At 39.5% G+C, this 144,179-nt stretch overlaps 4 protein-coding genes and 2 long non-coding RNA genes across 9 annotated transcripts in view; 4 read left to right on the top strand and 2 right to left on the bottom strand.

Moving 5' to 3' along the window:
• Positions 1-6,880: 6,880 nt before the first annotated feature.
• On the top strand, positions 6,881-18,027 carry sgo2 (shugoshin 2). The gene is made up of 9 exons (XM_042336549.1): positions 6,881-6,937; positions 8,856-9,029; positions 9,560-9,735; positions 9,921-10,025; positions 10,348-10,409; positions 11,339-11,577; positions 12,556-15,120; positions 16,056-16,218; positions 17,661-18,027. The coding sequence occupies exons 2-9, from the start codon at positions 8,897-8,899 to the stop codon at positions 17,770-17,772; spliced, it is 3,555 nt and encodes a 1,184-aa protein (XP_042192483.1). The 5' UTR covers positions 6,881-6,937; positions 8,856-8,896; the 3' UTR covers positions 17,773-18,027.
• Positions 18,028-19,920: 1,893 nt separating this feature from the next.
• idh1 (isocitrate dehydrogenase (NADP(+)) 1) lies at positions 19,921-33,989 on the bottom strand. 3 transcript variants are annotated; one of them, XM_007900123.2, is made up of 9 exons: positions 33,055-33,989; positions 30,998-31,146; positions 27,713-28,004; positions 24,293-24,398; positions 23,275-23,452; positions 22,796-22,947; positions 22,255-22,395; positions 21,846-22,008; positions 19,921-20,639 (listed from the first exon to the last, which is right to left on the bottom strand). In XM_007900123.2, the coding sequence occupies exons 2-9, from the start codon at positions 31,120-31,122 to the stop codon at positions 20,546-20,548; spliced, it is 1,251 nt and encodes a 416-aa protein (XP_007898314.1). In that variant the 5' UTR covers positions 31,123-31,146; positions 33,055-33,989; the 3' UTR covers positions 19,921-20,545. The 3 variants fall into 3 exon arrangements, with proteins under 3 accessions (XP_007898314.1, XP_007898315.1, XP_042192353.1); XM_007900124.2 differs by lacking the exon at positions 33,055-33,989 and adding an exon at positions 32,273-32,420; XM_042336419.1 differs by lacking the exon at positions 33,055-33,989 and adding an exon at positions 31,349-31,444.
• LOC103182929 lies at positions 31,656-34,987 on the top strand. The gene is made up of 3 exons (XR_488364.2): positions 31,656-31,875; positions 32,627-33,005; positions 34,364-34,987. It is a non-coding gene; the product is annotated as an uncharacterized LOC103182929 (long non-coding RNA).
• A 1,924-nt stretch (positions 34,988-36,911) lies between these two features.
• pikfyve (phosphoinositide kinase, FYVE finger containing) lies at positions 36,912-82,623 on the top strand. Of its 2 annotated transcripts, XM_042336417.1 has the most exons (42): positions 36,912-37,094; positions 41,707-41,887; positions 42,455-42,643; positions 43,163-43,281; positions 44,109-44,280; positions 45,112-45,319; positions 47,313-47,402; positions 48,636-48,774; positions 49,533-49,690; positions 50,765-50,876; positions 52,305-52,452; positions 55,329-55,496; positions 56,521-56,583; positions 57,079-57,208; positions 58,568-58,748; positions 59,029-59,103; positions 59,241-59,348; positions 59,866-60,006; positions 60,571-60,697; positions 61,606-62,825; positions 63,076-63,176; positions 64,747-64,818; positions 65,008-65,179; positions 65,355-65,533; positions 66,051-66,164; positions 66,252-66,360; positions 66,489-66,643; positions 67,292-67,382; positions 67,815-67,875; positions 69,055-69,225; positions 69,827-69,947; positions 70,903-70,998; positions 71,097-71,180; positions 71,577-71,665; positions 71,864-72,028; positions 75,261-75,320; positions 76,845-77,021; positions 77,238-77,341; positions 78,370-78,498; positions 78,927-79,188; positions 79,622-79,695; positions 80,788-82,623. In XM_042336417.1, the coding sequence occupies exons 2-42, from the start codon at positions 41,716-41,718 to the stop codon at positions 80,902-80,904; spliced, it is 6,423 nt and encodes a 2,140-aa protein (XP_042192351.1). In that variant the 5' UTR covers positions 36,912-37,094; positions 41,707-41,715; the 3' UTR covers positions 80,905-82,623. The 2 variants fall into 2 exon arrangements, with proteins under 2 accessions (XP_042192351.1, XP_042192352.1); XM_042336418.1 differs by lacking the exon at positions 55,329-55,496 and having other exon boundaries at positions 79,622-79,694; positions 80,787-82,623.
• Positions 82,624-85,189: 2,566 nt separating this feature from the next.
• Positions 85,190-88,910, top strand: LOC103182932. The gene is made up of 4 exons (XR_006085207.1): positions 85,190-85,238; positions 85,367-85,392; positions 87,698-87,720; positions 88,658-88,910. It is a non-coding gene; the product is annotated as an uncharacterized LOC103182932 (long non-coding RNA).
• Positions 88,911-125,202: 36,292 nt separating this feature from the next.
• Positions 125,203-144,179, bottom strand: part of LOC103182962 (parathyroid hormone 2 receptor) — a 50,066-nt gene continuing 31,089 nt past the window's right edge. The window contains exons 3-14 of the mRNA XM_042336236.1: positions 138,095-138,194; positions 137,134-137,244; positions 136,905-137,023; positions 136,505-136,599; positions 135,423-135,609; positions 132,698-132,851; positions 131,800-131,860; positions 128,527-128,593; positions 128,276-128,370; positions 127,666-127,804; positions 126,930-126,971; positions 125,203-125,574 (exon numbers count right to left, since the gene is read on the bottom strand). Of these exons, the coding sequence (XP_042192170.1) occupies positions 125,203-125,574; positions 126,930-126,971; positions 127,666-127,804; positions 128,276-128,370; positions 128,527-128,593; positions 131,800-131,860; positions 132,698-132,851; positions 135,423-135,609; positions 136,505-136,599; positions 136,905-137,023; positions 137,134-137,244; positions 138,095-138,194 (1,542 nt within the window). The remainder of the gene's footprint in view (positions 125,575-126,929; positions 126,972-127,665; positions 127,805-128,275; positions 128,371-128,526; positions 128,594-131,799; positions 131,861-132,697; positions 132,852-135,422; positions 135,610-136,504; positions 136,600-136,904; positions 137,024-137,133; positions 137,245-138,094; positions 138,195-144,179) is intronic.

The following is a 144,179-nucleotide window of genomic DNA, read 5'->3' on the forward strand; positions in this document are numbered from 1 at the left end:
AAAGAGGAATTCAAAATTGACAGTGGGTAAAAAGTGGGATTAATTGTGTCTGGTCTGAGTGAAAGTTCCAAACTACATCAGAGCACACAATAAAACCATGAATTTGTTGTAAAGGGCAACTGTGGACATGTAAAAACGTTTGTCAAAACTTGCAGCCAAGTACGGGATACCATCATATATATTGTATTGCTTACCAATATATTTGTCAGCTTGGCTCGATTAATAGTATTCTCACCTCTGAGTCAGAAGGTTGTGGGTTCAAGCCCAAAGTTGGGAGTTTGACTCATATAACTTAGGCTGACACTCTAATGCAGTGCTGGGATGGTGTTACATTGTTGGAGGTGCCGTCCTTCCAATGAGACATTAAGCTGAGGTCCTGTCTGCCTATTCAGGAGGATACTAAAGATCCCACAGCATTATTTGAAAAGAGAAGTGAGTTTCTCCCGGTGTCCTAACCACCAATCTGCGAAATCAAATTGGTCATTCACTTCATGGCTATTTGTGGGACATTGATGTGCATAAATTGGCTGCCGTGTTTAATTACAAAATGCACAGTCACTTCACTTTCTTGTGAAGCACTTTGAGACATCTTCCTGACGTGATGTGAATAACAGGATTAGTACAAGGAATATATTATTATATGACATCCGTGACATGTCATCAAGATGACTATGAGGCATGTCTCTCTTGCTGTTATCCTTCCCCTTAAGGTGAGACATCCCATGTAATTGGTGAAAGAACTATTATTGTTTTTATTCTGACACTCTCCTTCGGGATGGTGGAAGCAGAAAATGTTGATTAAATCAAATGCAAATTAAATAGATTTCTTTTAAAAAATAGTATTTTGGGATACAAGATATGAGTAATTTGAGACATGACATATAGTAAGTATGGCTTGGAAGACTAAATCTGAGGTTCCCAAAGTTTTCCACTCTGTGGTAGACCAATCCATACAGAATTAATTGCTATCAAAATCTCCATTATTGTAGCATGCGACTATCAGGATGGTAGAAGGCGAATTATATAGATGGATCTTGGTCTTTTTATGTCTAGCAATTCTAAGGTTCCTATAATTGTCTGAGTATGCAATCTAGTGTTCTGTTTTCCTTTATTTTGGTCGGCCGAGTGTATCTCACACATGCGCAAAACCGTCTACATGCTTAACAGTATTGATTCTGTTTGTTTGGAATGGATTGGGCACACTCTCATGGACACACCTCGCTCACTTCATCCCGTAGAGCTGAGTTGTAGGTTGAAAAGCTTTGTGGAGCTGATTAGCAAAAGCGAAGGCTTGATGACCCTAGAGTGTGGTATGAGGGTACTGCTGCAGTTTAACCATTGAAAATCACACATTTTGCCATTGAAAATACTGTCTTGCAAGTTTCCTAATGTTTGTCCAGTTAGAACTAACTCTACCCACTTTGTGCCACTATCGGTGCCCGAACCTTCAGTTCTTACACCCCTAAACTTTCTCTAATCATCCATCTCACGCCCCCTTGTTCTGTCTTTAAGTCCCACCTCAAATCCTATCTCTTTAAACATGTCCAAGGCAACCTCTCTCTCTCCCCCCACTCTTGCTTATGGTCCAACCCTGTACCTGTGTAACGCTCAGACATTATCCTGCATGAAGGGTGCTACATTAATAGATGAGGATGAGGGCAAAGAGGATGAGTCCTGGATGAGGGCAACTTTCCTACAGTTGAATGTGAACAAGACTGAGGCCCTCCTAATTGGCTCACACCAGTGCCTCTGCACCTCAGGATCTGGCAGCATCAACCTCCATGGCTGCACACTTCAACTCACCAGCCAGTCAGGAACCTAAGTGTCTTGTTCAACACTCAACTGTCTTTTCTTCCCCACATCCCAGCCATGTCCCGCTCTGCCCTCCCTCACCTCCATAACATCGCCCGACTCCGTCATTACCTCACCCCTCAGGCCGCTGAAACTCTTGTTCATGTCTTCATCACATCCAGGCTCGACTACGCAAATGCCCTGCTTGTCGGCCTTCCCGACTCCTTATTATTATTGTTATTATTGATTATTGTTATCCTTGGAATGTGAAAGGCGCTTTATAAATGTGAATTATATCCATATTGTTTAATACCCTTTCTTTTCAAATACAGTACAGTATCTATCTATCTTTCTTCTAAATAATTTTCCATCTATGGTTGCCTGGGACAATATATTCTTACAAATATTCAAGGATGAAGAATTGTATTCTGGATTCACTTGTAACAAGATTAATTTAAATGCTAATCTAATCATAATTCTTGCTTTTGGTATAGCACCTTGTTACGCAGTTGAAATGTCTCAAAGTGCTTTCCTAAAAAATATTGTGCCTACGTATTTGCAGGTGAACATGGCAGCCAATTACAACAACAAGTTGGATTTATATAGTGCCCTCCACGCTGGACGGCGTCTCAGAGTGCTTCAATTAACGCACAGCAATGTCCCAGGAACAATCAAGAAGTGAATTTTATCTGAGGGATTATTGCCCAGGATACCAGGAGAAACTCCCATCTCATTTCAAATAGTACCAAAGGATCTTTCACTTCCTCCTGATCAAGTAACTAGAACCTCACTTAAACATTTCATCTGAAGGATGGTTTCCTAATCCGATATAATTATTACTAAATTATAATAATAATTTCTTGCTCTGGATTCACCTCCTGAAGTAATTCCTTGTCAATGCCCTGTATTATTTTAAAGACCTCAATCAGTTCGCCTCTTGAGTGATAACATTAACAGCCTGGCTATTTATAAGTAACCAAAGAATGAAAAGACAAAGCAGAGAGTTCAAAGGGCACAAAATGTCCTGACCGTTTGTTGGTCCAAACAACATGTTACTACTTCTAACCATCGTGCCAATATAGCTTCCATTTTTTTACACTCAGCTACAGATTACTATGCAAGTTGTATATTCGTGCTGTGAATATGGTTTGGCTTTATGATGGAAACAGCTTCAGCCATCCCAGACTTGCTGGGATTGACACAAAACACTAGTCTTCTGACAAATACTCGTTCATTCCAAAGCTACCTGGCAATCTGTAAAAGATTACACTTCCAGATAAAGAGCAGATGCTGCAAGTGTAAAAGGAGCGGTGACCACACTTTAATCGTTACAGTTTGGACTGCCCTGCCTGTTTGGGAACAATTTTTGGACAGAATTCTTCCTATTGCGCCTCCTTTTTCTCTGCACCTGCTCCGCCCCCCCACCCCAGCACAAAACTATTGATGGGAGATACAGTCACTCACTCTATATTAAGCACTTTGGGATGTCCTCCCGACGTGAAAAGCGCTATATCAAATGCAAGGATTATTATTATTATTATTCTAGCATGTTCAACGGCTCATGCTGCCGTCAGCATTTGCCAAGGGATGTGAGGGCAGAATGAATAGCTGAACATGCCCCAGTAGAACAAAAAAAAAGCACACACAATAGGTCGCACAGCAATCTGACATTCCATTCCTTTTGGCTCACCACTTTGCACGCCGCACAATAAAAAATAGTGAACTCTGCCTTCTGGTAGAAGAGACCAGTTAACATTGGGCATTTAAGCAAAATATTCACTAAAACATCCATGAATTCTGTAAATTTGTAGAACTCTAGATGCTTTCTACATCAATCTCAACCCGGGTGGCAAATTCTACTCTCACGTGTGCACATTTTAGCCCATTGCAAAGCATGGCAATTAGTGTTATAATTTTAATATTATTGAAGAGCCAGAGGTAAGATTGTCACTTTAAGAACATTAAAGGAAGTTCACGTCTGATCCCTTAATAATAATCCTTGTATTTAGTATAGCGCCTTATCACATCTTCGAGACGTCTCAAATTTCTTCTCAGAATATATTGTAAACTCAAAGGCTTCGATGGGGCTGTTTATGAATTGAGGCTAAATTACTGGTGACATTGGGGGGTGGTGTTAACAGCCAGGCTGCACCGTGAAATCATTTCACAATTGTACTTGTCAACCTGGGTCTTTCGTGGGGATCTGGCGTAATTTGTACAGATTGCACAGTCCAGGCAATAGAAAACTGTTAATGTTGCCAGAGTTTTGATTTGAAAACACTGTTTATTCAGCTGTTGAATAAGCGAGTTTAACCAGGAAATTCACACAGCGTGTGTGCCTCACTGCATGCACCAAGCTGGCTGCTGGAATGGGAAGGTGGACTGTGTGGTCAAAGGCTAATGTTTCTTAGTTAAACCATTGGATGCCACTCTTTGACCACACAATCCTCCTTCAACATTCCTAAAATGGATTGGGTGGTCCAAGAGTGATACCCAGTGGTTGAACTGAACAATAGCAGGTAGTCTCAAAGTCTGTCTGCCATTTTTAGTTACACCACTGGGAGGCACTCTTTGACCACACAAACCACCTTCCCATTCCTGCATCCAGACATCTGACGAGATCACAAGATCGGTCTGGGTAAAAATAAGAAGAAGAATCCTTGTCTTTGATGTAGCGCCTTATTGCGTCTTTGAGACGTCTCATAGAATATACCGTAAAGTGAATTGACTGTATATTTTGCGTACGAATAGAGGCCCTTTGGACCGTCAGATATCTGTCATCCCTCCAGAATGGTGTTTTTACATGCACTTTTACATTTTGACACATGTATTTATATGTAAATAGTTCAGCAGAGAATGATGTTTTTTTAAAAAAGAATTCTCCCGGCAGATCTCTTTTGAGATCCTAATCTTTAAAATGTCTACAAGCTTGTTCACCTCCCTCCCACCCACACAAACACACACCTTTGTGATCTTGTGCAGTCCCAATACCCACCCACCGCCTTTGCTCCACCAACCCTGGCTTACTTTATGTATCCATCGGTGGGCAAACCTTTGCCCCCGTTCTTTGAAACACTTCCCAAATACCCCACCCATCCCTTTCTGCTTTTCAGTGCCCTGGGATGTTCTCCTGACCTGAAAGGGGCTATACAAATGTAATTTGTTGTTGTTGTTAAAACCCATCTTAAAACAATCTGTTCAACTGGGGTTTGGCCATCTCCCACTACCTCTTCCCCCATTAGTCTCCCACTATATCATTGTAAAAAGCTTTGAGCCATTCTCCTATGTGACAGATCCTATATAAGTGCAAATTGTTTACTTTTTATTATAATAATCATTTAATATAGTACCTTATCACATCATCGAGATGTCTCAAAGCAATTCACAGGATTTTACTATGTATGCAGTTGTGTATTTACTGTGTAGGCAAATGTGGCAGCCAATTTGTGCATAGCAATGTTTCACAAACTGCCATGAAGTGAATGACCAATTTTAGTTGGGGGATGGTTGGCCAAGACACTGGGAGAAACCACCAGTCGATCCACTTTACAGTATATCCTGTGAAGCTCTTTGAATTGCTTCAATGACGTCTTTTCTCCCCTACATTCAAGCCATGACCCGCTCTGCCTTCCCTCACCTCCATAACATCGACCGACTCCGCCACTACCTCACCCCCTCAGGCCCCTGAAACTCTTGTTCATGCCTTCATCACCTCCAGGCTCAACTATGCAAATGCCCTGCTTGTCGGCCTTCCCAACTCCTCCCTCCACAGGCTGCAGATAATCCAGGACTCGCAGTCCGTGTCCTCTCCCGCACCAAACTCCGTGACCCCATCTCCCCCACTCTCGCTCGACTCCATTGACTCCCTATCCTTCAGAGGATTCAGTTCACGATCCTGGTCCTCACATACAAAGCCCTCCACGGCTTCGCCCCACCTTACCTCTGCGACCTCCTAACCCCCTATCAACCCGCCCGTTCCTTCCGCTCAGCCGCTCTGGCTACTCCACGTCCCCCGACCCACCCGCCCCACCATTGGTGGGAGAGCCTTCAGCCACTCTGCCCCAACCTCTGGAACTCCATCCCCCAATCACTCCACCTCACCCCCTCCTTAGCCTCCTTCAAGTCCTGCCTCAAAACCCTCCTCTTCGACAATGCCATTGGTCACCCCCCTTCCCCTCCCCTCCCTTCCCCACCCCCCCCCCCCGGGTCTGAAATGCTGTACGCTGTCCAGCTCCTTGGGACATCCTCCCGACACGAAAGGCGCTATACAAATGTAATCTTGTTGTTGTTGGTGGTGGTGTTGTTGTTGATAAGGCACTATATCAAATGCAAGGATTATTATTACTACAGGTTATTATAAGTAGGTGCATGCTTTCATATAACCTGCACGTTTCACATCTATCTATATATTACAACTCTAAGAAATCTGTTACAGTTAAAATAGTAATAATAATTTGGTCACTCAATACCACGGCTGTTTGTGGGGCACTGCCGAGCGTCACCCACAAAATATACAGCCAATTCATTTTACCGTATATTCCCTGGAGCGCTTTGAGACGTCCCGAAGACGCGATAAGGCGCTGTGTCAAATGCAAAGGATTATTATTATCACTGATAAGTTTATTCGTTGCATTTTCTAATAATAATCCCTCCAAAAAAAAACAATAATAAATTGGTCATTTTCAATCTACGACTGTTTGTGGGACATTGCTGTGCGCAATTGGCTGCCGCGTTCGCCCACAAATATACAGTCAATTCACTTTACAGTGTCTTCTGTGAAGCGCTTTGGGACGTCCTCCCGACGTGAAAAGCGCTATATCAAATGCGAGGATTATTATTATTATTATTATTTCTCAGAGACACAGTATCGCAGCAGCAAAAACGATGGAAGAGAAACCACGCCCAGCGCAGGATCGCCCCGCCCCCTCCCTGCCCGGCCCCGCCCACCCCGCTGTCACTCCCAACTGCGCGGGGCCCAGGGCATCAGGCACCGCTCCCCCATCACGTGGGAGGGGGGGGTCTCGCGGCCAATGGGAGACGGCCGCTGAGCTTCCGCCGGAAGCGCGACATTCAAATTTGTTCTGGGTTCCGAAGCGCGAGCGGCGCGAGCCGTCCAACTGCCGCCACCGGAGCCTCCAGAGCAACGGTAACCGACCGACCTCCCTCCCTCCCTCCCTCCCCGACAGCCTGATACAGGCCCGGGCCACCGGTAGGGAAGCCTTCAGCCCGCCCCGATATCCCCGGAGCTGACCCGACGTGAAGACCCAGCTCTGCCTGTGCTCTCCCCTCCCCCCCCCACACACGCAGCCCCCACCACACACACACACAGCCCCCCCCCCACACACACACACACACACAGCCCCCCCCCCCACACACACACACACCCCCCCACACACACACACACAGCCCCCACACACACACACACACAGCCCCCCCCACACACACACACAGCCCCCCCACACACACAGCCCCCCCCACACACACAGCCCCCCCACTCACACACACAGCCCCCCCACTCACACGCACAGCCCCCCCCACACGCACAGCCCCCACCACTCACACACACAGCCCCCACCACACACACACAGTCCCCCCCACACACACACACAGCCCCCACCACACACACACACAGCCCCCCCCACACACAGCCCCCCCCATTACACATACACACACACAGCTCTCCCCCACAGACAGTCCCCCCACCACACACACACAGCCCCCACACACACAGCCCCCACACACACACACACACACACACAGCCCCCACCACACACACACACAGCCCCCACCACACACATCCCCCACACACACACAGCCCCCACCACACACACACACAGCCCCCCCACACACAGCCCCCCCCATTACACATACACACACACAGCTCCCCCCACAGACAGTCCCCCCACCACACACACACAGCCCCCCTCCACACACACACACACGCCCCCCCCCCCCACATACACACAGCCCCCCCCATTACACATACACACACACAGCCCCCCCCACACACACACAGCCCCCCCATTACACATACACACACACAGCCCCGCCCCACACACACACAGCCCCCCCTCCACACACACACACACACACAGCCCCGCCACACACACACAGCCCCCCCCCCATTACACATACACACACACAGCCCCGCCACACACACACACACAGCCCCCCCCACATTCACACACACACACAGCCCCCCACATACACACATTCAAACAGCCCCCACCCCCCCCCCCCACACACACATACACAGTGTAACTTGTTATCGTTATTATTCTGTGAGGCGCTTTGAGACGTCTCAACGACGTGATGAGACGCTGTGTCAAATGCAAGGTTATTATTGTTGTTACTGACGTGAGCTTTCACTTCCGACAATAATAATAATCCTCATATTTGATTATTAGCACTTTATCACTTCTTCGAGACTTCTCAAAGCGCTTCACAGAATATATTGTTAAGTGGTAGTGACTGTATGTTTTGCGGGTGAAACGCGGCAGTCAGTTGCTCAGAGCAGTGTCCCACAAACAGCCGTGGGTTGAGAAATCATGTTTTTTTTTCTTTCTGGATGGATCGTTACCCCCGGAAAAGCAATCCGCCAATCGATTAAGAACCGGATTCATACTTGGTGTTAGATAAACAAGCGTGCAGAGTAAGGAAACTTGCCCAACGGTTCGCCGCACCCGGGAATCGAACCCAGGTTCTCTCACTTGCGGGGCGAGTGCTCTAACTGAGCTACAGGACTCCGCTGATGGACCCAACAACAAAAAAATTGCATTTAGGGGCGCCTTCCACTTTGGGAGGACGTACAAATGTTTTTCAAATGCTGAATCCAGCACAACGCAGGCAGCTCTGCGAGCTTACACTGAAGCTGGAGGAGGTTTCTTTTTTGAAATATAAATCTTAAATAAGATTAACATTGCATTTTCCAATGTATTTTTTGGTGTGAGCAAAAGGTTTGGGATAATTGAAAGAGGCTTGGTAAAACCTTTGATTCTGCTTTTTTTTTGTAGGACAGAAGTATTCACTGTAGAATTTCCAGCTATTAAAATCTTTATTTTAAGGTGGTGTGCAAAGTGACAACGCTCAAAGTGCGAAAAGAACAATGATGCCTACAACTACATCTGGCACCAACTTGGATGAGGTCTCTGTAAAGATGAAGGAAAGAAAGAATGGCATTTTAAAAAAGACAAAATACAATGCTTCCCTGGTATCCAAGATTAAAACCAAGATCCTAAGTAAGTGTGTTTCTATCCCTGCTGAGCTTTTGTTAATATTAGGCTTTACTTCTAGTATATTATGATCTGATTGTCACTCAGTCTTTTCTTTGCAAATGACAACAATAACAACAAAATTACATTTGTGTAGTGCCTTTCATGTTGGGAGGATATCCCAAGGCGCTGGACAGACAGAGTTACGGACCCAACCTGAGGGTTGGGGCGGGTGGGGGGAAGCATGGAGATCAAAAGCACGGTCGAAGAGGAGGGTCTTGAAGGTGGCGAGGGAGGATATTATATATATATATATATGATATATATATATATATAATCATGGACCCCCCCCATGATTCAAATCTGGAATTGCTGAGGGGGCAAATTCCGATGACTGCTCACAGTACTCTACAGTTGCGTTCTTAGCTATTGACTTCTTAGAATAGTAATCATTTTTTTCTGAATCTTGATTCTTGATAATCTTTTGTAGATGCTTCAAGGTTTAAATGTGATCTTTTCATTCCTGTAACTCAAATTCTGAATTATTTTCCTTACAGACAATTCCTCTATAATGAAGGTTTCGTTGAAAAATAATAACAAAGATTTGGCTTTGGCCCTTGCTGAAGAGAAGACAAAATATAGAAAAGCTGAACAAGATAAAATGAATCTTCAAAAAGAAATTAATGTTCAAAATTATGACATATCTATCCTCCGTCAAAAACTCAGCTCTCAGGTAATTGCTATAAATTTCAACTGGCTATTCACGTTTATTCAGATTCAGAAAATAAATTGTAGTTTACTAAATTAGACTAGATTTTTAGCAGCAGTGACTTTATATTTAATGTGTGGTTAAATGCTGTCAGTATAATATCTTTCATAAATTAACTGTTCTTCTTATTTTTGTTGTCTGAGAAATAGAATGCTAAAATTTGTGCTCTGAAAGAAATCTTGATGAAAACAAATAGCCTTTTTACGGATGCTGCTAGCCACCTGACAACTGCTATCAATTCCTGCGTGGAGGACGTAAGGAACTTTCTTCACTTTATCTTTTTGAGATATTTAGCATTAACTGGAATTATGCAGGTTTCTAACTACAGTAGTGCTATGTAATAGAGTGTTAGTTGAAGTCTATAAAATTCCATTCTGTTTTGAAATGCGTTAATGTAATGCACCAAAGACTAAATGGCCTGTGTGAGCATCACAATCTTGTCCTTGTGTAATGTCAAGCACTCCTGTTATTTGGCTTCCAATCTCTACCGTAGTACAATCTACGAGTAAGTGATCTTAACTGGAGAATTTGACGTTTAATCGGTTTGTGTCTCTTCTTTGCATGTACTTTGTGCAGCTTGAAGAACGTTGCTGTTCAACGACATCATCCCAACGAATTAGCTACGACTTGGAAGTAATGTAAGATTAATGCTTTTATTTAATGTCTGATTTGAATCAAGTTGATATATTTATGCAAGATTTAAGAATAAAAATAAAAAATTCACATTTCTTCTTTAATTCATAAGTATTTAAACTTCATGCTGTTCCTTATCAGATTATGAGTTTATTTAAATTATACTATAGATGTGTTATACAGTGATCTGAAAAACTACAACATGAAAATAAATGTCAAATAGCTTTCCTTTTATCTAGAAATTCTGAAAATTATTAGGAGCTAGTTTTTTTAAGATCTACATCAATGATTTCTGTAAATGAATAGAATGTGATTTTTTTTTCAGGTCCACTCACTGCTGGAGAAGTTTTTTTTATTCTTTATTTCAAACATTGCCTGAGGCAAAAATGAAGTGGGTAGTTTGATACTTGAATGGAATTAAATCCAGCTGCAATATGTTTTATGTAACTTGCCGACCTTGAATAATAAGCAAATAGTTTCAAGCACAATATTGGAATTTCCACTCTTGCCAGCTGGCGTGTAGGCAATCTTCCAGAATTGTGAACTTGACCCAAGCATCTTTTCAGAGCAACATTTTGGCCTTTATTTGTAGGATATAGGAAGAGGATAGTCATACTACGAGCAGGATGACATTTTCTACATTAAAAACTTCTCAAATTAACTTCTTCTCAAATGCCCCTGTGTATGTGAGCAGATGGATTACTTTTTGTTTATTTTTCTTTTCCCTTCCTCCTTATTTATCCCGGTGGTGAATGACTTCTTCAAACATTTGAATTAGGTAATGTTCCCGTTAACACTGAAGAAAAGTGCTGAGAAAATTAAAAATAACTTTCTGCATGTAGAATAACACATAAAAGTCTTTAAGGACAAGTATGGAGCTTCACAATATCTATGATGAAAGAGATTAATCTGACGGTAACTGTTTTGATTACAGAGACGATGATATGCCACTTAGAGTTCCACTAAAGCTCACTAATAAAGAAAGAATTTGGGCCACTGGGACTGAATCGTCGAAAAGAGTCGTAGAAATTCCAGGAGAGAGTACTGTATCTTCATCTGAAATATGGAAACGTCAATCCAGCCAATCTGATGTCCATTATCATGAACGTGTTTCTTTAAGTGACTTAAATTTCATGGAGATAGAGCAAACTGAGCTTGGACAAACTGTTGGAGGTAAGTGCAGCTAAGAGAAAACAATTTTTCTTGGGTCTGATGTTGGCATTACTTCATTTTTGCTAATCATTATTTATATGATCATAATCGTTGCATTGATATAACCCCTTTCATGTTGGGAGACTGTCTCAAATGGCTTTACAGAATTTACTGTGAAGTGTAACAACAGTTCACTCTAATGACAATATTTGATATGCAAATATAAAATGTAAGTAACTATTGATGGCAAGTTTGAATTTGACAGTTTGTTAAGTAATCAGAATGTTATGGAATGTTATTTTTGTTAAAGCACTCCTTTTGTTTGATCAAAAAGTGGTGAAAATTCCACATTTCTCACATATCTACAAATTCTGTAAATTCTATCTGAGGATTTCTAGGTAAAGGAGAAATTCATTATTTTATTTGCTCTTTTCTAAAAAATACATTTTCCTTTGTGCTGATCAGGGCCAATTAATCTTATGGATGCAATAGCTTTCCACTTATCACATTGTTGACTGCACCAAATATGTCCAAATGTCTCGTTATTTAACAGCAAAGTAAAGCAGCACCTGACACGTTTTAATGTCTGGTCTCAGTCGTCTGCCGCCCAAGATGTTACACTTATGCACACTTATGCCAAAGATCATTTTAGTGCAGTCCCTTTGAGTTTCTTTCAGTGTTACTCAACCCTGGTGTAGAACACTCATGCATCCAATGCTAACGTGGTTGCATATACATGAATTATACTCTTTGTGGCATTTATTTCCAATATAAAGCATGATTGGAGCAAAACAAATTGAAACTGTAACTTAGATAATAAGAAATAAATAGAAATTGCCTGAATTGAAGCCTGGAAGTCAACTCTTCAATTTTGAAGCTTCACTGTACCCATGTTTTAAAGTTTGTATTTTAACATCTCAATGTGCAACTAGATGGCAATGGAATTATTTTCTCCCTTACATAGAATTAATTTATACATGTTTTCTATGTGTATTTCAGAGACCATTTCAAATCCTCCAAGACTTGCTCAAGAGGCTAGAACATCTACGAGAAGCAGTTTGCATATAGCATCAGCATCAATGGCTGAGCAAGTGGAAGAGGCACAAGTAATTGGAGCCGTGCTTTCAAGTGACAATGTTACCTTAAGAAAAACATCTTCATTCTCCCGGATGGAAGCATCTAAAAACTCTATTGAAATAATTAATAAAAGCATATCCCAGACAAGAGCATCTTTTTCACATTGTTCTGTGACCAAGGAGGTTTGTGATCAGTTTAGTAGAACCCAATTGGCTGAGGCACAAGCTGAGATACCTCCAATGCATTATTCCAATCAGCTTTCTGATCTGAAATCAGAACAGAAACGTGGTGCGCAAATGCTGACTGAGAAATTACAACCAAATAAGTATGAAGAAACTGTCTTTGATGCAGACATGGATCTAACTGCTAATGAAGTGGTAGATATTGTCGTCGTCGCAACTAAATCTACAAAAAGGAAAACTGAGGGAGTTGATGTGGAAATGACAGAAACATGCTCAGAGACTGCGGATGCACTGAGAAAAGTAAAATGTAAGAAGGCTAAGAAAAAGAATTGTGATAGTGCTAAGACGAAATTCCATACTGAATCTCGGCGGAATAAAGGGAGAATAAGTTCCCAAACTAATTGTCCAGTGTTTGACAATGGATTTCTGGATGATTGTGAACAGATCCCTTTTGGTATTCAAAAGGATGACCTGCTGGATTGGAGGTTGCATGAAAATGAGTACAGTCATAAACAAAGTCAGATTTCAAATCCTTCAGAAAAAGACGTTTGTGATATGAAAAAAGTTGAGCAAACAACAGTTGTGCAGAATCCAATTGCACAGAAAGAAGTTGAAATGCAGTGTGAAATGGAAATAATTGATCATCTAGATGGTGTTTCCAATAATTCAAAAGATAATCTGAAGAAAAGGGTTGATCGAAGGACATTTGTGGTGCTGAATGGAGATGATGTTACAGGAAGTTCATCTTGTGGAGAACAGTGTGACATGGCAATGGATGAACATAAAGATGGTTTAGAAAAACACCATAGAACTGTAAGTGCTTCACAAGATAATAGCAATACAAAGAAAAAGGATGGTATTGTGTCTAAAGGACACAAAAGGATTAAAAATAGTTCATGTATTCCAATTTTAACAAAGAAAACTGAAAAGCAGTATGAAATGGAGGTAGCTCATCTAGTTAGTCTAGGAGAGAGCAATATTTTAGTTGATTCACACAATAATCTGAAGCAAACAGATAGCCGAAGGACTTTTGTGGTGCATGATGGACATATTGGTGTTGCCGGAATTTCATCCAGTGAAGAACTGCATAACGTGGCAGTGAATGAACATGTAGGAAGCCTAGAAGAGAACAATGCTTCACAACATAACATAAACTCGAAGAAAAAAGATGACCGGACAGTTACAGTGCCTAGAAGGTATAAGAATATTAAGAGTTTGTGTATTCCAATTTTGAAGCAGAAAGATGAATTGCATCATCATCTAGATAGTCCAGAAGAGGGCAATGGTATTTCAAATGCTTGTCAACATATTCTGATAAGCAATGTTGCCCAAAGTTCTTCAGTCGATGAAGAACAACATGTCACGCAGATCGCTGAAATGAGCAATAGGAATTCAAATGTTTCACAAGGTACTGCTAACGTGAGGGAGAGGTTTAGCCGAAGAACACATATAGTTCCTATAAACAAAACCGATGATGGTATTGAGGGAAGCGTTGGCCGGAGAACATTTGTGGTAAACAAGAATACTATAGAAATTTCATCCAAATCAACTAACCAGGAGAAAGGTTGGGATCAGTGTGACATGGTAACAGCTCAACATCTAGATTGTCCACAAGAAGATAGTGGACCTACAAATGCACCCCAAGAAGACATTAATCGTAGTAAGAAAAGAACTGGCCAGAAAACAAATGTGATCCCTAATGTCTGTGTGAATATTAAAGAAGGTTCATCTAACCCAACTGCACATGTGAAAAGTACAGAACAACATGAAACGGTAAACACTGAACACCTAGAAGATAATCGTGTGACTTCAAAAACTTCACAAGAAACGGCTGTTGGTATCAAAGAAAATGGCCACAGAATATTTGTGACACACATAGTAAACAAGAATACTGAAGAAATATTACTTAAACGATTTAAACAGGAAAAAGATCAAGAGCAGTGTGAATTTGTGATAGCTGAACATTTCAATAGTCCAAAAGCATTTAATAAAACTTTTAATGTTCCATGTGAAAACAGTAACCATACAAACGAAAAAACTGACCAAAGGATAATGGCATTCTGTGAGTCTACTGCACAAGGTTCTGTACGCTCAGTTAAATCACAGAAAAAATCAGCGCGCAATAAAGTGGTAAAGAATAAACCAGCTTTGTCTGAACAGAACAGACCTATAGAAAAAACCTGTATGAGAAACACTTTCACTGAATCAGTCATAAAGACAGAAATTCCTACTCCAGATTTCCCAATGAGACAGTGTCCAAGGATTCCTGAGAGAAGCCTCCAGAGTCCAACTACCTCTGATGCAAGTAAGTGTTGTATATTTGCATACCATAATAATAACTTGAGTATATTTAATACTTCCCATGAACAATAAATGGCTTTGAAGTGCCTGCACTAGCAGTATCCTATGGAGTAGCTTATTTGTTTGAATTTAGGGATATATTTGGATGGGGAGAGGAATACAGTATGACCAAAGAACTACATATTTTTGCACGTATATTTAACTTAGTATTTATTAAATATATTAAATATATTTAATAAATAAATAATTTAATAATAAATAACAATAATGGCAATCCTTGCATTGGTAATGTGCCTTTCACGTCAGGAGGACATCTCAAAGCGCTTCACAGGATTTACTGTTTTGTGGGTGAAGATGGCAGCCAGTTTGTGCACAGCAATGTTTCACAAACAGCCGTGAGATGAATGACCAATGTTATTTGGGAGATTTGTTGACTAGGATACTGGAAGAAACTCCCTTCTCTTTTCTAAGTGCCATGATATCTTTAACGCCCATCTGAAGAACCAGACTGAACCTTAGTTCAGAATATTGACTGAACCTCCAACAATACAACACACCCCCAGCACTGCATTGGAGTGTCAGCTTAGACTATGTGATTTGAAGCCCTGACATGCCGCTTGAACTTGAGGCTTCTAACTCAGAGGCAAGATTGTTACTCCTGAGCCAGACTGATGCACATTTATATTATAAGTAGATGTTATTAAGGGACAGTGAAGTTAAATACATCAAGAATATTGTGTTGCACAATCCTCCAGATTCTGCAAAATTAATCATAGACTTGAGAAAAAGTTGCAAAGGACATATTTCCTTTAAATCCAGTTTTCTATCTTTCCATCATCTGTATTATGTTGCAGTTAATCATAAATGCCACTACAGTTTTAAACTTGTTGCATTCATACCTACAGCTGTATGAAATCCTCACTTCTATTCCTTCTGCAGGCATCAAAAATAGTAAAGCCCTAACAGATGTGACCAATACAACTACTTGCAAACTCGATTGTCAGTTGAATCTTAATGACACAAAGCCAGCCCTCCTTACATGTTCACGGAGCAGACGTCAAGCTGCTTCTGTTGTCAGCTACAAAGAACCAAAACTCAACAAGTAAGTCGAGTTCTTGCAACTTCTCCTTTCCTCTCCAAAACTAAAATTTGGCCTGTGTGTTTAAAATTTGACTGACAACCAAATAATTCAGGTAAAAATTGTATTGGGAATTCAACTTTTTACCTGAATTAATTGGTCATCATTTCATTTCATCACATACAGATAACTTTAAAACCTTATGATGCACATACTTTTTTTTGACATTTCATCAGTTAATCCAAGAAGCGACTGGTACTGTGAATAAAACCTCTATTGGAATGATGATACACATTAGTTAAGATCTCTGCCTTTAGCTGATCCTAAGTGAATTATTAAGCCAGTTCAAATGGGTTCAACGAGAATAACATTTTACTTCACAATGGGGGAAGAGGATGCTGCATCTTTAGGTTTAAGTCAGGGTTACATTTCCCAGCTATTCCCTCCCCCACCCCCTGCCACACACACCCCAAATCTTTGAAATTAGTCACATTAGTTATGTAACCAACTTAAAAAGTGAAAATTAGCAATAGACAAGAATTATTAAGCTCTGTTAAAATTGAACATATCTCACTCATCTTCACAAGCTTCTCATAAAATGTGGAATGCTCTTCAATAGATGTGGTGTCAGATGATCTCCCTACTGCACTTTGCTCACAGCCTTGTTCTGAGGCAGGCTCACTCTTTTTTTTCACACTACCAAAGCAGGTGACTTCTTTTGTTGTTTCAGAATCTTGACCAGTATTAGTGTTTTCCCCAGCTTGTATTCATGCTGCACATTTGTTTCAGTCAGTACACAACAAGTCCTTACTGCATACCCACACCTATGGTCAAGCATGCTGATTGTCTTTTTGTTGTCCAGCAGATGGGGCAACTGTATCACATAGCAATACAAGCACCAGTTGATAATGTAGGTTTCTTTATATAGAAAAGTAATCTACAAGTGGTTAGGATACAGTTATAGACATCAGGTACATTATTGATGTTGGAATCTGGGCAATGTTGCAGTTACTTGTGTTTTAACAATTTAGAAGCAACGTCTAAACAAATTTAGCAAACTTCGAGGAACTACAGATCAGACATTAATTATTCTTGACTGGTCTTCAACCTCAGTTAGGGTTTTCGGCTGTTACCCACATTGGGCTCCTGAGAAAATTATTTGATATATCTAACTTCTTTCAACTTGTTTTCCTTAATATTAATCCCACTTGTGTGACCTTGTCTGATGCATTTCTGTCATGTTAGTTTCAGCTGATTGTATTTCTATGAATTGCATGATCCTTGTGTACATTTGATAATTATTTTGTTTAGAACAGAATTTTTTTATTTCCAAAAGGGAAAATTTAACTGAGCTCTAATTTAACAAAAAATGATCTTGAAAAGCATTATTTTAACTTGTAAAGTGTAAAAATATCTATAACAATGGCAATTTAATAATCTGCGATATTCAAATCTTTTTTTTGCAGTAAACTACGTCGAGGTGATCAGTTTACAGACTCAGACTTTCTGAGATCCCCTGTGTTTAAACGTGGAAGAAAGAAAAGTAAATGTTCTAGTGCACCAAAAGTACACGATTAATTGTTTGGGATAGACGAAGGATTTGATTTTTCTATTTGCGTTGACACTAATATTGTGTTTTTTTAGTTATCAATAGAATATATTTCAATCAGTTTGGTTATTAGGTTTGGCTTAAGTACTTTTAGGTACAATATTAATTTTCACAAGGTAGCCTGTAATATGTTCTGTTTCCAATGCAGCACCGATCACGTGTAGTTTTGGCACATGTGTTTTCAATTTCTCTGGATATTAAAGTTGGCGATGGCTAAAGCTGTATTTCTTACTGCTAAAGAGTAATTGTGTCCAAGATCAAACCTGATGCTTGATGTGAGTCATTCGCGTATACTGTGTAGAGCTAAGTGACACTGGTGTTGATTTTATATTTTGAACACAGGCTGACATATTTGTAGACAGATATTATTTTAAGTGTACTGCAAATGTCAATATCAAAAGTGACTTCATCTTTTCATTTAGTGGTTAGGAATTGTGGAAATGAAAAGGCAGATTTGTACAAGTCAGTAGACAATGCAGTTACACAAGAATACAGAACATCCTACAGGATACAAACAGAGCATTTCTTCCAAGTAGTTGTTTTCTTTCTTGCTTAAATATTATTGAACAAAGCAATTCATTTGTCATGTTTGGGTGAGAAATAGTGCTAAATGGCATGCCTAGATGTCTATTATAAATGTTTGCATTTAATTTGCATAAATGCCTATGTTGGATGGGTTTACGTTATTTTCAGGCCAATTGATTTGCTAACAATTTAATATTTACTCTACAACCATCTGAACCTTTCCATTTCCTCCTCTTTTCGCCCCACCCATGATCTTAAAACTATTTTAACATATTCTGTAACGGCTATTCATTTTGCAAAGTAATGTAGTATTTTTAAAACTATTAAAACTCGAAGTGAAGTACAAATGTGATGAAACTTTATAGATGAAAACTCACCAAAACAATGTTGTATTCACACAAATTTCATTTCACAAAGCCAGTGTGCAGAAAACTTAACTAACTATACCCAAAATGATCAAAAGATTTGAAAATTTTAAATATTTAGATACCTTTAAATATCATTAGTTAGAAAATTAGTTATTTCAAAATTAAGTACTTTGTTGTATGACACAGCGAACAGAATCAGAAGTTTCTCTGTTCGTATGCAGTACAAAAACCAAAGTTCAGTCAATAATTGCCTTGGAATCCACGCCTTCTTCAATTGTGTGCTTCGATTTGTCTTCAATATTGTTGGTGCATAACTTCATAATACAGTATCCCTTAAAGAATATTTTTGGAAGTAGCATTTTTTAGGATGACAGTGGAGCTATGTGATATGAGAAGTTGAGGCCCAAGTATTCCATATAGGTTTTGCTAGCTAAATGAAAGTGGTAAAGTTGAATGTTTTTGTGCATAGCATATTAGTACCAACTTAATGGGAGAAAAAATGATTTGTATTAATTCAGTGTATGAGACTAAGCAAGGAGAACTTGTGAATATAGTGGGCCATTTTGCTCTTCAGCCAACTATTATTTCTTTACTACCCTGCATCCCTTCTAAGTAAGACACTGAACAATATGGTGTAGATATAGGACTAAAAACTGCAAGTCCCAAAGTTGTGGGTTCTCTCATCCTATCCACTCCCATATCACTCTCAAAGAATCAATGACAAAAATTACATTTGGTTCATCCCATCAAATCCCACCTAGCAATATTAATTCTGAATGGTGGCTATAAAAACATTCATAATTCAACATCCTCGATGGACTGCACAAATATATCCAATTGACAACAAGCAAGATCATAGAAAGGAAAGAAGTTTACATTACTGCAATTTTGTTCAACAAGATTACATTTGTATAGCGCCTTAAAGTATTCAGAAGATGACAAAAAGGGTTCCATTCACCTCTCTTGAAGTCAAAACAATGCTTAATGCTTCCGCTCCTTAGAAATGCATTATTCAAATACATTGGACAAAAAAAATTACTAGTCATTCGATAGTGGACTAAACTGGTATTGGTGCTACAGTAAGGATGCACTTTAAATGGATTTATCATACATTTACTGTTTTGAAATGTAAACCTGTTGCTGCTGTACCCTATAAAACAACAGCAATCAGAAGTATTTTTGATCATTTAAGGACAACACACAAATTTGCTCCGGAAGAGCAGGGTCCTTCAATAATTTTATTTTCAAGTATTGAAAGACTCAGTTACATAGCAACATGACAACACAGTTTCAGATGTCAATATTAGTAGATTATCTTTCAGGGTTTTAACAGCAAAATTACATTTGGATAGTGCTGAAAGGTAATGTTCATCATTGTTTTACAAGTGCAAGAATTTATTTATTAAAAATATGCAGAGGTCTGCACAAGGCAAATAAAGATAATCCATTCATTAACAAGTAAAGAATGAAGATTTAATACAATTACTATTGTCTAACACAAGGTCTCAAAAGTAAAGAAACTTTACAATGTTAACAACCAATACTGGAATTAATCTCAGAAAATTTAATCTTTCAAAGTCGCCACATCTAAAACAAGCAGCAATTCTGTCAACTACCCAATGCAACAGATTTTTGAACAAAATAACAACTGCTACATATAGTGGACCTTCACTACAATAATAATAATCAGATTACAACTTTCACTGATTCAAAAACTAAATTAGACTCACTGTAGCATAGTTTGTAATACGGCTTGGAAAGGCAGTGTTAATCTTCTGTAGTACGGAATAAATTCTGTATATTGAGGAAAAACCCATTTTACTGATGTTGAAGACATTCTTTAATTTTTTTAAAGCTTATGAGGTGAAGCCAGCTTCTGTTTTAGAATTTCTGCCAGCTTGTCGATGAACTCGAAGGTATTCAAATAGTCAGAACGCTGCACACTGAGGATAGAAAACATTATTTGTGTGAATAATGAAGTAGAAACAAGCTACACTTAAAAACAAGACGGCGGGTGGGGGTCCCACTTAAGAAAATATTCAATGCTAATTTAGTACTCACATATTACTTGAAAATACATTTGAAACTTTTGAAGATTTTTTACATTGTACAGGAGATTGCATTAATTTACAGTGGATAAAGGAGGATACTTATAAAGGAATTAGATTTAAGGCGACTTATTGAAATATCTGAAGTGTTCCAATACTACTACAATGCCCATGATTCCTTACACTCCTTGAAGTCTTTATAAACCTCTCTAACTCTAGTATCGTGGGTGGGGACGAGACAAGTTACACAGGCAAAAAAATCAAAGAAGGCCGTAGTAAATACTGTTAATATTGGCTATCAACTCTCTAACCTTAGTGGACTGCCGGGCCCCAGTTTGAATAATAATAATAATAATCCTTGCATTTGATATAGCGCTTTTCACGTCGGGAGGACGTCCCAAAGCGCTTCACAGAACACACTGTAAAGTGAATTGACTGTATATTTGCGGGAGAACGCGGCAGCCAATTGCGCATAGCAATGTCCCACAAACAGTCGTAGATTGAAAATGACCAATTTATTATTGTTTTTGGTTTTGGAGGGATTATTATTAGGCGTGTGGAGTAAGGAAACTTGCCCAACGTTTCGCCCTGCCTGGAATGCATGTAGAAACTAAACTGGATAAGACTCAGACTCGGTGCAGTTTGGATCCCAGGCAAAATAATGGACAGACATAGTTTGAAAGAGATGCAGCATTGGACAAATTTCCACTAAATGTTATCTCCATGTCCAGGTCAACATAGAAATGAAACAATTAAAAGGTCAAGAAATGGGAGGAGGTTAGAGTGACCAAGAAGGCAGTAGTAGATAATGAAGTGAAGAGAAAAATAATGAATTATGCTATATAAGATGAGGAAATGGTTTCATTATTTCTATTTTCTAAATGTTAATAGGTTTTAAGAGGATAAATAGTGAAACATTTCTCCTGTTTGTTTGGTAAATTGATAATTTGGGGGGAATGATCGTGTGTGCATTCATGCATGATGTGTAGTCTGTGTCATCTTAAGTTTTTCAGTATTAAAACAGGTAAATATTTCACGGAACAAAATCTGTGATCCCTCAAATCAACTGTGAATTTACCATTATAAAGTAATTATACTTACTTTGGTAGCCCTTTGATACATGCAGCCAAGTCTTTAGTCATGAATCCAGACTCAATAGTTTGTAAACAGACTTCTTCCAACACAGTACAAAATGTCTGTAGTTCATTGTTCTTATCCAGTTTTGCTCTGTGTGCTAATCCTCGAGTCCATGCATAGATGGAGGCTTGAAAGGAAAAAANTATTTCCTGTTACAAACCATAATAAGCATCCTTGCATTTGATATAATGCCCTATCAAACCATTGAGCTGTCTCAAAGTGCATAATAGAATATGCATAATAATGTACGAATGAAACAATGCCTTCTGGCCAATACAGTTCCATTATAATTTTCTAGTCCAGAAACTACAAACAACAAGCAGACCATGTAAGTAATTACATTCTTGTACATCATTGAATGAGAGCATTTTACCAATTGGGTTGGTCGATGTTTCCTTGCCCTGCTGGTGCATTCGGTAATGACGTGTCACAGTGCCATGGGCAGCCTCTGCTTCCACTGTCTTACCGTCAGGACAAAGCAATACGCTTGTCATCAGTCCTAGTGACCCATATCCTGCACACAATTGGGAAAATATTAAATTAAAAAGCCACTTTTGTTACAGAAGTAGTTAGTGAAGACTGAACAAACAGTATTCCCCTCAAATCTCTTCACCTTTTTAGTTAGATATATAATACATTTATTTTGCAATCTGTATGATCTACTTCCAACATGTGCCTATGGACATCATTCCACTCTTCTTCCTATGAAACATACAGTTGAGGTAAAGCTTCTCAAATTAAAGAACAATGTAAAATTTAAATATATTATACTTTTAAAGACTTGAATTGTTTTGTTAATTTTATGATGATGAAGGAATGCCAAGTGAAAACAGTTCAGAAATCAATTTGTAGACCTAAATGCTTCAATGTAATGCATAATATACATAAACATAAAGTGGATGCTGATAAATTACCTTGAGCAATTGAGTCAGATTGCACATCACCGTCGTAGTTCTTACAGGCCCAAATAAAGCCTCCCTCAGATTTTAGTGCTTGAGCTACCATGTCGTCAATTAGCCTGTGTTCATACCAAATTCCTTTGGCTTCAAACTTTGCTTGGTATTCACTGTAAGAACAAAACTATTATTTAATTATTCAAACAGAGTGATAAGGGAAACAATGAAGCAGTATTAACTTTTGCTCCTTTCTTTACTAGCTTGAGGATAGGAAGTTTTGAAATGTTTTAATCTATATTGCTCTTCATTTAAAGGTCTTCTGACACTATGTTTGTGCTGACAAATCTATGCAAGCTTGGCTACATTTCTTTATGATTCAGTGATTGCAATTTTTGTTCATTGATTCCAAGGACAGCAGTGATTGTGCTCCTTGCCCAGAATGTCTATCCCCTTTCAGCTAAAGGAGAAATAGAATGTATAAAGTTAGTGTTAGTTACTTTTCATAGATTTCCTGGAATATGTCCTTGAATCGTCCATCATAGCTCTTCAGTATGGTATTCTTAGTGCTTAAGTATAATGGCAAACTTTTAACGAGAGCTTGTTGGAAGGAACTATGGGCAAAATTCTTGATTGAGCAGTCAGTGTTAAACATTCCTAAAGCAATTCCACCACCATCTGCAACAGAAAACAATTAAAGACATTTTAAACGACACATAAATGAATAGTTAGCATTTTCTGGTGGTCATTATACACACCCAGATGTTTTTAAACCACTATCAAAAATCTCCCATTATTACATCTTCCAACATTTGTATTACCTTTCTTCCTCCATTATGTGAGAATTAAAAATTAACCTAAATTATATTCATACACTAATTTTTTCTCCTCTTTAATAATAAATTTACATTCGGTTAGCACCTTTCATATCAATAGGGTGGATAACCGGACCTGTATGTGGTAGCCAAAGAAGGTGGGCAGGAGAAATTACAGTTTGTATTTATATAGTTCCTTTCAAACTGCTTTTCAAAATATAAACAAATGCAATAGAAAATCTGCGTCAACAATGTCCCATAAACCACACGATGAGTAGCCAATTGATTTGACTTTGAATATAAACCAAGAGATACACTCCATTACTTCATTGAAAATAACAACAGCAAGGTTATTCTGAATCAAACGCAGAGGGAACCTAAATGTATACCAGCAAGCAGAGTTGACTCATGCCAGTATACACAAGTACACAGTGAGGTTACAATGGCTGCATGCACTGAGAACTCTGGCTTGCTCTAATTCTTCAGATGAACTTTAGCACATATTTAATTCACAAGCTGTTCATTGCAAAATATATCAGTCTTATTGAATATACATTACTTGTCATAGAGTGGTAAAGAATGCAGCAGCAGATGCAAAGTTGGAGTTCTAACTTGGCCTAAACAGTTGAAGATATTGCTATTGCCCATTGTCCAATGCATAGATTTTTTTTCATAACGCATACATTATATTTAAAATCCTTACCTTCAAATTTATGAATAATATAGCTTCTAGGGTCACCACCATTTTTGGGTGTGTATTTGATTTCAACTAGACCAGGACCAGGCACAACAAAGTCTACAGCTCTGTACTGTGAACAAAAGTATGAATGTTACTAAATTACTTTTGGTCACCTGTATAACTATTTTCAGGACATTGTGAAAACGATATTATGTGAAAAAAGATTGTTCAAGACAGTAAATTCAAATGGTATTATGTTCACTATAAAGAAGCGTTTACCCCAAAGCAACAAGAAGATTACACTTGTTTAGCGTCTTTCACTTCGGGAGGACGTCCCAAGGCGCTGGCCAGTGTACAGCATTTCAGCAACTATATTTCTTAGAAACATTTTGGTCAAATTTGTTACTGCTTAAGTTCGCTAGGCAACTTCTCTATACACAAATGTATAGCTTAAAGTTTAATGAGAACTAATTTATACTTAAGTAAAAATTACTAATTTTTAAAACTATAAATGAACACTGCACATAATCATCATAAATTATAAACATTATAGTTTATTGAATGGGTTTTGTCGCAAACATGGGACAATGGACCATTATATCACAATTTGATGTAATGATATTGCACCACATTAGACAAGAAACCATTACTGGGATTTGATGGAATAATGCAAGTATGTAATGGACATGTGGTATTCAGTGAGGTAAACATTATTTATTGTGTGCACCCATTATGCATTAGTACAGATCCTGTGTATATATATATATATATATATGACTAAATGACTGTAGGACCTGTACTAATTGAACACTGTTCACCAGTAACTCAACAATTTTTTTTTAAAAATCTGCTAGATTGGAAATTTCTCAAATCTAACACTTGCACTTTGTGTGAGTGTGTGTATAAAAAGGGTTGACATCAATCATTTAATTTCCTCACCCTCTTCTGCCATGTGGTTACACAAACTACAGATATTGCTTCACAAAGCTAAGTTCACATTCAGGTTCATAGTTGTATTGCTTCATATGTTCACTATCTGCAATATTTGGAGATTCATTCAACCTAGCTCAGCATTTACTGCAACAATCAAAATGTACTGAACTGGTAACTAATGTACTGAATTGTGTCCTGCACTTCTAACAAAGGAAACAGAGTAATAGTGTATAGAAAATGCTATCAGGTAATAGGATTCCTTGTCCCTGATCGTTTAGTTTCCATAAATAGCATCTCTCAAATTTATAAAATTCACTTCATATTTACATTTTGAAAAAGATTTAATTTTTTCTTCAAGTGTAGTATTGCTTTTTCTGAGGAATGCTGCTGTAAGTTGAAAGGTAGTGATCAGAACAACAACAACATTTCATTTATAGAGCGCCTTTCACGTCGGGAGGACGTCCCAAGGCGCTGGACAGTTGGGTCATGACCCGAGCAGGGGGGAAATGGTCAGGTGAGGGGAGGGAAGGGAGGGAGCAAGGAGGGGGTAGAGAGTCGAGAGGGGAGCTGAAGGCACGGTCAAAGAGAAAGGTTTTGAGACCGGCCTTGAAGGAGGAAAGGGAGGAGGCAAAGTGAAGACCCTGGGGGATGGAGTTCCAGAGCCTGGGGGCTGAGAGGCTGAAGGCCCGGCCACCGATGGTAGGGCGATTAGGGCAGGGGATGTGGATTAGACCGGAGCCAGAGGAACGGAGGGTACGGGCAAGTAAGTAGAGGGATAGTAGGTCGGAGAGGTAGGAGGGAGCAAGGCCGTGAATGGCCTTGTAGGTGAGGATCTTGAATTCGATCCTCTGGGGGATGGGGAGCCAGTGGAGGCGAGCGAGGGTGGGAGTGATGTGGTCCCGAAGCCTGGTGCGGGACAGTACATGAGCTGCAGAGTTCTGAATGACCTGCAGCTTGTGGGGGGAGGTGCCGGGAAGGCCGGCGAGGAGAGAGTTCCCATAGTCCAGCCTTGAAGTGATAAAGGTGTGGACCAGAGTTTCAGCAGCGTGAGGGGTGAGGTAGTGCCGTAGTCTGGCGATATTCCGGAGGTGATGGAAGGCGGTGCCATTTGTGGCGCGGATATGAGGAAGAAAGGACAGCTCAGGGTCGAACAGAACCCCGAGGTTCCTGATGGCTTTGAGAGGTGGAGAGTGCAGCCTTGGATGCTGATGCTGTCAGCGCCTGAGGTGCGGAGGCGCTGACGTGAGCCAATCAGGAGGGCCTCAGTTTTGCGCACGTTGAGCTGAAGAAAGTTGTCTCTCGTCCAGGACTCGATGTCGGACAGGCAGCTGTCAGGACATCGGTGGTCGTGGAGTTGAGGGTAGAGGAGGAAAGTTAGAGTTGGGTGTCATTCACATACATTCCATTTACATGTCTGCGGATGATGTCACCACAGGGGGAGCATGTAGAGGGTGAAGAGGAGGGGACCGAGGACAGAGCCCTGAGGGACGCCGCACGAGACAGTGGGGGGCTGGAGGAGAAGCCGTTTGTGGAAACAAAATGAAGACGGTGAGAGAGGTAGGACCTAAACTACTCAAGGAGAGGGCCTTGAAGGTTGAGGTGGGAGGACAAGCGGTTTTCAACAGTTAGTTGAAAACTAAACTTCTGTGGGAAACAAATTAATTAATTTCATTACTCACTGGTCTGGTTCTTCAAATTAGGACAAAGTTTCAGATGTTTCTCATTACTTTCAGGCGAGCACACAAAGGAGTTAGATAAGGTCAATGCTAATATTGCAACTGCTATATAAAATTGGCCCACAGTTGATGTTAGAATAGACTTCACATAAGAATTAAAATCTTCCATTTTAGGAAAAAATATATGAACTTAAACCTATTCAATTTGGAGAATTGCACATAATTAATATTACAAAGATCCTGGTGCCAGACATAAATGATAGTAAAACTAGTTTGTGTACATCTTGTCACTTAATTACAGTATTGTCCAAATGTTTTGAAGTATTAATAAAAATGGTCATGCTAGTTCATCGGCACTATTCATTTCTATAACAAACTCCTAACGCAATAAATAGGACTCAGCCAGCAAACATGTGGCGAAATGGTGTGCATATGCATGTACAATCAACTAGTGTATGTGGGGAGTGATCAGTTTTTACTTAATTTTCACTTTCATAGTAGTCCACGAGTGCAGCTGTTTATGCACCAAATTTTGAGTTCACGATGTGCAGCCACTCAAGAGATCTTGGCAAAAATACATTGATGGGCAGCTAAATGCACAAGTACAATATGCCGATGGGAAGCTATTTTATGTTGATATTCTCATCCGAACCACATTTTCTTACTGTCTACAGCAGTGGTTATTCTACATGCCCAAATTTGAACTTGAGTAAAATTCATCAGTTTGATTTGATTTTAGGATTCACAATTATGAAAACATTACAATTTTGTTCTGCTAATTTTAATCCCCCACTCCCCCCCCAAAAAAAATTGTAACATTGTTAAACGCTCTTACTTGGTCACCATATGCATGACGGCCAATGATGATTGGTTTGGTCCAGCTTGTTACCAGTCGAGGAATGTTCTTACAGATGATAGCTTCTCGAAACACCGTGCCCCCAAGGATGTTACGGATGGTTCCATTGGGTGATTTCCACATTTTCTTCAGCTTGAATTCTTCCACTCTATTTTCATCAGGTGTGATTGTAGCACATTTGATCCCTACGTGATATTTCATAATGGCTTTAGCAGCATCAATGGTTACTTGGTCATCAGTAGCATCACGGTTCTCAATTCCCAAATCGTAACTTTTTAAAAAAGAGTAGTTAAAATTGTATTCAGTAAAGATTAAGAAACTGGTTTGATATGCATATCAAATACTGTGCAGAACAATATTCCTGTTTTTCCTCCCCCTCCTCCATTTAATTGTCCATGAGCTTCTCCCATTAAGAACAGAAGGTCTGGCTGTTATACTTGTCCCCAACCGTCGCTCAACATTTAGAATGATGTTATCTACCAAAAGGTAGTATACTGTTGCTGGTCACGGCCTCACCTTAACTTTGATGAATGATTTTTTTCTTCACCCTTGTTCTGCACCACAATAGCAATTGTCTTGCCATCCACAAAAGCTTCATAGATGTTTAAATAACTCTGTAGTACTATATTCCCTTTTTTTCACTTTAAATAATTAAAATAAACCTTGACAATGTAGAGACCCCAAAATCACACATCATGCTATCTAGTGAGGGCTCAAACTTGCACTGGTCAGATGTCAAATCACCAAGTAGTAACAATCCTGGGGGAGGGGGTTTTCCTCCTGAGAGTTTCCTTGGAGCTGAGGTGGCTCCTAAATGACAATCTTGGCAATGCAATGTCTGAATTGTCAATTTCCTGTGGTGGTGGCAGTCGTCTGGCCAGATGTGTTTGCAGTACTCCAGGGAACTGCTGATGAAAGACCAGTCAGCCTGGCTCGTCAGCAGGACATGGACGAACAGATGCAGGCAGGGATTCTTCCCATTCAGTTTCCAAAGTTCAGTTTGCAACCCAAAGCCCCGATGGTCTTCGCTGTATACGCAGCAGGAAATTTGCCAGGTGGTGCTTTCAACAGAAAACTATGAGGTTTTAGCTGGTTAAACTCCAGCAGTACCCAATCATACACTAGGGTCCCCAAAAGCTTGCCAACTGCATCTAGCACTCTACAATCAGATAATCATCCGGGGGGGGGGGGGGGGGGGTGAAATACATAGGTGGAACTCTTATCTGGTTTGAATATTCTTAAGCATAATTCCTCATGTCACAAACCAGGCTGATGAAAGAAAAACATTAATTCCTTTTCATGTAAAAAGCAGGAAACAAAAGCTGGATGAGTGGCAATATCTTCTAGTTCAGTTGAGGCAAACTTTGTAAAAACTCATGAATGCAATTCTTGTTAGTATCACTTCCATTCACATTCAATTTAAATCACGCTCTTTGCAACTGCTTTGTCATGAACATAATCTCTAGCATGAACTAACCAATTTGGGCAGGATAAAAGGGCAGTGTTGGGTTTTTCAGTTTCCTTCATTACCTTTCATCAAATTCCAACTTAATACCTTTCTCCAAAACCAATATTAATTTGTTTCCTTATCTATTTTCAACTATACTGTCGTAGAAGTACTCTTAACACATTGAACCCCACTTTTTAACAAAAAACTTTTTTTGTATTCTCCAAGATTGTGAATTTATTACACATTCATAACAATTCACTTTTATAATGTTATATTTCATAAGAAGACGTGAAAGTATAAGCAGACGTGCCATAAGAATTCTGAATTCAGTTTGACAGATCATTTTTGATTCCATTATTTTAATTGGGAGATTCACAGTCCAATATTGACTCCATTCACATAAAGCAGATTAAAGTCAAACAATCACAGAACACTTTTGTTAACATTTTTCTTCAATGTGATTGATTTGTTTTTCACCTGAAATTTGCATTCAAAGGATAAAGAGACCATTTTTTAAAAAAAGAATCTTTATTTGCTGGGTTTCTAGACACGTTAATGCTTCCACAACTCAAGTGAAAGTCTCTAACCTGTCAATGATTTATTTAAAAGCCAAGGAGAGACAAAGTATCACTGAGTAACATTTGCTAAACCCTCCTCCTACCGGGCAGATTAATGTTGTATACTGACCTAGCACATTAACTTAATTAAGAACGCCAGTGGTATGTTACTGGGCAGGGTCAGTCGGGCACTTCAAACTGTCTTTCCTGAGTGAGTTAGCCAATCTCAGCCAGAACAGCTATTGGTCCTAGAAAATGGCTTCAAGGGCCACAAGCTTGGAAAATAGATCACTGCAATTGCATTCTGACGACTGTTACTGAAGTGCATTTGTAGCTGTCAGGGACAGCAGCTTCAAGCTCAGCTGTGTTACCGAGGGTTAAACTGCCTGCCAACATTCCCTGACTGCACTCACATTTGACATGACAGCCGATGTCTGGAATCATATCTTATTATGACTTGCTCTTCAGAAAACAAGTTATTCTTTTCAAAACTAATCCCAAATATCATGAAAATTACTTTGCCCATCTAAAATTTGTGTACTATAAGACTTGTTCCGAAGAGGATTCGGTTGAAATGGGTGGCACATGATGGATTCTTTCAATGTTCTGTGAGTGCCCAAAATTGTGCATTAATAGAAAGATTTGGTGCACTGTAAAATACAGTTCTCTCCTGGCTGCATGTGCATCCACTTTTTAATACTATATTCAAATGCACATTTTTTTTGTGCTCAGCATAAATGTTTTGACTTGATTTGTTTTTTTACTAAAACTATTGGGATTGTGTCGAAGAAGGCGCTATAATTTTTTTTGAATAAAGCACTTTATGGAAACCTCCAGCAATATGGTTAAATAAACATCAAAACTCCACAGAGGTTTCGGATTCTTGAGTGCCCCCTTATTTTATTTTTGGTTGGAGCTGATAAGATGGCCTGCACAAAAAAGCTGAATCATGATGAAACGCAATCATCAGCTCAAGATAATCCAGGATTTTTTAAAATCAATACTGTGTAAAATAACTAACTTCTCCAAGCAAGTGAATTTCACCACTAACCGTTTCAATAGAAATATGGAATTATAAATATCAGAAATTTTATTAACATTAAATAACAAAAATAAAAAAAAGTAGCAAAGTTCAACGATGCTGATAGGAAGAAATCATGAAAACGTGTAAGCCTTAATTCCAAAATGTGTGCTTTTTTAACCAATTTGTTAAGAAAAATCTGGCTGAAAAATTTACAAATGTTAAAAAATTACAACCTGTGTAAATCTAGTTCCAAATAAGGGAAGATGAGTTTGTCTTTGATCAGTTCCCATATAACTCTGGTCATCTCATCTCCTTTCATCTCCACCACAGAACCAGCCTGGATTTTCTTCAGTGACATTTTTTTTTCCTCCTGTTTTTGCTTCTGTTGGAAAGAAACCACCATTAATATTGTTATCTGCAAGCATTTTATTGTGCTAACTACTGCGGGTCAGACACCAAATCTACTTACTTCTTGGGAGACTAATCCCCCCCCCCAAAAAAAAAAAAATTGTAAGATGATAGTGTACTTAGCAAATCAGGCTTTGTAAATTCTGACATCACGAAGACCCCCAAAATTCACTCACCTCCTGCCTCCCCAGGGGACATTCACATTTTGTGACATAATCGCTGGCAAAACCGCATTTTCAGGTTTCGGGAACCCCTTTGCGAATGAAATAAATCATTGGAAGCAAAAGGGCGGAGAAAACAAATAGCCTTTTGTTAAAACCAGTACTCGGTGCAGCGTAGAACTGCGTGCGTATGAGGAGCGCATAAGGTCATCAGACGAGCTCGCAAGATCGCATTGCAACACGAATCCAACTTGTTAGCGTTCACTTTACACTCAATCCCTTCTCCCCCCCCCCCCCCCCCACCCCACCCTCACCCACTTTGGAGGTCGAACAACGCGATTCTTTCTTGCGACGTCTTCTCCTTCAAACGCCTTAATTGCACCGCTCACCGCAGTTACAAACGCGAACCAGGACACATCTGACTCGGGGCAATTGGTGGTGGTGGTGGGGGGGGGGGGTTCACATGACACAAAACGATCCCTGACCGCTAACGTGGCGGATCGGATGGTGCTGACGGCATTCCCCTCAAACACCATTTGCAGGTATTGCCAAACGAACTCCCTTTTTTTTCGCGCGCAAAGGTCTCCCGTGTATTGCAAGACCTGAAACCCCTGAAATTCAATTCGCTTCAGTGCGACAGAATACGGGAAATACTATTTTTCAAGGACGAGGTGTATCACGAGGGGACGTGGGAAGGGGTGGGAGGGGGGAAGGGGGGGGGGTGGGAGGAGAGAGAGAGAAATAAACAGTGTTATTTTATTTCCCTCATCACTGGCAGTGGCACAGCACTGGGCCGCGGCGCCGGTAACGCGCAACTCACTCGGCGCGTCTCGTTTCGGGAGGCGCCGCGACGCCCATTTCACGGCTTCCAAGTCTACTTTTCGGTGACTGCTCTGCGGGCGACACGGGGGAGCGAGGAAAGGTGTCAGGTGCCTTTACCTGGTCAGTTCCGAGAGTAGAGGAAAGAGCTGACTGATTGCACGGAGAACTGCCGTTGACTGACTGACTGACTGAGGTGCCGCCCCTCCACCTTCGACCGTTGCCACCGTTCTGCCTCGAGCCGCTTCCGTGGTAACGGCTCGAGCGCCCCCGTCTGGCGACGTCATGGCCCCGCCCGCTGTGAGCTCACCCAATCACTGCGAGCCACGTCGCGAGCTTGGGCGGCTTCACGCCCAGATGGGCGTGAAACAAAATAGCTTTGGGCGGGTGCCTATTTTTTTTAAAAAAAAACGTGATTTAATCCTGCAAAACTTTTTTTTTGTTGCCTCCCACCCCTTCCTTCCTCCTTTGAAGACTTTCTATTACGCAGTTCCAAAAGCACGAACCTAAATGGGCCGCACAGGAGGCAACGCATAACATCGGGCTACTTTTGGGCTCGTAACTGGTGGCCTTCGGGCTCCAAAGCGTATTTGAATCGCTGGTCACGCGCCCGCGGGAAGGCTGGCGGTTAAGTCGGGCGGCTGCAGGGAGCGGTACCCTGAGGCGACTTGCCGGAGCGCCCCAGAGCGCCTCAGTTGGGAGGACCGACGGACCCGGGGAAGGAGCCGCGATGACGAATCGTTCCGGCGTCTGCAGAAAAAACACAACGCCCACAGGCGGGGCCGCTTTTCACGGTGAAACACCCGATGAAGCAGAACTTGGGAGATGTCAGGGGAGCGTGACAAGGCACTGGGTCAAACACAAGGATTATTATTATTATTATTATTATTATTATTACTTACTGTTTTCCAAGGACTTGGTAGAACAGCTAAGCGAAGCTAACACTGGCCCCGTTGTTCATAAAGACCGGTGAATCCCAGAACTCACATCAGCACAAGGAGGTCATTGATCCCGATCGGGTGCCAGCTCCTCATCTGGAGCCACGCTTCCTCCTGCCCCTCTCGCGTTCTTCCTCGTCAAGTGTTTTTACCCTGATATATTTGATTTAAAAGTCAAGGCTTTCAGCCCACAAGCCACTTCTTGACAAAAGTAATCCACCTTTCTACAGTGTTTGTAATCTCCCCACCCTTCACTCAGGGGGCGGTTCTGCGTTCCAAGTTTGCTGCTGATTGAGCAGCCGTTGAAGCTCACAATTGGCATTCAGGGAAAGATTTTCGATTCATTGTAATATTTTATATACTAATGTTGTTTCAAGGCTTTGTTTGCCCACAAAGCATACACTTCACAATATATCTTGTGGAGAGCCTTTGCCCGGCATGAAAGGTGCTCTACAAATGTCATTTTGTGTTCTCTATGCCAAATGCAAGAATTATTAATATTGTAATCAATTACTGGGATAACATCTGTGTCTCCTGGAGTGGCTTTACTTATGATATCTGGAACTTCCAAGTTTCAAAAAATAAAGCTGACACAGTTAATTCCCCCTTCCCAATTTCTGAGAGGCAAATGGCTGTTCCTCACTTTTTTGGCTGAAAATATAAGATTAAGGAGGATATCTATCTGAATGAGGAAGTGCTTGTTGAAAAAAATCCATAGATAGGGAGGTGCTTTTGTTTCTTTATTTAAGTAGTCCTGCAGGAAGGGTAGATGTGTTTATTTTCAGATGGATGAAATTAGGGAACTGCACTGACTGCGTGCTTTGTGAAAACACATATGGAACAGACTTGAAACATTTGGATATAAAATATTACAATAAATTGAAAATCTTTCTCAAAATGGAGTCCTATAGCTCAGTGATTAGAGCATTCGCCTCGCAAGCGAGAGAACTGGGTTCGATTCCCAGCAAGGCAAAATGTTGGACAAGTTTCCTTACAACAACAACAAGATTCCATTTATAGAGCACCTTTCACGTCGGGAGGACGTCCCAAGGCGCTGTAACGCCCCAAGGCGCTCCACACGTCTGTTTACCTGGCAGTAAGTAGGAACTCGGGTGTTGGTCGATTGGCGGATCGCTTTTCCAGGGGTAATAATCCCTTTAAAAAAAATTGGTCACTCGATCCACGACTGTTCGAGTGACCAAGTTTGTGGTCTGAACCAGTCATTTTGGTGAATTACTTTCTTTTTCCTAACCCTTTTTCTTTCCTTATTTAGGTCCCCAACATTCCCTTATCAGGAGGTAGACAGCTTGATCAGATTGCGGGCAAGATGCATGAAAGCAGCTCAGAGTGATTTCCTTTTAGATTTCCCTTTTTTTACTGTGGGTAACTGCTCTAAAAGTCGATCTCCCCAGTGGTTTAACTGACACCAGGAACATCCCCTTTGGAGAACTATAAATATGAACTGAATACTCACCGCTGTGGCCTATCATGTTGTACAACATAGTTTTATATTAGAATGTATTAACATTTGCTGCATTATTGTCCATTTAAACTAGTATGACAACTTGTATTTTTGAATGAACACATGAAAAATAAATATTACTTTTTATGATTTATAACTTCCCTTTCTTCCATTCTAGATTCTCACCAACAACACACATATCAGTCAAGAGCATCCGGTGGCAACCATCACTTGGGGTTTTTTCAATCCTGTTTTTGAACAAGGAAGTGATGGTTATTTTGCCCTCTTTTCCCCCTCCCCCTAAAAGTATTTGAGACTTTCCCTGACAAATCTGGTATTGGGAACCTACCAAATGGAGAGTTCCTGCCTGGCCCGCTCTACCATCCTTTCTGCCCCCACCCTATGGAACTCCATCGAATATTTCCTTCGCCTCGCTCCCTCTCTTGCCTGCTTCAAGGCGTGTCTCAAAACCCTCTTCTTTGACTGAGCCTTCAACCAGCTTCCTATCCTCCCTACCCTCCACCCTCCCCGATCCCGATCATATCTGCATTGTTATTAAAATGGAAATATATTAATAAACCATGCTTTTGCAAATATATGTATTTTTTCCCTGAATCCTTGTTAAAGTACAGTTGTTTGGTGTCTGTATTTTTCAGTATCTTGTCAGTGAGCCTTCTTCATATGTTATATTGAGGGTTGATGTACTCTTTGAATGTACTCATTGAGTGCCCACCTACTTCCATTCAAACCAGGGGTCATTTGGTGATGAGCAGGCATTATTATCAAAACAGTTTTGATCTCTTCGATCGTGCCTTCGGTTGCCCTCTCATCTCTCTGCCTTCCCTCCCCCACCCCTCCCCCGTGCTCGGGTCCTGACCCCTGACTATCCAGCACCTTGGGACGTCCTCCCAAGGTGAAAGACCCTCTATAACTGTAATTTTGTTATTGTTTTTACTTTTTCTCCTCCAGGATGTCCAAGGATGCTAAGGCCAATTGAGTTTTCGCCACTACCAATCCTACTGAGTTCAGGGATTGTCTTTGCTAAATTATACACTAATGGATCGTTAAATTTCTCCCTTTGTCGGGAATCATTACTTCTACTCTTGCTGTTTTGCCAATCCCATAATATTAAAAACTTTCACCTCCAAAGATTATTCAAGAGGCAATTCTTTAAAACATATACTTTAACTAACACACAAGTCAACTCAACGCATACTACTGTTTGAGAGGTTGGAAATAATGGATAGTGTCTCTTAACTACCAAGATGTTATCTCTCTTCCACATTGAAATGTTCCCTTTTCAAGCACTGATAAAGCAGATGCCCTTTCTCTCACTAATGCATCTGTTGTCTTTCTCATATCAATTTGGAATTCTTATCCTGAAAGACATTCCTCATGACAATTCCTGTGTGCCTGTTAAAGTTAGCTCATCAGTGATTACTTTTCTAGTCCAGCTGTTATCAGCTTCTGCACTTCTTATTTGTGTAACTTGACATAGTGGTGTTCCGGATACGTAATGAGGCTAAAATGTGAGAACACTTGTTGGTACCTCATAGCTTGGAAATGGTCATTCTCCTATATGATTTCAAACTGTATTTCAAAGCAGTTTGTGATAAAATGTAGACACTATATAAATGTAAATTATATGGCTGCCGCCTTTCACCCACAAAATACAGTCACTGCACTTTACAGTTTATTCTGTGAAGTGCTTTGAGACATCTTGAAGACGTGATAAGGCGCTGTATCAAATGCAAGGATTGTTGTTATAGTCTATAAATTGTGTTGTATATATAATAATTGTAGATGACAGCACTGGAATATTACTGCATTCAGCTTTATGTTTCAGGATCACATTCTTTATCGGGTGTCCCGAGCCGATCAGAATATAGTTTTGTGATTACGTGGATAAATGTTAACATTTATTTCATCCGCGCACAAACTGGCTGCCGCACTTCACCCATAAAATACAACAACCGCCCGTGTGACGCAACCCTGCACGGGTCGGGGGTGGGGAATACTCCACTTTGCAGTAGAGTATCCGCGAAGCGCTTTGAGACGTCCCAGCAACATCGCGATCAGGCGCAATATCAAATGCAAAGATTATTCTTAATTATTATTTAAAAATATCAACCAGTGTGTGTTTCTAAATCTTGCATCTTTATGTTGCTTTTCCTTCCAGACTGTATTAAATGAACATTAGCACCAGTCAAGTCTATCGTTGATTGCTTTAAGTTTAGAGCCTTTGCAGTGACGCCGGCGGCGGCGCGCACGCTGAGTGGCAGTGAACTGCGGCGGCGGCGGCGGCGGCGCGCACGCTGAATGGCAGGAGCGGCGGCGGCGCGCACGTCAGCTCTCTGGTGGGAGAGCGACTGGTGGATGGGCGGAGCTGCCGGTTTCACATCGGTGGGAGTTGGTGATGGTGTGAGAAGGAGAGAGAGAGAGACACACACACGTGCACGCGCTCGGCCCAGGACCGGGAGGCACTGACCCGTGATGTTTAACTTAAAGTGACAGCGGCCCCCAACTGTGGGCGCTGTGAGAGGTAAGAGACGCCCGTGAGGGCCGCCTCTGGGTTAGGCCCCACCACGGTGTACGGCGGCGGCGGCGGCGGCGGCTCCGGTTTGTTGTGGTTCTCTCCCCTCACGACAAACCTCCTCGTTCCTCTGCCCACAGGCCCCGCTGGTTCCCTGTTTGCTGGTGCAGGGCGGGGGGCGGGGGGTGGGGGGGAAAGCTGCCCTTGTGGTTTGAGCTCTGGCTGAAGCTGTGCTGTGCACTTCACCTCGAGAGTATCGCCATCCGCAGCCCCTCACACGAGGCTGTCCTTGAGGGGTGAGGGGTGAGGGGGGGGGGACAGGGGGCAGTGTTAACGTGAGGACATGAGAATGTGATCCAACTTCAAACCCGACTGGAGCGGATCTGCCTGCGGTTTGTGGGCTACTTCTGAAGGAAAATGATGTGACTGCAAACTGGTCGCATGATCAGCTGTTGATTTGCCTCTTACGTTTGTTTTTAAGGTGGCTTAAAACTCTGGCTTTTTGCTTGTTTGCCAAGTGAACAGTATCTGCTCATATGAACAGTGTAATAATAATAATAATTATTATTATTATTATATGAACAGTGTACTGCGTGCAGATTGGCTGCTACATTTGCCTACAAATACGGTCACTACACTCAGCAACTCCTGTGCAGCCCTTTGAGATGTCTCGATGTGATAAGCCACTGTTTCAAAGGCAGGGATTAGTATCATTTAGATGTTCAGGATGATGTGCAAACGTGTTCGGTGTTTTGCTTTTTTAATAAAAACCTTGCATTGCAAGAAGACAAATTTTGCATAGCTGTCATGGGTGATGTGCGTGTTCGCTGAGATGCGAGAAGACTATTTATGGTGAGTTTGTTTGTTGTTCTTCCTTATTACAAACAAAATGGACGATTTTCTCTTGTGTATTTTGTAATATGCAGCCCTAAGTTTATGTAGATGTAATAAACCTTATTCATATAACATCCTCCTTGTGCACAAGATTTCCAGAAACAGTGGCTGACAGTACAATACAAAATAGCATTGGTATAGTGTCTTTCACATTGGAAGGATGTCCCAAGACACTGGGTTGTCCTCCTGACGTGAATATAGTAGTATCTTCATTAATCAGAGCCTCATCTGTGATTAAAATGCATAGCTTTTGAGGGACATTTCTGTGCGCAAATTGTCTGCCAAATTTCCTTAGAAATACTCAGTCACTAAACGTTACCGCAAAATACAGTGAAAAGCTTTGAGACGTTTGAATGATGTGATGCATGACAACAAATGAAGGGACGATAACTTTTATTATATCTTTCAAGTAATATTTTCCCTGGCAAGTAAAATTTTTCCAGATATTGTTCACTGCCTTTCTTCATCAGCTGATAGGTCTTGGTATGAAATTTGTTCTTATACGGGTGGTATAGTTTAAGTAGTGGAACATTCCTCTTGTTTATTCTTGTGAAAAATAAAAGATGAAATGGGCACATCTACGGTAGAGTGAAAGTTTGAAGGTGCAGGGAACGAGGGCTGGTTTCCTTACTAGTGCCACCACTTAGCTATAGATTGAGATGCTGAAACATGCCCCAGCTTCCCCACATTGGTGAGGGAAAACAAACAGCCAAGATTCCAGTTCAAGGTGTGTGAAAATCAGTTAAGGACAGAATCTGGTTCAAGGATGCCTGTGATGCAGGTCCACCTAGGAACAGTCCTTGAATGTTTGTATCCATGCAGACTGGACAGTTGGACAAGGCACTGGAGGGCTGCCAACAACTGTGAAATTATATATGAACAAACACAAGTTACTGTATTCTAGAGAATAATGGGAGAAATTGTTGTTAACATAATGTCCCATTGTCATGACCATTTGTTGGGTAACAACTCTGAATGAAGCTTTCTTTTTCTTTGAGTAAAAATATTTCACATATTTGGGCAAGATTAACCAATGATCTCTGAAATTATGGTAAAACAGAGGCTATATTGAGATTCTTGAAGTAAAACAGATAATTTCCTGCTATTTGGAAAGTTAAACATATTTGTTTATGATAAGTGAATGACCTTTAAGTGACTGATATTTATTTAAATTTTTTAGTCGGATTGTACTGCTGGTCTTTACAGTAGGAATTAATTTTGCTGCAGCAGTAAAATATAAAACACTCAAATTACCTTTCTGAGTAATTGCAATGTACAGTTTAATAATAATGATAACATTTGATATATCATCTTATCACGTCGTCGAGACATCGCAAAGCACTTCACAGGATATACTCTAAAGTGGAGTGACTGTATTTTGTGAGTGAAATGCGGGAGCCAGTTTGCGCTAGGCAATGTCCCACATACAGCATTGGAGTGAGTGACCAATTTTATTTAGGGGATTGTTGGCCAGGACACCGGGAGAAACTCCCTTCTCTTTTCGAAAAGAGGCATGGGATCTTTAACCTCCAGGAGCTTGGTTTCAAGTCTCATCCAAAGGATGGCATCTCCTAATGCAATGCACTGCCAGTACTGCATTGGAGTGTCAGCTTGGCCTATGTGGTTCCAAGTCCTGACATGAGGCTTGAACTCAAACCTTCTGCCTTGGAGGCAGGAGTGCTACCAGTGAGCTATGCTAACACACATTTGTTTTACAAAGTTGCATCGTTATGGATTGGGAAGAGATTTTAGTTTCATGTGCTGGTGAACTAGTAACTAATGTTCTGTATTTGAACAAAACAAATGGTTGCTAAAGTAGAAGTGTTGATCGTGTCATGTTCTTGAGCAGTAGCACGTAACCTGTGTCCGCCTACACTGGTTGGGCTTTAGCTGCTTCGGAGTGGAGGTAAGAATGGAAGTCAGGTGCATTCTTACAGAGAAGGAGACAGTATCCCAGGAGATTTAGACACCTTTTAAACATGCATCTTGAAGTAGGTCACTGATCATTTTTAGATGGTAGTTGGCTACGAGCGTTTTGAAAAGAAAATAACTTAACAAATGATGCAATATTGCAAAAGTTGAATTGCACGTGTAACAGAATATCACGACAGCTGCAAGTTAGGATGTTTTGCTGATTTCTGAACTTTGTGAAAATGATGGATAATCTATACCTTTGGGTCACTACTTTGAGCTATAGTGACTTTGATGTGCTGTGCACCACAGGTGATAAAACGGGCTGCTATTCTATTATAAATATGTCATTATAAGCTTTAGCTTGAAACCAATTATCTGATATCTGTCCTGAATTGCTTGTCAGTTCGACTAAGAACAAGTACAGTTTTTCCATTTGGTCACAGAGACAAATATCATTGCCTGGACTTTTGGAAGGTAGATGGATCACGTGGAGTTATTGATATGAAGCTTTTATTGCTTCTTCTCACCTTTTGGCAGTGAAGCTAGTTTGGGGCACCTCAGTATACAACCTGTTTCTTGGTTTCCTGTTCCTGTCCCAGGGGCAAAAAACACCTCTGTCCCTCTCTCAGTTCCCTTATCCCATAGTCCCCCTTAAAAAAAAAACTTTTTGAAGTTTCAAAAGAAGCGATTTTTATCCCTTTTATCCTTTTTATGGGGCACAGTAGTTTGAAACAGGAGAGCGATTAGATCAGGTAGTTCGGTTTATTAACATGTTTGGAAATATTCCTGGCCAATATAAAATACGTATTAAATAATGTCAATGTATTCTGCCCCCAGGGTTTCTTAGGAGAGTGTAGCTGATGATCATTGATCTGGTGGGAGCTAAAGATTCTATCACAGGTTGAAAAAAATACTTTTGCATTAATTTCTGTGATTCACCTTTTGGCATATGCTCAGTCAATGAATCACACTCTGGGGAGCTGAAGCAAATCTAATCTTCCTCAGGGGCTGGAGGCGTAGATAGAACCTGATTTGTGTTACAAAGTTATGTCTTCTGCCTAATTGTAGTACTGTAGAACAATTTTGCTGGCTGGAGAGAAAATTACAATCTGACTTACATCAAGGATGTTGTGTGGATGCAGCATAGTGCGGAAAAAAACATGTTATCAGGAACATAGGGAAGAGTATTTTTTATTGATAATTCTTGCTGAAGGGTAAAGGTTCGCAATGATGAACATCAAATGTAACAAAAATTAAATACTGTGTAACATTTCAAAAGGCTTTTCTTTACTTCTCAGATCAGCTTAGTCTCAAAAGGGAGCACGAAGGCTGGACGCATGTCAGTGACCATGTATTTTGTACAGACCCGAAATATTTTAAAACACATTCATTAAATCTAACTCTGGTTTCAATTGTTCTCTGGTGCCAAACGATTATATCCTCAGAAGGAGTAGAGGAGATCAATACAACTGCATCTGTTCTATCGTGAACATGTTCCTTTCAATGAGATGTTTTGCTTCCATTCCACATCTCTCTTTCCTCATTGTAAAACCTAAGCCCGGGAACCTGGTATATAAGCAGTTGGTGGCCTGGCACTTCCCATTTTTAAAAATAGATTGAATTGTATTATTGCTTAAACCCAGGAATTCAGAATATTTCATTAAGCTTAGAAGCATATGCTATTATTCATTTTACTGGTTGGCAAAGAGGACTTTTCAAGAGCAAGGAAGTACATTCCCATAGGTGCTGTGGATGTAACATTATTCAGCAGAGGATCTGTTCAGTTTATGATGCTATTTTTATTTACATTAAGGTACATGAGATGGCAGCAGAAGAGAAGACTTCTTCTGCCCTGGATCCTGGGAATGAACAACCTCGCTCTCCTTCTAGCCCTTCCCATCTCACACATTTTAAACCTTTAACTCCAGACCAGGATGAACCTCCCTTCAAGTCAGCCTATAGCTCCTTTGTAAGCCTTTTCCGTTTCAGCAAAGGTGAGAAAGTAGTGCAAAGAAATGCATATTTTTCTGAGTTGTCCTGAGAGATTTAGCACAGTTATCAGTTATAATCCTTATATTTGATATAGCTCCATGTCGAGAGAACATCTCGGATTATGCTGTAAATCAAAATTGAACTAATATGATCAGAACAGTATGACAGTGTCAGTCAGCTAATGTGCTGTATCAGAGACGTACGTTTAAACCTCCATGTTTTACCCCTTCCTCTGAAGTGGTGAGCCATGAATTTCAGCCACCTTGTTGCAGCACCGAGCAAAGCAGAGGACTGTTCAAGAATAAAAATCTGGGAAACTGAATTACTCAAGACTTTACAGTGACTGAACCAGAATTGGCACTGATGGGTATCCCTTAAGATGCTTCATTCAGCCTTAATGGTTAGGTATAATTATATGAGTCCATGAAGCTAGAATCAGGAGTGCAGAGTGCTTATGTGATCAAATTAAATTTGAATCCGTTTTGAAACGTAACCTCTTTTTGGACTAAGGCTATTATATATGCGTTTCTCTTCCTTCTTTCCCACCCTACTCCCTTCTCCACACCCAGATGAAGGTAGATCCAACCTTTATAGAACAGAGTCCCCGCAGAACAATCAGCAGGTTCCAGGTGTAAACTGGTCCAGCTCCCACCAGGATAGTAGAGCGTATTCCTTAAGAACATCCCCAACCTACAAAAAACAGCACACAGGGGAAAACCTACGGAGAGCATCCAGTGCATCGATAGCCAAATCTCAAGGTACAGGTAACAATAAAAATAATTGGGAACTGGGAATTTTATTATTTTAATATTTATTATATAATAAATACTGCAACAATGTTTAAATATCCTGGTATAAGATTATTTAAAAGCCCAACAAGAATGATGTATTTTATTTTTCTCCTGTTATGTCTTTTGCGCTGCAACAACTTCTGGATCGAATTACTTCCAATATTGCCTTTCAAAAGCAAAGGTTGCATTAATCATCAGTTATGTGGAAAATGTGCTTACCTGACATTGTCACGTGCTTTGTGACCATGCGCCCAGTCTACCCTCATGTCCAGGGAATAGTAAATGGGACTCAAAGGGAGACTGAAATGTATCACTTTTGAGCGTGTTTACTCACTCAGTCACACCAAATGTGCAGGTCCTTCTAAAGTAAAAAAATATATATTTTGGTACTTAAATGTGTTGTAATATCTTTCAAAATGAAAAGTGGCACAATTTAAGTTTAATGAAATATAACATTTTTCATTGCAACTATTATCTTTTAATTAGACGTTAATCGTAAACCAGATGTGTCTATGGGGGGTCATGACCCTCGAACAGCAGTACAACTGAGAAGTCTTACCACAGTTCTAAAACGGCTGAAAGAAATAATGGAGGGAAGAAGTCAGGTATAGTACATATATAGCAAACACCGAGTTAATTTTATAAAACCCTCTCACACAGTTCACCTTATTTATGAAAACTTTAGTCCTGGCCTTTGTTACATTTAATTTTTGGCCAAAATTTCCTGTAATCTGCTGATTGTTCTTTTTGTTCAAAAACTTAAATTTCTGAATCTGTCTCTTCAATTCTGTGGCCAATTGTGTTGCTTTTCCATGCTCTTGATGCAATGCTAACTGATGTCAAATTAAACATTTAGAAAGACCATGGACAAGTTAGAATCAGTCATGTTTGTCAGTTGAAGTATATGAGAGTGGTACTTTTTTAAAAAGAAAATATATAAAATTTGGTTATCAGGTCTATGGTTTACTATAGTCAATGACAATTATTACAGCTAACCAATGTTTAAATAGAAAAGATAATTCAGCCATTTTAAAAATATTCTTATGCAGTTTGTTAAATACCAAGGAAAAATAGATCAAGTAATGCTAATTAACAGCATGCAATTTGCGTGTTGTCCGTCCGTGGTGCAGTCTTAACACTGCCTAATGGTAAATGCATTAATCACGATATTGTAACATATCAACTTTCTGTTATTGCAGTGTCTATCTAAGGGGCATGCAGAAAAAAATGTTCCAATATAACTTCTGGGATATATTGTTACTGTAACTACCTTCTACAAACAATATGTATAGAATGCAGAAACTCTGCCAGAACTGAACATTTTTCTTACATGTAGAGATCCTAATTATTGGGATTAAATGTTGGATTTCCAGTAAAATAATTAAGAGCTACTGAATCCTAAAGTGTCACTGACTCGTATTTTATAATCCAGGATACTGACTTGAAGCAGTACTGGATGCCAGACAGCCAGTGTAAAGAGTGCTACGACTGCAATGAGAAATTTACTACCTTCAGACGCCGGCACCACTGTCGATTGTGTGGACAGATCTTCTGCAGCCGCTGTTGCAATCAAGAAATTCCTGGAAAATTCATGGGTTATGCTGGTACGTAGATAGTAAAGCAAATGCAAAAAATGATATTATTTACATTCATGTCAAGGATTTACTGATTGGGCAAGAAGTGCTAGCTGAATAATACAACTAGTGTAATTACAAGTCCTATGTGTAGCCACTCTGAATCTCCTCAGCAAGCCCTCATCGTGTTTTTAGTTTGTGTTGTGCTTGTAAACTGGAATCTTTGTAATTAAGATTAGAACTTTTTAATCTAATAAACTCAATGTCCATACTGCTTCAGCACAGGCTGTGTGTGGTAAATATTGACAGTAGATATTATTGAAATGATTTGAGAAAACATTTAGATATAGTCTATTTTGCAGTATTTGTAGGACAGGTGATGCAATGCATAATGATGTCCTAAAAATATTAGGAAGTGTCATTTGGTTTAGCACTTTTACTGGTGCCAGTGATGCTATTGTGGGTGCTAATGTTCTTACTGTATTTTAACATAAAATACCCAGTATGTAGAATAAGGAAATACAACTTTCAGTAATATCTCTATACGTATAAAAGTAATATTGTCACTATAGTTCATTAAATTATTCACAAATATCTTGTGAACAAAACAATGTTTATGAAAATTGTATATAAAATATTTTTCAGGGTGATTAATCCTGTGTATATAACATGTTTGAATGTGGTGACTAATCATCAAACTTAATGATATCTTGAAGCATATTATTTAAACAACAATATATTTATTTAAGGCTTAGAACTGCTTATTAGGATGCTAAATGTCCATAGATGCCCTGAGCTGTTAATGTTGCACTATAGGCTGAGAAACCATTGTAATTGTAGGTCTCTGTTTTGTCTCTCCAGGGGATCTCCGAGCCTGCACTTACTGTCGCAAAATAGCTCTGAACTACGCACACTCTACAGACAGTAGCTCCATTGGCGAAGATCTGAATGTTCTGACGGACTCTACATGTTCTGTATCATTATTGGAGCCTAGTGAACCTAGAACTCCTGTGGGTGGAAGGAAAGCCAGTAGAAATATATTTTTGGAAGGAAATCTTGCATGGCAGAGGTATGAAAAACATTATTTGCAAAGAACTTTGTTTTTACTGAGATGCCTAGGTTTGGATCCCAGAAAATTGTTTGTTGATTGTTTTAACTTTCTACTGGTAATCAGGGTTTCATCTTTGACATGATTTTAATTATAAAACAATCACACAAAACAAAAATCAGCTTACAAACTTTGCAACCTTTAGTAAAAATATCTAGTCACTATGAGTATTTTGTGTTAAAATACAGTGAGAACATTAGGACCCACAATAGCATTACTGGCATCATTAAAAGTGCTAATCCAAATGACACTTCCTGATATCTTTAGGACATCAGTTTCTCTCCTGCCCCCAGTCCCATTCACAAAAAACTGTACATCTTGTAAAGTTCATTAACATCAAAATACAAGTGTTTGTTTTTATATTATACAATGATTTTTTAATACAAAAAAATTAAGGATTTAGATGAAACTTATGAGCAAGAGAGAGAGTAGTTTTAAGTTTAGCCAGTGATCCACAGCAAAGTGGATCAAGCAAAGTGTTTTTTGTTCTCCTTTTGTACCTTGTTTGTGATTGTATTGCCCGGAAGCCTGTTGCATCCTGCACCTCAATTCTCCCCAAAAAATTGTTCAGTTTTCCTCTGTGAGGACCTGCTGAAATTACCTCTGCGTCCCCATCGCATAAGTCCTGCAGCTCAGTGGTTAGAGCGCTCGCCACAAAAGCGAGAGGATCTGGGTTTGATTCCTGGGCAGGACGAAACGTTAGACAAGTTTCCTTACTCCACATGCTTCTGTTTACCTAACAGTAAGTAGGTTGTTAGTCGATTGGTGGATTGCTTTCCAGGGATAATAATCCTTCCAAAAAAAAGATAAATAAAAAAATGTGGTAACTCATTCCACGACTGTTTGTGGGACACTGCTGTGTGCAATTGACTGCTGCGTTTTGCTAACAAATATATAGTCAATTCAATTGACAGTGTATTCTGTGAAGCGCTTTGAGACATCTCGAAGACATGAGGCGGTATAACAAATGCAAGGATTCTTCTTCTATTCTTTTTATCTGTGAACTTAGACTGCATCAACCTAGTCCACAGCACAAATTGACCCACAAATTAGAAATCGGTTGATGACCTTGCTTAAACCTTAAGGATGTTTTTGTTAAAATTGCAAAAAATATGTTATTAATGTTAATGCTGGATTTACTCTTCTGGGGTTACAAATGAAGCACATTATGTTTTTTTAACACATTCTAAAATTTATATTCCATAAAAAATACTGCTGAAGAATGCATTTGGTCTTTGAGTGGAGTTAAAGATAGGCTAAGTTAAGTTTGTGCAAAGTGAAAATTATTTCAGTTCACTGTGTTTCATCATATTGAACAAGCTGGTGGAGTTATAACAACCTTTGTTCTCAATTTTTTTTAAAAAAAAGAAGGCATTGAGTTAGTAACAATCCAACAAACCACTCAAGAAGCCATAAATAAAACCGCTGACTTTTTATGAAGCGAACACGGCTACTGAAAGTGACAATTAGTCTTGTGTTAAAGGCGATAAAATATTGATGTCCGTTTCACTTTGAATTTACTACTAATATCCAAAATTGTGCTTATGGTAAAGTTTCAGTGGACTGAATTCGTCCACCAATCTTCTCACAATGGATCAAGTAAATAAGTTGCTAGATCATTTGTTGCTAGTCCTAACAATCATTGTTTTCTTATCAGAAGTAAGAGACTATATAAAGACTTTAAGATCCATTTAAGTAACTTGATCAATTCTGGCTAATGATAGGTCAAATATTTATTAATAATAATACTTGCGTTTTGAAATGCAAAGAATATGTTTTATTTTGTGGTATGAAATTTACCTTAGATTAACTTGAACCTGTTTTTTTTACCAAATAGTTGAAAAGTATCGATGCTTTTAAGTGGGTAACCCAGCTGTTAAATTTTAAACATTGTAGTTAAGATTCTATAGTCAATATTTGAGAATTGATTATATAATCTTTTTCCCTCAATTAGCTTGGGTCACCAGGAGCCACAGAACAATCCTTTGGCCAAACGCCTCACTTCTGTGCAGGAGGATACAGGAAAGTCACCAGCACGCAAAAGGTATGTTGGAAATGTTTTAATGAAGTTCTTATCCTATTTTGCTAAATGTCGTTTGGCTTTTCCATATCAATTGTGTTTTAAAACAAAATTGTATGATTCTTTTATTTTAAAAAAATTAAACAGTACATTGTGTAAAAATTGGTTCTAGGCTCACAGACCATCATGTCTCGCATTTTCTGTCAAAAGAAATTCTGAGGACTCAAATTCCACCTGGTTGTAGCCAGAAAAGGTTCTTTTTTTCCACAATCTTGAATTTTAAGACAAAATGGTCTTACAGGCTCAGACAATGTGGAATTTGGTAGGTCCATGGCTATAACAAGATGACAACTACGAATTCATATTAAATATGTTTGAAAATTACTCTTTATATACTACTCTTAATATACGAATTCATATTAAATATGTTTGAAAATTACTCTTGAGCTGAGAAAGCTATGATAGCATCATTGTGAATGCTTCTCTAAGAATTGGATTACAGAATCTATTCTGTTGCTGCTTTAAGAATATTAAAGGAAGAGGGACGTTTATAGAACATTCTTTCAGTATAAACTTGACTGGCAGTTGTTTGGCATTTATTTTCTATAAATGTACTACCTACCTAGTAAAGGGTCTCTTTGCCATTTCTAGGCTTTGTGCACACCTTCAGTTGAGGAAACCTTTTGGAAATTTGTAGAAAGTCTGTCAGCCATTTAGGTGACCATATTAGCCTTGCCTCAGAGAATCTAATCTGGATAATCATTTTACTTTATTTTATGTTACACTTATCTTGAACTCACTGCTAAAAGGTAATTTGATTTTTGGACAGTGTTTTGATTGAAATAGCCTCTGCTCACTCAGAATCCTGGTGATATGTGCAGCAAACAAGAAAATAACATCATCTACTTTCTAGGGTTCTTATATGGCAACATTGTCCATAAACAACACCATCTGGTTTCACTCTGTAGCTTGGTTAACTAGTTCTGATATTTGTCATTTGCAGTTGATATGTAGTCTTGTACATAAATCAGGTATTTTTTTGTTCCTCCTGGGAAAAAAGTGACTATGCTTAAAAAGTGCAGTAACGTGATGTCAAGTGTCTTAAGAGAATAATGCTCTTGCAGTACTCTATTGTGGTTAGTTAGGCCTCATCCTAATGATATATAAAGGATATTGTTGTGTAGATAAGTCCTACCTTGGTAATACTATAGGTCATTTTGCTTTGTTGACTTTTACATGTTCCTTGATTTTTCACAGGTCCGCAAGCATTACCAATCTATCTCTTGACCGATCGGCTTCACCCATGGTTCCTTCCTATGACAACTCCATCAGTCCTCAGGCTTCTCGGGCATACGTTAAGTCAGATCCAAATGAAGATGAAAGAAAAATTCTTCTGGTACTGATGCAACCTCAATTTTGTATTTTCTAAAAATTCTAAATAATATTCTAAAAGTGTCAGCTTGGCCCAGTGGTAGCACTGTGCCTCTGTGTCAGAAGATTGTGGGTTCAAGTCCCACCTCGGGACTTGAAATCACATAGTCTAAGATGACACTCCAATGCAAGTTGCGGGTGTGCTGCATTGGTGGAGGTGCCGTCCTTCAGATAAGATGTTAAACTGAGGTCCCATTTGCCTGTTCAGGTGGATTTTAACGAACCCATTCAAAGGGAGAAGGGATTTTCTCCCGGTGTCTTGTCCAACGATCACTCACTCCATGGCTATTTGTGGGACATTACTATTATGTTTCACCCACAAAACTTGCTCTTACGTTTCACCCACAAAAAACGCTTTACAGTATATTCTGTGAAATTCTTTGAGACTTCTCGACAATGTGATATGGCACTATTTCAAATGCAAGGATTTTTATTATTATGTGATAAGGGAAATGAATAAAGAAGAGAAATTCATTTGTACCTTTTTCTGGTTATTTTCATTTACTTCAGTTCCTGAGATACATGTATTCAATACCAATTTTAAACTTAGTCTCTTCTGCTTCTCTTCCAAAAACCCATGATGAGGAGTTGCAGGTGTTAACTTACATCTTACTCAGGGGCACAGTGCATTAGTGGACTATCCCACCTGGGCACTTAATGTTTGCTTTTCTGAGAGATGTGTGCTATATAAAGCAGGTTTTATATTTCTAAAATGTATTTTAGGATTCAGTGCAATTGAAGGACTTATGGAAGAAAATCTGTCACCATAGTACTGGCATGGAGTTCCAGGATCACCGGTACTGGCTGCGAACTTATCCAAATTGCATAGTGGGAAAGGAACTTGTAAACTGGCTGATAAGAAATGGACATGTATCTACACGGTAACTAACAAAAATATTAAGAATGGGAGCAAAATGTATTTAAAGGACAGTTTTGTAACAAATCGGAGGCAAATAGCTGTGAAAGCATAATATGTGTATTTATGATTTTAGTTCGCCTTCGCCTCACCCCCTCGCTTCCTATTTTCAGGGCTCTGCTGAAGACCTTTTTTTTCGACCGCGCCTTTGGTCACCTTCCTCCCCCTACCTCTGGCTCGGCCCTGGGATCCGTTACTGTGAAGCGCTCTGAAACGTCGTCCGGCGTGGAGGGCGCTATATAAATCCAAGTTCTTGTTGATAGTGTTTCTTGTAGTTTTATTTGTGCAGGATTTTTATGAATATTCCTGTGATCTAATCTAATCAAGTACCTCTTCCAGACATGCCACATCATAAATTTGGTTAATGGTTGCGATTTTCTTTGTTGTAGCTTATTGTTGCTCTGACAAATCATCTTGAATATTAATAGTTTTATTATTCAATTTGCTCCAATCCAAAGTTCTGTTTTTATTCTATTTTATTCTCTTGACTATAATTAAATGTGTGGTGGGCCCCAAGAGTAGCATAGAGAAGGACTTCCTTTTTTCTTTTTCCTTTTTTTGTCCTCACTTTTATTTAATTAAATCTTCTTTGGTTTGTTCCATTAGAACATAGGAAAGAAGGTGTTACAGAGCATCTAGCTAGTGCCAAATGTGATAATGTTATCAGTTTATTAACATTTGTGTGATGTTGTATTCAGCTTTATCTAATCTATGGTCTTGAATGTATGATCAAATAATACTGATTTGGAATTAAAATATTAAAAATAATCTGATTTGACTACCTCCTCCCAATTCCAAAATACTACAGTATGCATATCATGAGCATGACTATATAGGAGCTTGTGGGAAATAGAATGTATAACATGATGTACTTCGTTTGAATTGGGAGAGTCTATCGTAGAGATACTTGTAGAATTTGGTTCTCTCACAGGGGAGGCTCAAAGATGTACCCGTACCTCAAAGATGTGCATTATACTTTCATAATTATTCATTGTGTTTTAAAGTATTTAATAACCTGCATTCCCACCATTGCTTTCAGAGCTCAGGCAATTGCCATTGGACAGGCCTTAGTGGATGGTCGATGGTTTGACTGTGGAACCCATCATGATCAGCTATTCAGGGATGAGTATGCCTTATACAGGCCTTTGCAGGTAATTGCAACACACCTGCTTCAGAATTGCTTGTTTGTGGTTCCAACGCAATAAGAAATACTTTCAGGTTTTACATTGCAAAGCTACGTGTATAATTCATTTTTTTCCCCCCTAATGAAATCTTGAGTTTGTTGCCGCCTCTCCTCCTTTTCAAGTCCCGCCTGAAAACCTTTCTCTTCGGACATGCTTATGGCCACCTACACACCCCCGCACCCGGGCTCAGGCTCCACCATTAAGGTTACAGGGTATAAAAATGCAACTTGTATTATTATTTGATATAGCACCTCATGTTGTTGAAACGTCTCAAAGGGCTTCACAGGATATACTGTAAAGTGGATTGACTGTATTTTGTGGGCAAAAAACCCACAAATGCAACTAAGGTTAATTAAAAACTGTAAACATTTCAATGAATGTATTATTTTTCTGCCCTACTACAGAAATCAAGCATGTTTTAAAAATCTGTATTTATATTTGAATCCTGTGAGCCGGGCGTCCATATCACAAGTTCAGGAAAGAGGGTGGGAATTCACTTCTTGTCGATCAACATTTCATGTGTTTTTGTATCTTTGTTTATGTGAAAAGCACTGGTTGAATTAAAGTTCAGTTTAGCCAGTGCCTGCTTGGACTAAAGTACTGCTGCAGAGTGGGATCCCATTGAGGTTTGTTGCTATGCATTAACGCAGCTGATTGTGTATAATCCAGGTACCATTTTGCAAGACTGTGATGAAATTTGCTGATGGCAAACAAAATTCAAATGATTCTGCAACCTGGCCTTTGATTCACCTTTACAATGGTAATAAATAATAGTCCTTGCATGTGTTATCACATCGCTGAAACATCTCAGACAGCTTCACGAGATTTACTCTAGACTTTATTTTGTAGGCATATTTGTAATTTGCAGTGAAAATCTCAATTCACCTCTAACTCCCATGTATAATGCACACTTTTCTAAAGGTAATTTTGCCATTTTAAAAAGTCAGTCCACTGAAATACATATATTTTAAGCAAAACAACACTGAAATGCATATTTGTTTCTCATTTCAGCTTAACTAAGAGTTACATTCTACTTTACCATTTGTGGTTGTAAGGGGGCAAGAGAGGAGGTTGCCACCTACAGTGAAATTTTTAACCTGTCTTTCAAGATTATTCTAATTTTAAAATATCTAGAATGCTGAATTACAACTGGCATTTCAGCCACAAAATACACAGTCAAACCACTTTTCAGTATATCTTGTGAAGCATTTAGAGACTCACGTCTCAATAGCATGGTAAGGCGTTATATAAAATGCAAGGATTATCATTAATATAGGGTTATTAATACAATACAAACTTAGTCGGGAGGATATCCTAAGGTGCTTAAATTTGTATGTCTTCCATAACAATTATCTTTTATAAATAATGTGATTTTTAAAAATTTGTCTATTGCAGAACACAGAGTTTTCTGAAACTCCTTCACCGGACAGCGATTCTGTGAATTCAGTGGAAGGAAATTCTGAACCATCATGGTTTAAGGATATCAAGTTTGACGACAGTGACACTGAACAGATTCAGGATGAAGTTGAAGAGATTTTGCAAAGTAAGTTGCCCATCTTTCTCGCCACATACAATGGAAATTAAGTCTTGATACTGAGAGTATTGAGAAGGAGAGAAGATGTATTTAATTTAAATAAAATTTAGATATGTATTACCTGTCCATATATACAGAACCAAACCACATGAACCAACAAGTACAGTATTTCTGTCCATAGTTGTTTTTTAAACCAAATTTGTCTTGAAGTTCTTCTTTTTTTTCAAGAGAGAGTGGAATCAAATTTTATTGGGTATCCCTTCACCTCCATTGGAAACATTTTGTATGGAACTAAAATTCAGTTAGAATTTTGACGGTCTTGTGTTTGTGAAAGATTTGTGGAAGATGAAACAAAAATAGTGTCTCAACGAACTTTTAATGTTTCACTCATCAATGGACAGAGCCTAACTAGGGAAGATTCCTATCATACACTTAACAAACCAACGCACTGACTAGCCAAGGACGAGACTGCACTAAGGAGTTTAGGGTTACTGCAACAAACTTCACTTCTACATAATTGAGAAATAATAAGGATTATCAAGCTACTTTGTTCTAAACGCAATGGTTAATTTAAAATTGGCTGGGAATAGAAAGGTTAAACAGAAATGGATTGAAAATGATGTGAGCCAAATAGGCAGCTTCCCAAAGCCTTATTGATTTAACATGTTTGGACAGACTTGTAATCCCATCCTGATATGGGTTAAAATTGATAAGGCAGCCAGGCTTTTTTTTAAAAAAGTTAAAACTTGCTTTGAATTTGTTTTTTCGTGAAGGTTCAAACAAAGATGTAGGAAACTAAATTTGTAGAATTATAGTCAAATGAATAGACAGTGGATTGAAAAAAGAAAGGCAAGGTATCTCAGTCTGCTTAGAATCCTGAAAAAACAGTGATTCTGAGTGAGCAATGGCGTCTTAAAAAAATACTACTGGGAGGTTGTGCAATAAGTTGGAGTGCAAGCATGCGATTCTTGGGAGAGGCCAGACACAAGTGTAATGATTCTTGAGTTGCCAACACCATATAAGGTATGCGATTAGGGAGAGTTGCTAGAATTGACACTTAAAGGGAAGAGAAAAAAAGTGGAGAGCGCAAATGCACATTGTGCATTCTCATAGGTGAAGAATTATCTAAAAGCATATGTTCCATTCCTACCGTTTTAACTGTGGGAAGTGGAGATTCCATGAAAACAAGAGAAGAAAGGGGCAATTGGCGAACACTTGCCCTCCAAATCATCATGTCGCTATGTTATTGCTTCCAGACCTGCCTTTTGTCCAAATATGTGCGTGAATTTATTTGAACAGTTTTTTTGAGAATCAACCTAAAGTAATATTTATTGTGATATTCTTTTGATAATGTGATGCATATACATGTTATGTACTCTATTTCATAAACAATAATTGAAAGTTTGTCTCTTGGCATATGTTTATAACAGTTTTATTTCAAGTGGCAGAGAGTTGTTTAGTTTTCCCATTTAGAATTTACAGACAATTTCTGATAAATTGCTGAACTGATGCAGTTTTTCCTGTTTGTCCGCAGTGCCTTGATAAGCGTTATCACTTGGTTCAGAAAAATAGGTTTTGTGCACAATATTCTCATCTTTCAGATGGTGCAATTGATTTTAGATTGGTTTTCCTTTTGTATCTTCAGTAATTTAAACTGTATTTACCTTTGTATGTTTGTTCTCTGTTGTTCAGCTCAAACTTGGATGAATGGTGCTTTTCTTTTTCCCTTCTTGTGTTTTTTCCCCTCTCCCCTTTGGTAAATTTATTAAATCATTCAGGTAATTTTTCTCTGTGTGTTAATGTGCATCTCTCACTAAAATGTGGCCTTAAAACATAAAACCACCTTGATTTGACCTTAAGTGGGGTTGGTTTTCGTCCAGTTAGGAATTCAGGTTAATATGTTCCTCACAACAAGTTTATCTTCTGTAGATGAATTCTGTGCCCAAATATAACCCATGTATATGTTATACTATTTCATTTTTTTTTACTATTTTCAAATCTGAACAGTTCCTTTTTAACGTTTTATTCATGTAATGGAAGAACAACAACAACAACAACAACAAGATTCCATTTATAGAGCGCCTTTCACGTCAGGAGGACGTCCCAAGGCGCTGCACAGTTGGGTCATGACCCGAGCAGGGGGGAAATGGTCAGGGTGAGGGGAGGGAAGGGAGGGAGCGAGGAGGAGGAAGAGAGTCGAGAGGGGAGCTGAAGGCACGGAAAGAAGCTCATAAGCATTACATATGTTGACCATGTATAACAGATAAATAACGACTGTCCTCAATGGATTATTGCATTTATATAAGCTTCCTCCCAAGCACTTCAATTTATAAAAACACATTCTGCAAAGTCAGGTTGTAGGTTGCCTAGGGAACTAGTTTATTTGTCAAGAAAGACCTTTACATGACTGTTGAGTAAATTAAACTGCATAACCTGCAGCTCCTGCATGTTGCTAACTTAAATTTTACCTTAAGCAGACTGTGGCCTTGCATGATTTAAAACCATGATTTAAGGCAAATATATTACAACACTACGAAAAACACACAGAAGGAGAGTTCGAAGCAAAGAAGGTTGTGGAATAGAAAAAAGTGAAGGTGTTCATTCCTGGACCATATTGTTTCATATTAATCGAGATATTGAAAAAAAAGTACAATGTAGACTCGTTTGCCACAACAATGAATAAATACAGGAGTGAATGTTGAGTGTTTTGAGTCTAACAATTTCCCCGTACAATACAGGTCACAGTTTACTGGATCATTTTATAACCATATTTATTGTTGCTTGTTCTTACTGAAGAAGCAGTTGGAGATACAAAATTTGCATGCCCTTTGCTGAAAGTGTTTTGCCTGAATTTCCACGAACACGGACGTAATCATTTTTTACAGGCTCTTCCAGCCCTAGCAAGCGTACATCAGTAAGCAGCTTTCAGTCAGTCGTGGACAGTGACTCTGCCGCCTCTATCAGCCTAAATGTGGAACTGGACAATGTCAACTTTCATATCAAGAAACATTCCAAGTACCCGTATGTCCCACCACATCCAGCAGATCAGAAAGGTATGAAAGGGAAGCACCCAGTGACAGGCGTAGTGTCTAGTCCACTGTTTAGGATTAACAAAACCCCCAGGAAAACAAAAGTTTCACTTAAAAATTAAATTAGATGATGGCTGATAATCCATAGTTAGTCCAGAGTTTCCCAACCTAGGTTTTGATTTTGAGCCAAATTTCCTTATAAAAGTTGTAGTTTTGATTGTATAATGCCCTATCACCTCTGAATACCTGGTTCTCTTCATACATTGTTTATGCTGACTTCCTGGAATTGAAGGATCCTGACCCTTTTTCCCCTCTCACTTCCCCAAATCTCTCCTCTCCCCAAATAAATTAGTTCTGGTTTAGGGCATGTCGTGACTGCCATAGATTTCCCTAGACTTCTGCATGATAAAACGGTAACCTGCTTTGTAACCAGCTTTTGCACTGCAATTGACTAACTGCTTCCTAGATACTGTATTGTGCTGCTATCTGTCGTTCTGCCATGCTGGATGTGTGCAAACTCTACTCTTTTGTTTATTTTTTTCACCTTTATTGACCTCTAATTTTGGACTGTAGTCTACTTATAACAACCATCACAATGCTCCTGCTGTTCAGGCACCTCAGCATCTCGAGCTTCCTAACTTTGTTTCGGTATTGCTGAAAGACTATAATTTGCCAGTAAAATTATTTATGATTTGATTTGCATTGTGTGATCTTGACCAAATGACTTTCCTGTAACATGCATCAAACTTTGTTATGGTATGCTTATTGTTGTTTAACTCTTGACAGTAACCATTATTCAGAAGAGGACATTGTGGAACATTGTTAAACCAACTTGTATGTCATGGTACTGTTTGAATTCTACAGTTCCTTTAAGAAATGGGGTACACTCAGATGGTAAACGGGATCAATTTTGCATTTAAAAGTTTCTAAAATTGCTGATCTCTGTTCTGAAAATATTTTTTTAGATATGGAGACTACCCTCTGAAGAAAGGATATACAGCTATGTATTCAGAGCTTTTTAAACCAATTTACTTAATTTGTTTGACAGAGTTCCTGGTATCTGAAGATGGAGTGCAACAAATCATTGCCATAAGTGATGCTTTTATCAAAGGTAAGTGAAAGATATGACAGAAATTTCATAAACGTGTGAACTGAGATCTCCCTTCTTAATGGAACGTCTTATGAATGCAGAACCGTAAACATGCCTGAATGTTTGATATACCCATAGTTGAAAAATACTCAGATAATTGTTGAAACTGCAACTGGTTGCATATATTCATCAGTTGAGATAAACAACAGCACTCTATATGTGAAGATTCTATTGCAGACAAGTTTGCAGAAAATGTTTCTGTATTATTTAATTCCAGCAGCTGCATTTACAATTCTGGATCCTTTTAGAATGTTTGACATTGTCCTTTGCAGTTTTAATTAAGTTAGTCAATTCAGGATGGCTTAATATATACATAAATTATTGATTTGAGTATTTCGTGATTTTTTTTCAAATGCATTCCAGGTAAATTTTAAATCAAGGTTTTGATATCTATAGCTCATACATTTATAAACATGCAAAATGGATATCCTAAATTACAGCTGTTTTTTCCCTCAGAATCTTTGTTTAATCGTCGGGTTGAAGAAAAATCAAAAGATCTTCTTTTTACACCACTTGGATGGCATCACAGCTCTTTAGAACAACTCAGGGAAGAAAATGGGGAGAAGCAAGCAATGGAGAGATTACTGTAAGAGTATATGGTAGAGATGGAAACTTACAACATAGTTCTACTTCCATGTTTTCTACGGAAAAGTGTGATTAAATCCTGTATGTGTGTATTAACAGTTCACACAAATGCACCTCTACTGTGTACATTGATTGTTAAATTGCATGTGAGATGCCACGCTTCAAAAAATGTTAAGAAAAAAAGATGAAAGCAAACTTAAAAAAAAAAAGTCATTTAATAATTCACTCCTTGAGGTGAGGAGGTAAGCAGGTCTACTTGGAGCTGGGCTGGCAAGATGAAATGCTTTACAATGGAATGTCAGAAATGAGTCAACCCTCTGTGGCATTCTCCATAGGCTGATTCCTGAGCCAGTACTGCCCTGCATTCCAGGGCACCATTGGTGACAGACCATCCAACCGGGCTCATCAATAGCAGACCAGTCACTGAGCAGGGATTCATTCCCACTCGTCTTCTGTTGACTCTGCATGCCAAAGTCCTAATGGATAGGATCCTAGCTGAACAAGGAGTAGGAAGCTTGCTAGGCAGTACTTTCAGTGGCAAGCTTTGCGATTTTAGCTGGTTAAACCTCAGCATTATCCCAACGCACGTACTAGGGTCCCAAAGCCTTGCCAACTTGCACCTAATACTATCTGAAATTAGGTAAGCAGGGTGCATCCCTCCAGGGAAAGAATGTGCATTCCATTCCCAGAAATCGACAACAACTTTTAAAAACGCGGTGGATGAGTATTTGAGGAGGACGAGTTTGCAGGGTTATGGGGAAAGGGCTGGGGAGTGGGATTGACATTACACTGCTCTTTTCAAAGAGCCGGCACAGACTCAATGGGCCGAATGGCCTCTTTTTGTGCTGTACGATTCTATGATTCTGTGAAATATCCATGGGTAGGTGACATACATAAATTTTGCTCTGTCTGGTTTGGACACTCTTAAGCATGATGGGTTTCAAATAAAAATATATAATTTGTATTTGATATGGGATGTATCCTTAAATACGCGTGTGAAGTTGATATTAATTTGCTCTCCCTTTTTGTTGCCAGTTTTATACTGATAGTTAGGTGCTGATGATCAACAATTGATTTGTGATTTCAAAAGCTAAACAAATGCTTAAATTTAGGTCGTTATTTGTATGTGGGAAATTAAACAATAATTGTAAATTTCTTAAGTTTTCATTTTCTATGTGGACACAATCATTTCTTTGCTTCAGATGAACCCTTTACAACATGAATCAAGTACAGAAAATTCATAGTTTTTTTTCATCTTTAACGGATGTGACATTGTTTGTTTAATTTCCGATTTAATACTTTCATTTTCTTAAAATACTCAGTGTTTTTTGAATATTTTATATCTTTGCTCTCCATACAGTTCTGCAAACCACAATCATATGATGGCCTTGCTGCAACAACTCTTGTACAGTGAGTCTCTTTCACTTTCCTGGAGAGACATAATTGTTCCCGTGGTTCGCCAAGTAGTGCAGACTGTGCGACCAGATGTCAAGAACAATGATGATGACATGGATATCCGCCAATTCGTTCATATAAAAAAGGTAATGTCAACTGAAGATAAGCCTGCACATATATGAACATCAGTGTGATGTATCCTGAAACAATCCAATCCAAAGATTTTCTTTGAATCACTGAGAATGTAGCACAGCTTGCTAGAAAAGCTCAGAATTGCTGAGCATTCTTGTCAGAGTCAATTACTTGTTGGGCAATCAATTCATTTTGCATTTCCTGACCTTGTTTGAAGCTAAAGTTTAGCATCTAAAAGATTTTGCTTTTCAAATATTACGTTTGCATCACATTTTATTCTTTAATCCTTTTTAGATACCTGGTGGGAAAAAGTTTGATTCTGCTGTTGTGAATGGGTTTGTGTGCACTAAAAACATTGCACATAAGAAGGTGAGGATCAGCTTCTTCTGACCCTCTGCTTAAGTTCTGCCTTTAATATGAACAGTTGCTTATATTCAATCATTTTTATTTGATGTTCTTACTCAATTCCAATGTTTTACTTCAACTGTGGTTTTGATATTCTCCAGATGAATTCTTACATAAAAACTCCTAAGATTTTGCTGTTGAAATGTTCCATCGAATATCTCTATAGAGAGGAGACCAAGTTCACCTGCATAGATCCAATTGTTCTACAGGTTTGTTTGTTTTAGAATGTAATGTAATATATGTTCATATTATATTAGCTTTCACGATCAAAATTATTTTACTTATTATTTTAATAATTTGGTCACTTAATCCTTGTCTGTTTGTGCGATGCTGCTGTGCACAATTGGCTGCCACGTTTTGCCCACAAAATATAAGTCACTATACAGAATACAGTATATTCTGTGAAGTGTTTTGAGACACTTTCAGCACCTTGGGATATCCTCCCAATGTGAAAGGCGCTATACAAATGTAATCTTGTTGTTGTTTAATGCTGTGATAAGGTACTATATCAAATGCAAGGATTTTTTATATATATAATATATATCTGCACTTTGAAATTTTAACCTGTATGTACTGGATGCAAGATATTTGAAATTTAATTAACTCCCAATACACTAACAGCTTGCAATAAGTGCAATAGTAGTTCCATTCAACATTGTTGTTTTTCAGTGTTTTAGTTTCAATGTGCAACATGTTTAACAGCAGTGAATATATTTCTATTATTAGGAAAGAGAATTCCTAAAGAATTATGTCCAGCGAATAGTTGATGTTCGACCAAATTTGGTTCTTGTGGAGAAGACAGTTTCTCGTATTGCTCAGGATATGCTTCTTGAACATGGCATTACCTTAGTTATAAATGTAAAGCCAGTGAGTACTCCAGTTTTGTTCACCCAATATTGCTTATTTTTCATCAGCACAAACATTTACAATATTCACAGACTTAGCATGATACAAAACACTGCTGTGTAACTGCCTCGTAGCATGTAATTTTTTTTGCACGTTTGTTGCATTCCTAGTTTTGTTCGCTGGTAGATGTAGATAAATGAAAATTCTATAAAATTGATTCTCTTTGTGAAATGTTCTTGGAAGGTCTTTCAAAAGCTTCATAGATGTTTTTCTATAATTGGGCAAATCAGGTAGTTAAACCATTTTGTTTCTGTGAGACATGCAATTTTACAATATGCATTTTTTGATTTGATAATTATCAACAGGAAGGAAATATATTGTGTTAAATAACATCTAAAACCCTTTTAAATATTGATTGCTGATTTAAAAAAAATCTAATTTAATTGTTTTGGTTATATTTCTACTACTGCTACAATGGGATGACTATAATAAAACACTTTACACAGATACTTTTAAGATAGAAACCTGGTTTATGTAGCTGTTGAAACTTCTTAGTGTATTCATGTTTCTGCATTTTTCCCATAGCAAGTCCTGGACCGAGTGAGCCGTGTTACACAGGGAGATTTGGTTATGTCAATGGACCAGCTTCTTACAAAACCACGTCTTGGAACATGCCATAAATTTTACCTTCAACCATTCCAGCTACCTAATGGTGAGAAACTATTAAATTGGAATGTTTTTGCTCCTTCCTTATCCTCCATTAAAGACTGTCAGTCATACTGGGGTGCGATTAAGAAGGTGCTAACAACCAGGTAGTCATTCTTCACATGTAAGCTTAAGAAATGACTTTCGGCCAGCTACTTTGGCATTGGGGGTTGTCAGCCCAATGTGATCCACAGTTAACATAAACATCCTTTCCTTGTTTACACCAACTTTCCATGTTGCTGGATAATAGTCAAACACTGCATGTTTTTCCTTCTCTTCAAACCCAGAGACTGTGACCCACTCTTCAGGACACCTTCGAGATATACTGAAACAACTGTTTGCACTTTTCAAAAAGAGAAATGGGGGTAGGGTGAGGGAGAGTTTTGTATGTAAAGATTGACCCCATCAACCTCACCCTCGCCCTGTTCCACTGGCTCCCCATCCCTCAGAGGATAGAATTCAAAATCCTCGTCCTCACTTTCAAGGTCCTCTAAGGCCTTGCCCCCTCCTACATCTCTGACCTGCTGACCCACTATCAACCTGTCCACTCCCTCTGCTCAGCGGGCTCCGGCCTGTTCCAGGTCTCCCACCCGACTCGCCCTACCATCGGTGGCTGGGCTTTCGGCCTCTCTGCCTCCATTCTTTGGAACTCCATCCCACAATCCCTTCGCCTTGCTCCCTCTCATACCTCTTTCAAGGCACGGCTCAAGACTCTCCTTTTTGACTGTGCCTTCAGCTGCCCTCCTACCCCCCGACTCTCGGGTCCTGATCCATGACTGATCAGTACCTTAGGACGTCCTCCCGACATGAAAGGCGCTTTACAAATGTAATTTTGATTGTTGTTGTTTGTTGTTGTAAAGGAGTCAAATTTGGAATTACTTTAATTTTACCTCTGATTTTTCTTTCCTCATTCAGATCAAGCAAAAACTCTCATGTTTTTTGAAGGATGTGCTCAGCATTTGGGTTGCACTGTGAAGCTGAGAGGTGCTTCAGAATATGAACTAGCAAGGGTAAAAGAAATCCTTATATTCATGGTCTGTGTAGCTTATCATTCTCAACTGGAGATCTCTTTCCTTATGGATGAATTTGCAATGCCTCCCAGTTTATCTAAAAGTGGATCAATCCATTCCATCATTGACTGTGAGACAACTGACACTGATAAGCAGGATTTGTTTAATGAAGAGCTGAGCAACCTTTCTAAAGACTCTGATAGTACAATGGATGGCATTACTATACTCTCTGAATTTGCACTGGCACCTACATTTGACTGTTCAAATGTACTTTATGAAGAAGACGAAAAACCACTGAGGGAAAGTGCTTCTCAAGAAAATGTGTTTCTAAAGCCTGAGGTCCCTCCACTTGATAAACCACCTGTGGACTTTGTGATCCCATTTCTTGACCATCATACAATATCTATCCTCCATACAGCAATAGCTGAGATATCAGACAGTAAAATAGAACAGACTTCTCTAGATGTCTGTCCAGAATTCCCACAAAAAGACCAGCCTAAGTTAAGTGACTCTGATACAGGAGGTAGTGATCAGCCACGAGGCAGTGGGCTTAAACCTTTCCGGGATCCCCTTCAAGACGATACAGATCTGTTCATTACTGAGCATGTTACTTCTTCAGATGACAGGCTGAAGACCCACTCTGTAGCATTCAAACAGGAATTAAAAGACGTCATCCTCTGCATATCTCCATTCATTATTTTTAAAGAACCTTTTCTGTTTACTGAAAAGGGCATGAAGTGTCCGACAAGAGACTACTTTCCAGAACAAGTCTATTGGTCTCCTCTTTTACACAAAGATATTAAGGAAATTGAGTTCAGGAGAAAGAAACTGTTTCTGAAAGACTTGACTAGCCTTCAGGGAATGAACGGGAATGTGCAGGCAAAGTCAACTCAGATTCTGCCATCCCATGATCTGCTCAGTACCAGAATAACTGAGTCCTTAGGAAATAATCAAAGCTTATCAAAGGTGCTGGCTGACTACAGGGCTAGAGGTGGTCGGTTAAAGAACCAAGAAATAGACCCCTTTGTACAGTGCAAAGAAGACAGCAATACAGCACCCACGAAAGATGGGGAAGAGGAAATTCAGCGAGGTCAGACACAGAGTGAGTTAATGTGGTCATCAAAGGTAAGGCCATCACAAAGAATGTTTTCATTCCATTGCTATCTGCTGAATCGAATCCATCCATGCTGAATAGCGTATGTTTTCATATTGCATTGATGCCTTAGAAACTTAATTTAAGTATCAATGTATGATACCCTATGAAATCCAAATAAAAATAAGTTTACATTAAGTATTTGCAGGTTATATTTATGTTGCATATTGTATGTGGAGTTTTAGGCTATTGTTTGTCAACTTAAGTTTATTTGCTTTGAAGGTCGACTGTTTGAGCCCTGCAAACCACCAGAAGCTTTGTGTTCTCTTCAGTAGTTCCTCTGTTCAGTCAAGCAATGCACCAAATCCATGCGTCAGTCCATGGCAAGTAACATTATACTATTACATTTTGCACGTCTTCACTCCTTAAGTAAAAACGAAGGTTTGGGTTTGTATTTGGTTTTCAGTTCCACTGAGCCACCACCAACTCCTTCTCGAGGTTGGGCTTGGGTGAGTTTATAGGTATTGTTGCGTATATCATCCCAATGTCTGTCCTATCTCTAAATTCTGTATTATTAAAAATTATACTGAATCTATTGTATATAGTAAATCACTTGATAACAGAAGAACTAAAATCTTTGCAACAGTTGCATGTTACAAATTCTATGTTTGAGAAATCTATAAACTGCTCTCAATTATTGTTACCATTGTTTGACTATTTTGAATGTGATGGATTGCTGCCCTTCAAATGTAACTATAATATTTGGTAATATATAACTCATTATTCTGGTATCCTTTTATAAAGAAAGAATTTCTATCACACTTATCGGTAACAAATTCAGTGTAGTACGTCTCACTAAGTCTCTGACACTGACGCAGTAGGATGATGCTGAAGCACAGTGTAACATGGAGTAAAGTTCACTAGATTTGGCACAAAATTACCACGTGGCCAGAACTCGTTCTTGTTTGTATGACCCAAGAAAAATTCAGTGGAGAAGTACCTTTTCTGTACAAAGAGTGGAGAATTGGGAGGTAACTGAATAAACCTGGTGTCAAAAAGCAAAGTAGTACATTTTGTCCGTCAGCAGTTCCCAGTATCTAGTTTGAGGGCAGTATTGGAGGAGACTTCCGAACAGATTGACTGCTGGACTGTGGTGTTTGGCTAGTAGGCTTAATAAGGAGACAAATTAAATCTGGAAAAAATTGTATTCTGTGACCTCCTTTTATAAGTATAACTTTCTCAAATGTCAATATGTTTCTAAGTTAATAACTGTCACAATGTCAATATGTTACTAAGTTAATAACTATCACAAATATCCAAATTGGTTAATACTGATAGTGCTAGCTGATCTGTCACCTGTAAAATTTAGAATGTGCCTTGTATTGAAGTGTTTAAAAATGCAGATGATTTCTGTAGGTAACTCATTCCTTTTATCTGTGTCTGATCAGTGAATTTCTGCCTCAACAAAGAAACATCAAAGTGTTCCAACTAATGCTTTTTTTGTGTCTGCAAGACAAGTTCTGACACACCAATATCCGAAACTAAATGTATGGACTGATTGAAATATATTTGCAATGCACAATGTCTGGTTGGATTATAATATTTATTAGACATCATTCATACTGTGATATATCTGGCACTGCTGTGAAATGCCTAAAATGAGAGCATCACTATCTTGACTTGCATGACAAAGGACAAGATGGTGTTTTGAGTAATGAGCAGCTTTAGGAGCTGACTCTCAACTATCTGTTGAAGGACATGAACACTTCTGCCTTGTATTGTAAGATTAAACTTTCAAATTGCTGTCAAATTGGTTGAAAAGTTATTAATCTGCCTTTAATTGTGCATTTTGTAGATGTACATTGCATTTAAATGTCTGTGTTTTATTTTGCTAGGCGTTTTTTTCTTGATTATCTGTTTTTTTCTCTTTATATTTCTCTTTTCTCTTTTTAGGATTGTCACAATGGAATTTTACGGGAAAAATGATCTCACTTTAGGCGTATTTTTGGAGAGGTATTGTTTTAGGTGTGTATAGTTCTTTTACATTACCCTGACAAAAATTGCCTTCTTGTTCTAGGTACGTTTGATAAAGATGCTATTGAAGCTTTCACAAAAATGCTTGCCATCAGCGCAATTTATGTAGAACAATATAATCTTACTAATTTAAATGTCTTTTGATCTGCTAACTTTTGCATGTTTGATGCTTTCTTTTAGGCCTTCCTACCAGTGCCCCAGTATGTTCTGTGAAACTCCTATGGTGCACCATATACGGCGTTTTGTCCATGGTAACGGATGTGTACAAATTGTACTAAAAGAGCTGGATTCTCCTGTACCTGGTTACCAACACACAATCCTTACCTATTCCTGGTGCAGAATGTGCAAACAGGTACTCAGCAATCATGAGTTACAAACGGGTGGTGTTCAGACAAGAGTACTACTAGATAAAGCTGATAATGTGTTCTTGCTGAATGCTACAGAATTGAATAATGCTGCTAGATTTAGAAAGATTTATTTTGTGTTTCGTACTGTTTGCAGTGTATTTAACGTGTGTGTGATTTTAGGTAACTCCAGTGGTTCCACTTTCCAGGGACTCTTGGTCCATGTCCTTTGCCAAGTACCTAGAATTGAGGTTCTATGGTCATCAGTATACACGCAGAGCAAATGCAGAGCCATGTGGTCACTCTATGCACCATGATTACCACCAGTATTTTTCTTATAATCAGATGGTTGCATCTTTCAGGTATATATTAAAGAGGCCTATCCTTAGCCTGTTGTATGAGTGCTGTGTTTCAATATTCTTTATTTCAAATTTAACTTGAGGACATTTTTAAAACTAGTTTATAGGACTATGTATCCAGTAATTCCATGCACCACTGCTCCCATAGCTTTTAAAGGACATATGATGCATTAATCTATCTTAAGTTCCCTATAGGTATTGAAAAAAACACTAGATTTTTGACGATACGTACTATCTTTTTCTCTTTCTCCTGACATCCTCCTCTCCCATGCTCTTTCTGTTTTGCTTCTTTCAATTTGCCATCTTATTGTTTAACTTATAACCACCATTATTAGTTATAATATGTCGATGTATATAGTCTGGACATTTAGCTTGTGAAAAAGAATAGTTATTTTATTTTAGCAGTTTAAATATGTATGACTGCATCAATTCTCAGATGTTGAATTTTTCAGTACATTTGCTATTGCTGCTATTGCTGACTGCAACTTGTGCTAATTTGTTTTTATTTTTGATCTACCAGCTTTGCCCCCATTAGATTGCTTGAAGTTTGCCTTCCACCACTAGAAATACGCATTAAACATGCAACGCCATCCAAACTCTCGATAATCCAGGACTTGAAGGAATTTTCACAAAAGTTAGTTGGAACACTAAATGAGCATAATTCTTTACACTTGTATAGAGTTTTACTAAACGCTTTTGCTAACACTTTGTCGTAATTTAGGGTATCACAGATCTACTTAGCAGTGGATGATCGCCTTGTGTCTCTGAAAACTGATACCTTCAATAAAACAAGAGAAGAAAAGATTGAAGATTTGTTTGCACAGAAAGAAGTAATGGTCTTTTTCATACCTTTTTTTGTCACAGCAGATATAAAATAGTGTTTAATATATTGCTTACATTGGTTATATTTAGATCCGATTTTCTCTAGAAACTGAAGTGTATTTATTTTTAAATGTAGATGGAAGAGACCGATTTCAGAAATTGGTTTGAGAAAACACAGGCAAGATTACTTTCCTTTCCAAATGACAACCCTCCACAGCTACAGTTTGTGGACGATTGTTTAATTACCAAAAAACAAAACCTCTGCGAGTTGTTACAAGCTTGGAATAACAGGTAACTTTGGTTGCTTTGATGACATTTCAAATTCTTCATAATAATGTAAGTTTCTTTACTTGATCGAATTATTCTGCAACGACAAGATTGCATTTATAGAGCGCCTTTCACGTCGGGAGGACACATACAGACAACTAACTTATATAGACTATAGCATCGATATGTACCAGCTGAGATTGAGATTGAATATAATAAAATAATAATCCTTGCATTTAATATCGTATTAATTACTTATCAAGTAATTAAGATATCTCAAAGCGCTTCACAGTATACACTGTAAAGTGAATTAACTGTATATTTTGTGGGCTAAATGAATATGAAAAGTATGGGAAATTACACCAAACAATTGTGGTAGTACAACAACAACAAAAGATTCCATTTATATCGGGAAGACGTCCCAAGGCGCTGAAGGAGTTATTGACTGTTTAATATTCAAGACAACTGATTGAATAGAACATTTGACAAAAATATTTAAGTCATGCAATCCCTAAGTATTGTATATGACACAAAACCAAAACAGTTGAGATACAATGCCGAATTTGTCACATGATTACATCTGTTTGAGTGGCGCACCATACTTTGTCCCTGAAATAGTTTAATTTTGTAGCTAAGTACCACAAGCTATTTAGAGGACCACTTTTCTTGCAGACTGCAGGATCTTTTTCAACAAGAAAAGGGACGGAAACGGCCAACTGTTCCAGCAAGTCCTGGTAGATTGAGATCAACTGAAGAAACCAAGGTATTTAAATTCTTGACTGATTAAATTATTATAAATAAAATGGTGGTTGACTTTGGGAGGGAGGAAGGAGGGATCAAGCCAACCCCTTCCAGCAGATTTAGATATTACTAGTTTGCTCCTGGCATATAATATGTTACTTATCAGCATTTTGTTCGACTGCCTTAATCAGCATATATGTATATATGGTATGTCTGTATATTTGTTTTTGATGATTGCTCTGTGCCTCTTTCATTCTTGTGTATTTGCAACCTAATGTAGATTTTAGAGACTTTCCATATCTGTGCTTTGTATTATTGCAGTAAATCTTTTTTAAATTATCTTTCAGTAAAATGTACATTGTGCTTGAACAAATCCTGACTAACATAAGAAGACATTCCTCCTGGGTCTAGATTTACTCTATTAATGAAGCATTTCTTTTCTACCTTGTCACAGAGCAATGTACTGGATGCATCTCCACGAAACTCTTCCCCAGGTTTACAGAATGGAGATAAAGGTTTGATTTAGTGATTCCTCATATCTATTTGAAGCAAAACTGCCTTTTCCTTCAACCCATCGTCCCACACAAGTTTGTTCAAGGATAGGAAACAAGCTGCTTGATTTCAGGCACATACAGATGCTTCTCTCACATGGTGAAATATATGAGAGAGACTTGGGGTACTTTGCACTCCAATTCTCACCTCATCCTCCTGCTCATAAGAACAGATTAAATAACACATACTTAGGAAACGACTGTTGAATTTCCCTTTTCAATGCTGTATGGACACTATATTTGAACACCAAACATGTGGACAAAGGGAAGAATCCACATAGCATATGAAAGACAAACATGGGTAGTACATTATTCTATACTCCGCAAAGAATAGTTAGTACATTTCAACTGTTCAAAACCAAGCTATTAAGTTGTACTCTCTTACCATCATCATTACTAATTTTTCAGACAATCTGAACACAGATTGGAAATTGGACTTTTTTTTGCTATTCTCCCATACAAAAGTTGTGAGATAACTGATGGCAGATTTTCTTCTCCCCTCCTTTCCTGAAGGAGGCAATGTATATTAGGGTATAATTCTACAGGTGTCGGCAACGCCCCAGATATCACTCTCAAACGACAATTCTTCATGTGTGCATCTAGAAGCGGGTTTCAGCAAATTGCAGAACTGAGAAGGGCATCTCAGTTGACACAATGTTGTCTTTGCCCAATATCTACATCTGCAGTTTTTAGCACTAGGTCACTGGATAGTAATCAGGAGTATTAACCCTGGCAGTATTTTTTTTCCAGAAGAAATGTGCACTAATATGTACCACTTCCACCACCAACCCAGCGAAGATGGGGTAACTCAGCAATACAGGGATCAACCCCAAGACATTACACTCAGTTCATATTAGCTTTCCTACAAAAAATGGCTGTATTAAGTTCAGAATTTGAAATTGTATTTTATCTTTTTAGTGAATGAATTCAGCACTCCATATACCAAATATCCAGTGTGTCTACACTTTTTTTTAACAATACAGATCTATTTATCTGGTGTACACTTCTCTTTCCTTCACTGGAATTTTACTTCAAATCTTATTTAAATTCATTTTGTAAACTAGCTAAAACTGTATCTGAAATTTAGCAGAGTTCAATTGTTGAATCTAGTTTATGAAAATGAATTGAATTCTTACTTTGCAGAGGATCGTTTGTTGAACAATATAGCGTCAGCGTCTACCAACAATCCCCATTCTCAGCTCCTCTCTTGCGGTTGTATGAATGCAGATGTGTCCACAGACCAGGTGTCCACTGGGTCCACCATACCCACTGTGACCATCACCAGTGATCAAGAAGCTACAAGCACTACTGAAGGCAAGTCATTTTCAAATTCTGTTTGTGGAATGATAGTTCTAATGTGCTGAGGGAAGGATTTCCAAAATGACTGGTGTTACAATGCTGTAAGTCAAAGTTTGGGTATATTATTGTAGCTTAATGGAACTTTCTGTAATCCAAGACCAATTGTTAAAACACAGTACAGTAAACCCCTGCTCTCCGGATGCCATCTAACCAGAAATCGGAATTTGCCAGACCGTGTCTGAAAAAAAATTAGCGATTCAAAAATCCACCCTGAGTTTTCAAACTCCCACCAGCCCAGGTGGTGCCCATAGCATTTTCCTCAATTCAATGCAGCCGGTAGGTTTGGGAGTAATGCAGTATAGGGGAGTGGCGCTTCTAGTTAGAGGATGATTAATACAACTTGTACAAAGAACTCTAAAGTGGTTTTGATTGGAAATTGAATGGAACTTGGTTGCATGTATGACTTAGACAATTATACGATTTATAAAGCTTTTACTGCAAATTTTACTGTACGTCTGGTTCCCATTTTCAAAGTTAAACATTGTTTGACCTGTTACGTGTTTGTTAGAGTTTCTCATTGCAATGAGTTTACAGCAGTTATAATGAATCTTTACAGATACACATGATGGACACTTGCTGGGCTCCAGTGACAGTCAAGTGAAAGAAAAGTCAACTATGAAGGCTATTTTTGCAAACTTACTTCCTGGAAACAGCTATAATCCTATTCCATTTCCCTTGTGAGTTCTTTTAAATGTATATTTTTTAAAAAATAATCATTTCAATTCTAATTTCTGACCAAAAAATGTAAAATTCTGACCTCTTCAATGAGGTGTTTCATTTCAGATTGTAAGATATCTGCACAAAGGTTGTCAGTGAAAGAATTCTCACAAAAGTACTCCCACAGAACAGCCACAAATCATACCACTCTAAAGAGCAAACTAGTTATCTTTATGTCCTCCTCCTCCTTCCCCCTCCCCCAATTTTAGCCTTGATGCTTCCATAATATTTGCAGCAAAATATAAAGGCTGTCAGACACTGATTCAGGTCCATCTTATTTTGTCTGTATTCTTCATTTGTTGAACATTCAAATACATTTTATATTTGGTAATATTCTTAAAGCAAATTCATTTTCATTCAAAAGATATGTCAGCCTGACTCAGGTAATAGCATTCCTGAGTCAGTCTAACTTAGACCCACTCTGAATCAGAAGAATATAGGTTCAAACCCCATGTTAGGACTTCACACTCACATAGTCTATTCTGACAGTCCAGAGCAGTGCTTTGGGGGAAGTGGGGGGTTGGGGGATGCATTGTTAGAAGTCCTACCTTTGTTAGATGAGATGTTAAAACCGAGGTCCAGTCTGCCTATTCAGATGCTAATTTAAGATCCCATGGCACTATTCAAGAAGAGTAAGTGAGTTTCTTCTGGTGTTCTGGCCAATAATCTCCTAAATAAAATTAGACATTCACATTGTTGCTATTGTGCATCGTTGCTTTGCACAAATGGGCTGCCATGTTTATGGGCTGGCTGACCAAAAAAAGTGTTAACGAGTGGATAAGAATTATTATATTGAGTGATGAAAACTGCCAATCCTTGTGATGCAAAAGGAGGTCAATGCACACTGAATTGCAACAACTTGTGATATGTTGCCAATATTTACGGTCATGTATTCCTATTTTTATTTTTAAACAGTGATCCAGATAAGCACTACCTTATGTGGGAGCATGAACGTGTACCGATTCCAGTGTGTGAGAAGGAGCCAAGCTCAATCATAGCATTTGCACTCAGGTACTCCAGTTTTAAATCATGATTTCTCGTTTGCCTGCACGCATACAGAGTAAATTTCAATAATTTAATTTCTTTGTTTTAAATAATATTTTCTGTAGCTGCAAAGAATATAAGAATACTTTAGAAGACCTTGGAAGAGAATATGTGAAGAATGGCAGTGACGAAGGAGCACAACAGGCAAAGTAATTGTGGGGGGGAAAAGAAGGGAATGCTTTGTGGGACTGTAAGGCTCTGAAGACAGATTGTGGTGTTATCTAATGAATGTCACCACTTTGCCTATTACAAAATACACTGGTCTCATGATCTTCAACTGCATTCTCAGCTAATTCCTTGAAGTCAGCTTTACCAATATTGTCCAGGGTCAGCATCAAATTAGTTTTGCAATGTGGGTTTCCCCTCTTAATTTGTGTTCCACTGTTCACACCACATTTAGTTTCATTTTCAGTGTCTTCCATGGTATTACAGTACACTGTTTATTGCTTTTGTATTGATTTTGAATAATTCTGTGTATGGTGCACACTTAACATGTCTTTTATTGTAAAGATGCTTAAATGTCTTTGCTCCCTTTTTTTCAATAGTGCGGACAGGACTAAGACCAGCAGCCCTGCAAGGCAGCTAGAGAACAGCAGCAACCAAGGGAATCGCAGCTCTGACTCTGACCAACAATGTAAGTTTAAATGTTTGAAAGTGTTTAAGATAACCACTTGAGGTATTAGCTTTCCAGTGCTCTTTACATTTAACAAAGCTTGTACAGCAGCACCACAGCTTTTTTTTAGTGCTGCTGGCTTGCTTCTTTTATTTCTATGCAAATATCATTAGGATTCATTCTAAAAATTATAAAAAAANTGTTCTTGCTCTTTTCTAGCAAGAAAGACATCTGGAGTTTTGTCATTTTTCCGAGGTTCAGGGGGTAGAAGCCCTGATCTGTCCATACAGAGAAAAGAGACTTTACGAGGTGCAGATAGTGCTTTTTACCAGGTCACACAATCAGGGAAAGAAGGGGCAGAGAATCATGCTGCAGAGTTGCAAGGTACAGTTAAATGCTAGTCTCTGACGCACTAAACCTTTTAGAATTATAATTTGTGTATCTTTTAGATGTCTCTGTTCCTTTCTCTGTTTTAACATTTCAAGATATTTTAAAACTCTTTGCTAGAAGCTGCTTTGTTCGCTCAGCAGTGCTGTCATTTACTTGCTGTGAATTGTAGGAGTCACTCGGAATGAGTTGCAGACATTATGTCTTCCAGATGTGTCATTAGTTTAAAATTGGCACAAATAGCTTCCATTCTCTTTGGTGCTGGTTATTGAATCTTTCTTGTGGATTTTTTTTTACGAGCATTAACAATTATTTTACAATGAAATGAAATGCTCACCAATCCTAGTGCACTTCAGAATTTAAATACGGTAGTATTGATGTGACAGCCAGAAACAACTTTTAAAATACCTTATATTTCTTTTCTAGGTCTGATTGCCAGAATATTTAAATTGAGATTCTTCCAATTCTCAAATTTCCATCTTTCATCAAACTTCACTTCATTTCTTTACTGTTTTGAAATTTGACCTGGAAGGATCCATGTTTGATTCACTTGTCTGTGCTGAGTTTGCTGATTTTATCTGAGTTAGTAGTGGAGGTCCTTCTGTTAGCTTCAGTACAGCTGGGAAAAGCACCAGGGTTTCTGCTCCGGATTGAGATCTACCAGTTCCTCTGCTGAAAGGTTTATGGATGTTTGATTAGACAGATTAAGTTTGACTTTGATGTATTAATCATTAGTCTACTGATGCTTGCTATCCGTCTTATACATGAATATCCAATTGTGCAAGGTATCAGATCATACTCAGTGATTGTGGGCCAGCTCCAAGCTTGAATCACTATGTTTAGGAGAGGAGGAGGAGGTGGCATTTCTTTCACTAAGGTTTGCAAATTCCAAGTGTAATTAAGTCTATTTTATAAAATAACCTTGCTTCTTTTCCCTCCTAATTCCAAAATAAAATTGGATATAAGCAGGCACCTCCACCGATTCGCTTAAGAAAATGTTTTGATGCTAATTGTCATAAGGGTTATTACTCCCAAGGTTCTAGATGCAGAAGAAGTAGGATGTGCTTCACTACTACACTTCTCCATGTGGCAAGATCTTGATCTCAACTTTGCATTTAGTGGGTGAGGAAGAGGCCAGATGCAAAATAAGAGGGCTTCATATCTATAATTTCAAACACATTACATTATTACCTTTCAGAGACTTAGCTGGGGAAAAAAAAGTTTTATAATAGCTGGTGTTGCTTAGCTTTTAGCCTGTGATTTTTTTTATTCCCTGAGCATCAATGCAAGTGGAGGTGTAGAAGTGAAGACTGATGTAACATGTACATATTGCATGATCTTTCTCAATTTTTGAAAATGCAGAAAGATGAGGGAATTTGGGACATCTAGAATTGTACTATTTGCATCTATCCCAGCACATTATTATTGGTCCCTATAATACGTTGGTGCATGCATCAAAGACTGTGCAGTTCTTACACTACTGCAGACGTGTATGAACTCTAATAACAGGAACGCATTAATACAATGCAGCAATTACAGATAATAATGCTGGTTTTCTTTGCTGTCAGAAGAACCTTAGACAGACCAAACTTTGCTCTCAAACTTATTTGAACATTGCACTAATATGGTGAAGGGTTTCTACATTCATCAGGCACCGACTGACCAAACAAAGGTTCCCCTAAGCCTGGCAAGGTAGACAAACCACTATCAGTTTGAATTTGTTTAATGAAAGTAGCTGGTCTGGAATTGGTTCCTCTGACGGCTCAGGGAATTTACTCTTGAGTTTGTGAGCCATCAGAATGAGTTTCTGCTTTGATCCAGGTCTACCTGATATCAGTTAGATTCGGACAAAGTCACTACAATTTGCATTGTGCCATTGTTTATGCGAGGGAAAAGACTGTGAGTTCCCACTTCTGATTTTGATCTATTAAATCACTGGATGAAAACATCAGTAGAGTCCTGTAGCTCAGTGGTTGTGGTTAGAGCACTTGCCTCGCAAGCAAAAGACCTGGGTTCCATTCCTGTCAGGGCGAAATGTTGGGCAAGTTTCCTTACTCCACACGCCTCTGTTTACCTAGGAGTAAGTAGGAACCCGGTTGTTAGTCGATTGGCGGATCGCTTTTCCGGAGATAATAATACCCAAAAAACCTAATAATTTGGTCAATTGACTGTTTGTGGGACACTGCTGTGCATAATTGGCTGCCGTGTTTCACCCACAAATATACAGTCAATTCACTTTACAGTATATTCTGTGAAGCTCTTTGAGACGATTAGAAGACGTGATAAAGCACTATATCAAATGCAAGGATTATTATTATTATCTTTGTTTTCAGCTGCAATAATTTCCTTTCTTTTCTGCCTCCGGCCCTTGCAGGATCATGTACAGACACACAACTGAATGGCTTTGCCGGCACTCACTTAGGCTTCCATGTAGATAATAGCCACGTGGAATCCTATATCCAAGTAAAAGTAGACAAGTGCCATCACGAGAAGTAAATTAACGAGAGAAAAAATAAAACTCATTAACAAATAGATCTATTGTTTCATAAAGGAAATATTTCTTGACGCTTGAAAAAAAATCTTTAATCCTGTCAGATCTTTGCTCTTTTACTAATAATGCTAAACTGTTTGTTAACTTGAATGAGTTTAACATTAGACTTGCCTGGTGAATACTAATTGTTTTGACAACCCTGAACTTTTTTTTCTGTAAATATAATATAATAATAATAATAATCTTTGCATTTGATATAGCGCTTTTCACGTCGGGAGGACGTCCCAAAGCGCTTCACAGAACACACTAAAGTGAATTGACTGTATATTTGTGGGCGAACACGGCAGCCAATTGCACACAGCAATGTCCCACAAACAGTCGTAGATTGAAAATGACCAATTTATTATTGTTTTTGGTTTTGGAGGGATTATTATTAGGTGATATATTTTCAAGCTATAGCTACTTGCAGCATATAACCGTTTGCAATACTAATCAAATCAGATTTGAAATATAACAACAGATGAAATTGAAATCATACTCCACATTGACTGAACATTCATGTTAGTTGAGATCTTTTTGGTTGGTTGATTCTTAACATTCAGTATCCTGCCAAACAAGCATCTTATTGTTATTCATGCAGGAACAATAATACTGTATAGGCTAAAAAAATGTTGGCATTGTTTTTCCGGAAATGCTTTTGAATGCATTTTAATTAGTTCAGTGTTGGAATTGTTTTAGGTGATGGTGATGGTGGAGATAAACAAAAGAAACAGCTGGGAAATCCACATGTAGAACTGCGTAAGTATTGTGGACAGTAGTTTGAACTCTCTGATAACTCACTTAAATATTTTGTTCCAGACTATAGAATGTCTTCACTTTCTCCAGTGGCTGCATGGATGAATTTATTTAAACTGGTGATTTTAGTCATCCAACACTCACTGGCCCTCAATAATGGGTGAGGAACTGTAGGATAGACAAGCACGTATGAAACACCAGCATTTGTCTGTGGCAGGTTGTGGGAGGGGAGATGTAGAGTATTATTGTGGCCACGAGAAAAGAGTTACTGTAATAGTGAGACTGGGTTCAGACACTGATTACTCGAGTATATTGCATCTACTTTTCCCCAGTAAGATTGGCCTCAAATAGCACAGACTATTTAATGTACTCTGCGGATTGTAGCCTGTGGATTGCTTCGTATTTGAACAGATACAAGTTTATATGTATAGTGAAGGGTCTTTTCAGCTAGATATATGAATAAAGCAAGTTCTGTGTGACACCGGCTTGTAAAGGTGATACATGACAAATGTATAGTAACTTGCAATTTAGTCCCATTTACTTAAATATTTCTACATATAATACACTTACTGGATGCTAAATTGTGGAACAGTGCGAGAGGATACCAGGAAATAAGAGACATTTAGAAGTTGGAAAGGTGACTTAGCACTTGAGATCACCTTTAAAATCAGTAACTTGAATAAATCCTTCACCTTCAGTGTCAACTTATTTATCCGTAGCCTTTGAGTCAGTTGCTTTCAAGCATCAAATGCAAGGATTGTTAAATTATTTGAAATTAGCTTCTTAAAAGGGAGAGAGATACTTAAGGAAGTAAGTGTATTCAGGGATTTAGAGAAAAGGTGAGGAAATAGGATTAAAAGATGTGTCATGAAGATCAAATAATATTGCTCGAAAGGCTGAATGACCCATTTATGTCGCTATGTTCTGTCTGCTCATAGACAGACATTTAGCCTTTTTGTCACAACGGTTTACTTTAAGAAAACCAGATAGATCTGTCACAAAGTTATATTGTGTACTCAAAAACAAATTGCTCACCACTTCTGAAACATTTCTTGGAGCATAGTCCATTCATTCTAGCGTATTTGTGAATTGTATGTGTGCATTATTCAGTGTCTTAAGTACTGTAATACAGGAGGAGGGAGTATAAGTAATTTTCACAAAATCTTCATTGCAGTTTGATTTGCATTTGACATTTAAGCATAAAGATGGAAAAACATGAAGCCAAATGTTAAATTAAAAGGTTTGGTTATAGAGTAACCATTAGAAGGAACCAACTTGTGCTTATTGCCAACTCTGAATTATTTCTAAATGTTATCCAAACTGCTTGCTTACTGCTTACCTCTGTGCCAGGTATTATCATTTGTGAAATGTAATTACATATCTCTAAAGTGCAGCTCTTCAAGTGCAATGTTACATGCTTGTCAAATAGCAAAGTACTCTGGTTGGGAGAGATGACTTTATATTAAGTGGGATTTGATCTTATTACAATTCATCCAATTTACCACAAAGTGTTTCACTTTCGTGCAGAATTTTCAGATGCAAATGCTAAATTTTATTGCCGGATTTATTATGCTGAAGAATTCCACAAAATGCGTGATGTGATTTTGGGAAGCAATGAGGATGACTTTATCCGATCTCTGTCGCATTGTGTGCCATGGCAAGCTCGTGGAGGCAAATCGGGAGCAGCCTTTTATGCAACAGAAGGTAAGTCATGGAAGAAAATGATTAATAAGACATTAGCATTAAATGGTATAGTTCTGTTAAACCAGATACTGGTCTATTACACCAAATTGTGTTGAACATTTGTAACCGGTTCCATAATAATGGATCTAACAATGTCCATGTTATCACATGATTTGATGCTAAAGATACTTTTCAAAGCATCTAGGTTTATAATTTATTTCATTTCAACTTTTCCAGACGACCGGTTTATTCTGAAGCAGATGCCTCGCCTAGAAGTCCAGTCTTTCCTGGATTTTGCTCCCCATTATTTTAGCTACATTACTACTGCCGTTCAGCAAAAGGTAATCAACAGTCCTTAAAAAAATACAATGGATTTATCTCAGCAATAGGGTGCATAAAGATTGCAATTTGAGTTTATTGAAGTGTTAATTACTTGTTGCACTTATTCATCTAGATTCCATGCTTTAAAAAAACAAATTAAATCTCTTGTGGTATTGTTTTTTTTAGCAGGTAACCTGTTGCAGCCATTTAAATGCTACACATAAAGTAATGTTTGAAATGCTTTCAGGTTAAAGTGCTTTTAGTTTTAAGGTGTAAACTAGTGATTTTTTTAAAAAAATCATGGAGTGGTTGGATGTTGATTCTTTGCAACAATTTTCCATACATTAAGTGTTTATAATGTTAGCCAGGGCAATGTGGAGAGGCAGGTTCAAATACTTCTGACAAGAAAGAAAATTGGAGGGTTTGTCTCTGACCAACCGTTGCGTGCATCCTGCAGCCACAGCTAATTCAGCAGTGGCATTTACAGAGGCCTGATGGTTGGCTTAGTATGTGGCCCTGGAATAAAATAACTTGCAAAAAATTTACTTAATGTTGGAATTGTCAACAATCAAAAGAGAACAAACTCTTAAGATCTCTATGTCTGCCTTTGTACGTGTTACAACTTGGTGGATCATTATAGAAATTACCTTAACAGTAATAATCTTTGCAGTTGATATAGTTTATATCATCGAGATGTCTCAAGATGTTAATGTACACAGTAACTGCACTTTACAGTAAAATCTGTGCTTCAAGGTTTTACTTTGAAGTCCAGCGATTGTGTCTTTGTAGATAAAATGGTGTCTATAGACATATCTGTGGACTTGACCATTGCAGCCTCCCAACTGAAGGCAAGATTGTGAAATGGAGCATCTGAGAGGTTGATTTATTACATGCACTATTATATATGTTCTATTTACAAGTTTGCAACCTATGAGTTAAATGATCTGAAAAATAGTGTAAAATTTTGTTTAGTGAATGACTTATTTTCAAATTGAATATGCATTAAAACTGCAAATCTATTCCTTTCTCACACCCTGAAATATAATAGAGACCTACTGCATTAGCCAAAATTCTAGGGGTCTATCGAATAGGCTACAAAAACTCTCAGAACAATACAGAGAAGAAGCTGGATCTTTTGGTTATGGAGAACCTCTTCTATGGGAGAAAAATGGCTCAGGTACGTGGCATTTCACGCTCTTTGTGTAATAGTCCAGTTTGTAACTGAAATGTATTTTATATTGATGTGTTATGTGATCTGTAGAGTGTTAAAATCTTGGGTCAGTGAAATAATCCTACAATTTACTTCAAAGATTGCGATGATTGATCAACTGTTTCATTTGACAAAAATCCAGTCACTATTTTAACATTGTCAAGCTTACGTTTAAAGTGCCTTAATACTGTAGTACTGAAAAATGGAATGCAGCTATATTCTGGTCTCATACCTTGAGTTACAAGTTACATTCTAATCTCAGTAAAATGTTCAAAGAGCTACAACCCTGTACTGTGCTTCAGTGTTGAAATATTCTTCCTTGGTGCATGAATGTATACTTCTGCAGTTATTATGAAAGCTTATTTATTCACTCACTTTTCTTTTCTCTCTTGCAGGTTTTTGATTTAAAGGGTTCCTTGCGGAATCGGAACGTTAAGACAGAAACAGGAAAGGAGACATGTGATGTGGTATTACTGGACGAAAACCTATTAAAAATGATTCGTGATAATCCTCTCTACATTCGTTCACACTGCAAAGCTGTACTGCGAGCATCCATTCACAGTGATGCATACTTTCTCTCAAGCCACCTTATTATAGATTATTCCCTACTTGTGGGTCGAGATGATACTTCGGACGAGCTCGTTGTTGGAATTATTGGTGAGTCATACTGGCAATGTATTATTAAATTGAATCTCAAATTTATATCCATTAATATAGTACATTCAATGGAAGTGATGAGTTAAATACTTGTTATTCTTATTGCAATAACCCAAGATTCTTGCTACAATATTTTTTCACATTTTAGCAATATGCCAGGGGGAGAGAATTTCTATTCGAAAGAAAGTGTTTTTTAAATGAAGCTGAAACCATATGCGTGCCTCCACCCTATCAGCATTGTGAAGCAGTGAAAAATTCTTTAGCAGCAGTGTAACATCCCCTGCACTGGCAGAACCAAAGCTAGGTGAAGAAAAGCAAAATGTGTTTCAAAACACATCAGTTCACACCAGATTCAGACATTTAATTATTGTTGCAGAAAGAAGTGTTATTTTTCTCAGATTGTCTTCTCAGCACCTTGTTTTGTTAAATTTAGATTATATCAGAACTTTTACATGGGATAAAAAACTTGAGATGGTTGTGAAGTCTACAGGAATCCTGGGAGGACAGGTAAGTGTGCAGATATCATGCTTGTGCATTGTGCGTTTATATGTTTGTGTTCAATTTAATAATACCCTCTACCATTTACAAACAAGATGATTTGGTGTCATTCGGGCTTGATTGATAGAACTCTTGCCTCCAAGTAGGAAAGACGTGGGTTCAAGCCCCACTTTGAACTTATATAATTAGGCTAACACTCAAATGGGTGGGGTGTTGCATTGTTGGATGTGCATCCTATGGATGACGTGTTAAACTGAGGTCCCATGTTCCTGTGCAGATGGACGCTAAAGATAACATGCATTTTTTGACAAGAGCAGGGATTTCTCATGGTGTCCTGGACAACAATCCCCAACTGAAATTGGAAATGCTGGTTACTTGGAGGGGTTACAATAATTGCCTGTTCTTGGTAAATGCAGCAGTAAATTTCACAAGTCTCACTGTTAACAAATTGATTGCTAATTTATTTATTTGTACATTGTGCCACGAACAACAACAACTTGCATTTTTATAGCATCCTTCATGGGTAGCGTCCCAGAGTGCTTGATAGAACTCTTGCCTCTAAGTATGAAAGTCGTGGGTTCAAGCCTCACATTGAGAGACTCTGAACTTATATAATATTAAACAGTGCATGCTTAATATTGATCTTTGTTTAGTTGAGTTTTTTTTAACATTCAAGCTGTGTGCAGGAAGTGCAGCTCACATTATTTCCTGCACACAGTGCACAGGATATGACATTAATGGAGACAACCTGGTACTCGACCATAGTTTAGCTCAGGAAGCTGGTTAGTCATTGCCGAAAGTCGGGTGTACTTCAGTTCAGGTTGGTGCAGGTCCAACCTGTGTTATAAGCAAGGCTGCACTAACAGAAATGGTAGCTGGTCTTACCTATCAATTTAGGGAAGACACTGACAGGGGAAGAAAACAAGCTAATAAAATACTTATTGTCACAGGATTGAAAATTATTTCATAACTGCAGATTTTAAAATCAACTCAACTTCTTTCAACTATTGGTGTTCTTAGCACTTTAAGCAGTGAACATATGTTTGTGAAAACAAAACAATGTTTCATATTTTTAAACTGAATATTACTGCTTTTTGAACAGGAAAAATGCCCACTGTGGTCTCTCCAGAACTTTATCGAACACGTTTCTGTGAAGCAATGGACAAGTACTTCTTGATGGTCCCGGAACACTGGACAGGTCTAGGTATGAACTGCTGAGAAGATAAACTTGCACTCTGGACTAATCGACTGAAGATTGTGACTGTGTCTATGCTATGGCAGTGTCCTTTCCAATAGAAAATGGTTCCACAAACTAAACACGTTCGTTGTATTGCAGGATTATCATCGAACATTGAAAGAATGATCTGCCAATTTCCGTGGGGCAAAAAATCAGCCTTAGTTTTGAACATATTTAGGAACTGTGTAACATTTGGTGGAAAAAAATTGCTGTGTTTTAGAAAGATGGAGTGAGTACACTTAGTATTGAAAATATTCTTAATTTGACCTGCAAAACTTAAAACTATATTTCCACTGTGACATGCTTGAAATTAGCATTGTAAGATGAAAGAGTGCTATTCATGAAAGTATATCATAAAAGCAGAATAAGTGCTGCTCTGAGAAGATGTCTTCCCAGTGCTCTTCATGATTATGCCTTTGGGAGTCAAAGGAGAAGAATGTCAAATGGGATATTTTGTATGCTTTCTCTATTAATAAGAGAAAATGTGGTATTTCAGTATTTATAGTGAGGGTCTACTGTATATATTTTGAAAGTTGATGGCATAATACTCCCTTTGCTACTCATAAGGCTAACAGAGCTGGAAACAAGTTTTCCAAACTGCTATCATGGATTAAAGAATGCAGTACATTTATTGCAATATTTTCCTCATTGGTGCCCCTTGTAAATGTGTTTTCTTACACTGAAAAAGATTTGTAAATAGAAAGTACTAAAACAAAGTCAAATTATGTTTCACATTTTGCATTTCTAGATTCATGCAAGCAGTTATTTATCCAGCTAATTTCTTGAAAAAAAATGAATTCAGACTTGTTTCGCAATTGCTAGTAATAAATTTTGAAAAACTGTTTTAACATTTCATCATGCTTAGTAACAAATATATAATGGTGAGCACATGTTCATCTGATGCACTATTTGAATTCACTTATGTGGGAAAGATTATTTTAATTAAAGTAAGTATATAATCGTCTCCAGGAATCAAGAGCACTTGTAATAAATCTTCAATAAATTCTACAAGGTGTTTTATAATGCTTAAATGTAAGTTATTTAAAGCAAAACCAAATTGATACTTTTGAAAACTTATGTATTGAGAGAAATTCCAATAAATATCAAGGAAAACTATGGTAGATTATACCAAACAGTTTTCACAATGCAATGTTTACATTGGCTGTATTATGTTTTTTTGCCCTGGATGTTACCTTTTATGTGATGGTATTTATGAAATGTTCAGTTTATGGAGATTACATTTTAATCATTGGAGCTATTTTTCCTTTGTAACTTTGTAAAGTATAAGCACAGCAAATGTGCAACAATAGTTGTTAGCACTTGTGTGGCCACCATGTGCATTGGAACCAGGCCACAAATGAATATAGAACACCCTCAAATTTTTTTGACCAGATAACCATAATTACGCCAGATTCAATTTCATCTTAAGACCTACCAGGCTTTTATTTATATTCCACTTTACAACAATATATACATTTATATGGAGGATGTTCTGAGGAGCTGCACAGTCCAACCGTACCCTTATCCATAAGCCATGAATCGTTGCTGGTTAAATATTAATCCTTCAAGCACTGTGCTTGAGTTCACTCATTTGGGTGCTGGAGGCAGGTCCCATTGCCCAGCATTATACTCGTCAGTGGATTGGTGTTTGCACATTAACAATTGCAATCTACAACAATAAAACTGGCCATTCAACCCAACTAGTCTGTGATGGTATTTATATTAATATATCTGTTTATATGTTTATACCCATCCTAATTTCCCATGCCTAGTCTCCCCAGCCCCCTTCCTCCTTTATTCTCTGCTTGATCTGGTTAAAAAGCAAGTGATGCCTTGGGGACTAAGCTGAGCTGGTATTGTTGAAGGTTGAACTGACTCGTGAAATTTGGAGATGGAAGTACAGAACTGTCATGGACTCTGGTCAAGCATCTTAACAAGCCAGAGTTAACTGCTTGCAGAGTGGCTGAGTATAGAGGGAGCAGCTTGAGCACAAACATCACAAGTGTTCAATGTCCTTTACATGTATTGCAATCATTTCTGTGTTTGGTTGTAATTAGATGGTTGTTTCTCCCAAGTCCTGGCTGAAATCTGTTTCTACTTATGTAATTGGTTCTAATTTAACAATACCCTGAAACTTCCTCTGATCATAATACTTTTGAAGATTATTGCTTTGAATGACAGCATTGCATGTCTTTAGTTTCCAAAAAATGGGTAAACTTGGACAGCTGGTCTCTGAATTTCACTTAAGACCGATCATGCTAAAAATATTTTACAACCGAGTTCCGAGTCTGTTAATAATGAGGTGCTACCTCACATGAAGGGTGTTATTCAAATGTAACTTGTTGTTTTAATCTTTGCATTTGATGTAGTTTGAATAACTTTACATCGACGATTTTCGGGAACATTCCCAGATTGTGTCCCTGGCCAAATTTGTCCTGTTTTGAGTTCAACAAACTGAGCAAGAACAGTAAAATTCTAAAACCAATAAATAAGTCCTTGCATTTGATATAATCCCTTATCATGTCATTGAGCTGTCTCAAAGTGCTTCATGGAACATATTGTAAAGTGGATTGACTGAATCTACGCATCAAAGAAACAGAACAACAACTTGTATTTATACAACGCCCTTCACGCCAGATGGCATCCCGGAGTGCTTATGCAGCCAAATAATCAAACAAACTTCTACAGTACTGTATGCCAGCATCAGGAATTGTGGTGAGTTCACATTTTTTGTAGGTGCCCCGGATTTGGTTCACAAAATATGGTCCCCTAGATATACAGCAATGCCTTATAATATCAAAACGTGTCAGAGTTTTGTTAAGTTCTTTGCATTGTGTGACAACCCTTGTGATGGAAAATCTCATCCCAGTCAATTTGTTTTCCTGATCTCACAAACTGAACCAGGCAGGACATTGAACTTTCCAAGGTCCTTGAAAGAATTGTTGCTTCCCAGCTTCGCTCATTCCTCTCCTACCACTCCCTCCATGAGCCCCTCGTTTTCACGGTTTCCGTGGAAACTGCTCTGGTCAAGATCCTGTCCATCTGTGACCAGGGCTCCCTCTGCCTACTCAACCTCTTTGCTGCCTTCGATACCGTAGACCATTCCATCCTCCTCCACTGCCTCTGCTCTCACCTCAACCTTCAAGGTTGTCCTTGAATGGTTCAGGTCTTATCTCTCACACCGTCGCCAATTTGTCTCCACCAACAGTTTCTCTTCTAGCCCCCACAGTCTCACGCGGTGCTGCTCAGGGCACTGTCCTCGGTCCCCTCCTCTTCAACCTCTACGTGCTCCCCCTTGGTGATATCATTCAGTCGTGGGGTCAACTTTCACATGTACACGGATGACACCCGACTATCTCTGGCTCAACGCTCGATTCTAGGACAAGTGACTCCCTGACAAACATCAGGTCCTGGATGAGAGCCAACTTTATACAGCTGAACGTCAGTAAAACCCGAGGCCCTTCTGGCTCGTACCAGTGCCTCTGCACCTCAGCATCAGCATCCACGGCCGTACACTCAACCTCAGCAAGTCGGTCAGGAACCTGGGCGTCCTGTACAACCCTCAACTATCCTTTCTCCCCCATATCCACGCCATGACCCACTCTGCCTTCCCCCATCTTCCCAACACTGCCCGACTCCGCCACCGCCTCGCCCCTCAGGCCCCCGAAATGCTCATTCGTCACCTCAAGGCTCGACTACGGAAACTCCCTCCTCGCCGACCTCCCCAACTCTTCCCCCAACACGAGGTGCGGATCATCCAGAGCTGTGCAGCCCACATCCTCCCCCGCACCAGTCTCCCTGACCCCCATCGCCGCCCCCCACCCCACCCCACCCTGACCCGGCTCCACTGGCAACCCGTCCCTCAGAGGGCGGAATTCAAAATCCACGTCCTCGCCTTCAGGGCCCTCCTCGGCCTCGCGCCCCTCCTGCATCTCTGACCTGCTGACCCCCCCCCCCGCCCCACCCGACCGACCCGCCCGCTCCCTCCGCTCGGGCTTTCGGCCCCTCCGCCCCCACCCTCTGGAACGCCGTCCCACAGTCCCTTCCCCTCGGCCCCCATCTCGCCCTCCTTCGAGGCGCGTCTCTTTACGACGGTGCCTTCCCCCTCCCTCCCTCCCTCGGTTGGGGCCTAATCCCCGACTGTTCAGCGCCTTGGGACGTCCTCCCGACGTAAATGGCGGTTGACAAACGTACTGTTGTTGTTGTTGTTGTCCTCCCCCTTCCCCCCTCCCACCCGCGCCGCGAGGGCGACGTGGTGCGCATGCGCGGATCCGCGCTCCTCCTCCTCCTCCTCGACCGCGGGACCTCTCTTCAGGTAATGGCGGACGAGTCGCCGAGCGGCGGCGGCGGCCACAATCCGACCTGAATCAGCGCTCCCGCTCCGCCATCCGCTCACACTGATCCCCTCAATCTCTCTCTCTTGTCTCTCTCTCTCTCTCGCAGGGCCTGTTCTCGGCATGAGGGCGAAGGTGAGTGCTGCTCGCGGCTCTTTTGCGGTCGTCGTCGTCGTCGTGGTTTCTGAGTGGCTCCATTTTCTTTTTCGGAGGGACTTGGCCTCGGGGTTGATTCCCGGTCGCTGACTCTCTCCCTCTCCCTCCCTCCCTCTCTCCCTCTCTCTCTCTCTCCCTCAGTCTGAAACAACTGGCACTTTCTATTAATGGAGAAAGAAACCCGGGGGGTGAGGGGGGGGAGACGGGAGTGTTGGGAGAGTTTTCACAACCTCCCCCCTCCCTCCAAAAACCCACGTCGTTCTGGTTCGATATCCCGCCCCGTGGCGGTGGCGCAGAGTTGGTGCCTTTTGCAGATTGCAAAGGAATTTGTTTTGGTCCACAAGATATACAGTCACTTCGCTTGGCGGTATATTCTGCGAGGCGCTTTGAGGCGTCTCGGAAGACGTGATCAGGCGCTACACCAACGGCAAGGATCACTATCTTACACGCCTTTTCTTTGATTCTTTGCTCCCCACCCCCTCTCCTCTTCCGAGGTCTCAAATCGTACCCTCTCTTGACTGCTTTCGGTCATCTTTGCCCTCTCTCTCTCCCCCACCCCCCCCCCATCCCCACAGCCCCCCGCCCACATCTCACTCTGCTCAGGCAGCTCCAGTTAGAACCGCCGAGCGCTTTTGACGTGAAAGGCGCTATGTTTTAAAATTTAAAAAAATGAGTGCGATTTGAGCCCTTCGTCTGTTGGCAGTGTGGATGTTTGGGGTGAAGCAGACCCGGCTTCCCGCCATCAGGATTCATTTTAAACTGCTAATAAAACCTTTTCTCTCGAGTTTCAGTTTTATGTGAGGGTGTGGTACAAAATAATTAAATGTAAAAGGAACTACTGGGGTGGAAGAATAATACTGTAAAGCACTGGCCCACACCCCACTGTCGATGTAATTTACAATACATTTGTCACTTACGTAGCACCTTTCATGTCAAAGCACTAATGGGTAGAGTGGTCTCACCTGAACGAGCAGCGGGAAAGCTTGCCGGACAGCGATGTCAACGGCAAGCTATTCGGTTTTAGTTGGTTAGACTCCAGCAATACCCCCAACACGCACTCTGGGGTCCCCAAGTCATGGCTCTTGCCAACCTGTACCAAATGCTTTCTGGAATTAGGTAAGCAGGATGTGTCCCTCCAGGGAGAATGTGTGTATTCCATTCCAGCAATCTTTCTCTTGAGATTTCCACATGTAGGTGGGGTGCATGGAAATCTCTGCTTGGTTTGGATACTCTTTAAGTATGATGGTGGATATCCACGTGTGTCAGACACTCTGCTAACCAACAAAAATCATATCGGTGGGGGGGACATCTGAAAGCACTTGACGGTTCTAACTGGGCAGTGGAGCTGAGGGTGGGGTGAGGAGGGGAAAGATGACCCAAAGCACAAGAGTTGTGTTTTGAGATGTAGCTTGAAAGGGGGTGGAAGGAGCAAAACTTAAATCAAAAGGCATGTCTTTATCTGCCCCTTATCCGCAAGACGCTTTATGCCTGTAGTACCCACCTGAACCAAGTGAAGGTGTTGATTTGGGAACAGTACCCACTAGGTATTCAAAAGGCAACATACTGCAAGTGCTGGAAATCTGAAATAAAAACAAGTCGCTGGGGATACGCAGCAAATCAGGCAGCATCTATTGAGAGATGACCTGCTGATTGTTCCCAGTGACTTCGGTTTTTATTCTGCTAGGTATAATAATAATAATAATCCTTGCATTTGATATAGCGCTTTTCATGTCTTCTAGACATCTCAAAGCGTTTCACAGAATGTGCTGTAAAGTGAATTGACTGTATATTTGTGGGCAAAACGCGGCAGCCAATTGCGCACAGCAGTGTCCCACAAACAGTTGTGGATTGAAAATGACCAATTTATTATTTGTTTTGGAGGGATTATTATTAGGCATGTGGAGTAAGGGAACTTGCCCAAGGTTTTGCCCTCCCTGGAATTGAACCGAGGTTTCTCACTTGCAAGGTGAATGCTCTAACCACTGAGCTACAGAACTCCACAACCAAGTGCAAAGCTAGATTCTCTCCATTATCTGCCCTAAACTTAATTAGTCCAATGATCACTCTTAAATGAGGTTAGCAATTTGTGGGCCCAACTCCCATTAACTATTGGATTGAACTCAGAATATCATTTGTACCTTATAGCTGGTACAGGAGAGATTTTAAATCCTGAATTAGGTTTGATCAGATTGCTCAGGTGGAAGGATACTGGATAAGTCATTTTGTATGAACGCTGCATATATAATGGTAGTAATTTTAATTAATGTTTTTGTTTTTTTTCCAGTGGAGAAAGAAGCGTATGCGCAGGTATGTAGTATATTGTCAAGTCTGCTGGAATTCCTGTTTCAGTGCTTCACATAATAAGCCAAAACTTGTGTTAGAACAAATGCAAGAACCCAGCAGTAGAATAAATTCTGTGTTCGTGATCCTCTGACTCACCTCTGAATTCAAGTATTCTTGAGATGTGTGGCAGGACTTGGTTTATTTTTTTTTGTTGCCGATAGTGCTGGACGGTTATCACTTATCTTTTGTGCTAGTTAAGACATCAGTCTTTAATCTGCACATTATTCTACTCAATAATGCTCTGTTCATTATTTGAAAGAGAATTACATAGAATTTTTCAGCATGAAAACCGTTCAGCCCAAATCGTCTATGTTAATGTTTGTATTCCATATGAGCCTTCACCCTCCTGATTCTCTTCTCCAGTAACCATCTGTTCCCTTCTCCCTCGTGTATGCAATAGAAATGGTGTTCAAGAAGTGTCCTGAACAATGACATTTTATTTTGCCTTTTACACCGATTGAAATAAAAACATTTATAAAAAAAATCTGTATTTATATCAGAGTTTTATTTTACTTCTATAATGTCCAGGCAAAAGTTACATGGGATATTTAAATATTAAACATAACTCAACATAGTTGCCTGTTTTTGACTTACTGACTATATTTTAATAATAATACTAAATACTTGTCTGATTGTATATAAATAATGTCTCTGCAGCCTCAAGTTGCTACAAACATCACAAAAATCATAATGTTTTGAGGAAAGTTCAGGAAGAAATTGATCGGATAGTTGAAATTGCACATGTTTTCTGAAGCTTCTTAGGAAATATTGCAAATTCTCAGGGGTTTTTATAGTGTATAAAGAATTTGAACTGTTCTGCTGCCAACCAACCTTTTTTTATATAGTTAGATTTTTCCTGAAGATTGTAGACATTTTAAATATAATCTTAATCCTGTTACAGGCTTAAGCGCAAGAGACGAAAGATGAGGCAGAGGTGCCGATGATCTAATGTTTCATTTTCTACTGCGGAAGGTGTTGTACTTCACGGACTTTGTTGAATCCACATGGACTCTGGAATCTTCATTTCATTTCTCGTGCCTGGACCCATTTCGTGAAGGCATGTCAGATACTTGCCATCAGAAGATCTGGATAGACTTGGACTGTTCTTGTATTGGACCTTTACAGTGGTTGTAAAAAATAAAATGTAAAAATCACATTTGTGTTCCGTTCTTCTGTATTCTAGACGTCTCAAAGCACTTCACAGAATATGCTGTAAAGTGAATTGACTATATTTGTGGGCGAAACACGGCAGCCAATTACGCACAGCAGTGTCCCACAAACAGTTGTATTGAGTGACCAAATTATGATTATTATTTTGTTTGGAGGGATTATTATCCCCAGAAAGAAATCCACCAATCGACTACCAAGCAGGTTCCTACTTACTGCTAGGTAAACAGGCGTATGTGTGGAGTAAGGAAACTTGCCTAAGGTTTTGCCCTGTCCTGCCCGGGAATCGTTAAGCATACTGCTTGTTCCAATACATTCAGTGATCTTATTTGCATGTGAACAAGGCTTCATTAAACAATTCCAAATGGGCTAACAGAATGCCTCATCAAAAAAGAAAAATATATGCACAGCAGCTGAATGTTAAATGATATGATACCCACATGAATCAGAATTTCTAATTGACCAGATTTAGCTGTTTCCTAGAAAATAATTGAACTCTTTCATTGGGTTATGACTATCTGGCTTTTCATTTGGATTGTAGGCGATAAGAAAATACACGAATGTGAACAGAAATAATCCATTAACTGTTCCCATTAAATCAAAGAGCTCCATAAATCGAAATTCTGAGGAACAATGTTCAATTCTGTCAAAGGGTCACAATGTTCATTGCTCATTTTTAGTGTTTACCTTTTCTCAGAATTTTAAGAATAAGAGCATTTCAGTTTTGCCTTTAATTCCTGGTGCCTGTTCTGAGTTTCTGCTTTGAATTTGAAACCTGTATCCTCTAAACCTGTCTTGTTGAATCTGAAAGTATTGTTCTGGGTTTACTTTTGGAATCCCATCAAAATGTTTCTATAGTCTCCTCTGATGTATTTGATTATCCTAAGTTTATGCTTTATGTGATAAAGTATGCCAGGAATAAATTAACCTTATATCTTGTATCCCATTTAGTCTCAATTGAAAATTTAAATGATAGCAATAAAATGTCCTCAATCTGCTGCCAAAATGTCTAGCAAGCACAGAAAATATGGTGTTTTTGATATAAGGTTTAAATATTTCAAAACAAGAGGGAGACACAGTTACCCAAAATACAAGTTGAGATAACCTGTGTCAACAGTGATCTGATCAATTGGGTAATTCTCTTTACAGCTTCCAGTTCATGCGTTGGTAAATGCATTTTGGTCCTGTTCACCATTCTTAAGAACCCCCAAAGTTAACTCAAACCTACAGAGATGAAAGTTTATGTTCTGGAAAGTCAATACACACAAATTAAGTTCTTGGACATTAATCCTGGAGTAGTTCTTGTGTTCATTGCATTAAATCTGTTTGTGGGACACTGCTCTGCAATTGGCTGCTCCGCTCACAAAATATACAATCAATTCCCTTTACAATATATATAGTGAAGCAATTTGAGATGTCTCGAAGACGTGATAAGGCACTAGATAAAATGCAAGAATTCTGATTAATTATTATTATTTACCCTTGAATTGGTACCTTCCACCTCATGTTAACCAATATGAAGGGCATTAAATAAATGTAAATTGTTGTTATACCCATTCCTGGGTCATCATACAGTCTAAATTTCAAATTTAGAATCTTGCCACCAAATCAACCTATTTGTTTAAATTCCACTATATTCTCAACGATTCTTTCCTCCCTGGTTATTTTTGGAAAGGAATTGTAACGTAAAGAGAAAAGTAACGTATAGACTGCTTAAGTGGACTGCTTAACTCGTGAATTTTCCTGCAATCTTGCATAAAGTTCTTGCAGCTGTGAGCCTGGAAGTTGCAATTGAAGAAACACTATCTTCCAAGAAAGACACCTTGTGAGCTGTTTTTCATTTGTGTAAAAGCGCAGGATTTCAGAGAAATAACTTCACTGACAAAATCCATGCTGAATTCCATCATGAAATGGGAATGATCCAGCATTTTTACGAATTTGTTCTTTCACCAAGAAGAAATGTCTCCAATGAGACCAAGTCCAGCTATTCAATTTTATTTTGGCATCTATATTCCCTTCAGGACTATTTCTCGTAGAACAAAAGCGAAGCTAATATTGAAACATGTTTTGAGTCTTGTGCTTTGTATCCCCATTAGAAGACATAAATACTCACTGTTCTTGTCCAGTAGATGGAGCTATGCAACTTACTCCACTGGGTTTTAAATCAATTTGTAATTAATTTAGACAGTCCTGTACTGATTTTTTCAAATATATTGCTATTTTACTATTGCCTCTAGCGGTGAGAGAATCCTGGAAGTAATTTCTGCAATTTTTAATAATTTAAAATACTCAATTATAATTCCTTCCTGTGTGTTTTTTAGTTACTTAAAATAATGATTCGGGGTATATTACCAGAGACTTCTAAGTGTTCAATAGTTACAAAATCTGATCGGAAAAGGAAAAAAAAACATACATCAAAGAAAGCTAGAGTTGTTTTCAAGACAAGATTGTTTCCCTCCCCACGTTCAGAGTTCCCTCAAGACGTATCTCTTTTACTGTGCTTTCAGTCATCTTTCTTCCCCGACCCATCCTTTTCAGCTGCCCATCCCGCCTCAGGTGCTCATTTCAGCTGCATTATAACAACAACAACTTGGATTTATACAGCGCCCTCCATACTGGACGGCATCTCTGAGAGTTTTAGAGCGCATTAAGTACTTTGAGACATCCTCCTGATGTGACTGGCACAATACAACCGTAAATTGTATTGTAAACGGTTGTGAAGTATAAATAATTGCTGTCAGTTGGAATCGCAAATCTAACCTCAAATTGATTATATTTCACAATTGTTCTGGTGAATACAGTACTACTGATTGGGACAGATGTGTGTGTGTGTGTGCCTAAAGGAATAGTACTTGGGTTGGCACAGATTGTTTATGGGCCCATTAGCTGTTCATATTCAGATGCTAATATTCAGCTTTTTACAGAGAATCCATTTGGTAGAGACGTCTGTGATGTAGGGTACTGAGGCCAATTACAGAAGATTTTTGCAATGGGCTTGTGTCTACAACAAACTGATTTCAGATTCCCAACACGTTTTAGCACCCATCAAATTGTAGAGCGAAATTCTTCCCCCACCCCTCACCACCAATCTAGCACATAATATAATGTACAACTTACACATCTGTCCTGGTGCTGACCACTGAGTCCTCTCCTACCCAAGTAGAAGGAAAAAGGGTGAAACAGAAAAGGAGAATATTTCATAGGAAGGAAAGAAAATGGTTACTCAAGTCACTGAATACAGGTAGAGCTTCATTATTTTGCACGAATTCTAATGCAAATTTTAACTTGGACGACAATAAATGCAGTTGTGAAGCCAATTCCTTGTTAGTCAGGGCTCCTGCTAAAATGAAGAAATGATATTCAGTCATCATAATAAAATATTATGGAAACACAATAGTTTGTATAATTGAGTTCCATATCTAATTCAATTATTCATGTACTTGTTTAATGGATTCCTCCTGGAAGTGGAGCGTTGCCTGTGGGAAGAGAGCATCTGAGCATAATTGCCCTACCTCACCACTGTGAAGCGCTCCGAGACCCTATCTATTGCGAAGGGCACTATAAAATGTTATCATTGTATTAAACAATTTATTTATGATTTTACATACCTCACAATCATTGCAATTGATAAAAGCAAAATATTGCCCATTTTGCAATAATCTGAGAGTCAGTCGGATAGTCAGGGGATATCTGCCCTGTTAAGTGCTCTGGTACTACCCTGTGTGTTATTGTTGTTGATAATAATAATAATCCTTGTATTTGATATTGCGCTTTTCACGTCTTCTAGATGTCTCAAAGCGTTTCACAGAATAGACTGTAAAGTGAATTGACTGTATATCATAGAATCGTACAGCACAAAAAGAGACCATTCGGCCCATCAAGTCTGTGCCGGCTTTTTGAAAATAAGCAATGTAATGTCAATCCCACTCCCCAGCTCTTTCCCCCACCCCTTGTATTTGTGGGCGAAACACGGCAGCCAATTGCGCACAGCAGTGTCCCACAAACAGTTGTGGATTGAGTGACCAAATTATTATTGTTTTTTTTTTCTTGAGGGATCATTATCAGGCGTGTGGAGTAAGGAAACTTGCCCAAGGTTTCTCCCGGCCCGGAATCGAACCCAGGTCTCTCGCTTGCGAGGCGAGTGCTCTAACCACTGAGCTACAGGGCTCCTGTATCTTGTTCTTGCCATTCAGTTGTTCAGGCGTTTTGAGGTGGTGTAATATTTTCACTTAAGCATTTTTGTGAGCCTTTGTGAGAAACTTTTTCCTTGTTGTCACATTGTAAATTGAAATATTAGGAACTTTTCTTTGTACAATATACAACAACATCAACAAAATTGCATTTGTATAGTACCTTTCACATCGGGAGGAAGTCCCAAGGCGCTGGAAATATGGATGATGATTGAATTTTCCTCCAGTGGGTCTTTGGTCGATTGGTCCCTTGAATTAATATTTTGTTGCCATAGAAACACTTTTGAATAGTATTGTCCTCATAAGGCTTAAATGACCATAAAACAACTCCTGTGTCGGAGAGTAATTTTCTATAGGTATATATCAAACATTGATACGTTAGTATCATTCAGAGCAGTGATCCTCCTTTAGTTGTCGTAAGCAAGAGAGTTAAGAAGTTTAGCATTCATTTGGACAGTTAGAACCTAAAACTGTACGGAAGAGCTGTATGGCTCAGACACTCGCTGAATAAACTTATGAGCCACCAGAGGAGTCAACTGTTTCATGAAACAAAGGAAAGTGAGTCTGAGCTCAAAACTGATCAGGGGAAAACATCAGCCTTTATTTATTTGTTGAAGCAATGGCATACTTCGTAATACATCCTCTTTAGGGTTAGGGTTAGGGTTAGCCTGTCACATTTCAAAATATTAATTACAGCTTACAGGAAATGTTTTGCGTTTTTGCCATGAAATGTAATGACTTTTAATATGATCTTTTCTCATAATACTGACCTTTTTCATTTACGTTATCCTACCCACTGAGCCATTTTAACCCTTAGACTGGTCCAGGGTTGTTGGAGATTATGAAGTAGGAACAGAGGGCTGGCTATATTAACAAATCAGTTGAGTTGAATCGCCATAATAATAATATAATAATCCTTGCATTTGATATGGTGCCTTATCACGTCAATGAGACGTCTCAATGCGCTTCACAAAATATATCGTAAAGTGAATTGACTATATTTTGTGGGAGAAATACGGTAGCCAATTGTGCACAACAGTGTCCCACAAACAGTCATGAATTGAGTGACCAAACAATGGTTTTTTTTTTGGAAGAGATTATTACCCCCAGAAAGTGATCTGCCAATTGATTAACAACCGGGTTCCTACTCACTGATAGGTAAACAGAAGCGTGTGGAGTAAGGAACCGTACCTAAGGTTTTGCCCTGATGAGGAATTGAACTTGGGTCCTTTCGCTTGCAAGATGAGTGCTCTAATCAATATGCTACAGGATATGCTATAAGTCATTCCTAAACTATATAGTGCTTCGGTCAGGTTGCACCTGCATTATTATGTGCAGTTCTGGTCATCATGGTATAAAAGGGGTTGTTCAGGCTACAGAGGCATTGCAATGTGCCTGGGAAACACACAGTTACTCTACAGTATACCATGTTAAGCACCCTGGGACATCCTCCGGACATGAAAGGCACTATACCAAATGTAAACAATTGGAGAAGTCAGAAACTCATCAGGCAATTGTTAAAAGAGAAATATTGCCCATTTTGCAATAATCTGAGAGTCAGTCGGACAGTCAGGGGATAGTCAAAACTCAAAAGAGACATCACGGAGTTATCAATACAGAGATATATAAGATTCTAAATGGAAATGAGAATGTAAACCCAGAACAATACTTTCAGATTAATTAAAGCAGCAGAAGAAAAAGGTAATAGGTTCAGGGTTACAAAGGGCAATTTATGGACAGATGCCAGAAAGTATTGTTTTACCCAGAGGATAATTAACAATTAGAACTGGTAAGAAGAGTGGCTGTGGCTAGGCCACTGCATTCATTTAAGAAACTATTTGAAGCTGTGATGGGAAGACATTATGGTATGGTGTTGATGCTAACTGGCACTCCAATGCAGTGCTAGGGTGTGTTACATTTTCAGAGGTGCCATCCTTTGGATAAGATTTTAAACCAAGGTCCCAGCTGCCTGGTCAGATAGATGTTAAAGATCCCACAGTACTATTTGAAAAGAGAATGAAATTTCTTCCAGTGTCCTGGCCAACAATCCCCCAAATAAAACTGGGTCACTCACTCCATGGCTGTTTGTGGGACATTGCTATGTGTAATCATCTGCTGCGTTTGACTCACAAAATACAATCAATTCTTTACAATATATCCTGAGAGACATGATAAGGCGCTATATTAAATGCAAAGATTATTATTAAGCAAGGTAGAGTGAGTATTCTGGAAGGATGAAATCAATGATCTCTATGATCTTGTGAAGGGTAAATGAAATAGAGATAACCCATTGGAAAAACAATGATGACACATTGCTGGGGCATTCAACCTCTTTTTGCGCAGGATACTGCGCTAAGCATCCTCTTGGAGCTGGAATCTATGTATCTTAATGCAACAGTAGCGTTGACATTTTGATCCCGGTCTCCACACTGCTGTGACCATTACAGAGTGGAAACACAATGCTCCTCCCCCCTCCCCATGGAGCGAGAGCAACGTGCTCAATCTTTTCCTTGATTCAGTCAGTGCTGAAGTGAAAGACGCTGATGGAACTGCAGTCCACTCTATTCTGCTCCTAAAATGTAACGTGTGTGAAGGAGTTAATACTGCATGTGGCGTATCCAAGAATCGTAGGTTGCGCTCTTGGCTGATGCTGTTTTTCTATGCAAATCACAAACCACATTGTCTGCATGAGGAAGCTATTTGCTCATGGGATCCGCTTATGATGGTACTCACTTGAATGCATTAATTGTCACTAAATACCAATCCTAATAGCTCCATCTCTACAGAACCAGATTCCGCCTACAAGGCTCTGAAGGTCTGAAGCCGAAACCCATTTGGCTCGCCACGCCAGTATTGTAGAAACCGTTAGCAAAGCTAACAATTTCAACTGTGAGTTGTACGTGCAAATTAAAAGCAGAGTTTGGGAATTCTAGTAATTATAATGTACATATCTTCAAATAAGTGCTCCTTTTCTCAGTTCATAATTATAATTAATTCCCTTCCAAAAATAACCAGGGAGGAAAGAATCGTTGAGAATATAGCGGAATTTAAACAAATAGGTTGATTTGGTGGCAAGATTCTAAATTTGAAATTTAGACTGTATGATGACCCAGGAATGGGTATAACAACAATTTACATTTATTTAATGCCCTTCACATTGGTTAACATGAGGTGGAAGGTACCAATTCAAGGGTAAATAATAATAATTAATCAGAATTCTTGCATTTTATCTTCGAGACATCTTAAATTGCTTCACTACATATATTGTAAAGGGAATTGATTGTATATTTTGTGAGCGGAGCAGCCAATTGCACAGAGCAGTGTCCCACAAACAGATTTAATGCAATGAACACAAGAACTACTCCAGGATTAATGTCCAAGAACTTAATTTGTGTGTATTGACTTTCCAGAACATAAACTTTCATCTCTGTAGGTTTGAGTTAACTTTGGGGGTTCTTAAGAATGGTGAACAGGACCAAAATGCATTTACCAACGCATGAACTGGAAGCTGTAAAGAGAATTACCTAATTGATCAGATCACTGTTGACACAGATTATCTCAAACTTGTATTTTGGGTAACTGTGTCTCCCTCTTGTTTTGAAATATTTAAGCCTTATATCAAAAACACCATATTTTCTGTGCTTGCTACAGACATTTTGGCATCAGATTTTATTGCTATCATTTAAATTTTCAATTGAGACTAAATGGGATACAAGATATAAGGTTAATTTATTCCTGGCATACTTTATCACATAAAGCATAAACTTAGGATAATCAAATACATCAGGGGAGACTATAGAAACATTTTGATGGGATTCCAAAAGGAAACCCAGAACAATACTTTCAGATTTAACAAGACAGGTTTAGAGGATACAGGTTTCAAATTCAAAGCAGAAACTCAGAACAGGCACCAGGAATTAAAGGCAAAACTGAAATGCTCTTAATTTATTCTTAAAACTCTTTTGAGAAAAGGTAAACACTAAAAATGAGCAATGAACATTGTGACCCTTTGACAGAATTGAACATTGTTCCTCAGAATTTCGGTTTATGGAGCTCTTTGATTTAATGGGAACAGTTAATGGATTATTTCTGTCCACACTCGTGTATTTTTTTATTGCCTACAATCCAAATGAAAAGCCAGATAGTCATAACCCAATGAAAGAATTCAATTATTTTCTAGGAAACAGCTAAACCTGGTCAATTAGAAATTCTGATTCATGTGGGTATCATATCATTTAACATTCAGCTGCTGTGCATATATTTTTCTTTTTTGATGAGGCATTCTGTTAGCCCATTTGGAATTGTTTAATGAAGCCTTGTTCACATGCAAATAAGATCACTGAATGTATTGGAACAAGCAGTATGCTTAACGATTCCCGGGCAGGACAGGGCAAAACCTTGGGCAAGTTTCCTTACTCCACACATACGCCTGTTTACCTAGCAGTAAGTAGGAACCTGCTTGGTAGTCGATTGGTGGATTTCTTTCTGGGGATAATAATCCCTCCAAACAAGATAATAATCATAATTTGGTCACTCAATACCACAACTGTTTGTGGGACACTGCTGTGCGTAATTGGCTGCCGTGTTTCGCCCACAAAATATACAGTCAATTCACTTTACAGTATATTCTGTGAAGTGCTTTGAGACATCTCGAAGACATGATAAGGCACTATATCAAATGCAAGAAGAGAGACAGAATTGAACCTAGAGTACCAAACAATCTTAAAGACACTTTGAGATTCACAGCAGTTAACGTGACTGATGAAAACCTTTGAACTGAGTTTATGAAACATTCTCTACCTTTGCACCGAACAAGACAATCGACAATGTGACTTAATTGTAAAAATCGTGTCTGCTGCAGCAGACTTTTCACATAAGGGTTAAACACTCAGTTAATGGATTACTGCAGGCTGATTTTAAACATCCATTAAGGAAATTATTGGGGTGAATCAAAATCTGAAAAGTAGGTTTAAATGACTCACTGTGAAATTTTAATTTGTTTTGCTGTGCTGTGTTATTTTTGGATAAGAAATCATATTTTCCTAAAGATTCTTCATTAACCAACTGTTCAGGTTTAGGTGACTTAACAATAACCAATTCCTTCTTTGATTTCTCTATAACTTGTTTCTCTATTCATTGTTCCTTACCTTAGCTTTTCTGATCGATCTGGCTGTTGAAGTTATTTATCTTCTTTATTTCTCATTGTCAACAAATACACCAATCTGCAAAAGTTTGATAATTGTGTGTATTATGTTATGTGCAACCGACCCACAATTCTATTATAATGAAGGTGTGGGCTTTTAATGAACAGTGACAAATATGACCGGAGAAACATATTCAAGGTTTAATTGCCACTAGTCAAGACGAATTCTACATGCATATAATTGGGACACTTACTGGATCTGAAAGTGAAAGCTTGACATTGGGCTATCTCATGCCCTGAAGAGACTTCAGTCTGAAATAGCAGTGATTAAACCTCGTGGGGGATGAGGGTAATGAACTAGTTGCAGCAGTGATAAATGTTATCAAGAAAAATAATGATCACTTGCGAATTTCCATAAGTTAGTATCATTACTGTTTGTTATGAAATTATATTAAGTAATAGACATTGAACTTTGAAATGCTTAACCACTGGAAAAATATTTCAGACACACCCCTGAATGAAATTTAAATTGCCCAATAGTTGATTAAAAGCTACTCTGATCCCATCAGGTTGGCTTTCTGAAAGATGACAACCCTGAACTGTGATCAACAGATTGACCTAAGAGACAACCTTCTCAACTAATGCATTTAACCGTGGACAAATAAAAATAAAATTACCTCTTATTTTAAGGAAGCACTTATGCTGAGTCTGTATAAATCACTGGTTAGGTAGAGTATTGCATCCAGTTCCGGACACCTTAATTCAGAAAAGTGTATTTGCATTCAGCCTCGTTTATGCTGAAGTTGGTAGCTTTGAGGAAGCAGTTCTAGAGCCATGAAGATCCTGGGCTCCCTCCAATTCTCTGCATCCCCCACCTCATTCAAGGTCCATCTCAAGACCTATCTCTTTGACCAGCCATTTCTCTCCTCCCAAACCTTCAGCTCCCATCACAAGCTTGGGTGCCAAGCCAGGATTGTTACGCATTTGGGACATTCTCCCAATGTGAAAGACACTGTATAAATCTGAATTGCAACAGTTTTGTTGCAGGCAAGAACTTGGGGCAGAATTTTCAGAGCAGCCTGACCCAGTGAGCTATTGCTGTATGGGTATCAAGAGATATTCTAAAGCAATTAAAGAACGTATGAAATTTTAATCACTAATTTTCCTCATCAATGTATTATCTATGTGGAGATTTTAAATGCGTTCTTATCCCACATTGGACTAGTAAATATTTTAGTAACTTCAAAAGATCAATTAAATCTTGTTCACTGTATGAGAAAATTCTCATTTTCAGTTACTGTCTAGCTCAAGTGAGCTGGCCAGCAAAGCAAAGCATACTGTAACTAACGTGTTTATCCATCCAGCTCCAATATTGAGTCTAAAAGATCTTACCTGTCTTTCTTGACCGCCTCTTCAAAGAAATCTTCTTTTTTCTCAGGATTAGTTTCGTTTGATTAAAACTGCTCATGGGTAAAGTTCATTTTTTCCTTAAAAGAGCATCCTAAAAGGTAAGTTCCTTCTTTTTGAAGAATCAATTAGCAGACGTCTATTTTTGGAAAAAAAAGTGCAAAGAAAGGGGAGAAATCAGTGAGCCCTGTCTAACTACTAACCTTCTTAACAGTATATATGACTTAATGAACTTTCAAAACTATATGGCTTACACTTTTGTGTGCCTTTAAATATTTAAATATTTAAATATTTAAAAAGTTCACCTAACATCATGCATGAGCTTCCAAATCCTTCTGCTGATTATAATTCTGCGAATGGCATGATGTGCTTTCCAAATGACTGATTGGGAGCTGAATTTTGCTGCTGCCTCGCTTATAGTGTGTACTGTGAAGTTGGTATTTTTATACATCTATCCACAAAAACATTTACCTGTAAACCATTTTATCTGTAAATGCAAGCATTATTATTATTATTATTTCATTACAATTTAGTTTACTCTGTAGAGGTAATTTCTAAATGATTTTCAATGATGGGTCAGCCAGACCAATAGCACTGCCACGTTATATGTGATGTTATTTTTCTTAATATATTTGAGCTTCCGAAAATAGCTACTTTTTGCAGGAGGTTGATATTTTTGTTCACGGGTATTTTGTCCAGCTATTTTTAAATAGTCTGATTAACAATCCCAGTAAGACCGATGATTATAGGAATTATGTTTCTTGTAGATTGCTACATATGTCTGGATTCAATTTATGATTATTATTATTATTATCTTCAACATTTGTCTTGTAAACCTTATCAATGGCAGGCAGAAATGCCATTTTGTCAGATTTTTTTGTAGAGTAACAGTGAGCATAAACCAAAATGTCCTTGAATATCAGTGTAGATTGGTGCACTGAAATGCCTGTTCAAGGGGATTTAAACCAGCTACATGACAGACCATCACAGATCATACAGTTAAAAAACTGAAAGTTGCTGAATTGTATTTGGGAGAGAGATTAATCTGGCTGATGACTGAACGCTGAAAAACTTCACCAGAGCAGAAATGTCAATGTATCGTCTTCTCTATCAGATGATGATTGAGCCGCTGTGGATTTCCTGCAGATTCTGTTCCTATTACAGCTTTCCAGCATTTTCAGCTCTTTTCATCTTTACTAATTGGTGCCAATTCTCTACCAGCACTAAAGAAGTTCTGTTCCTCTCTTCATCTTAATTTCCACTTCTCTGCTTCATCCCATTTCTTTGTTGTTGTTCACCCTTCTCTTATCTGTCTGTGTGCTTGCTTAAAATCATTTTCATAGCCATGTTTCTATTCTCAGTACTCGACTCCAGTTCTGACTCATTTTTTGAGGACCTAAATCTGACCCCTTCAGTTCCACGCACTCTGCTTCCTTCAACGTTCGCCCACAAATATACAGTCAATTCACTTTACAGTGTGTTCTGTGAAGCGCTTTGGGATGTCCTCCCGACGTGAAAAGCGCTATATCAAATGCAAGGATTATTATTATTATTATTATCATTGCCATCCCTGGTTTATACTATGCACCTTTCTTTTCAATTCACTTCCAGGACCCAGAGTTAGAATTGCAGCGTGATCCATTTTATCACCTAAATCCCAAAGGGCTGTAATAATTTGTAACATGCATTAATGTACTTTTTGTGTTTCAGTATGTATAAGAAAGAAACTTAAAGCTGAAACCCCAAATCCAAACTTGCCAAATTGGATTTGGAATTCATTTTGGATTGAATCTGGTTTGCTGGCCTTTGTTTCTCTCTTCGTGTTATAACAATAATAATAATATAATAATATTGCATTAGAGATATCACGTTGTCAATGTCTCAGATTGCTCACAGGACTTACTGTAAAGTGTAGTGAGTATGTATTTTGTAGGCATACACTGAAGCCAATTTGCGCACAGCAATTTCCCACAAGTACCAATGAAGTGAATGACCAAATTTATCTGGGGGATTGTTGGTCAGGGTATGGGAGAAATATTTTGAATAATGCGCAAGGGATCTTGAACATCCACCTATTCCACTTCAGGGGCTGCCACTTTGGTCAACCACAATAATAAACAATCTCTTGAAATAAATAATGCAAAGAATATGTTTCACCTCATACAATGTAATGTGTTCTAAAAAAAGTTTTGCAACACATTCTATGGCGGAGAGTTCAAAAACCAATAGCTTGTTGAAATTGTTGTATTCCTCTTAACACTGAGGTGCTAAAAGCCTATTATAAGACTATGTGCCTTTTCAATGATGTCTTCTCATGTCTTTAGCCAGGAAAAGAGTTCTTTAACAAATGAACTAATGTTATAATTAACCGCTGTGTTTACCTCACATTGGCAGGATTGATGTACTGTGTCTACTCTAGTAGTTTATAGCTTTATAAAGAAAAATATATATGATTATCTTGTTATAGTATATGATGAGGGAAATCTACGAATAGAGCTCTTGTATTGAGAGCTCTTAAATCAGCATTAATAAAATCATACAAATTACATACTCGGTGTAAAAATTATATCAAGCCCATACTGCTGCTTCTCTCGTAGAGTTACACAATAACAATGCTATACTCTTTCCCAGTTATCCTTTGCATTCAAATTTTTCAATTGTCATTTGTTCTAATAACTCTACATTATATCATCTTTTTCCCATATTATCCTCCAAAGAGGGAATAGCCACACAAGGGCCCAGGCAGATTTAACTACAAGTTATTTTAAAAATGTAAGACATTTGGGATTTTTAATTTTCAGTTTATGTTCCCATTGTGAGTTAGCTGACAGAGAAGTTTGTTATGCTTGGGGATGGTTGTCAAAGGCATTTCACAATCAGTGTGAGCAGAAGTTACACTCTTCTGGAACAGGAACTCTTCCTCTTTTGCTGTCCTGGGGCACAGCTACTGTGGGAAGTAACAACGTAAGATTAGCTGAAAAGTAATGCTGTTTTAGTGGTGCTGGCAATGGCTTAAGCTATCATCGATTGCCCTTGCAATCATTTTAAGAAGTAGAAATTATGAAATATTTTGCCCGCTGCTTCACACAATACAACATAATTATCAGAAATGTATTTAGGAATATAGGAACAGGAGGAGGCTATTCAGCACCCCAAGTCTGTTCCACCATTCTATTAGAACATGGCTAATCTGTACCTCAACTCCAATTACCAAATAGAACAAATTTGCAAGGCTATGGAGAAAGAGCAGGGAATGGGACGAATTGGACAGCTCTTTGAAAGAGTCGGCAAAGGCACTCCGGCAAATGGTCTCCTTCTGTGCTGTAGGATTCTACGATTCGATGAAATGATACACAATGAAGCATATTGGTCCGCTGGTGATTTCATGTTTTTCTCCCACTGTAAACAGAACTCTATTTGCGTTCTGGAATAAATGTGATCACTTACTTCCACGGTATTGTCAGTGTAACGTTGTTCGATAGAGTACAATATCCAATATCGAATTCAAGATCCTCATCCTCACCTACAAGGCCATTCACGGCCTTGCTCCCTCCTACCTCTCCGACCTACTATCCCCCTACCTACCTGCCCGTACCCTCCATTCCTCTGGCTCCGGTCTGCTCCACATCTCCTGCCATCGGTGGCCGGGCCTTCAGCCTCTCAGCCCCTAAGCTCGGGAACTCCATCCCCCAGTGCCTTCGCCTTGCTTCCTCCCTTTCCACCTTCAAGGCCAGTCTCAAGATCTTTCTCTTTGACCGTGCCTTCAGCTCCTCTCTCGACTCTCTACCCCCTCCTCGCTCCCTCCCTTCCCTCCCCTCACCCTGACCATTTCCCCCCTGCTCGGGTCCCGACCCAACTGTCCAGCGCCTTGGCCGTCCTCCCGACGTGAAAGCCGCTCTATAAATGAAATCTTGTTGTTGTTGTTGTACAATATGTTATTTTCAAATGTAATTTTTGGTTTAGGCAACCACTTCTACCATCTACACTGTTTAGCCTCAGCTAACTTCCATCGTCTGAAAACATTTCCCTCTAAAGACCTTAGTAACAGTAATTTGTGTGTCTCTTGATGCATTGGATGGATTCTGTCTGCTCTTGGTTTCAGTCTCTATTGATTCTGTAACCTGGGATGTCCTCCCAACTTGAAAGGCACTATATAAATGTAATCTTGTTGTGCGATCTTATTGTAACCTCCCAACACTGTTTCAATTTAGACACTTATCTCAGTTCTATGTGAGGAAGGTGGCTGATGCAGTACTTGCTGCTTTTTGTTAAGATCTGTTCCACAATTTAGGAACAAAAACAAAAATAAATGCAAGCTTCATTTCACTGTACAGTGAGGGTTATTTTTGTTGGTCGAAATAGAGAGTAGACTGGCATAAAAGAGAGAACTAGGCAGGGCTGGAGGCTCCCTTGGAGTATAACTACCAACACAGACTAATTGGGACAAATGGCCTGTTTCTATGCCTCCGCACTCTATGGAACTATGTAACAAATCCTCTACCTTGTATGCGGGACTGGGGTCAAGAGGTTTGGTGCAAAGTGACAAAGTCTTCTCGAAAAGAGATGGCGTGGTGTTTTTTGGCCTGCAGGCACACAGCAACTTACTTGACTTGTACGAAGAGCGAGTCTGTAACCGCAATATGATCATTCAGTCTTATTACTTACTGCAGATTCAGCTGGGACATAAACTAAGGTTGTTTCCATCTTAACGTTGCAACCAACTGACCCCACGGGCAATATTAAAAAGGAAAAGGTAATTCTTCTGATGTTCTCGTCATTAATCCCCCAGATTAACTGGCCATTCGCCTCAGGATTGTTGTAACCCCACCTGATATGAAAAAGAACAAACCTACAAAACATTTCATATTCTGGGCTGGGTAAATGAATTTGCTTTATATAATGGTTATTCATGTTTCCTCCATTTATTTCTTAGCATTATAGTAACTTGAACATTTGATGCTGATTTGCCCAAAGCAATTTCTTTGTCTGCCACACTGTTAAAGTTATTGCTCCCCTTTGGTGTATGGACCCACTGTTATTAAAGTAAGTTGGACCTTCAGTTTAAAAGCCTGTTATTACCAAAATGCCACAGAATTACTCCTGTGCTTCCAGATAATACACCTTCCATTTGGATCTGGAAGGAATAAATGTTCAATCCCTGGTGTGCCTAGTGTTGCAGATTTTTCCTTTGTCAAACTCTTGATCATGACAAGTTATTACTTGGGTTAGAGAGTATACGTTAGCTATAGATAGTATTAGTTAGCTATAGTCCACACTACTGATCACTAGACAATTATCTCCCATGAAATGTGCATATGTGGATGTTGGGTGAAGTAATAATAATAATAATAATAATCCTTGCATTTGATATAGCGCTTTTCACGTAGAGAGTACGTCCCAAAGCGCTTCACAGAATATACTGTAAAGTGAATTGACTGTATATTTGTGGGCGAACGCGGCAGCCAATTGCGCACAGCAATGTCCCACAAACAGTCATAGATTGAAAATGACCAATTTATTATTGTTTTGGGTTTTGGAGGGATTATTATTAGGCGTGTGGAGTAAGGAAACTTGCCCGAGGTTTCGCCCTCTGCCTGGGATTGAACTCAGGTCTTTCGCTTGCAAAGCGAGTGCTCTAAGCACTGAGCTACAGGACTCCAGTAGAATTAGGTGTGGCTGTGGGACACCTTCCCTCTATTAATACTCACTTATCAGGACATGCATGTGAAGATTTTTTTTATATAAATGTAATTTGCTTCCTGTTATTTTTCAGGAAGTTGCCAATCAAAAAGATATTAATTACATTAAAAGAGTTATTGTGCCATCACAAGTGTTTGACAGGTACAATTTAATTGCAAAGGAAATAACAGAGTGCTAATCATTTAGTGTGAAGAACCATTGTATATTCTCAATGAGCCATTTGGCCTGAGTTTCTAACATAACGCACAACTCGGATTAAAAACACAAATGCTCGAAATGCATAGCTGGTCAATCAGCATCTGAAAGGGAAACATGTTCTAAGTCCAAAACTCGAACATTTCATAATAATAATAATAACCCTTGCATTTGATATAGCACTTTATCACATGATTGAGACATCTCAAAGCGCTTCACAGAATATATTATAATGTGGATTGACTGTATTTTTTGGGTGAAACGCGGTTGCCAATTGCGCACAGCAGTGTCCCACAAACAGTCGTGGATTGAGTGACCAATTTTTTTGGGGGAGAGATTATTACATCCTGAAAGTGATCTGCCAATCGACTAACAAGCGGGTTCCTACTTACTGCTAGGTAAACAGTGTTGTCTGTAGTAAGGATACTTGCCTGATGTTTCGCCCTGCCCAGGAATCGAACCCGGATCCTCTTGTTTGCAAGACTCTTTTAACCCTCTTATTTTATCAGAATATCAGGGTTGTAAGACTCCCTGTAATGCCACTTGTAATAATTTCTGTTCCTGTGGCACAGAATGTGATGCCAGAATGGAGAGGCTTACAGTCCAGTGTCATTCTTCTTGCGCTGATCCCTTTTACACTCGGGGGTTTTATCTCTGCACGTACAAAGGGAGGATATGCGCTCAGAATATCATGATATTCTAAGCGTGTGTGGGATCATCTGATATCATTGTGTAAAATTGAACAGACTCTGAGATGGTTAAAGTACATGAGCCACATCTCAGTTGAATTTTAAGCAGACTTTTGCGTAAACATGTTCACGGCTGGATTGGGTGTCATTTTCAGAGATGTACAGATTAACATGGAAATAGCTTTGCATTTGAAAATGATCCATTAATCCTTGCAACATCTTCCTGACCTTATTATACCTTTTCAAATAGATCTATTCAGGTTCCAAAGCTTGCTGCCGATACAAAAGTAAGCAAAAAGAAATGTCACAATTCAACCTTTCCTCCAAAGCTGTAGTCCTAAAATAGTTTATTGGGACAAAACTGGTCCATGGTGACTAAGAAAGTGAGTCAGGAGGAGAAGCTGGATCATGAGACATGAGAATTGAAGCACCTTTTCCATCAGGGCTTGAGAGCTTCCAAAAGAGATCTTCATCTTTAATATCTGCATTTAAAACTAGCTTTCTCGGATTTTCTGTTTATTTTCATTAGTTTATTCGCGCTCACGTATTTTTCTTTCCTATTTGATAATCCGCTGCTGATCTCAAGATTGAGTTTTTTTTTTAATTCTTGTGTTTGATATAGCACCTTATCATGTTGTTGAGATGTCTCAAAACGCTTAACAGGATATCCCGTAAAGTGAATTGACTGTGTTTTGTGGGCAAATGAGGCAGCCGGTTGTGCACAGCAGTGTCCCACAAACAGCCATGAAGTGAGTGAGCAATTTTATTTGGGGTATTTATGGCCAAAACAGCGGGTGAAACTCACTTCTCACAGAATGAATTTAGTGGAGGCTTCTTGAGACTACTACTTCTGTCTCTCACCTCTTTGATATACACACACTGCTTAATCTCCCGGTTTGTTTCACAAGTATTTTCACAACAATTTTACATTTGTATAGTGCCATCCATGTTAACAAGACTTATCAAAGCCAACTGGGAGACAGAAATGGAGGTGGGGGAGCTGAAGAAAGAAAGGGGAAGGAAGGAAGGAAGGGAGGGAGGAAAGATGACCAAAAACTTGCTTTTAAAACAAAGAAAGGTCTCAAGGCAGGCTTTAAAGGAGGTGAGGGGGGTAGTGAAGTAGAGGGATTGAGTGAGTTCGAGGGAGGGAGCGAGGAAGAGGGAGGGAGCGAGGTAGAGGGTGAGGAAGATGGAGGGAGTGAAGAAGAGGCAGGGAGCGAGATAGAGGGCGTGAGCGAGCGAGGTAGAGGAAGGGAGCGAGCAAAGTAGAAGGAGAGAGCGAGCAAGGTAGAGGGAGGGAGGGATGAGGTAGAGGGAGGGAGCGAGCGAGGTAGAGGGAGGGATACCTGATTGAATTTCCAGAGAGTGGGGGGGAGAATGGCTAAAAGCTCAGCAGCTCAAAATGATTTTCAGCAGTAGAATGGAACACGAGGAGATGGTCAGGGTACAAAATTCTGCCCATTATTTATATTCAGCTTCTTGGAATATTCAAGGAGATAGTAGCACTTTAAACGTTCTCCGTTCTCGCTGATCAAAATCTGTTTAGCTAAGTGGACAGTAATGGGAGTACTTTTCATCTGCAATTCTAAACACAACGCACATTAAAGAGGGCATCTGACCACCAGAAACTCTTTGAAAAAACAAACCATTTACAGAAAGTTATGATTAACGTCCTTTTATTTTTTTCTCTCTCAGACAATGTCATCTCAGTGATTATTATAGAGACATCTGTGTTTTTTTAAAAAAGCCAGAGAAAGAGGTTGAATTGTGGGTCAGTTTTAAAGGAAATGTGAAATGAACTGGATGGAACAAAACTAAAGGGTGTTTAATCAAACTCTTTTATAGGGAGTTGATTTTTAAAGAGGACCCCGCTAGCGAGACTCTCACTTCAAGTGGCTGAATTGTATCCCAGTTATGTTTGATAATTGCAATCAGGTAGGTGTTTAAATTGGATACGGTAAAAGATTGGAAATATCTGCAAGTTATTCAGCCTCAAAATAATGCTGGAGGCAGGGATTCTTCCCACTCAGCTCCTGTTAACACTACAAAGCCAAAGCCCTAATGGGTAAGGTGTTGATTTCACTTTTTGTAAAAATCGATTCTCTTGCCTCGGTACGCCTGAAAGTATTGCTTTAAGTTTACTCTCCTGATTCCATTTTAACTGAAACTTTACTGGGCCTGGCCTGATCGTTGTTTTTAGCCGTTTCTGTGAGAGGGAAATAATGCTTTAATGTTTCTTGCCAATAGTAAGACCACAATAAAGAAATCATCCTTCACTGCAGTTATTGCAAAGCAGCACAGTCCACCCTCCTACCCTTCCCCGCCCCACCATCCATCCCTCCTGATCCCAACCATCAGATTGGATCCCTGACTGTCCAGTGCCTTGGGACGTTCTCCTGATGTGAAAGGCGCTGAACAAATGTAATTTGTTGTCATGTTGTCCAACCCAGTGGCCATTCACCACGTGTGGCCATTTGGTTTTTCAGATGTGACCCTTTCCACATTGATGAATCAACTTGCATTCCACGTAAGAAATAAAATATATACCGCAAAATCACTCGCTTTGTGGGATCCAATGAGGATGATTTCTGGATGTGTATACATCACACCAGCAGCAAGTCCATGCTTGTTCCTGATTGTCTGGATACACCTATGAAACATAATTATTTATTTCCTTCATATGGACCAGTCAGTCGCTGGTACTGAAGCACTGTCAGCTGTTGTCGTAGACAGTCAGATCGCTGGTCAAAGACAAGGAGTGCCAGGTTTCATACTGATAACTACAGCATGAAGTAACATCCTGTGTCCCTTGCTATGGTGTGATTTGAGTTTCACTTTATACCGTGTGTTGTTATGTACGTAGAGATATAGATCAGTATTGTAGAATATAGTACAGTAACCCCCAGAGGATTAACTGTAACATCTGCATCCTCAATTTTAAAGCAATCCACGGTCTTGCTCCTCACTAGCTCTGCAACCTATTAAAACCTGACCTAGCTGCTCGCTCCCTCTGTTGGGTGGGCAATGGCCTGTTTTATCACTTTGGCCCTGCCTGCCCCACCATCCATCCCAGAGGCGCTTTGCCTTGCCCCCTTCCTTGCCTCCTTCAAGCCGCTCTCAAGCCTTCTTCTTTGACCGTGCCCTTAGTCATCTTCTCATGTCCACCCCCTTGCCCTCCAACACCTTGATTCAAAATCACAGCTCGGGTGCAATCTCTTGACTGTCCAGCGCTTTGGGATGTCCTCCTTAAGTGAAAGTCGCTGCATAAATGCAATTTGTTGTTATAAAGTAATACAACTGCTAAAAGGTTGTTCATTGAATTGTACCTTCATGTAAAACACCATTATCAAGTGTCGATGTACCAGCGCACCTTGATGATTGATTTGTTTTCACATAAATAGTTTGTATGAAAACGAATTGATCAGAAAATCATTTCCCGGACTCGTAAGAGATCTGTAAACAGGGCAACCTTTATTTGAGTGCATGTGGGTGTACATTTTTCTTGCAAAAGAAAATGAACTGTTAATAATTGTTTTGCTGTCATTTCTATATCTTTCAACTTCTAGTCACATTGGAGCATCAAGTGCAGAAAATATACATGGATGCATTCTACATCTCACGGAGCCAATGCGGAACCTTGGCATCCGGTTCGACCCTCAACTGTCCTTCACGTCCTGGCCTGCTGACTTGCTCCGCCTTTCCTCACCTCCGCAACATCACCCGGCTCTGTCACTGTCTCACACCGCAGGCCATTGAGCCTCTCAAACATGCATTCATAACATCCAGGCTTGACTACACAAACTCCCTACTTGTCGGCCTCCCCAACTCCTCCTTCCACAGGCTGCGGATCAGCTAGAACTCTGCAACCCGTGTCTTTTCCCGCACCAGGTTCCACGACCCTATTAACCCCATCCTCGCCCGACTCGCCCGTTCAAGATCCTGGTCCTCACATTCAAAGCCCTCCATGGTCTTGCTCCCCTCTACCTCTGCGACTGCCTAACCCCCCACCAACCTGGCTGCTCCCTCTGCACAGTGGGCCCGGCCTGCTTCACATCCCCCTCCTTTGAAAGTAACAAGCCAAAGCTTTATCTTTAAATGATGTATGCCGAACCCAACTGCAATAACATAATAATAATAATAATCCTTGCATTTGATATAGCGCTTTTCATGTCTTCTAGACGTCTCAAAGTGCTTCACAGAATATACTGTAAAGTGAATTGACTATATATTTGTGGGCGAAATGCAGCAGTCAAATTGTGCACAGCAGTGTCCCACAAACAGTCGTGGATTGAAGTGACCAATTTATTATTGTTTTTTTTTCTTGAGGGATTTCTTGTGAAGTAAGGAAACTTGCTCAAGGTTTTGCCCTGCCGAGAATTGAACCCAGGTCTCTCGCTTGACAGGCCAGTGCTCTAACCACTAACAACAACAATTTGCATGGCGGAGGGTTGCAAGAGTCGAGCGGGCGTGCCAGGTGGTGGAATGGTGCGTGAGGAGGTCGGAGAGGTTGGGAGGTGCCAGAGAGTGAAGGGATTTCAACACAAGTGTGAGGATCTTGAAGTCGATCTGTTCGGTGATGGGGAGCCAGTGGAGCCTGGCCAGAACTGGTGAGATGTGGGTATGGAGTTTGGTCCGGGTCAGTATGCGGGCGGCATAGTTCTGAATGAGCTGGATCTTTTGAACAGCGTGGAGCTGGGGAGACCGGCGAGGAGTGTGTTGGAGTAATAGAGGCGGGAGGTGACAAATGCATGCACGAGGGGTTTGGACAAGCTCTATAATGATCATTTGATGTTTGTATATTAGGATCTTATTTTCTTATCTATCTTGATCACTGCAGTTTTTGGCCTTACTTTGCCACAGAAGGAGGCATTGCCAGTCGTCTGCAGCTTGCGTTCCTGGTGAGTTCCCTTTCAATGGATGTTTGGTGTAACCTCAGTATGGACATTGGCTGATCATTTCAATGATCGAGGGAGTAATGTGAAACCAGAATTACACTTTATAAATTCTGCATTCCAGAGGTAAATCTTTACATTTCGATATCACACCTGAAGACTGTTAAGCACTCCGAGAACCGTACTCACGTGAACTCTCTCTCTATATAAATGCAAGTTGTTGTTGTAATAATTAGCTACATAATAATGTATACAATGCAACAATGTTCATGCAGATGTAAGAAAATACTTGGTAACTCTTTTTGACAAAATAAACAATAATACTATATAACTGTATTTCTGCTCAGTTGCAGGCAAGTATTGACATATTTAAATTGTTTTCCTATATATATATATATTTATACATAGTATATGTATACACATATATATTAAAACATCTTGCCAATAACAGCAACATGCTTTTATATAGCTCACGTCCATAATCCTAGATTGGACCACATATTTGAAATTGCTTTTACACTTGCATTGCTCCCACTTCCAATGTCTTCAAAGCAAAATGCATGAAATCTTTGACTGATAGAGAGCATTGCCTCTGTTCCTCTTTCATTTCACCAGCGTCCATTATAATTACACAGACACAAGAGGTTTTGACATAAAGGACTGGAAAATGAAGCATTTAAATTGGCTTCTTAATTCAACCCCGCGTTTCAAGTTTCAATTTAGATTGAGATCTCTCGTGTTACGGGTTGAGAATGTTTGCCATGAGTGACTGTGAAGATCTGAAATGAACATCTATTCTTTGTCAGTTGTCAGCATACATTTGCTGCAGTAGATGGAACAGTTTCAGTAGCAAATACCTGCTGGGATATCTAAGAATATTTGTCTGTCTTTACACAACAGGTTTCTCAATTCAGTGTTTGGTTTGGTGTATTTTGCCCACAAAATAAACAGTCAATTCACTTTACAATATATTCTTAGAAGTACTTTGAGACGTCTCAATGACAAGAAAAAAGCGCTATATTAAAATTTAAGGATTATTATTATTATCATAGAAGGCAATCTCCCTCTCTGTTTTGTTGTGAATTTGATCCCTTTTCTCTAAAGGATCTTTTGCTTTCAATTTCAATATAATTCTCTGCATTAATTTATGTTGCTTGAATCTGGTGAATTGTAAATTGCTGCTGAGTGAGATTTTCTGTCTGGTATCACTGATGGCATAATGCTATGAAAAATTATGCATAAATATATCTGCATAAATATCTATTTCCTACTTTTCTTTTAAATGTATCTAGTCTTGGGATGTAATATACTACCTGGCGTCTGCCCCAAATGCTCTTTGCAACTCTTAACCCATGTCCTGTTGTTCTACTGTCTTGGGGGTCAGTTTCAGCAAGAAAACCAGCTCAATTAATCCAGGTACATGTCTTTGTAATAATGTCTGCTTATCTGGAGCTCTCAGATAAAGGGAATCACTTGTTCTCTGGAAGAGGGTTACTTTCAAAAGTTCTCTCCATTGTAAATCCGAAAATTATTTGCACTTAAAATACTCCCACTCCTCATATCTTTAATACATTGTGCATACAGAATCTTTGTCTAGGGTGGTCTTATTAGCATTCCTTCTGTTTTTCACCATTTCTCCCAAACCCATCACAATTACAAGGAGAACAAGGAGAGGTAGAACAACACATCGAATTAATGGTGATCTGTATTGTTGAAATCCTTTTACATTGTCAGAACACTGTATATTAACGGCATTTTTTTAAAAAAAAGCACCGGTGTGGGCTGCATGAGAGTTTTGAAAGCAAACCTTGAAAAGATAATGGTTGTCAAGTGAATGGGCTGCAGAATAAAGCTCTAGGAATGAGTATAGATGGCACCAATTAATGGGCATGAGATCACTAACATCAAAACGATGCTCATCCTCTTTCGGGACTTGTGAAGCCTTGATACAAGTCGGATAGAGCAAGTTAATAACTCCTCACACATCATGCCATGTCTTTTTCATAGAATTCAGTTACTAAAAAGGAAAAAGTCTTACTTTGCTTCAGCACAAAGCAGATAGATCGATTTATTTCAGGGATTATTTTGAAATAACCTTTGCAAAAAACAAAGTGTGTCATGTTTCACTGTGAAATCCTAAGTGTGAAAATAGGATTTTGATGATTGCGGTGTGGAGGTGACAATTATGGGACATGAGCCCCGATGGCATGTTCAATTATTCTTCTGATTGCTCCTCCATTCCAGAGAATTGTTTCTCGCCACTATTTCCTGGTCTTATTGGTGTGTGAATGATCTATAAAGATGGTTAGGAAGAGACAAGCTAATCTGTAACTGTAATAGCCCACTAAAGACATTAATATACATGCCCATTTGAATGTTTTGGACAAGTTAGGAGTATTGACAATTGGACTGCTCCATGCTCTAACACTTTGGGATCTTCAACATCAACCTGAACAATCCAAACTGGCAGATGAATCCCTGGTTTTAACATTTCACACACATTTTGGCATCTCCATCATTGCAGAACTGCCTCCATGTACCACTGAAATGCTAGCCTGAATATTGCCATATTTTTGCTAGAAGTACATCACAGTATTCCGTGAGCAGCATAACTGCTTCTGTCATTTTATACCAGACCTTTCTTAGCTGCTGTTTTTTTCTCTGTTTGAACCATATAATTATAACAATTTCACTTCTACTGTCATGCTAAAACAAAGTCAGTATCCAGGCAGCAAAAATGATCTTGATAATTGGTTTTGTCTGATAATTATCACTGTTGCACTGCATTAGAGCAAAAACACACTGAGCTATTTGGAATTTGTGGTGCATCATGCAAATTGTAACCATTTGATATTTGCCTAAGAAATCTGATTATGCGCCAGTCGTATTTGCTGAATTTTTTCTCTGATTTTAAAGCCTATTTGTGTGAGGGCTTAAGGTTTAAGTACATTTGTCTTATGTTTGAGTAAGCTTTAATGGAATTTCAATCAGTCTATATACAATTACAATACAATTTACATTTATACAGCGCCCTCCACAACAGGAGGACATCCAGCTGGGGAATGGGAGCTAGCAGGGTGGGGGAGGGGTTCGGGAAGGGAAGGGAAGTAAAAATGGCTGAAAGTACAGTCAAGGAGGTACATTTTGGGACCTTCTTTGAACAAAGGAAGGGAGCGAGCAAGTCGCAGGGTCTATATATATTAGGAGGAGAAAAAACGCAATTACAAATGGAATTCATTTATCAGTCAAGTTAATCTGCAACAAGTTTTAGTTCTTTGTACACTTGAAGTCCACCTCCCCTTGTGTGCATCCACAACTTCTCGTTCACTGATTATCTGATTAAGTTCTCAGGACAACAACAACAACAGCAACAAGATTTCATTTATAGAGCGTCTTTCATGTCAGGAGGACGTCCCAAGGCGCTGGACAGTTGGGTTGGGACTCGAGCAGGGGGGAAATGGTCAGGGTGAGGGGAGGGAAGGAAGGGAGCGAGGAGGGGATAGAGAGTCGAGAGGGGAGCTGAAGGCACGGACGAAGAGAAAGGTATTGAGACCGGCCTTGAAGGAGGAAAGGGAGGCGGCAAGGCGAAGGCACTGGGGGATGGAGTTCCAGAGCCTAGGGGCTGAGAGGCTGAAGGCCCGGCCACCGATGGTAGGGCGGTTGGGGCGGGGGATGTGGAGCAGACCGGAGCCAGAGGAACGGAGGGTACGGGCAGGTAGGTAGGGGGCTAGTAGGTTGGAGAGGTAGGAGGGAGCAAGGCCGTGAATGGCCTTGTAGGTGAGGGTGAGGATCTTGAATTCGATCCTCTGGGGGATGGGGAGCCAGTGGAGGCGAGCGAGGGCGAGGGTGAGGGCGAGGGTGGGAGTGATGTAGTCGCGGTGTCTGGTGCGGGACAGTACACGAGCTGCAGAGTTCTGAATGACCTGCAGCTTGTGGATGGAGGTACCAGGAAGGCCGGCGAGGAGAGAGTTCCCATAGTCCAGGCTTCAGGTGATAAAGGCGTGGACCAGAGCTTCAGCAGCGTGAGGGGTGAGGTAGTGCCGTAGTCTGGCGATATTCCGGAGGTGATGGAAGGCGGTGCCAGTTGTGGAGCGGATATGAGGAAGAAAGACAGCTCAGGGTCGAACAGAACGTCACGGTTCCTGACTGGCTTTGAGAGGTGGAGAGTGCAGCCTTGGATGCTGATGCTGTCAGTGCCTGAGGTGCGGAGGCGCTGACGTGAGCCAATCAGGAGGGCCTCAGTTTTGCGCACGTTGAGCTGAAGAAAGTTGTCTCTCGTCCAGGACTCGATGTCGGACAGGCAGCTGTCAGGACATCGGTGGTCGTGGAGTTGAGGGTAGAAGAGGAAAGGTAGAGTTGGGTGTCATCCGCATACATGTGGAAGTTAACCCCATGTCTGTGGATGATGTCACCAAGGGGGAGCATATAGAGGGTGAAAAGGAGGGGACCGAGGACAGAGCCCTGAGAGACACCGCACGAGACAGTGTGGGGGCTGGAAGAAAAGCCGTTTGTGGAAACAAAATGAAGATGGTGGGAGAGGTATGACCTAAACCACTCAAGGACAGGGCCTTGAAGGTTGAGGTGGGAGGACAAGCGGTGGAGGAGGATAGCGTGGTCGACCGTATCGAATGCGGCCGATAGGACGAGGAGGCAGAGGGAGCCCTGGTCGCAGATGGTCAAGATGTCATTAGTGACCTTGACCAGGACGGTTTCTGTGCTATGAGCAGCACGGAAACCCGACTGAAGGGGTTCGAATAATGAATGGGTGGAGAGGAAAGAGCGCAGCTGGGAGGTGACAACTCTTTGAAGGGCCTTGGACAGGAAGGGGAGGTTGGAGATGGGCCGGTAGCTTGATAGCTGCGACGCATCAAGAGAGGGTATTTTCAAAGTGGGAGTTGGACAACCCAGGATCTGTTCCATATAACAGGATAGCAGGCAAGGAAAGAAGTTACCAAAATGTTAACTGCAGTGATATGTTGCCGCTAAGTTGTATTCAGGAAGGAATGACGTTCATTCTTACCTCTTCTGTAGTTATCCAAGTTTCATTAGTGGTTGAGCAATTTAAAATATATTTCATTGAAATCATAGGTCAGCTTTGTCATCGAAGGGGAACAAAATCTTGCGTTTCATAATAATCAAGAAAAGTGCTTTGCTCTCAGTAATAGCTGTCCTTGGCTGAAAGATTCAGCAGTTAAATTGCTTTTAGTTTATTCCACAGGTGGCACAATTCCTACACATCCATTAAAATGTATTATTGTACCATTAGAGTAAAATGTGCTGGTCCTACAGAGGTTTGACACTAACAGGACTGTGCAGCCTTTTTTCTTTAAATGTGCATTTGTCTTGTACAAAAAAATGGAGAAAAATAAGATGTGAGGATCCCAATTGAGCCACCGAGTATCTATTGACTTATTGAGTAGTGGGAAGGGATCCGTCGTGGCTGAAAATGTAATAAACCATTTTCCCTTCACTGTGGATTCTTCCAGGAAAGTGCTGTTGATTCTAAATATCCTTTCCTCAAAAATGTAACCATGGCAACTTCAGCACAAGATAGTATCCAATAATAAACTAATCCTTGCACTTGATATAGTGCCTATAGTGCAAATGCTTTACAGGTAATTGATGCCAAGTGTAGTGACTATACATTTGTATTTATCAAATATAATAGTGATTTACTGCAATTCTGAATGTCCTACCCATCCTTCAATTTTGCCATAGCCTTTTTTAAACTGCTAAACATTTTAAAGAAACTACAGACAAAACTAGAAGAAACATTCTTTGCTTCTGATATAGTGCCATTCGTGTCAGGAAGACGTCTCGAAGCTTCACAGTATTAATGTAAAGCGTAGTGGCTGTGTATTTTGTAGGCAAACGTGACAGCAATGTCCCACAAGCAGCCATGAAGTGAAAAATTAGGGCAAGAAGGCATCAATTGCGTCACCTGAACTTTATCACAGGAGCCTGACACATTTTCTCATACTTCTAATTAGTTAACTATATGTAAGCGAATTCGGATTATGCACACTGTTAATGGTTAAACCATCCAAGGATGCACACTCCACCTTACTAAACCAGTCTGGAAATTTGGTATCTCAACTATCCTTTCTACTCCACATCCGTACTGTGACCTGCTCTGCCTTCCCCCACCTCCGCAACATCGCCCGGCTCTGCCACTGTCTCACACCACAGGCCACCGAAACCCTCATACACACATTCATAACATCCAGGCTTGACTATGCAAATTCCCTGCTTGTCGGCCTCCCCAACTCCTCCCTCTATAGGCTGCAGATCACCCAGAACTCTGCAGCCCGGGTCCTCTCCCTCACCGGGCTCTGTGACCCTATCACCCCCATCCTCGCCCAACTCCACTGGCTTCCCATCACACAGAGGATAGTTCAAGATCCTGGTTCTCACTTTTAAAGCCTCCCCCATGGCCTTGCTCCCCCCTACCTCTGCAACCTCCTAACCCCCAACCATCCTGCCCGCTCCCTTCGCTCAATGGGCTCCGGCTTGCTTCATGTACCCCACCATTGGCTGGTGGGTCTTCTGCCACTCTGCCCCCACCCATCGCACAGTCCCTCTGCCTCACCCACTTCCTTGCCTGCGTCAAGACACATCTCAAGACCCTCCTCTTCGACCATACTTTCGCTCACCCTCCTTCGCCCTCCACCATCCCCATTCCCGACCCCTAGCTTGGATCCCAAGGTGCTGTACAAATGTAATTTTGTTGTTATTGTTAAATTGGTGAATTACAATGGAGTGCCTTTCTTCTGGGAAAATATTAATAGTAACAATTCAAGTTATTTTGTCATCACAATGGGAGAAAAATGTGATAGTTCACAGTGCAGTCATATAAAACCTGTGAACACTGTGTTCCAATCTTATCTGATCTTCCTTATCACATCAGTGGAGAGAAAGAAAAAAAAATCACATTAGTTAATTTTAGTTTTGACTGATCAAACCCAAATAGGAAGGACTCTGTGACTCTCTCAAATGGCTATTTACTTGCTGAACTATTGCAGCTGAGGTAGGCAGACATTCCTAGTATCCTAGTATCCCCATAAGTTCAAAGAAGGGAAATTGTAAATGATCAAAGACAATACTAAAAGAGCTTCAGTGCCTTGGAAGCACTATAACTTGAAAAGTTGGTTAAGAAGGTGATCATGTTCAAACACCTAGCAGAAAATGAAATAGTACATTACATGATGAAAAGAAACCATCTTCTAATTGCACACCAAAGTGAACCCAACAGAGGTGTCAGTATCTCATTCTGTCCTTGATATCTTTCTAATGATCATGCTTGTGTCAGGCATTTGCTAACAAACTAATTCATTAATTTTGCCCCAAATCTCTGAACACAATCTTCAGTGTAGATGGATAAAATTGGTCTCCAGTCTTGAATCTCAGCTGCAACACTACTTGAGTCTTTGTCATGTCAAGGTAGTAGAACTGGTTATATCTCTATGATGCAGAAATTAACACCTCTTTAACTCATCGTCCCCTGTTCTCTACCCCATTTTCTCCTTTGTCTCCTTGTCATAGATGCTGCCTGACCTGCTGAGTGTTTCAGATTTTCAGCATCTGCAGTATTTTGTGTTTTGTTTTATGAATCACTTGTAGCTGTTTCCTTGCTGAGGTTAGCATAAGCTTTGCTAATATTTCCTTCAATTGTTCAGGACTCACAAATCGCTCAAGTGAAATTGAGGTTTACCCATCAACTTTTCAAGAAATGCCTTTTATTTCTTAACAGCAAATGAATGTGCTAACTTATATTTGTAATTTCCAGTATTTGCCCACAAAATATACAGTCACTACACCTTACAGTATAACCTGTAAAGCACTTTGAGGCATCCTCCTGATGAGAAAGGTACCATGTCGAACGTAAGTATTATTATTATTATTATTTTATTATCCTGCCTTGGAAAATGTCATAATCACTTTTTGTCTGTGCCTGAAGTTTGAATTATCTTAGATTTGAACCTTATTATTATGTATTAGTTGAATATGTTTCCAAACCTCAAGCTTATGACTTTCCTCAATTATGCCTGTGTGCCCAGATTATTGCAGCTTTAGTGAGGTGTTACAGGCTTAACTAAAGCTGAAGTAACACAGCAGGAACAAACTTAAGGTTTGAAGACTGAATTTCTGATACTGGCAAAAACAAAACAAAAGTTTGAACATAAAAGAGGTCAATTTCTGCATCTTGATTTATAATATTTTAAGATTATCATTGCTGATCTATATGCAAGTTGTTACTTTCAATAAATCAGCCTTGACACGTCTCATTAAATAACATTGATATAACATTTCTGGCATGTATTTTGAGTTTGCGTTTATCACGGGATCTATGTTGAGACCTTTGCCTCTTTCCTCCCGGTATCCTGTTCAGTGGTCAAGAGTCTTTACCCTATTCGTTAATCATGTGCTGATTATCTGATTCTTAGGACTCGGATAGCGCAGGATCTGTTCCATATAACACCTAATAATAATAATAATAATAATAATCCTTGCATTTGATATAGCGCTTTCATGTCGGGAGGACGTCCCAAAGCGCTTCACAGAACACACTGTAAAGTGAATTGACTGTATATTTGTGGGCGAACGCGGCAGCCAATTGCGCACAGCAATGTCCCACAGACAGTCGTAGATTGAAAATGACCAATTTATTATTGTTTTTGGTTTTGGAGGGATTATTATTAGGTGTGTGGAGTAAGGAAACTTGCCCAAGGTTTCGCCCTGCCTGGAATTGAACTCAGGTCTCTCGCTTGCAAAGCGAGTGCTCTAACCATTGAGCTATAGGACTCCACAGTGTCATACACTGGGCAGCAAAATAATGCTCTCACTTTTCTGTCTCCCTCGACCTAATATAGTTCTTGAATTGGAACTTCTTGTAACGTTGGACAATGTGGCATTGGACAATGTAACCAAAACAAACACTGTAGAATCCAGTGATAAGTTGCTCTGGACATTTGATTTCAGCGTTCTCCAGGTTTGACTGGAATTAAAAAGAAATACAAGGTATTGCATAAAGCTTCTCACATCTCGCCCTACACTTTCTAAATGTATCAAAGTGTGCAGAAGACAAATTTTTTATCTCAAAAAAAAATCATGGAAATTATTTTAAATTCTGAAACTGAGTGAAGCTGAATGACTTGTTTTTTGCTACCCCGGGCTGCAACTATTTGCTCATCAGTTCTATTCTCATAGTGAGGGCAGAAGAGAAGAAATACCAGTATGGAAATCTATTACAAATCTCCTCTTAACACGTGTTACATAAAAAAGCCTGGCTCAGTTGGTAGCATTTTTGCTTCTAAGTCAGAATGCTACCAACTGAGTTGTGGGTTCAAGTCACACCTTGGGTCATTGCACTCACATTGCTTAGGCTGGCACTACTGTGCAGTTCTGGGAGAGCACTGAATTGTCGGAGGTGCCATCCTTCAGATGAGATAGTAAAGAGTCAGGCTCCACCACTGTTAAGCACTCTGAGACCCTACCCTGCGTGGAGGGTGCTATACAAGTGCAAGTTGTTGTTGTTGTAAACCGAGGTTCCAAGTGCCTGTTCAGGTGGACGTTAAAGTTTCTTCCCATGTCCTGGCCAACAACCCTCAAATAAAATTGATCCGTCCCTCCATGGCTGTGGTAGGATATTGCTAGGTGCAAACTGGCTGCCACAGTCTTCTACAAAATACAACAACAAATTGTGTCTTTCATGTCAGGAGGATGTCCCAAAACACTGAAACTACAGTATAATAATCGCTTCACTTCACAAGACAATCCTGTGAAGCATTTTGAGATGTCCTCCTTGCATGAAAGATGCAGCATCAAATACAACATCATATTATTATTATTACACGCTTGACAAATCTGATGGTGGACTCCATGCAGAGAAATTAGAGGGAAATATAAAGATATTAATCAAAGGCACAGTCTAACAAGTATGTTTTAGGAGGTTTTGATGTGGGGAGAGACAAAGTGGTTTTGGAAGTTCTCAAGGACTCAGACATGTGTGTGAACCATTATTTTTAACTCTTTTACCCAAGGAAGTGATGTGAAGGATTATTTATTTTTATAGAGAACAGTAACAAAATACAATAAAAGCAAATAACTGGCAAGTCATATAATATTGTAATGCAAACAATCAAATTTTAAGTAGCTTGAAGTTATCAATCAGAATTCATCATTTCAGATAATGCAGAAAATGAATTGCTTGACTTGAGGCATTATGGCTTTTAATTAGTCGCAAAAAATGCGTTTGTTTTTTTGAAAATCATTTATCAGTAAAAAGTTTCTTTTAAAAAGGCACCATCAACTAACTAACTGACAATAATTTCATCAGCTGGTTGAAGGGCTGTATTCTCCCCTCCTTCTCCTAAGAATATTTGATGCAGTTTTACTGTAGGACTTGTGATTATATTTGAAATTAGACCTCTAATGGTTGTAGAACCACACGCCCCAATCTTTCACTTCATTTTCTGAATTCCTGAACCCTAAACAATGCGATAATGCTTCATAGGAACGTTTCAATGATGTAATTGTATTTCCGTTTGGTTATCAAGAAGCTTCTCATGCTGGTGTAGGCCTCTTGAGAGAGTGTTTGACATCTCTTCCCATATCTTATGCACACTTAAATAAAAACAATAAATAATCTTTGCACTTCAAATACAGTGCCGTTGAGATGTCTCATAGATGTTCACAGGATATAAAGTGATCTGACTCATGCTATGTATTTTGTGAGTGATCGCAGCAGCCAATTTGCATACAGCGATAACTTACTAGCACTTACGTGGAGTCCTGTAACTCAGTGGTTTGAGCACTCACCTCGCAAGCGAGACCTGGGTTCGATTCCCAGCAGGGCAAAATGTGGGGAAGTTTCCTTACCCCACATGCCTCTGTTTACCTAGCAGTGAGTAGGGAACCTGGTTGTTAGTTGATTGGCCAATTGCTTTTCCAGGGGTAATAATCTCTTCCAAAAAAATTAATAAATTGGTCACTCAATGCAAGACTGTTTGTGGGACATTGCTGACGTGTTTTGCCCACAGAATATAGTCAATTCACTTTACAGTATATTCTGTGAAGCGCTTTGAGACATCTCAAAGATGTGATAAGGTGCTATATCAAATGCAAGGATCATTAACAGCCATCAAGTGCTGCTCAAGATGAATGTTAGCACAGAATGGAACACGACTACTTTGGACATCCGGAGCCATCATTGAATACTCTCAGGTCAGGTATAGCAAAAGCAGATGAAGACTGAATCTCCATCAATACTGCCCCAACAATATTCTTTAACCCCGACCTAAGAAGAGAATTCTTAAGATTTCAACTAATGATTTCGAAACATTTAGCGTGAAACAAAATGTCACATGAGTAGGCTGGATTGTTTATCTAGGGAGTGGGAAGGGAGGGGGGAAAAAATCATAGCAAGAGACCAGAGCTAACCTTCGTAATAACATTCCCACGTGTAATAAATAATGGATGGGAAAAGGTGATGACACACTACTGATTTCAACTCAGAGTTCAGATAACATAAACTACTCGAGCTTTGTTCTCTCATTTCATGCATCATTTAAATTCACTGTTGAGATTTTCTTTTGTCCCACTCACCCACTCTAAGCTTCTTATTTAAAGATCAGTTGTGCGAACACCCATTTAGCCAAGAACTCTCAGACAAGTATCTTGTTTTTAATCGGCATCCAAATGCAAATTACAAGCTTGTTTTGTGTGGCACAAAATGGTTCAGTAGATTAAACAGAATTATTTATTCCATTTTAAAATCGCTTTCAAATTGCCCGTTCTGAATAGCTGTCCTGGATTCGTTTTCTCAGATGCACAAAGTGGTCCAGTGAATAAACTTTGCACATTGCTTATTGTGCATGGAACAGTCTTTTTTCTGAAACAAAATTAAATTTATTTTTAAATGGAATATTACTTTTAATAAGTACTTTTTAATGCTCTGGCTGATGTTTTCTGGAGTAAAAAAAATTCAATTAAATTAAATTAAACAATTAAATTCATGAACCAACTTGAGCATAAATAATTATACTTGCATTTGAAACCGCCCTTTATCAGATCTTTTTATGTAAAGTGTAGTGACTATGTTTTTGTACGTGAACGAGGCACCCAATTAGCTATCATTGTGCCACAAAAATTATTGTCCCACAAACAGCCAGGTAGTGAATGACTAATTTAACTTGAGGATTGATGGACACAGGACACCTGGCTGAAATACCTTTCTCCTTTTGAATAATGTCATGGGTTGTTTAACATCCCCTGGACAGGCAGATATTAAAATAATTCCCATCCCCACATCTTCCACAATTTGAAACTCACTTCCTTCCTGTCCCACCCCTACAATTCCAACACTTTAAAGGCCACTTTGAAGGGAGAGGGAATCCCAACACGCATAAGGGTGATCTTATTCGTGACCCATATAGGATAATATTAACTCGTTATGTAAACAACAACAATACATTACACTAGTATACCTCCCTCCACATCGGAAAGACGTCCGAGGGCACTGGACACAAGGGTTTTTGGACCCGAGTTGGGAGTTAGGACGGTGGGGGTGGGAGGGTGGCCAAAGGCATGGTCAAAGAGGAAGGTCTTTAGACGGGACTTGAAGAAGGCAAGAGAGGGGGTGAGGTGGAGGGATTGTGGGATAGAGTCCCAGAGTGTGGGGGCAGAGATGCTGAATGCATGACTGCCAATGGTGGGGCGGGAAGACCATGGAGCGCTTTGAAGGTGAGAATGAGGGTTTTATACATTATTCTCTGAGAGAAGGGGAGCCAGTGAAGCTAGGCAAGAATGTGGGTGATTGGCTCGTGGAACCTGAAGCAGGACGGTGAGCGTGGGGAGTGGACAGGCTGATATGGGGTTAGGAAGTCAGAGAGGTGGGGGAAGCAAGACCATTGAGCACTCTGAAGGTGAGAACGAGGGATTTATACACAATTCTCTGAGGGAGCCAGTGAAGCCGGGCAAGAATGGGGGTGATTGGTTCGTGGAGCCTGGTGCAGGAGAGGACATGAGTTGCAAAGTTCTGAATAATTGCAGCTTATAGAAGGAAGAATTGGGCAGGCCAGCGAGCAGGCAGTTGGTGTAGTCAAGCCAGGATGTAATGAAAGCGTGAATCGGGATCTCGGTGGCCTGCAGTGAGAGGCAGTGGCGGAGGCGGGCAATGTTGCTGAGGTGTGGAAAGGCAGAACGGGTCATGGCACAAATGTGGAGGATGAAGGACAGCTAAGGGTCGAAAAGGACATCAAGGTTTCGTATTGGTGAGGAGGCGTTGCTGGGCGTCAAGCAGGAGGGCCTCTGTCTTGCCATCATTGAGCTGGAGGAAGTTGGCTCTCATCCAGGACTTGGATGTCAGCCAGGACATCAACGGTCCTGGAGCCGAGGTTGGAGACGGCGAGATAAGACTTGGTTGCCATCCGCGTACATGTGGAAGTTAACTCCATGCACGCGGATGACATCACCGAGCGGGAGAATGCGTAGATCGAAGAGGAGAGGACTAAGGACAGAGTACTGAGGGATGCCACACGTGACAGTGCAGGGGCTAGAGGAGTTCTAGCCTCCGTAAAGCATTTCAAGTTAGTAACAAATTCGCTTCTCATTCACATCAGCCTTCTTGAGACTGACATCTTTTCCCATCTCAACACACATTGGTCAAATGCACTTCCTTATTATTTGATTATTTTTAAGCTGGTTGACAGGGAACCCTCCATAAATACTCAATAACCACACCAAATCTATTTCCTCCTCCGGGGTAATGAATATCCGTTTTGTCTCATACGTATTTACTGTTTCTGTCAGTGACTTTTAAAGACAACATGATGCCGTATCGACTGGAAATTTTTGAAATCCGTTTGGCACAAGGACTGATGAGCAACACAGCTCAACGTGGGAAGCAAATATCAGCGGCGATTAACATTGACATTAAAGTAAAGCTGCTTCTCACCAAGGAGTCTTGCAATTTGCCGAAAAAGAGATCCTCAACCATTGCAAATTTAACGTCTTAACGCGCCACAGCAAAAAGACTGATCTGCGTTATAAGTCTCAGACTTGTTTTACACTGTGTCTTCATGCTCTTCTATGTTTTCCTCAAGCGTGGGTCCCGAGGATTCTTTCAGGTAAATGACATCGACTGCGTTGACTTCACTTTTGTTCTCTTCGGGAATGGACGGTGGTAAACTGTCTGGGTCAGAGTTGCTCCTCACGTACCCGGGTAATATTAAGTGGCCACTTTCTTTCTTCGCCCCGTTTTTAAATGTTTTGCGCGGCATCAATGGCATTCGCCCATTTCCCTGTGCCTGGCTTGTGCTGCTGTTAGTCATGTTGGTCAACACCGAGGCATAGCGGTAACTCCCACAGCTGGTCTTCCCGTTCCAGTCCATGGAAAGGCTCCACCTTGTCCACGTCTTTTTAATCTCTGTCTGAACCTGCAGTGGGCAAATTGCATCAAGTCAGATCATCTGTTCATCACTCCCAAACTGTGACAAATCCTTGCTTTTCCTCTCGCCACACTGTGAAATTCATCAGATCATCTTTAAGTGCAGACTAGAAATGTTACAAAGGAAATGGTTTGCACTGAGTTTTTTTTNAGGCTGTGTGCCCTTTAAGTGTGATTACAAATATAAAAGCCTATTTTGCATTATAATGGATAAATGATGCTGGTTTGGCAGGGTTTCCAAAAGGGCACTCGCTTCCAGTTGTCTTTAATTCTTTATTTGCACGGTTAGACAGTGGTGTTTATTATACTCCTATGTAATCTACGTGATTCTGGCAGCCACTAATCTCAGGCTTGCCTTAATGATGCGTGACCTCCTCTCCAATCTGATTTTGTTTCAACATTTGCTTATTCATACTCTCTCTCTAGCCCATGTCCCAGGTTTTATTCTTCTCAGTTGTCAAATATCCCAATGCTTATTCTAAACCATGTTCCTCTCCTCTATAACATTACGTGCCCTGCACAAAATATGTGACTGGGACGGGGGGTGGGCGTGGGGAAGAGGGAGGGAGAGCGACAGGAACAGGAGTCAAATGTGTATGTCACCGTGCAGCATGTCCGTTGGGTTTGGCTGTGATACAAGGTACACTGCTGCACAATGTTTTGTCCCAGAACTTCTGGCACCAGTGGTCCCACTTGGCCAAATTGGTACGATGGGTGTCCCCTTTGTGAGATTTTGGAGATGGAGATATAGTTCAACATAAAGAGAGGATGGGAGAGGCATGAGGTGAAAGGAAATGGAATAAAGGAATTAAACCAGGGCCTGGAAGACCTGACCTTCCCTGATGAGTATTTTATTCACTCCCGAGGAACTTTCAAGAGAGAATGCAGAGGCAACAGCTATATGTGACTGTCCAATCCCACATGGTGGTTTGTGAGTTTGAGCCACTTTGTTCAGATGGCAAAGGCAGAATAGTTCCCAACAGAGACGGGATCGATACTGAAGTTATATTTTACAACTGCAGAATTGATTCCCCCCATTTTGCTGACAGTATGAAACGTGGTCTGAATTGAAACAAGTATCACAATATGAGGAGCAGAACGAGCCAGGTTAAAAACTAAAACTAGCAACAAGAGGAGAAAGGAGCCTAACTCAACCAAGTCAGGCCATGAGTTCTCTAGGCATTAAATCCAAATGGGCAGAAAATCAATAGCACAATCAATTGAAGGATAGGGCTGCACTATTTTCCTTTATGTTAATGGGGGAAAAAAAACTTGTTGGGTACAATACGAGCACTTCAATCCTGAGATCTATACTTTTTGAAGAATAGAATGAGATCATCTTACCTCTCCGTTGCAGAAACAGTATATGACCGCAACAAAAAATCCCTGCAAAGAGCAGAAGTGCCCATAAGGATTCAGAATGTTAAAATCCGGTCAGCTCAGCAAAAAAAAATCCACAGCGTCGATCACAGTGTAACACAAAGGTAACAAATTGGAACAAAATGTACTAGGAATTGAGCCGCAAATGATCTCAACATTTCTGAACCTGGCTGATTTACATTTGTTCTGGGCAATGTGCTGACTATTTATTACCAGATCACTTCTTCCCTCTGATCAAAGCGTTTATCATTGCCTGAGCCTGAACAGGCATTAAACAGGCATCGGAATGAATGCCTGTCCAGGCTCAGGCAATGATAAATGCTTTGATCAGAGGAAAGCCCGGTGGACTCTCTTGCAGCAAAGCCTGATTCAATTAAGACAAAGAAGGCTCTACATTCCCACCCACCCCCATTTAATTCCTTCTAGCAGAATGAACCCCTACCATCTTCCCATTAGAACAGGTAGACATTTCTTAAATGAATCCAGTGACCTGGCCACCACAACCCTTCCTGGTGACCCAATCTAGCTGTCCATTTACCTTCTGTGTGAAAATGATCAACTGGCTTGTTACAAACAAGGAGATAAATTTCAAACCTTCCTGGGTCTTTGTGTCACAACCTGAGGCAACTGCATTTCGCCCACGAAGCTAATGGAGAACCCTGCAAGTTTTAATTGAGGATTACAAGGAAAAAAATCTTACCTGAAAGGAATTGAAGAAAAGTTCAAAGTGCATGCGGATTTCCCACGCCAGCCCAGTGAAGGTATGAGGTATGCCTACAAACACAATGTAGTGCACTCCAAACACAAACACAAGAACCAGGGTGGATTTTGCCAGTTTCCTTCAAGAGAAAAGAACAGCCCTGTAATTGCTCTACTTTTGAATGTTTTTTTGATGATACTTGTCAGCCAATAATACAGTCCAACAAGATGGATTGTATCACACAAGGATACGAATATGATATGAGTCTGTGTTTCTATCAGGGCGAGCAATGAGGCCCTGTTACGTACAGAGAAACTTCATCCCAAAATCTAGATATTGTTCAAGTTTTATCTTCTGATTCAAGTTAAACAATTTAAAAGGTCTTTTTTAACTATTGCACACCAAAAAGGCAAGTTAAGTGGCATATCTTAATATTTTTGATGTGAAAGGTGCTATATGATTGTAAAATGTATTTTAATTACTGTGAAGATATTTTGCTACAATGCCACCATATTGTTCACAACGGAACAAAATAGACATTGCATTCTTTGTGGGCATGCTGAGATTCTCGCGCTTATTGTTCCAAGTTAAGGATATTCAGTTCTGTTACCTGTACTGTTTCCTAGTATCATATCGCCCGGCATTTGTCTCGCGTAGCTTAGTAGCCAGAACTCGAACGATGTTTACAAACAGCATGAAATTGACCTGAAAATGAGTGAAAAGGTGAGATGAGTTCTGTAACGAGTTAGAAATCTCTTTCACACAATTTTGGATTTCACACAACCTTCTCTTTTCAATTATTGAAAGCATTGCTAATCTCACACAATTCCCCCTTCCTCAATCAATTCAGGAAAGACTTACCACAATAGCCAAAAGAATTGGTGTTTGATAAATCCAGTTATAATTGCCTACGTTTAAATCCCAGCATCTTTAAAGAGGTAAAGAAAAGCATATTTAATACAAGTAATCTTTTCAGGTTCAATTTCTTTTGATTTTCACTTTCTGATAGTTTCAATGACTTTCTTTATGATGTAACCGACAATCTATGGGTCGTTCTTCTTTCATTTAAAAAAGAATTCTTAGCAAATCACTAAAAGAGAGTTTTGATGATGTGTTTGCATAGCTCTTTAGATACCACGTTTGCTTACAAAACACAGTCACTACACCTTACACTAAATGCCGTGAAGCACTTTGAGACATCAAACACATGGCACCAATTTACAATTGTCTGTACTTCCTATTATCTACGACACACTTCAGCTATACCCAGTTTCACTACCTCTGAGCTTTTTCAGGAGAACGCATTGGTTATGTAGGAAGCAAAGGATCAAGATCAGACTAACCCAGGCCAACAAATAATAAAGCTATCAGAAAATCGTTCTTCAGTCTCAACAAAATAAGGAAGGAAGCAATCACACCAACTAATTTTCCAATTAAAAATTTGGCTTTTAATTTAAAAATGCTAAACGTATATTATATTTTAGATGATATTACTATTAATAAATCACAAAATACACAGTCAATCCATGTTATGATATATACTGTGAAGCACGTTGAGACGTCTCAACAACGTGATAAGGAGCTATATCAAATTAAAGTGTTATTATAATTATTATTTATTTATAGATTATTTTATTTTTTGGTCAGCCGGGTGTCTGACACATGCTTACGAGTATCCAAACCAAGCTGAGATAATATGTATGTACATATTATAGACTGTTAGAAAGAGTCAATGTTGGCAGAGTGTGTTCAGGTGATTTAATGTTGGTGGTTAAGAAAAGATATATACTTTTAACATTTAAACAACGATGGACACAATGGCCTCTTCATTTAGGGTAAAGCAAGGACATTGCTCTTTAAGAATTTAAAAGGATACAATTGTAACTTGTAAATGCTACCGAGGCTGCCATTTATCATTACTGCAAAATATTTGTTGAAGAGAAGACAAATGGAATAGTTATCAGGTAAAAGCGATCCGCCAATTGACTAACAACCGGGTTCCTACTTACTGCTAGGTATACAGAGGCGTGTGGAGTAAGGAACCTTGCCCAACATTTCGCCCTGACGGATGCTAACCCAGGTCTCTTACCACTAACCACTGAGCTACAGGGGTTCACATGTTCCACATGTTTAAGCATGCTCTGTAAGTATGATTAGCACCCACTTGAGGTAGTGACTTTAAAGTGCCATCTTTCACCATGTTTGCACAAAAAATAAATGTTCCTTTAGTAATGCGCCTTAAGAAGGGCAAATTTTACAGCCAAGCAACAGACGAGATTGATCTGACAATATGTCTGTAAGGAGAGTAGTGTATAAAGGCTAAAGTAGATAAACAAAAAGTGTAGCAAGTAGTAAGCTAGACATGCTGGAGATAAAAAAAANTCCAAATCACATGTTAAAAAATACAAATGGCCAGGATAAGCCTACATAAAGCATGAAAGCTAAGAAGTCGTGGATCATCTGGCCATGTTTAAAAACTAAAGCAGGACGAGCAGTAAAAGCAAAACTACACATGAAGAAGACATGATAACACATAATAACATGGCAAAAGCTACAAATTGCCAGCATAAGCCTACATAGAGCCTGAGCAAAAGACAAAGACAGGATTCCTTGGGAACAAAATCCGAAGAGTGTTCAGATCTTGTGATTGACCTACTCTGGCTCCAGGCAGCTGAAACCCGATTTTCCGAAAGTATTCATATTTTACTATAACAATTCAGTTTCCTTCTTTGGAAAGGTTTGACTTCCCCCATTGCTGCTTTCCACCGCTGTCACTTGCTAAAGCTCAGAACGATATGTAAGTGCGTTCATTTGATTAGTTGTAACATTCAAAAGGAACAAGAGGCATATAATCAACACGGGTCGTGGAAATCCTAATTGTGTGTTTTGAAGTATTCCTACGGAGTGTAACCTCAGATTATTACCTTGCACTCAAGCCCGGGCATGAACATAAACTAAGTCTCATGACATGTCCAAAGGTTGAGATATTAATGGTTGGGGCATACTGTGAACACGGTGCCATTGTAAAAGAGTGAGTTTCTAGCAGCACAGAGTTTGTATCCCCAGAGGTGACTTGCGCTCTGAAGTGCACATATTGTAAGAAGAGGAGCTAATGTTGCCCTCAGTGGAGGAAAGCAATAATGTATAAAGTCAAATCTTTCCAGAGCAGCACACAGAATTGTTACAATAAGATATTAACAATAATAATCCTGACACTTAACACGTTGCCTTTGGAGTCCTGTAGCTCAGTGGTTAGAGCACTCGCCTTGCAAGCGAGACACCTGGGTTCAATTCCAGGCAGGGGGCGAAACCTTGGGCAAGTTTCCTTACTTCACACACCTGATAATAATCTCTTCAAAACAAAATAATAATAAATCGGTCATTTTCAAGCCACGACTGTTTGTGGGACACTGCTGTGCGCAATTGGCTGCCGGGTTTCACCCACAAATATACAGTCAATTCACTTTACAGCATATTCTGTGAAGCACTTTGAGACGTCCAGTAGACGTGAAAAGCGCTATATCAAATGCAAGGATTATTATTATTATTTCACACTTCAGAAGGAAATCTCAAAATGCTTCCCAGGATTTACTGGGTATTTTGTAATAATAATAATCCTTGGATTTGATATAGCACTTTTTACATTTTCTAGACCTGTCAAAACGCTTCGCAGAATATACATAATTGACTGCATATTTGTGGGCGAAACGCGGCAGCCGATTGCGCACAGAGGTGGCCCACAAACAGTCGTGGATTGAAAATGACCAATTTATTATTGTTTTTTTTCTTGAGGGATGAGTATCAGGCGTGTGGAGTAAGGAAACTTGCCCAAGGTTTCGCCCCGCCGGGAATCAAACTCAGGTCTCTCACCTGCGAGGCGAGTGCTCTAACCGCTGAGCTACAGGATACATGTGCCTAAAATGCCACTGCAGTCAGGCAGGCCTGATATTCTTTTGGCACCAATGCAACGGGATGTACGTCAAGCTTTTTAACTGAGGAGGACTTCTTGCTTTGTGCAAGGCTAATTTTGTAGGCTAATTGTTAGAAACTTATTGAGAGATACTCTTTTTTTTTAAACCAAAAAAACAGGAGGCTTTAAAATAGTTACCCATAATAGAATACCATCTGTCTCACCTTTCATCAGCCAACTTTGCTCTAACAATGGCCCAAGCCACCAGAAAGATTGCTGGAACTCCTGGAATCGAAACAGAAGTCATTTGTATGAGTCTGCGGTAATTGTCTAATATGTTCTCAAAGCATAAACAGCAGGTTCCTATTCAACTTGAGCCCCTTCAATCTATAATATTTTTAAAAAATAAAAAATAATAAAATAGGTCACTTAATCCACAACTGTTTGTGGGACACTGCTGCGCGCAATTGGCTGCCACATTTCATCCACAAAACATACAGTTAATTCACTTTACAGTATATTCTGTGAAGCGCTTTGAGACGTTTAAAGCTGTAATAAGGCACTCTATCAAATGCAAGGATTATTATTATAGTATTATGTGAAACCATTACCCTCACTAAAATTGTCAGTATGATGTTGAACTGAATATGTCTTGAAGCTGATTTAAAAATGACAATCAAAAGCCATCAGTTTGTACCAACTGGTATGATCCTGCAAATGATCTTGAAGTATGTGCACATTGTGTGCTGTTGGAGGCATTTGTGTGAATCTAGGATTTCATTGGCGTAGAGAAAACAGATGCCAGGAAGACATTGTTGTTATGTCAGCTTTAGATTCTTAACGGAAATTATGCATATTATTTTTCACGTACAGTATATTTTACAAAACTAGCTACATCAGCCAGTGGTGATCCCTTGCTTTTTGATGTTTTATGGCCAACATTTGTAAGAGATAGTTTTAGTGCCTCCAATCTTCTAGTCCCCCCAACCCCTTAGCACTTTGGGACGTCCTCCTAGTATGAAATATTCCACCTCTGCTCAGGCTCCATCTCTGCAAAACACTTGAAGACGTTTTCCTATTTGAAAGATACTGTATATGTGCAGGTTGTTGTTGTTGCCTTACCCCATCCTATTAGAGTGAAACCCCACAGGTACTTTCTGTCCGAGAGAAAAGCCATCAGTATAAGACAGTGCAGGTAAAGGCCTTCCACAAGGATCCAGTAGTAGTTTGTGGCCAAGAAATACAGAAACAGCATGACGGCAATCTTACATCCCACCTATTCCATAATAAACATAACTGCATTAGAAATTGCTTTTACCCCGGTGAGTTTATGCCTCAATTGCTGTTATGACAAATGACTTCATAAATAATTAGACAACGTCAGAAAACTGATCCAATTTCAAACAAAAATCATCCAAGGTTAGTTAAAGTAGCTGAAGGGTCCAACATCATTTTATTTGTGGTTGAAGCATCAATACTATAATTTTATCACCCACGACCTAAAATAAAAGAATTTAAATTGCTTCATCCCAAGCTCAAATTCAGCAGTAAAGCATCTGGCAATTTAATATCAATGAGGTGTCAGCCTGGCTCAAGTGATAGCATGTTTGCCTTTTAGTCATAAATTTGTGCGTTCACAAATCAGCACTTTGAACTCATAGTCCAGGCTGACACTCAACTGCAGTGCTGGGGAAGCGATATATTGTTGGAGATGTTGCCTTTTAGATGGACATTTAAGGATCTCATGAAACTATTCAAAAAANGGAGTGAGTTTCTCCTGGTGTCTTGGCCAATGATTCCCTGGATAAAAAATAATAATTCACTTCATGAATATTTGTGAGACATTTCTGAGTGCAAATTGGCTGCCAAGTTCATTCACCTAACAAACGCAATCATTTTTTTAATACTATATACACCGTCTATCACTTGGAACATACCTGTACCATTGACAAGTAACCATCAGACTATTTTATTGATATATTAGGGGCTGTCTTTATTAATGCTTTGCTCAGTAAATTACAAAGACCACTTCTGAATGATGATTGGAAACCCAGAGATGTAATTTTGTGTACCATTAATAATCCTTGCATTTGATATTTGCATTTCAAAACATTTAATGGTGTTAGAAAGATTCCACTTGGTTAGTTTCTGAAGGTATTTGATTATTGAGGTAACAGTTTGAATAAGACCTCAGGTTTTCCTAATGAGTAGCTACAAATAACAGTGTGCTACGTGATTTAAATGCTCACTTTGTGAGTTGCTGTAAACGGTCTCTGTTTAATTTATCCCCAACACAAAATAGATGAATAATCCATTTATTTCTATGTGTTAGTGTATCTTTGACTGCCAATTGCTGATCCCAATGGGATTCCCCTCTCCCCTGAGTTACTGCACTTGGTCAACATTGAAGTAAATGATTTATTGTTGTCAATGATTCAATGTACTTCAGAGGCCATTATGGCGTGAAACAACTCAGGTTTTCTAATTAATTGACTGCTCCCCCTTTCCTTAAATGTGTGACCTGACGCAGATCAACAACAACAATTTACATTTGTATCGTACCTTTCCTGTCAGGAGGATGTCTCCAAAGAGCTGAGTGGGAAGGGAACCAGAGGCTAGTGGTAGTTGGAGAGAGGGAGTTAGGAAGGAGGGGAAAGGTGGCCGAAAACATGGTCGAAGAGATAGGTCTTTGGACAGGTTTTGAAGGTGGAAGGGGACGGGGAAGGCAGAGGAAAGAATTCCAGAGCCTGGGAGGAGTGGGGTGTGTGGTAACTCATTGATAGCGGTATGAAGTGGATGAGGGACATGAAGCAGGCTAATGTAAATTTATTCCTGTAACACTTTTCTTTCGGATATATTTTTTATATTGTGTCCCCTCCCTATCTGAAGACATTTCACTAATTGCTCCTGCAGTTGAGATAAAGTATAATAGACACCAGGCACCTCCAGACACCCCACCCATTATTCATGTAAGAGCATTGATAGTGAGTGTTGGCATGGCATTCGACGACTGAAGGAAGTGCAGCCAAGCATATTCTGTCCTCGCCCAACATCAACCATCAGTGGCAGTAATTCAAGCCGTTTTTTGTATTCTTTTTGCACCTAAGGGGTGCTGAGGCCAATTGTAAGCATCCAATCTGTTACACTGCCTGAAATCAGTTCACTGATGGCTAACAATCCCCCTGATAAAATTGGTCATCAACTTCTTGGCTGTTTGTGTACAAAATAAACAGTCACTTTATGGTAAATCCTGTGAAACGCTTTGAGATAGCCTCCCAACCAGCCAAGCGCTATATCAAATGTAAAGATTATTACTATTATATCTCAGAATAGGAGTTGCATTCTTTTTCAAATAAAGGTTTCAAATACAAACTGAACACATCTTGCAAAATGTCAATATTTTTTCCATCTGAAAAACTGCAAATTACTTTTGCATCAAGTTTTCTATTTTATTCCTTCCATCCGTTTTGCAAGGGTTCAACTAAAGTATAGCATCTAAATGCGTTCTAAATGAAAACTGTTTTCACGTCAATTTAAAAAAAACAACCCTGCAATCTGGAAAACTCATTTGATGTCCTGTTTTTTATGTCATAGATCAAAAGATCACTTAAATAAAATATCATCCCTATTATTAATTGTGCAGAATGCTACATTTTAACTGAGGCGCAGCACTGCAGTAGAGGTCATCTCTGCTTTATGCTTATTGCTCGTGGGTAAACATGCATATTGATAGTCATATATGAATCCGCTTTATTCAAAAATCTCCCGAAATATCCAGCTTTGATATTTCATGACATTTTTTGTGCATCAAGTACATAAGCGACAGAATCCAAACACATGTACTTACATAATGAGATTTATCGGTCAACAGGGTGCCTGTCATAGTTTTCAGATCCTCCACTGAAAGAGAGTCACTGTCCTGGGTTTCCAAATTAAAATGTACCACTTTGTCCTTGACAAAAATACTGATGGCTCTGAGCATGAAGGAGACAAACAGGTGCATGTGGATGTAGTTCCGGGTGCAATGGAGCCTTCTGTAGATGGAAAGGGGAACCTGTGTCAGCGCTTTACCAATTTTTGGAATGGTTTAACAACTATTATTGTTTTATCAATGAACCATGGCCAGGAGCCTCCTGCCTCTCTTTCAAGGTACATCTCAAAATGTACCTCTTTCATCATGCATTTGGTCATCTTTCACCTCCTCACTCCCCTTCCCTTCAGCTCCCACCGTCCACTCCAGTGCCCAGCCACAATTGTAAGTGTAATAATCCTTGCGTGCTATTATATGTACCACTTCTGCATCTCAGCAAGCTACAGCCATATGTTTAAGCTACGTAGAATGCAAGCAACAGCACTTAACATAACAACAAATAATTGTTGTGTTTGGTATGGCACCCTATGTCATTGAAACCTCTCAAAGCACTTGATGGGAACTGACTGCCATGTTCCTTTTTTTATTGTGTGCAACCAGCCTTTATGCTTCTAAAAAGGAACTATAGAAGTAGATTTAGAAATATGTATTGTGGGGGTTATTATTTTACCCCAGCATATGCTAATATCAGCAAACAGCACTCACAGGTGAGGAATAACTTTGGTTGGATAGAAAGTGGTAGTGCCTCCTTCACAGCAATGTAACGTAACCCAACCTTAAGCACCAATGTACATTTTCCATTTTGAACAATACTCGTCCATGTGACAATCTCATTTAGATTGTCAATAAGCCCCACATTTCCAGCAGAATTTTGCTCGGAACTCATGCCCACTAGGAAGTGGATAGGCACTGCCCAAATTCATCTCATAGAAAAAACACTTAAGGGTTTCTCCAGTAAATCTTATTTCCAAAGTTGAAGATTTAACTCTACATTGGATGCAATGCTTAACTTGGTTTGCCAGCTGCAACATGCATAAAATAAAGACTTTTCTACTCACTTGAAGTACCCTATGATCAGAATCGCTACAGTCAATGAGCCAAGTGACACAGAGTACCCCACAGTGTACATTATATACAATCGTTCAAAGAATTCCTATTGAATAAGAGAACATTGCATGTAAAGAGAATTGTGAAATCAGATCACTGTCCGACTGAGTGGAATGACTGGCTCTGAGTTTTTGGTAAATCAAAGAAAAAGAATGAGTTTATAGCACTTAAATGATTGGAATGAAATAACATTAACTAAAGTTGAGAGCCGTGTGCTCTTTGTTTCCTTTACTAATTAGCATTCCGAGATTCTATTCCGATATATCAATGCATATTACTGCTGTTGTAATTAACGCTGACTTATAATCTCAGGAAGAGGATGCTGTAGCAGTGTTTTTTTGTTTATTTTACTTCTCTGTGGGTGTCGGGTTGCAGGAACGTGATGCATTCAGTGTAATTAGTCCACGTCCTATTTAGGCTTTCAACGTACTCCCAGTTCCCATTGTCATCACACTTCCGATAGGCAAGTCCTGGAAAGGATTCAAGAACACTGAGGTATCAAACATGCTGCCTGCAGATGATAAACCTGGCAACAAAGAGCAAGTAAAAATGACAATGTTTCATAGCAGAGCTTACTCACCTTTATGATTAAAGTCATAAATGTAACTTGGACACAGAACCGCAGTTACCTCTCCTGGGGGTCCTTTTGGCCAGCACGTTAATCCATCCCATTCCGCAGTGCAAAATCCATCTTAAAAAAAAGGTCAGATTGAGAAAATGTAGAATGTAAATACAATAAATAAACAATCAATAATGTAAATTCAATACATGGGAATTTCCATTTGTAGGTGGGATGCATGGAACTGTCAGGTTGGTTTGGATACTCTTAAGCATTGCAATGGGTTTCTGCATGGTCTGACACCCAACTGACCAACAAAAACACAATTGCAATGGCTGTCAATTTGTTCTCCACGTAGTAGTGTGTGATCGCCCATAACTGGTGATCTTCAGTGTAGCTGGTGAGCAGTTTCAGTCATTGCTGTAATGATGGAAGCTACAAGCGTAGATTCCTTAGCAGCTCTTGATGTCAATATCCGTCTGTTTTGAGAAAACCTCACAGAATTGTGATGAGCATAAATAGACTGTTGCATTGTGTAGTTGTTGCAATATTATTGTTAGAGTAAGTTAAGTTCATTCCGGTCCGCAAAATAAGAACCGAATAGTTCAGTGGCAATGATTGGATTTCAAACAATGTTCGACCAATGTCAGTTAGAACTCTTGCAGAACTGAAGCAGAAGTAAAATATGGCAAACAAAACAATGCAGTGGGTGTCAATTGCAAGCAGAGGAAAGAGATGTCAGTGCACAGATCTGACACAAAACAATGTGACGACCAAAGACATGTTCCAGTGGGGCTGCCAAACGTTGCTAAGGATGAATTCTTAGTTTAGGAGAAACATATCCTCATTCTGTCAACACACTACTTCAGATGTGAAAGGGGCCCTGTAGCACTACCAAAGGCTTCTTCAGTCAATTACCATCTGTATAACCGCGGAGTGTCAAGCGAATCACGTAAAGAAACAAAGGCGTAAGAAGCTGTACCTTCCTCAGGCTGGGTAGATATGTTTAGGTCACAATCTGTTTTTGCCCCAACAAGAAGGTATATCTGCTCTTCTTTGGTGACAACATCATCAGAGTCAACCTGGGAAAAAAACACATCAACAACAACAAATTACTTTTGTGTAGCGCCTCTCACTTCAGAAGGATGTCCTAAGGCACTGGACAGTCGGGGATGCGCACCCGAGCTGGTGGTTGGGGTCAGGAGAGGTGGAAGGTGGGAAGGGGAGGGGTAAGAGGGTGACCGAAGGCACGGTCGAAGAAGAGGGTCTTGAGACAGGTTCTTGACACAACACTTGAATAGCAATAATATAATAATGAATAATCTTTGCATTTGATATAGCGCTTTTCACGTCTTCTCGACATTTCAAAGTGCTTCACAGAATAGACTGTAAAGTGAATTGACCATATATTTGTGGGCGAAATGCAGCAGCCAATTGCACACAGCAGAGTCCCACAAACAGTCGTGGATTGAAAATGACCAATTTATTATTGTTTCGTTTTGGAGGGATTATTAATAGGATTGTGGAGTAAGGAAACTTGAATTTGAACTACTTCATTTATTTTTTGAATTATTATTATTTGAACTACAAACAATTTAGATAACTTGCATTACATAAATGAGGAACAAAAAATAGGTGTGAATTACAAGGCTGTAATCTGACTGAGGTGATTGAATTGGTTTTGTAAATTGCAAGAGTAGTTTGTGAATATGATCTGAATCTGAATCAGAGATTACAGCGTTAAACTTGATTCCTGGTCTCTGTTAGCATCACTGTTCATCTCAAGTGCAGTCAGATGTCTTTTTATTACAGAGACCAATTCATAGCCACTACCTGTCAGGTGTATATCACCCTGAAACAGCACCAGACTCCCTGAGGAGATCATTTCCACCATCCTTTCCCTGTGCCTTCTCATCTAAAGTAGAATATACAATATTCTACTGTTGGAGTGGGGGAAGGGGAGGTTACAGACCCCTAGTTACTCTACATCACAGGTGTCAAAATCCAAATAAGGAATGCATCAGAAGTAATGATTTGGATCCTATACAGAACTGTTCTTTTTGGCATGCAGAAAGAAGATCTTTTCACGAGGTCAGCAAGACTTGTCAATGTTACAAAGCTGTGGTGTACTGTCCGGATGTGTGGCCAGTGTGCCCAGCGAGGAAACAGTTCACAGATGCAATGCAGCAGAGCATTATCTTAAAGGGAAAACAAAAGTCGAAGTTAGAAGTGTTTTCTATTGAGTGTAGTTTTGGGGGATCGGGATGTTGAAACTTTTTTTTAAAAAAGGTTTTATGGGGAGTGATCTCCAGAGATGTTTGGATGGAGATCTCACTTGATCTTATCATTCTGCAACATTCACACAACCGTCCTCCCATCACGGCACCAAGCTGTTTCTCATGGATGATGATACCTGTTATTGGAGGAAACAAGCTGTTCACCTCCACCCATCCCTGGCCACTCATCATTTGCAAACCATTGAAGCATGTGGTTTGCAAATTGGCTGTTTGTAGAATTTGGCAGAAAAATCAGCAAAAACCCTTGAGAACTAATGTATTTCTATGAATGAAGAATTGCAAGAATAGCTTTAACTGGGCGAAGTACATAAAGTCCATTTAACAATCATTCCAAATGGAATAAAAAAAACATAGATTATACCAACACCCAGCATTCCTGCACACCCTCGATGAGAAATGGGATTTTGTTAGTGTTCATAAAACCATTGCACCCAATCATGAAGGAACTTGGAATAATGGGGATTTTTACTCGGTCAATTTTTTTTCTCTCTCTCACTCTTAATGCATTTAATAGAAAAGTAACACATCTGTGAATCTAGCTGTGATGTGGAATTATTGGTAACCAAAGCTTTCAGGGAGGTTAAAGATGTTCCAAAGCTGGATTTCAGCAGAGGCATTGGATGTGTTTGTGGAGGCAGTAATGATAAAAAAAATCATTATTGCTCATTACAGTATGTTAATCTTAACACACTGTAATGAGCAGCTCAAGCTCAGAGAGGGTCAGAACCTCCCATTTTTATTTATATAACGTGCTGCCATAGCCATAGTCTCTTAATGTCATTCACAATACCTCCCTGATTGCTGTTAAATTAATAACCAAGAACATCCCATTCTTAAACTACAATTATAAAACTCTCCAAAGTAACATTCAGCTCTGTTCTGAGCAGCAATGGATGAACCCAGAGTATTAAAGCCCCCGCAGTTTAATTCATTTAAAGCTCAGATAATAATCCTTGCATTTGATATAGCACCTTATCATGCCTCAAGGCGTCTCAAAGCGCTTCACAGATTATACTGTAAAGTGAATTGACTGTATATTTTGTGCAAGAAACGTGGCAACCAATTGCGCACAGCAGTGTCCCACAAACAGTCGTGAATTGAGTGACCAAATAATTATTTTTGTATTTTTTTTGAAGGATTACCTTCAGAAAAGCAATCCACCAATCGACTAATAACCAGGTTCCTATCTACTGCCAGGTGAACAAAGGCGTGTGGAGTAAGGAAACTTGCCCAATATGTTGCCCTGCCCGGGAATCAAACCCAGGTCCTCTCTCTTGCGAGCCGAGTACTCTAACCACTAAGCTACAGGACTCCGATTGAAAGTATCAAACTGACTGAGCTAACGGCCCAACCATGAATGATATGTTTCTGTACACTCTGCGCACAGTGCAATACGCTCAAATGAATTCCCTAAGTATCACAGTAACATACTGTAAATGGAAACATTTTAGCGCAAAGATGTTTTTGTCATAATGCTACCAGTAATTTTTCACAAAATCTAATTTTCTCTATTAATAGAAGGTATCAGGGAACAGCATATGTTTCTGATGATATGCCCTCTATTTTATGGCACGCTGTTTGCCAACAAGCAATTTGAAAATATTAATTTGCACAAGTCTGCTATATTCATAAATAAACAGGGCACAAAGCTTTGTGTGAAACTGCTATTGCCAACTGAGTGATAATTCGGAAACCAACACATTCTAAAATGATCTGCATTTATCTTGCTTACTGTGATATTAACTTTGTTCAGGATTCACTTTTAGACTCAGACTTACATCTGATGACGATAACGGGGCACCTTTCCTACTGCTTTCTGCTTACATCCTCTTCACCACCTTGTTTTTTCTCTAAGTTCCCACAAATCCTCCCCCAGGAACAGAAGGGGGTTCTGAAATGTGTGCCCTGTGTTTGCTGCCTGCTTATGGCAATCTGTCCACATGAGTGGGAGATACAGATGGAGTGCGATGAGCTGCTCTGTGCCATCATGGAATTACATAGAATCTGGGGATCCAAACAAGCGATTCAGCCCAACTTGGCCATGCCGGTGTTTATTCTCCACATGAGCCTCCACCTCTCCTCGTTCTATCCCCTCTCCTTCACCTCCCCTGGTACCTCACTCATGTATACATTTATATTTCTTATTAATATATTTATTCATTATTATTGTTTAAGATGGGAAAAAATGGAGAGAAAAATGTCAACTTAAAACTGGAAGAAAAAAATAGTGCATTAATGACTAGTATAACCCAATGGTGATTCTAATAGGGGTTGATACCCAGGTGAGACTCAGGCATTCAGCATTTTTGGGGAACCGTCACAAAATACTTACATTTGCACAGCGCCCTTCATGCTGGGTAGTGTTTCCTAGAAATACAGTCACATCACATTACAGAATATCCCGCGAAACATTTTGAAATGTCTCGTTGATGTGATAAATTTCTCTGAGACGCTGCCCCGTATGAAGGGCGCTATATAAATGCAAGTTGTTGTTGTTGTAAAACGCTAAATCAAATGCAAGACTAATTATTATTAACAACTATAGAAATCCCTGGTGAGGGTAGCTTTGGAGATTATAATAATAATAATAATCCTTGCATTTTCAAGCACGCTGTACAGAGAGTAACTGTGCATCTGTGCATTTGTTTCAGATGGAAACTTTTAACTAGAGTTAAAGGTTTTCCTCTCTAAGCATGTGTTTGCATATTTTACAAAACATTTCTACAAAATAGAAGCCAAATGTATTTGCGAAGGTTGTGTTAGCAGAGACCCAGGGAGAAAATATGAAACATTAATTTTGCTCAAGTGATTAAGGTATAGTAAAGCTGTGATCAAACCACGTCATTGATTCGTTATATATAAAACAGTCTTAAATCTGAAAACAAAGCACCGCATCAAACATATACTTTTGTGTGTGTGCTCAAGTATGTGGACATTTTCATGTGGGAATTTAAAATCATGGATACTTGATTGTTCGTGAATTACAATGATAAAACCTGCGAGAATGTCACTATTTTACAAGATCCCCCGATGTACAATGAATCCAGCATTCCTGTGAATATGTTCAACTTAATCAAGTCAACATCATCTCTGACCTTGAATTAATAGGTAACTGACTTGTTCTCCCAGTACAACTATGTATTGTACAGTGATTCTCTTTCCTCCCCCCACCCTTTCATGGGACAAAACCATAATGAAATGATTTTGTTTGTGAGGTTTCAGAGGTTAAGAATGTCTTGCTGAGATTAACAACTGGAGGAATATTTTTCTGTTTCCCTGAAAAAAAAACTTTCATTCAGTTCAGATTTTTGTTCATGCTGCTTACATTTACATTTACAAACATTTGATTTTTTTTTTACTTTGCATAACCACACTGGTTTAATAACATATATAATATATATACTGATATGTACTATAGATAATTATACACAATATCTTAAGTGATAAGACCGATGATTTTAAGGGGAAAGTTTGAAAGGTACAATTGCAAACTACAATTTAAGAGTGTTTGAAAATCCGCACCCACCATTAATTAATTAGGCTTCCATCTCTCCATGCGTTTGCACATTAATTAATTAAAGGATCAATTAATTAAAGGATGGCAATATCCATCCCATCGACGACCCCTAATTCTTTTTTTTCAGTGTATGTTTCTATCAAGTAACGAACAGACTGTGAAAACTTAGGATCAATCCTCTTTCATGACTAGAATTAAAGATTAACATCCAAAAAAAGGCGTTCACAACGTCTAATTGTCGGGGCTAAACACTGAGATCTTTGACAACGTTACATTAAAAAAAAACACAGGAATTTAAAGCCAGCAATCCAATGGCTCTTTGGTTTTACTTGAATCATGCAACAGTTATGTCTCAAATAAATCTCAGCGTAAGTGGCTGCTCTGCTCGGCTGGTATTCGATCTGATGCCCCCCATCCCCAACCCCCACCTCCCAGTTTTGTCCCCGAATAGTTTAGAGCAACTTTAAGCGAGTCTTTACTTTACCTGTGGTTTCCCCACCGAGCAGCAGCACATCACAGCCAGAGCTCTCAGGAGGGGGGTTCGGCTCATCCTCGGGTCAGGGCAGGCACTTCAAAGTCCAGGCAGGAAAGTTCCCCTTTCAAATGCCCAGTCACTTACTTGCCCACCATATAACCCGTGCAGATTTCTTCTCGGTTTGCCACCTTCTCCCTGGGATAATTTGGGATCCTACCTCAGGGACATGTTGGCCAGGTTGGAGATCCGTTTGTGCGATGGACCAAGACTTGAGTGTTTTTGAGCCTTAAACGCTCACCACGTGATCTCAGTGTCTTTTTTTTGTGAACGTTTAAGTCTTTACTGTTATTCCTCCTCCTGGTTATTATTAGCCTGAACTGAGAGGGGTGGGCAGGACAGCATCTCTTCTTGTTCACAGTGTCCCTGAAATCCTGAGCATCTCAGAGGCCAGTTGCTCCAACAAAAGTTGCTCATCACAAATGGCAAGCACAGCCTTCCTTCCCAGCAAAGTTTTCAAATGCCTTCTGTTTAAATCTTACCAGACAATGTCAGAGGAATTCTGCTTCCTAACCCCCTGCTCCCCCCCACACACACACACACAAAGAAAGCAATTGCAAGTCAGGTAGATTAGGTGGCTATTGCCATCCAGACCGAATGTGTGTGTAAGGGTTTGTTATGTCTGTTCCACTGTTCAGTATAGCCCACTATGTCCTACTCAGGGTGAAATGGAAAGTGTTCAGAGATTGCTGGTTGAGTGTCTGCTCTGAATAATAAATGG

The sequence above is a fragment of the Callorhinchus milii genome, unplaced genomic scaffold (genome assembly GCF_018977255.1).
Source record: "Callorhinchus milii isolate IMCB2004 unplaced genomic scaffold, IMCB_Cmil_1.0 Scaffold6, whole genome shotgun sequence".
Classification (NCBI taxonomy): domain Eukaryota; kingdom Metazoa; phylum Chordata; class Chondrichthyes; order Chimaeriformes; family Callorhinchidae; genus Callorhinchus; species Callorhinchus milii.

Excerpts from the sequence above, each read along its gene's own strand:
- idh1 (XM_007900123.2), bottom strand. The coding sequence starts at position 31,122 with ATGTCACTGAAGAAAATCCAGGCTGGTTCTGTGGTGGAGATGAAAGGA. Across the intron at positions 24,399-27,712 it reads GTCATGCATATGGTGACCAA|TACAGAGCTGTAGACTTTGT; the intron begins GTAAGAGCGTTT and ends TTTTGTTCACAG. Across the intron at positions 23,453-24,292 it reads TATTATTCATAAATTTGAAG|ATGGTGGTGGAATTGCTTTA; the intron begins GTAAGGATTTTA and ends TTTCTGTTGCAG.
- pikfyve (XM_042336417.1), top strand. The coding sequence starts at position 41,716 with ATGGCAGCAGAAGAGAAGACTTCTTCTGCCCTGGATCCTGGGAATGAA. Across the intron at positions 66,361-66,488 it reads ATTTGTTTGCACAGAAAGAA|ATGGAAGAGACCGATTTCAG; the intron begins GTAATGGTCTTT and ends TTTTAAATGTAG. Across the intron at positions 72,029-75,260 it reads TCATGCTGCAGAGTTGCAAG|GTGATGGTGATGGTGGAGAT; the intron begins GTACAGTTAAAT and ends GAATTGTTTTAG.
- sgo2 (XM_042336549.1), top strand. The coding sequence starts at position 8,897 with ATGATGCCTACAACTACATCTGGCACCAACTTGGATGAGGTCTCTGTA. Across the intron at positions 9,030-9,559 it reads GATTAAAACCAAGATCCTAA|ACAATTCCTCTATAATGAAG; the intron begins GTAAGTGTGTTT and ends TTTTCCTTACAG. Across the intron at positions 9,736-9,920 it reads GTCAAAAACTCAGCTCTCAG|AATGCTAAAATTTGTGCTCT; the intron begins GTAATTGCTATA and ends TCTGAGAAATAG.